The 130,564-nt window shown below is 52.9% G+C and overlaps 1 protein-coding gene across 6 annotated transcripts; it reads right to left on the bottom strand.

Moving 5' to 3' along the window:
- Positions 1 to 11,973: 11,973 nt before the first annotated feature.
- On the bottom strand, positions 11,974 to 102,632 carry ANO1 (anoctamin 1). 6 transcript variants are annotated; one of them, XM_063093351.1, is made up of 27 exons: positions 102,510 to 102,632; positions 94,565 to 94,897; positions 82,758 to 82,856; positions 81,768 to 81,919; positions 80,276 to 80,330; positions 76,995 to 77,046; positions 74,402 to 74,467; positions 73,842 to 73,897; positions 70,131 to 70,172; positions 64,115 to 64,179; positions 63,127 to 63,261; positions 58,492 to 58,652; positions 43,445 to 43,527; positions 41,582 to 41,593; positions 40,908 to 40,979; positions 38,727 to 38,804; positions 37,654 to 37,728; positions 34,250 to 34,451; positions 33,951 to 34,062; positions 32,704 to 32,761; positions 30,634 to 30,734; positions 29,910 to 30,055; positions 26,665 to 26,817; positions 20,799 to 20,851; positions 18,708 to 18,892; positions 14,334 to 14,439; positions 11,974 to 12,402 (listed from the first exon to the last, which is right to left on the bottom strand). In XM_063093351.1, exons 1-27 carry the CDS (start codon positions 102,615 to 102,617, stop codon positions 12,136 to 12,138), a joined length of 3,027 nt encoding a protein of 1,008 aa, XP_062949421.1. In that variant the 5' UTR covers positions 102,618 to 102,632; the 3' UTR covers positions 11,974 to 12,135. The 6 variants fall into 6 exon arrangements, with proteins under 6 accessions (XP_062949421.1, XP_062949418.1, XP_062949417.1 ...); XM_063093348.1 differs by lacking the exon at positions 38,727 to 38,804 and having other exon boundaries at positions 102,510 to 102,617; XM_063093347.1 differs by lacking the exon at positions 74,402 to 74,467 and having other exon boundaries at positions 102,510 to 102,617.
- Positions 102,633 to 130,564: the final 27,932 nt, after the last annotated feature.

Below are 130,564 nucleotides of genomic sequence, written 5' to 3'. Positions count from 1 at the left end.
AGGTAGGTGCTGGGCACAGGGCAGAGAGGTGACACTGACTGAGTTACCTTAAAATTTTTTTTAAAAATTGAGATATAATTCACATGCCATACAGTTTACCCTTTTAAAGTGTACAACTCAGTGGTTTTTTAGTATGGTCACAAGGCTGTGCAACCCTCACCACTATTTCTAGAACATCTTCTTTATCCTGAGAATAAACCTAGTACTCGTCAGCAGTCACTCCTCAGCCTCCTCCACCAGCTCCTGGCAATCACCGATTTATTTTCTGTCTCTAAGCATATGCCTATTCTGGACGCTTCATATAAATGGAACCATAAAATACGTGGCCTTTTGTGTCTGGTTTCATTTACTTAGCACAGTGTTTTCACAGTTCATCAGTGATGTAACCCATACTAGTACTCGTTCCTTTTTGTGGTTGAATAATATTTCATTGTATGGATATACCATTTGTCTATCCATTCCTCAGCTGAGGAACATTATGGTGGTTTCCAGCTATGGCTATTGTGAATAATGCTGTTATGAACACTGTTACATCTTTAAAGAATCACTCTAGTGGGTGGGTAGAAGCCAGCAGGCTGTAGGGTACTTGGGCCAGAGTGCAGGTAGCAGTGGAAGTGGAGAGAAGGGAGCAGCTCTCCTTACATTTGGGGGTCTGCATAGATGAGAGGAACTGAGGATACTCTGTAAGGTTTGCAAGATTGAGCCTCCATTGACTGAATCAGGGAAGGTGTGGGTGAGGTGGGGGAGGACCAGGAGTTGGTTTGGGACACGTAGGTGTGAAAGGCCTATAAGATGTCTTGGTGGAGATGTTGAGCATAGGGCGGTGGGAGAGGGGTTGGGACAGAGATCTGGGTGGGAGATGTGAATTTGGGAGTCGTGTGCAGATAGCTGGTATTTAAAGCTCCTGCAGAATGAGGTCACCTATGGAGGGAGACAGAAAAAACCAGTGGATGATGCTGGGGCTGTCCAACTTCCTGGGGTTGGGGAGATGTGGGAGGAGCCACCAAAGGAGGCTGAGAAAGAGCCTCCAAAGGTGGACCAAGGCGTGTTCAGCTGCATTCTCCACCTACCTTCCCCACTGTCGTTTTTCTTTTGTCTCTTGCACAGGACACCTGACATGCAGAAAGCCCAAGTCAATCACATAGTATGACAGTTCCCTCTTTACTCTGTGTTTTTTGTCTGTGTCCCTTGCTAGAAGGTAAGCACTTTGAGACCAGAACACTGCTGGCACTTAAATAGGTGCTCAAAAAATATTTTTGAATGAATGAATCTTCTATAATGAATAGTTAATTTGTATCTCTGTTAGAGCAGTTATACCTGTGTCTGATCCACCACCTCCCAGCCTGCAGCTTGTCTTTTTGTCCTTTTCACATGGTCTTTCACAGAGCAATAGTTTGAAATTTTGAGGAAGTTTAACTTACACATTCTTCCTTTTATGAATCGTGCTTTTGACATCCAGTCTAAGATCTCTTTGCTTAACCCTAGATCCCAAATATTTTTTCCTATTTTCTTCTAAAAGTTATATAGTGTTACGTTTAAGTCTGTGATCCATTTTCGGTTAATTTTTGTATAAGGTGTAAGGTGTAGTTGAGGTTTATTTTATTTTGCCTATTGGTGGTGTCCAATTGTTCCAGCACCATTTCTTAAACTATCCTTCTTCCAGTGAATTGGTTTGGTACCTTTGTCAAAAATCCATTGTGCATATTTTATCCGTTCTGTTCTATTGATCTATGTTTCTGTTCCTCCATCAATACCACCCTCTTTTGATTAGTGTATCTATATAATAAACCTTAATATCCCAGTTTATTTTACTTTTCCAAGATTGTTTTATCTATTCTAGGGCCTGTGTCTTGCCATATAAATTTTAAAATAAGCTTGTCTGTGTCTATAAAAAAAAAATTGCTGGGTTTTTGATAGGAATTGCATTAAACTTACACAGTGATTTGGGAAGAATTGGCATCTTTATTATGTTGAGTCTTCCAGTCTATGAACATGGTAGCCTCTCCACTGATTTAGGTCTTCTTTGCTTTTTCATCAGCATTTTATAATTTCAGCACACAAATCCTATGCATGGCTTGTTAACAGTATATATAAGTAGTTCATTTTTTTGGAGTGATTCTAAATGGTATTATATTTTAAATTTTGATTTTTGCATGTTCATTGTTAGTACATAGAAATGTGATTAATTTTCATGTTGATTTTTCATCCGTTGACCTTGCTGTACTTGTTTGATTGCGTTTTGGTAGTTTGTGTCGTTTTTGAGGAATTGGTCCATTTTTTCTCAGCTGTAGAACTTATGAGCATGAAATCGTTTCTGGTATTTCCTCTCTTTTTAGTGGATACAGGATCTGTAATGAATCCCTTATTTCATTCCTGAAATTGGTGATTTTTGTCTTCTGCCTTTGTCTTTGCCTGTCTTGCTAGAGATTTACCGAGCAAGCTTTTGTTTCAATAATGCCCCATTTTTGATTTTTTTTCCTCTTTATTATTTCCTTCCTTCTCCTGGCTTTGGATTTATTTTGCTCTTTTTTCCTAGTTTTTCCAACTTCAATTATTTATTTGAGACCTTTCCTCATTTTTAATGTAAGTATTCAGTTTTATGAATTTCCTCCTGTATGAGTCCATTTCTGTTGCTTATAACAAAATACATGGAACTGGGTGTTTTATAAAGAAAATGAAATTTATTGCTTACAGTTTCAGAGGCTGGGAAGCCCGAAGTCCAGGGAACACATCTGGTGAGGGTCTTCTTTGGTGCTGACTTTGCAGCAATGCAGGGGTCTCACATGGCAGAAAATGGAGGAGCAGAGAGAGAGAGAGAGAAACTTTCATGTGCTCTTCTTTTAAAGCCCTCGGAACCACGCCCCTGACCACCATTTTCAATCTATTCACTACTGCACGGTCCTAAATCCAATCCCCTCTTCAAGGCCCTTCCTTTCAATTACCATCATAGAATTTCCCACCCTCGGCAGTTACGGTGGGGATTAAGCTTCTATTTATGAACTTTGGGGGACACAATTCGATCAGTCCACAGCACCTCCCAACAGTGCTTTAGGTGTGTCCCACAAAGTTTGATATGTTGTATTTTCATTTTCATTGAGTTCTATGTATTTTTCATTGAGTTCTATGTATTTTTATTTCCTTTGAGACTTTCTCTTTGACTTATGGGTTATTTGGAAGTGAGTTGCTTTATTTACATTGAGTTTAGAGATTTTCCTGTTGCCTTTCTGTTATTGATTTCTGCTTTGATTCCATTATGCCTACAGAACATACTCTGCATGATTTCCATTCTCTTCAATGTATTGAAGTTGTTTTATGGCTCAAGATAGGGTCTGTGTGCTTGGAAAAAACATTTATTCTGCCCTCATTGGGTGCAGTGTTCTGTGTATGTCAAGTAGATCCTGTTGGTTGATTTTGTCATTTAGATTTTATACATCTGTGCTGATTTTCTGGTAGTTCTATCAGTTGTTGAGGGGTAGTGGTGTTGGAATCCACAATTATTATGGTGGATTTGTCTATTTCCCTTTCAGATGATTCATGTATTTTAAAACTCTGTTGTTTGGTGCATACACATTTAGGATTGCTATATGTTCCTCCCGGATTGATCCTTTTATCTTTATGTGATGTCCCTCTTGGTCTCTAGTAATTTTCTTTGCTCTGAAGTCTACTTATATCTGATTTTAATATGGCTATTAAAAAGTTATTGTTTGCAGGGTATATCTTTTTTTTACCCTTTTATTTTCAACCTACCTCTGTCATTGAATTTGGAGTGAGTTTCTTGTATGCAGCATATAGTTGGGTTTTGTGTGTGTTGCATGTGTGTGTGTGTGCGTGTGTGTGTGTGTGCATGTGTGTGTGGGTGCACGCGTGCGTGTGTGTGTTTTAATCCACTCTGCCAACTTCTGTCTTTTAATTTGGGTATTTAGATCATTTACATTGAAGGTAATTGTTGATATGTTAGCACTTAAGTCTGTCATTTTATTTTTTCTTTTCTCTGGTTCTTATTTCTCTATTTCTCTTTTCTTGCCTTCCTGTGAACCAGATGGTTTGGGATCCAGGCATGGGGACTTGGACTGAGGTTTGTATGGAAAGGCGAGTGGCTCTGCATTCACAGCCTCAGCTGCCTGCATTCTGTTCTGAAGCAGGGAGGCTGAAAGGTAATGAGAATAAGGGAACCACAGGAACCGGGGACATGCATGGCCTGACCCAGCAACAGCTTCTTTCTGTCCCCAGGGAAGGTTGTCATGGGGGAAGTGGGTCCAGCATTGTCAGCAATTTTGATTTTTCAAGAGAAGCCCTAAATCTGTGTCTATGTGGGGATGTGCCTAAGTTTTAAATATTAAACACTAGAAAATGTAGGGACGTTGTGCTGGCCAGAGTAGAAACCTCTGTGGCCTGGGTTAAGCTCAGGGCAGCTTGTTTGTGGCCTCTGATTTACTCATTAGCTCTGAACCCTACAAAAGTGTCCTCCCAAATCCCAAGCAGTTTCTTAGAGTTTCCCCCAGGTTTCCAGGGCCTGGTGTGAGGGTCCCACACCCTCATCCCTTCCCGAAGCCCAACATTCTTGGGTCCTGCTCATGGTGTCCCTGTGCTGGTTCCCTGAGTGACCCCTCCAGAGAAGCATAGGATTCTAATGGGGCTTGCAGGGGCAGAGGCCAAGGGTCTTCTGGGAGGGGTAGGTGTGGAGGTGGTGGTAGAAGAGGGGCTCCAGCCCTCATGTGGCACCTTGTCGGTGTTGAGAACTCTGCCTGGCTGGACTCCCTGGATTTTCCCTGTGTCTGGATTCCCCCAGCCCCCAAACTAACAGAGCACTCAGGAGGCAGATCTCCATCTTGTGTTGGATCACAGTGGAAGCCCTTTTCTCCCTGTTGCTAAACTGGAGAAAAAGTCCTCCCAGCTTCCTCTCTACCATCATGACCTCAAGGCCCTGTCCCCTGGGACATCAGAGCTTGTCTGAGGCTGGTCAGGCACTGAATGGTGAGCTCCCGCCTCACTATGGGACCCCGGGGGGATCAGCGCCTCCTTGGTTGGGCCTTATAGGCCAAACACCCACCAGAGCTATTGGACTCTCCCCAATCATGGGGAGAAGCCTCTTCTTCTAGAACCTTCTCCCTGAGAGAAGATGGTTTTCCAGGCTCAGAGGTCACAGCCTCAAGTGGTGGCCTAGTTTCTTGGCCCTGCTGAGTCTGTCTCTGTGGACTGAGGTGGTGATGGAGATTGGATGTGTTGTCCCCTCCAAAACTCATGTGGAAATTTGATCTCCAATGTGGCAGTGTTGGAAACTGATTGAGTCGTGGGGGCGGATCCCTCATGAATGGATTAATGCTCTCTCTGGGGGAGAGGGGATTAATGAGTGAGTTCTCCCTCTATTAGTTCCCGTGAGAGCTGGTTGCTTAAAAAGACCCTGGCACCTCCTCTCTCTCTCTCTTGCTTCCTCTCGCCATGTGATCTGCTTGTATCCACCGGCTGCCTGCCACTTTCTGCCATGAGTAGAAGCAGCCTGAGGTCCTTGCCAGATGCAGCTGTCTCAGAATCATAAGCCAAATAAACCTCTCTTCTTTATAAATTACCGAGTCTCAGGTATTCTGTTATAGCAACACAAAATGGACTAAAACAGGTGGGTCTCTCCAGGACCTCCTTCCAGGTGTGCTGTGCATGGCTCTGACCACCCTAGAGGGGCTGGGCCACTAGCCATGTGTTGGTGGCACACCTGGTCCACCCTGTGGGCTCAGCTCCTGGGGGTAGGGGTGTGTGAGTGACAGTGAGAAACACCTGGCCTCCAGTGTCCCCAGCCTGCACTGGCCTTTGATTGTTCCTTTCTTTTCCTTTTATTGTGGTAAAATGTACGTACCATAACATTTATCATTTTAACCATTTTAAATGCACAGTTCAGTGGCATTAAGTACTTTCATGCTGTTGTGTGACCACCACTGTCCGCATCCAGACTCTTCATCTTGCAAAGTGGAAGCTTTTCTGGTTAAACGCTAGCTCCCTATTGCCCAGCCCCCATCCCCAGACCCCTGGTGGCCACCGTTCCACTTCCTGTCTCTGTGAATTCAGCTACTCTAGGGAGCCCATGTAGGTGGAATGACACAGTATTCAGACGTCTGTGACTGGCTTATCTCACTTTGCATAATGTCCTCAAAGGCTCATGCAGGTTGTAGCGTGTGTCAAGATTTCCTTCCTTTTTAAGGCTGAGTCATGTTCCACTGGGTGGACAGACCACATTTTGTTTGTCCACTATCCACTGAGGGACACTTGATTGCTTCTACCTTTTGGCTATCAGAATAATGCTGTCGTAAACGTGGGTGTACGAATATCTGTTCGAGTCCCCGCTTTCGGTTCTTTTGGGTCTATATCCAGAAGAGAAATTGCTGGGTCATGTGGTAATCCTGTGATTATTTTTTTGAGAACCCCCCAGTCTTTTCAAAGTGCCGCACCATTTTATATGCCCGCAGCAAGGTTCACGGGTTCCAATTTCTCCCTGCCAACTCCTACTATTTTCCGTTCTGTTTTTTTGTGATAGTGACCACCCTGATACGTATGAGATGGTGTGTCACTGTGGTTCTGCTTTGCATTTCCCCGATGCTTAGTGACGTTGAGTGTCTTTTCATGTACTTAGTGTCCATTTGTGTATCTTCTTTAAAGAAATGCCCATTCAAGTCCTTTGCCCATTTTTAAACTTTTTTGTTTTGCTTTGTGGTTGAGCTGTAGGAGTTTTTATATATTCTGGATATTAATTCCTCATCCGATATGCAGTTTGCAAATATTTTGTGCCATCTGGTGAGGTGCCTTTTCACTGTGTTGATAGTACCCTGTGATGCACAAAAACTCTTAATTTTGGTGAAGTCCAGTTTATATAATTTATCTGTCACTTACCTTTGTGCCTTGAAAAAAGAAAGAAAAACCATCTTGTACGGGTTTTATGGAAGCAAACCCATCTTTTATTTGTGAGGGTGATGATCCGAGTTCTTTTGTTTTCTTTTTTCTTTGCATGTGTTGTCTGAGTGTCTCCCAAGGTTTCTTCTCTTCTCTGTCTTTTACTGTTTGTTTTGGTCTCTCTCGTTAACATTGAAGGCTTTTGTCAAATATCGGGGGATCCATGGCTTTCCTCGGGGGTAGTTTTTTCCAAAGAAAGAGACTCTTTCCTGAGGAGAAGACGGAATAACAGCCCCAAGGTGTCCACATCCTCATCCGGAGACCTGTGACAATCCCCAGACCTGATCCCAACCCCCACACCTGTGACTACATTGGTTTACATGGCAAAAGAGTCACTACAGATGCGATGGAGATGAAAGACTTTGAGATGGGGATTATCCCCGCGGTTCCCATCTACTCAGGAGGCTTCATAAGCGCACAACTGGAGAGACGGCAGCGGGGAAGGACTTCTCTGCCACTGCGGGCTTGAGGATGAGGCGGGGGCCACAGCCGAGGAAGGGTGGGGGTCTCCGGAAGCTGGAACAGGGAAGGGACGATTCTCCCTGGAGCCTGCAGAAGAACCGCTCTGGGAACACCTTGAAGTTAGCCCCGTGAGACCCGCGTCAGACATCTGCCCTGCAGGGCTGCGGGATAAGTGGCCCGCAGGGGACAGCAGCCGCCGGCCAGGCCAGTTTGTGCCAGAGCCCCCGAGGTGCCCTCGCGGCTGGGGAGGAGGGGCGCTTCTGGGGGCCGCGTCAGTCTGTTCCCCGTCTTGGCTACTGAGGTGCGTACTTTTGGTGGAAGTTGGTTGACTGCACACTTAGGATATGTGCAGTTTTCTGTGTCATACTTTAATAAAAAGGTGTGTTTGCATGTGTGGGAGAGAGACATGGACAGGGAGAAAGAGAAAAGAGAGAGAGAGAGATGGAGGGAGCGAGACAGAGAGAAAAGAGGGACAGACAGAGAGACAGAGACGGAGGGAGAAAGAAAGAGAAGAGAGAGAGAGAAAGAGGGAGGGACAGAGACAGAGAGAGAGACACACGGGGGGGTGAGAAAGAGAAGGGGAGGGGAGTGGAGCAGTAAATACGTGACAGAGCTGGGGAGATCAGAAAGGTTGCTGAGCCCTTTGTCGGTGGCTGCAGCCCCGGCAGGCTCCTGGCGGGGGCAGCAGACGCCGTCCCATCTGGGGAAACCAGGCCGCGATGCCTGTGCAGGCTGCAGCTGTGCCGCACGCGCTTCTGCCAAAGGCTGTGCGAGTGAGCGCGGGTGGACGGCTTGCTGTGGCGTATCTGTGGGCCAGAAGGCATCAGGGCATCCCTTCCCTGTACCCCCTTATCGCTTCCACTGACACCCTTCCTAGCTTGACTCTGAGGTCCACTCAGCTCAAAGGCAGAAAGGCCCAGTTGTCAGTCTGTTTTCTATTTACCCACTCACTCATTCATCAGTCCAAACATCCATGCACCCTCTCGTCCGTCCATGCAAACATTCACCCATCCAAACATCTACCCACCCCTCCATCTGTCCACCCACGCACGCACCCACCTCTGTCTGTGCTCTGAGGTGAGCCCCACCCTGCTGCCACGCACACTGCTCCAGGGACCAGTAGTAAGAATCTTCTGGCACTAGTACCTAGGGGTCCGGGTCAGAGGGATGTGCAGCCACCTGCTGCGTGACTGCAGTGGAGTCTCGGCCCTCCCCCAGCCTCCTGGGCCTGTATGTAAAATAACCTCACTGGCTGTCTGGGGGTCCTCTTATCACCAGGTCCCAGGTGTTTGTGACAATATTGGCTTTTCTCCACCCAACTCGAACACCCTTGTCCGAGCCCCACCATTGCTTGTCTAATCTCTGCAACACCCTCCTCCCTGGCTTCCCATCCTGCTGCTATTTCCAATCAACAGCTGCCAAGACCTTAAAAATGTAAGTCACGTCTCATCACTGTCCTGGTTAACATCATTCAGCCCCATGTCCATGGCGCTTACCACCAGGTTCCAAGCTTTCATGTAGCCTGGGAGCTACTGCCTGAGTCGGCTCTGGCTGTCTCTCCTCCCCCGTCTCCTGCGCCTCTCAGAGCTCGTCCAGCAGCTGCTGCCTCAGGACCTTTGCACGTGCTGCTCCCTGTGCCTGATCTGTCCTGCCTCCCTGCAGGGTTTTATATTTCTGGCTCCTCATTGCTCAGGTCCCAAGGGGCTTCCCTGACCAGCGTTGTCACTCTCAGTCACTCATGCCCCCTGCTATATTTGTATCAGCACATTCTCTTCTTCTGAGATTATCTGGTTCTGGGTTCACTTTCTGGCTCAGCGTCTGATTCCCTCTGTGAGAATGTCATCCCCAGGGGAAGGGGCTCTGTCTGCTTCGTTCACTGCTCATTCCTTGTGCCTCACGCATCCTAGGAGCTCAAGAACTGCTTGTCGAATGTTGCATGAACGAATGTTCGTGAGGTCTGGGTTCCAGATTTGGTTCAGGTGTTAAGAAGTCCCGTGACCTTGGTCAAGAGCCTGTCTCCTCATCTGTCAAATGGGGCTAAAGATCCCCATCCTGTGCCCTCACAGTTTTCTGGGAGGACCCATGGAGATGGGAGGGTAGAGGGGGAGGTTCCTGCGATGTCAATCCTGGGGCGCTGTCCTCCCCAGGCCCTGACAGGACTGAGGGCATGGCTCCAATGCTTCAGAAAGATGTTCTCGCCCGCTAGGCATCAGCCTAGCCAGGGCGTCGTGAGCACTTTGGAGCCTGAGCTTGTGCTGGGCTGCTGAGCTTTTCTAGTGAGTGCGGGAGCGTCGGCACTGGGGGGCGCCCGAAGCCTGTGCTGGCCTGGGCAGAGCTCTCCCTCCCTGGTCTAGGAGGCATGAGGAAGTCGAGGCTGCACTGAGTGTCTCTTATGCACGTCCCAGCTTGAAGGGCTGCACTGCCTTGTGGACGTTTTGTGTTGAGATGGCTTTTCTTTTCTAAAGTGATGGTGATGATATGGGGTGGTTTTAAAAAGTCCCCACTTGCCCAAATGAAAACACTGGCAACACAAGGCTGGTCTCCAAATGGTTTGGGGGAAATTTTAGGTCTATGGAATCCTTAATACCAGTCTATTGGGTTGTGGGACCAGGGATTTGGATTTGGGGGTGTGGAAGAGGCTGCTGAGAAGGTGTGACCCCTGTTCTCCATCCCAACACATACACACACAGGAACACATACATAGAGCACACGTGTGCATGCACAAAAAGCACTTACAAACACACACAAGCACATATGCACACACATGCACACACAAGCAAAGGCAAACACACATGTATGCATGCTCGTGGGATGCACCCATGCACAAACATACACATACACCTCATACACACACGTGCATGCACACATAGGCACATGTGCACTCACACACTCACGCACACATGCATGTGCACACACATACACACAAGCATGTGCACACAAGCAAATGCCAACATGCACACAAAGCACATGCAAATATACATACACACAGGCGCACACACACATACATGCACATGTGTGCAAACACATGCATACACACACATATGCTCGCACACACCCACAAGAAGATGATGTTCCAGGAACATTTCGAGCAACTCATGTCTCTGGCATCAAAGGAAACAGATGCCTCTCAGTCATTCCTGAATGTGCAGCAAAACCCATGGGACTTTGGGGACAGCCTTTTGAGTTTCCTCTGGCAAAGGGCACGCGGACATCATTCAAGTAAGGGAAGCGTGTATTCAAGTTTATTTAGATGAATGTTCAGCCACAGTCCTCTGTGGATTTGTGTACATTCACTTTTTAAAAAATTGTTTCCATAAAAGGATTTTTGGTAATCACCTAATTTTTAATACAATACTTATATACAAAACCCCATTTCAAACTACTTACTGTACAAGAGAAAATAGAAGCATCAGATCGCATCATTTCAGCAAATAATGAAAATTTATGACACCTATGGTGTCACAGTCGGCGGATTGCAGGAATGTCAACATCGCACCAGTGACATGGTCATGACCAACACATTTATGTTTTCTCTCCCTGCCTTGGGTGAAATGTTTCTTTCTATGCTTCTCTTGGTGCTTGGGAAATTTCACATAATTGGTTATGATAACTGCTGCAAATTTAGATCACTCATATCACTTAGGAAACTTTTTACAAGCTTTTAAAATAATTGTCCAACAGTGACATTCCTGTGAGTAAAAATATAGAGAAGTGTTACCAAAATAGAAGCCTTTATTAATAAAAATCTTTGGTAGTAACAGTATTTTAAATTCCTCTCAATGATATCGGTTAACTAATAAAATAAACTCCTTCCACCTTTGAGCTACAGAAAAAAAAATCCTCAAAGCCACCACATCTTTGATTTAAAAAGAAACACAAACAATAAATATTCAAAAGCTTTCAATGAACCCCCGGAAGCCTTAAGACTTCTTGAAACCCTTAAGCCATCTCTAGAAAAGCTTTCAAGGTCATCTTCCGGCCCGTTCTCCCGACAACTCGGTTTTGTCTCACAAGGAAGATGAACAAACCTGAGATCAGCTCCGTGTGACGGGGCAGGTGTGTGGCTGAAGGTGTGGACTGCTGGGGACACCAGCGGCGGTGGCTGCTTACTCAGGGACACCTGCACCCTCTCGTTGTCCAAGAACAGACTGGAAATTCCCATGCCCTCCGTGTGGGCAGGGCTGGCACCTCTCTTTCTGACCACAGTGTCTCAGCTTCTGAACTTCCAGAAGGAAAAGATGGTTAGAGTCGTCCTGCTTTTCCGACAGAGATGCAGGTGACGCCTTTTGGAACCGGAGTCACATTGTGTGTTCCCTCTCGGTTCCTCTGCTCTCCCTGACCCATCGCACCAGCTTTGGCTCGATGCTGTGGAATACCATTTTGCATCTACATTAAGGCATCAGGAGATTAAAAAGGAAGATTTCTAGGGGTCCCTGCTCACTTTCCACTGCGAAGGAGACTCAAGATTTCCAAGAGTCATTTCTGCAAACACCTGCCTTTGCCACACATTATTGCCTGTCACCAGCCATCATTTTGATTCACCTTGAGCACTAAGGATTAAAAGAATTCCCTGCATAATGCTTTTGTGCAAAAACAAGGCAGAACAAAACAAAACAAAACAAAAAGAAGAAAGAAAAATGTCCCATCAGAAAATGGTCCTCCATGTTTGCAGAAAACACAGCAGCCACTGGGCGCCGGTGGGGACAAGAAGCCGCCTGCTCAGCCCCGCCGTGGCAGCTACAGGACGCCCCCGTGGTACCCGGGGCTGGGAGCCGGGCCGCCGCCGGGGCTGTCTGGGATGGCTCTGGGCTTGTGGTTGCTGCACGGCTCCTCCTTCTTGTGCCCCTTCTCCATCCACGTGTCCAGCAGCTGCTGCTTGCCCTGCTCCTCCCGCATGAACAGCTCCACCATGAGCACCTTCTCCTTGTGGATCTGCTGGCTGATGTCCTTGGGGATGTCTGGTATGACCCAGTCCACGAAGTCACTCATAAACATGACCAGGTTCTGGAAGGAACAGAAATAGGCCCGTGGGGGCGGAAAAGACCATGCCAAACCTCTCTCCTTGTTACCCATTTCCTCCCCCTCCCCCATGGAGCCACTCCTTGACCCTGTGGCCTCAGCCATGCCCTTTGACCTCCTTGGGACTCAGTTTCCCAGAAGGTATAAAGGAGGCATGGAACCACCCAGCAGGCCCTTGGGAAATGTTTGCTGACTTTATTGAACAAATCTGAACTCAATAATTAGGAAAATTCTCTGAATAATTTTGAATTTCTTGACCAGGAGGCTTGAGAAATGATCTTAAACCTCCTGGTGACGGGATGTGTCACCAAATATACATAACAACAAGCACTGAGGCTTTAAGGAAAATAATTAAAATAGAAATAGCACCAAAATGGATTGAACTCCAAGGGTCTCTGCCAACCCAGGAGGCCCTTCTGCAGTGTGCAAAGCCCCCAGAACCATCCAGAACAACTGTCACCTCAATGGAGAAATTTCCAGTGTACAGAATTTGAGATAAGTCAGTCTTTACAGAAAAACCAAAATTAGGGGCTTGCCCATGGCTCACTTGGGAGAATGTGGTGCTGATAACACCAAGGCCATGGGTTCGGATCCCTGTATAGGGATGGCCAGTTAGCTCACTGGGTGAGTGTGGTGCTGACAACACCAAGTCAAGGGTGAAGATCCCCTTACTGGTCATCTTTATAAAAAAAAAAAAGAAAACCCAAAATCGTGTTGTTAAACTACTGTCCAGTGAGCGTTTGTTAGCACCTGCGGCTGGCTTAGTTGCTTGCTGTCATCGATGATGCTGGTGCCCCCCAGGTCGGCCCCCTCTCCAGGCTGGTGCTTAAGTCCCCAGCTGTGGCTGGGGTGGGCTGTGAACACTCAGGGCAGTGGAAATTACACCCCCTCCCGCCTCCCTCTTCCTAGTCTGGACAGCCTGCAGCCAGTGACCCACCCATCTGGGCAGACAAAAGGGGCCATCTTGCCTTCAGGTGGGCCCAGGTCTGCTGCATGGTTCATGCTCCAGAACTCTCCTCGGGACCAGGTTGAAGCTGTCTCCAGCCGAGTCCCCTCCTCACCGAGTCCCTGCCCCTACTCCAGCTTCCTTCCCTCAGTAACTCACTTGCATGGAACCCTCGTCTCAGGCTCTGCTTGTGGGGAACTTGGCCCCAGACACCTCTTGTACTGATGGCTGTGAACAGCTGAGGCAGGAGGCAGCTGAGTTCAGAGAAGCGGAAGGGTGTGCTGAGACCACACGGATGGGAAGGACAGGGATGGGACTCAAACCCAATTCTGGGTATTCCAGGCTCAGAACTCTTGGCCCTTGGCCATCCTGGCACAGACTCACTCGATGCTAGAGGGCACACGTGACCAGAGCCTTGGCAGTGCCACATGGCTCAGGGCCTCCTCTCAGGGTCCTCAGCTGCCATGCACACCAGCCAGCTCCCAGGTCTGGGGTCCTGCTCCACTGGGAGTCCCTTTGACCTCACAGAGTGAGCCCAGTCCTCCCCCCAGAGACTGAGCCAGGGGGTGCTGGGTCCCCCAGCTGCTGGCCAGGGGCTGGAGCCATCTGAGAGCCACTGCCCTGCTGTCTGTAGTGGCCCTGTCTGATATAGAGACAGTGAGAGACCGAGAGTGGGACAGAGGTGGGGTGTCCCCATGCTTCACGTGTCCTTCAGTAATGATCACTCATATTGAATTAAACCTGCCCTTCCCCACGAGTCCAAATCCTTCCCCCCACGCTCATGCAGCCCCTCCCTCAGCCTTCCCTTTTTTCATGAGGTTCTCTTGGGCCCTTTTGCCGCATGGGCCTTGTGGAAGGGACCTGGGGATCAGGACCCCCTCCTCCTGTGTCACAGAGCAAGTAGCGCCTGCCTTTCTGACCGCGGGCACAGAGCGTTTCCTAAGTGCCCTGATTCTCAAACCCACCGCACCTGGAAGACGATGACAAAGGCCAGCCGGGCTGCCAGGACAGCCCAGAAGTCCTTGGAGATGTCGTACTTGTGTTCCGACCACGGGGGCTCCCGGTAATCTTTGTACCTGCAACAGATGGCCGGGAATCAAGGGCAGGTCTTCAAGTGGAACTTGGGGTTCTGGCCAGTGCCAGGGAGCTTGAGAGGAAGCACTGGGGAGCCTGAGCCTGGTTCTGTGGCCCCCCCCAGGCAGGCAGCCCTCCGCTGGGCAGGACACCCACAGCCCCACCCTCCCACACTGCCCAGGGGTCTCTCTCCACGACGCACCAGGCAGGGCCCAAAAAGATTCATGTAAGACACAGACTCCGAAGTGGCCCTGTAGACCTAGCCGTGGGCTCGCAGAATTGTGTGCTGGGACCATCTGATTCAGGAGGTTCCAAATTTTAAAAAGCAGCCGAGCCCCTTTTCAAAATAGAAATCTCACCTGAAACCCCAATAGGTCCCAAAGAGAGCCGGCCTCCCTAAGCCTGAAACCTCAACCTTGACCTCAGCCCAACCCCCACCCCCCACAAAACTCCAGGCTGGGTTCCACGAATCACAGTTTGAAAACCACCTGTCCAGTCTATCTCCTCTTTGGGGGAAACCACTGAGAAAAAAACCTAACCATTTTATCAAAGTAGCCCACGTATGAGGTTCAATGTACAGCTGATATGGGGGGCGCCCTCCCCACCCTGCTCTGGGCCTCCTTTCCTCTCTCCAGCTGCCGTTTATCTCTAAATAATATGCATCTACCCCTAGCTCCTGAGTTATTGGTGTTGGACACTGCCTACTAATTTCCTGCTTGGAGAGACAAACTCACGCATGCCCCCCTCTCCCCTGAGGCCCTGCCACGGTCCTTGGCTCTTCCCTGGAATATGAGTGGTCCTCTATGAAGAAGATGCCCCCTTACTTCTGGTCCCTCCACTACGGCTCTCTCTGAGCTCCTACCAGGCCAGCAGGAGTGACAGGCACCTGCCTGTGTTCGGTCCTCCCCCAGCCCTCTCCAGCCCCTTCCTCCTTTACACAGAGACCCAGAGATGCCCAGAGTCTGGGGGTACAGAGGGAGGTTCTGTTTCCACCTAAGGCCCCCTGCACCCACTGCTCCCGGAATCCAGGGGATGCCACACATGGCTGAGGCTTGGCTGTAGTGCAGTTGGCACCCCACCCTGTATTGGAAAAGCTTCTCAAAGCTGGTCAGAAAAAGCCCATGCCAGGGGCAGGGTTTCCAGGTGCTCAGCTGCAGGTGTGCCCCCTGCTGGTCACTGAAAGCTGAGGTTCCAGAGGTGGTAGCCAGAATAGGCACCTGGCTCTGCAGGCACAGCCCCAGCCTGGACCCTCACTCTGGTGCCTGGCCTACATGGACTACCCCCTTGCTGTGTGTCCCTGGGCAATCACTTGGCCTCTTTGGGCCTCCACTGGGCATTCCCTCATTTACTCATGTCGTAAGCATCTATTGAGCAGCTACTACGTGCCAGACCCCATTCCGGAGGTGGTGATTCAATGGAAAATGCAACAGATAGGGCCCCTCACCCATGGAGCTTTATTTCTAGAGGGAGCTGGCTGGGAGTCTCTGAGGGCCCGCTCAGTGCTAAGCTGCCAACCCTCGAGATAGGATCGGGCTGGGAACACACTCCGGTGCCAGCTGCTGTGCCATGCAACGGTTGCACAACCTGCCTTCTGATGGGAACAAGCAGCCCTGGTTCTTCCCGTGTGAGAAGCAGCACATGCCTGTTCCTCTGTCGTCTTCTTCTGTGCTCAAGGCCAGAGGCACTGGGAAGCTGGGAAATGTGTTTGAGTCACCTGGCAAACTCCTATGCATCCCTCAAAGCCCACTTCCAACTGTGTCCAGACGTCACCTCCCACCACCTGTACTGACCACTATCAGAGACGATTTTTTTGTTTTTTTCCTTGCATAGCTCTGGTACTCAGCCTGCCAGCACCCCCAGGGAGGATACAATGCCCTCTCTGGGGGTGGATGTGAAGATTAAATGAGACAGTGCCTGTGTTACTGCAAGAATAAATGGCAGCCAGCTGCGATCGCTGCTCTCAGCTCTGCCAGTGCTGCCTCCGCCACGCCCGCGGCCTGGGCCAGACCAGTTGCTGTTCCCCTGGCAGCTGCTTTGATGTAGGTGCGGCTGGTGGAGGTGGGGAGCTCACAGCACCTGCAGCACAAGATTGTGGCCAAGGGATGGTGGTGCGAGGCTGGTTAAACCCTGGAGCCCGGGGAGTGGAGTGGCAGGACCCACAGTCCTCTGTCTCCATGGGGGGGGAGAGTGACAAGACTCTTAAAAACGGGGTCTGTGCCCCATGCTCTCGGCCTCTTCCCTGTGAGGCTGGGACACCTTGATGCACGGGAGGCCAGAGCTGCTTCCTTAAGCAGTGGCCGGGACCCTACGCCCCGCGTCCTTCCTGACAACCCTATAAACACCAACGCTGAACATCTTGAGGGAATTTCTAGTCAATTGAACCATATATTTCTCTGTCTTCCTTTTTTGTTAATCTTCCTTCTTCGAAAATTCACTTTTCTATTAAGTAGGTAAAGCTTGAATGTGTTCTTGCTGTGGAAAGTTTAAATGATACAAGCGGGTGCTGTGCCGTCCAACTGGGACAGAGCCCTGGACGGGACTCTCAGGGAGGGGGCTTCTGCCACACCTGGGGCCTCCTGGCGGCGGGGGAGGCGTCTCCTGTCCCCTTGCCTTGACTCCCAGCTCCCCAGTGCAGCCCCTCCTCGAGATGACCAAGTGACGCCAGAGAGGATCACTCGGGGCCTTTCCTGTGAATCACACACCCACATGTGTGCCCGTCGCCGCGTGCGCTGGTGGGATTTTTGAGGCCGGCCATGTGCTGGGCTGTGTGTCTGTCTTGCCACTCGCCCTCCCTGTAGGGACCTGCTCTCTTTTGTTCCTCTTTCTCATTGCTGCACAGGGTCCCGGGGCAGGTGCCGTCCCCGCCCTGACATGGAACACACAAGACACTCTGTTTTCCTTCTTTCCCGTTGCAGGCTCACACCCCTTCTCGTCGCTGTCCCACCCTGGACCCCAGCAGTCTTCCCGCCCCCTCCTACCTGGGCAAGGCCATGGGAGCGTGTAAGTAAGTGCCGCAGAACTACGTGCAGAGCTAGTGTGAGCGGGCCTGGGGCAGATCGCCTCCCCGCGGAAGAGGGGGCCGCGCTTCTGCATGAGCTTTGTGCTGTGCTGTGTATTCTGGTCACTGAGGTCTTTTGTGTTCTGAGTCTCAGCTGGGTTCTAGAAAGCTCGGGCTGTCCACAGATGCTACGCATCATGCGATCCTATTGTGCGTCAGCTTGGCCTTCCTGCTCTCAGCCCCGTTTCAAAGCCCCAGGGGTCAGTCACAGAGAGGACAATGCTCCTTTTCCTGGCCCCGGGATGCCGGGCCCCTGCCGGCTCCTTCGGTCTCATCATGCGCCGCCGTGCCTTATGCTTTGTGTTCCAGGAGAACAGACAGGGCTGCCCGCGCCGCCCCTCCCCCACAAGTGCCCCGCCCCCCCCCCCCCCCCACCCGAGTTGAACCCCTTCAGGCTGATCTGTTTATGCTTTCATTGCCCCCCTGTGCTGAGGTCCCTGGGCCACCCACTCCCAAGTCCCCGGCCCCTAACCCACGCTGGCACAGGGGAAAGGCTCAGGCTCTGCTTCTCATTCCCCATCCTGGCCTCTGTCTTTCCTGGGGAGCTCCCTGGGCACCCCCAGCATCTCGCCAGCCAGAGCGCTGCAATGGAAAGGCTGAGGGGGCCCCACAGGTCCGGCGCTCCAGGACACCTGCTTTTGTCTGCCTGGTGCCTGTCACCCCTTCTTTGAATCTTAGCACCCTTTTTCCTTAGGATGCCCCCCAAGTCTCTGACCATGACCTCACAGCCTGGCACATGAACCAGGCCGAGCCACTGAGAGTCCTTCACCCCCTGGCATGTGACCCAAGACAGGCCAGTGAGATTCAGTCTCAGGACTTTTTGCTGACTATTGAGAAGGAGAAGGTGTTCCCACCGGGGCTGCAGAGCAGAGAGGACATAAGGCAGGGACTGCCGGGGGACACTTCTGCCTGCTGGAAAGCGCTGCTGATACAGAGGAAAGCAAACGTGGGAGGCAGTGTCCGAGTGCAGCCTGATGGCAAACCGTAGCTCCTGGACCCAGCCATGCCTGCAGCTATCCTGGAATTCTTAGTTATAGGAACTAGTAAATCTCCCCCTACTCTCTTCCCTCCAGGCACTTTTTTTTTTTTATTAAAAAAATTTTTTTAATACTTGTTCTGTGACTTGCCCCTGAAAGAATCCTGGCTGAAACCCAGGCTTTCCCAGAAACCCACCAAACGTGGCTCTTCCAGGAGGGGAGCCGAGAGCAGTACCTGCAGATCTGCACCTCGTAGCCCAGGTCCAGGGGGTCGTTGGGGGCTGTGCCATTCTGGAAGTCGCTGACGTTGAAGGAGGAGAGGGTGTGGTTGACGAAGCCGTGCATGGTCCCGTTCTGGCTGTACATGTAGAGGTACACCAGGCGTGGGATGAAGTCGGACGTGAAGGAGATCACGAAGGCCTGGGACAGGGAACAGCAGGGTGAGTGCAGACCCCCAGGCTGGGCAAGGGAGGGGCCGGCCCACAACAGGGAGTGACCCATCCACAGACCCTCCTGAGCCAAGGTGGCCTCACTGGGTCCTGCCTTGTGACACTGCCCCCTGGAGGTGAATATGGCCACGTGGCCTCGGCATGTTAGGTGAATAAATGAAGGGTGGGGGTAGGGTGGGGGCCCCTCCAGTCAGCCCCTCTGGCAATCAAGGAGATGGCCTGGGGGCCAGGAACAGCTTGCTTCTGGGGCAAATGCTGGCTGTCCCTCACAGGCTGTGTGGCCTTGGGCAAGTCACTTAACCTCTCTGTACCTCTGTTTTGTTCTTGTCAAATGGGGCTAACAGTACCCACCCTATGTACAGACCTTGCCTTCCCAGCTTGTTGGAGGCAGGGCAGGGAGGGGAAGTGCTTTGTAAACTGTGAAGTTCTCTCCCAGCTCATTTGATTACAGAGCTGTCACTGAGGGCCGCATGGTTGGTGACTCTCACATGACTGTGTGGTGTTGGACAAGTGGCCTGCCCTCTCTGTACCTTAGTGGTCTCACCTGTAAGCTGAGGTCATAACAGACCCTGCCTACAAGGGCTGGGGAAGACTACTGGGTTGGGGCATGAAAAGAGCTTAGAAGGGTCTGGAACATTCTAGATGCCCAACGGATGTTAGCTGCCGTTGTCCTTGCGAGATGTCCAGTGTGCTCCCCAGCTGCTCACAGCACCTCCTTGCTCCAGATGGGCTGTACATTGGGGTTCCCAGGCCTCCCCCCCACCAGGCATGCCCCAGCCTCAGGGCCCTGGGCTCGCTGGTTCAGGTCGGGACAAGGTGTTCTCACTGTCCCGGTGGGCACGCTCTGACCTCAGTCTCCCTTTAACAGGGGTTTCAGAGCCTTAACCTGGTGGGAGGGGTGGCCAGCAGCAGGGGTGGTGGTGTCTGAGGGCTCTGAGGTTTCCTCTCCCAGGCTAAGCATCACTCCCTGCACCCTATGGGGACCGAGGCCCAGGGCCTCGCTGTGACCCTGACAGGCCTTCCTGGCCTTGCAGGCTCTGTGACTATCTGCTCCGGGAGCTGCCCCCTGCTCCCCACGTGCAAGGTGTCAGCTTCTGGGGGGCTCAGCCTTGGCCAGCGGGTGAAGGACAAGGAGGGTCACAGGGCTGTGGTACTGCAGATACTCTGTGACTGCCTGGGTCATGTGCCTGGGACTCAGCACGTGCCAGGGACAGCTGGACAGAGCTAGGCCCAGGGGCATCCCAGGGCAGAGTCAGGAAAACCTCGACGGGAGGCTGCAGGGATGACTGAGGGCTGGTCTGCTGTGACGGAAGGGCTGTGGTGACACTCCTAACCTGGAGAGAGGAGAGGCCAGGAGGGGCTGCCCATGTGCTGGGGAGGAGGCTGAGGGGGCTGGGAGTGTGTGTGGGGGGTGGGGCTGGGCAGACTGGTTTTCTCCCTTCTCACCATGTTTCCACATTTCCCGAACCTTCTTTAAGAAGCAGGCATGCGTCTTATATTATGGGAAAAATGAACTTAAAAAAAGGGCAGAAAGATTGCCTATGAGGAGTCTCTCTTTCTCTCCCTGTCTCTCTCCCTGTCTCTCTGGCTGTCGTTCATTCTCAGGACTCGAGGGAGAAAGTGAGTTCAGGTGCCGAGGCGGGCCCCGTGGAGACTTGTTGAAAGCTTGCAGAAAAGCTTGTTATTCCCACCCAGAGCTCACCCTCCCCACCCACATGATCAAGGGACATCTGTAAAGAGGACACAATCCCAGCAGCCTGGGGCTGGGCCAAGGCTGGAGGCAGGACACCTAGGCCCAGCTCCTGCTCAAAGGGGTCCCCGGTCCCTAGCAGCTGAGCTAGGACTTCCATTTGGCTGCGGTCCCTGACGTCACTTACATTGATAATGACAGCAAGCTTCCCAACGCCTCTGAGAATATTGTACCAGATTCCTGCAGGGAGAAGAAGTCACAGTTTTAAAGAGAGCCCTCTTAGACTAGGTCTCAGTAGTTCCAGCTAACAGGCAGCAGATGGAGCTGGAGACAAGCTTGCGTGTGTCATCTGGGGAGGTCCTGGGGGAGCCAGGTTAACAAGAGGACCCACGGCCATACCACTCATCAGCTGTTTGTGAGCAAATTGGAGCTAGTAAAAGTTGTACTTAACAACCGCTGGTCCCTCGATGGTTCTGAACCATCTCCCCGTGAACTTATTTGTAGTAACTGGCTTAGATGAGCCTTTTTTCCAGAGAGACAGAGATTCGGTTGGGGTACAGCTCTCGTGGCTCTTGCACTAGCGTAACTGTATTTAGGTCTGGGCCAGAGGTGGTGTTGGGGATAAGAGCAGGCAGGACCCCTGGCTGGTGAGGTCAGCATCGTGCCCTGGGTGTAACGATTCAACGGCATTGTGGCATACATGCATCCCTGTGCTTCCGTTGCCCCAAGGGGCAGCGTTGTGTCAAACCACAGAGGAATGACAGGGTCAGAACACAGTACCGGGGACACGGTTGTCCCTCCCTTTGCCTTCCGTTGGAGATGGGAGCTAGCAGAGCCCAGGAAGGAGGCACCCCACTTGTTAGGGTCTCAGTGCTGCAAGTCCTGGAGGGGGCTCCAGTGTCCCCCACCCACCTCCACCCTAACCTATCAGGCCGGTCCATGTCATGAGCAGGTGCTGGTCTGGGAGCCCTGTCCCGATGCTCTGAACCCGCTCTGAGATGGGTGATAACCAGCGCTTGTCAGAAAGGGCAGAGAGTGGCCAAGGCCTGGTACAATTGTCCTTAGAGAAGAATGTGGGAGGTGGGCTTTTCTCCCAGGGCGTAGCCTGCCCTAGCAATGAGCAGCCATGGGGAGCCTCCCAGTCCCTGGTTTTGGGGTGCATGCTGGTGGTCTGCAAAGGTTCAGCCCCCCTTCCCATGCAGCCCAGAAGCTAGAAACTGCAGGCTCAGACATAATGGCCAAGGCAGAGGCAACGCGTGAGGTGCGAGGACCCTCACTCCCCGCCCCAGCCAGTGATGACTCAATGAAAACTCACAATCGATCATAACAACCACAGCCAATCATAAGCACCCGCTGCAGGCCCATGACCTATGGGCCGTGCAGGAAGTGACTGTCGCACCTCCCTGCCACTTGCCTCCGGTCTTTAGTTCCATGGGGGCTATAGCTTAATCTGAGGGGAGAAGTGTATCATGGTGCTGTTTGGTCTCTCCCATGAGAGCCGCAGTTCTCAATTCATTTTCCTGCTGGAATGGGTGGCAGGGGCATTCGGGTCACCTCGTCCTGAAGAAAGCGTGTGGGACTGTGAATGGGCAAGAGATGGCACCATGACGGATACATGTCCTTACAGAGTCAGCGTGGGCATGCGTGGAAACACACCTCATGCCTGGCTTCTCCTGGAGCGTGTTGGGGGCTGAGAGCCCTCCCGTGGACTCCAGGCCCGGGGCCAGGCTGTGAATTGCACATCCTTGTGTCTCCTGGGTCTAGCTCGGTGTCTAGCACACAGGTCTCGATGCTGCTGGGTCAGTGTTTGCTGAGTGACTGCGTGAGTGTACAGTCCTTTAAACAGACTCTGCACACCAGAGCAGGGGCTGCCAAGTAGTTGCCGGTGGGCTCCATCTATGCTGCATGGGCATTTTGCTAGGCTTCACCGCGACTTAAAAAATGTCGACCGATGTTTAAAAGCCGGATGATGGGTTTTAAAAACTCTATAGATTTGCCGCTTGGGAAAGATCCTCCAGCTGGCAGGTGCCAACAGTTGTGGCCGAGGGTGGCGCCCCTTGCAGGCCGGGCTGTGCACTGAAGCTCTGTCCCCTGGGAACGCCTTGTGGCCTCCCTTTTCGGCCACCAGCCACTTAAGAAGAGTACAGAAATATTTATCCAAACCCAGATCCCTACTAAAGTGGAGGAACAAAAGATTCGGAGAGGGCTGAATGTTTCGAGAAACATGGGAAGGAGCCCATGCCTCTGTGGCCATGAAGAACGTTCCTGGGGCTCTTTGTTCATGCATTCATGCAGCCTGCCTGGCACTTTGGGCTCTGAGTTTGAGGCCTCCCAGTTGGGGTGCTGGGGTGCAGGTGAGCCCGGGTGGGGGCTGAAGTCTCTGGGCGTGGGGCTCCTGAGGGAGGCCACACCTGAGCACGGCACACGGAAAGGGCAGGACTTGGGTAGGCGAGGAGGTTGGCCCCGGGTAACCGCTCAAGGGGCCCAGGGAGACAAAAACAGAAAACAGGAGGGAAGAACAGGCCCGTGAGCCGGGTCTTCATGCTGCCTTCCAGAGCCCAGAATCGAGGCTGTCCTGACGGTATCCCCACGTCTAGGCCGACGGCTCTTTGTGTGGTCTCTGTGTGGTTGCCGCACCAGAATCATGGATTGCGTTCACAAAAATGCAAAACCAGGACCCCGACAGCGGCCCACAGAATCAGCTTCTCTTGGGGTGGAGCTAGAAACTTGCATTTTGGTCCCCCGCCCCCAAGTTATTCTGACGATTTCTAAGTAAAAGGGATGATGTTCTTTTGGAAGACTCTTTGGGGTTCCTCTATGAAAATCCTGTTGGGGGAGCTGCCTCAGTTTTACCTGCCTTCTTCTTCAAGGCAGTGTTTACCATTCTAGGGGACTCTGAGCCCCATTTCCAAGAACACGGCAGGGAGGTATCTGGGAAAAGCCTGGTGCTTGGCGAGGCTGGGCCGCCTGCCCACACCCTGTGTGCAGGAGCCAAGCGCAGGCCGAGGGTTCTCACCGGCAGACTCTGAAGAGCAGGGAGAGAACAGAAAGTCCAAGTGCAGGCCTGGGGGCTGGAGCTGCTTCCCACGCACGGGGCTGGTCCCTGCACGGACCCGCTGTCTGTCTCTCTCCGTGGCCACGGCTGGGTGATCAGGCACCTGAGCTGGTGGCATAGCTTCCTTTAGTCAAGGCCCATGGTGTGCAGGTCACAGGGGCCACTAGGGCCCTCTGTCCCCTCAGGGCGCTCTCCAGAGGCCCTGCACGGATCATAGGAGCAATACAAAAGCCTCTTCGATGAAGGCTATGGTTAAGGAGCCCATAAACAAGCGTGTGAGAGAAGGGCAGGTTATGCTTTCAGCCAGCCGGGCAGGAACAGGAAGTGGGCAGCTGATCTGTAAGAGTTGGGAGAAAACCAGGAGCCAGGTGCAAAGAATCCAGGACGTTCGTGGACGACTGCCGGCGGTGGGGACGCTGAGCCCCACCTGAGACATGGGGAGTGGGGCCACCGTGCCGCCGTGCTCTTTTCACCCTGGTGGGTTTGCAAGTGTTTGGATGCCAGCGTCTGGGGACACCAAGGCTTCCGGAGGCGAGGGATGCCAAAGCAAACATGCCCGCTGTGGACTCAGCTGGGGCCTCCGGGTGCCCGAGAATCAGGCCTTTGTGAGGAGCTGGTGGCAGGGGCCGCTCTCTTTTCTTTACTGCCACTGGGCAGGGAGCCCTGGAACTCCCAAGGACTGTCCAGGGAGTGCCAGCCCAGCCTTTTCGGTGCTCCCTGCTCAGGGCCTTGCATGTGTGGTGTCGGGGTGTCAAGGACAGGCTGAGGCTTGAGTTCTCTGCCTCCAGCTCGGCTCTCAGCCACCTGGGCCTCGGTCTTCCCATCTGGAAAGTGGGACCGAGGATTTGCCTGTGCTTCCTCCCAAGGTTCATAGGAGGACCCAGTAGACTGAAAGTTCCAGGAAAAGTTCATGTGAAAGGCAGCTCTCTGGGCTCAACGGAACGCAGGGTGGGCTATGCCTACGAGACCCCTGGGGTGCAATCTCACCACGCTCTTGGGAGGGGATTTGCAAATATGGCTGGTGGCCCATATTTAGTCCACGGCCTGATTTCTGTCTGGCCCACCTGCTAAGAATGGCTTTTCACATTTTTAAGTGCAAAATGAAAAATGTATGAAAGACAGCCTTTCGGTGAGAACCATTGCCTGAGACTTGGGACGTCACCTCTTGGTCCACAAAGCTTAAGACATTTGCTCTCAGGCCCTTTGTAGAAAACGAGGGCTGACCTCTGATCCAGCACATCAGCAAACCAAGCGCATCAGGCTGGTGCTTGTCCTGGCGGCCACTGGCCCTCCCGGCCACTTCGGGTGTGGTATGAAGGGCAAGGGGTTCACCACGGCCGTGGATGACGCAGGGTCGGGGCGCCAGGGGCTAGGAGGACTTGGGAAGGTCTGTTAGCTCAGGGGCTTTTAAAACCTTTTATATTTGTAGCCCAGTCCGGTAGGAAAGGCATCCGTCTGCTGAGTCTTCGTTGTGAGTGTCACCCAGATAAGAGGTGACATGCATAAGCAGAAGTGTCCAAACACAGGGTGCCAACGCTTGCATAGGAGCCCTGGCTCAGACATCCCTCCCTATGAGCACTAACAAGTCCAGGCCCCTTTCAAAGCTGGGGCCCTTGCCGCAGACCCCACAGCACCAACGTGAGTCTGCAGGGCGAACCGGATGAAATCACTGCTATTTGGTGGCGTCTGACCTGCGAAAATGGCAATTTCACCCAGGTCAGCCTAAAAGACAGCACCATGTAAGAGAAGCCAGAGTTCACGTTATCTCGGGGGTGGACAGTGGGAACTGGCAGGTCTGGTCACCTGTGGCGGAGGGTGGCCGAGGCAGAGCCGCTGACTGCTGAAGCAGAGAACGAACCCAGACTGCCGGGATGGGAGGATCCGAGGGGTGTTTGCAGCGAGAACCACCCAAATATCTAGGACCAGGAAAGCCCTTGGAGGGACTGACGGAGCTTCCCACATATGTGCAAGATTATGCTTGGACTACAAAAGTCCAACCCAAGGAGATCTTCTCTCGCTGGTGCATAATCTTTACTCCCGCAAAATGACAAAAACACCCCTAACATGTAACTCAATCGTTTGTTTAGCCCAAGAATCAGCACACAGGTGCTGTTCTAAACTAAAATCCTGTTAAATATGAGATAAGATAAATGTATTTTTGTAATTTTGTTTTCACCTGAAAATTGGGTCCCACTTTAAGAAGACGGCCATTGTCCTTGCTGGTGAGGACTGGCTCTGGCCGGGGCGTCCGTGAGGCTCTGCAACCCTGTCCACTTGGTCTCCCACTTCCCTTTCTTTTCTTGGACAGATGGTCACCCCGTGTCTGCTTAAATGCCTCTGGTGATGGGGAGCTCACCACCCCACAAAGAAGTCTGCTCCATTTTTGACACCTCTATTAGAAAGTCATCCCTTATACTGACCTTAACTGTGCCACCGCCCCCCCCGTCCCTCCTCCTCGTGGGTGAGGCGCACCTTAGTGACTCAGGGTAAAAAGCCTGCGTGGAGTTGCATCTGGACGTTGACCCCTGCAGGCAGGTCACGCAGTGATCAGGACTGCTCGGCCTTTGTCTACGGAAGAGGGCTCCTTCCTTCTTTTTCCCTCCTTTTGTGTGAGCATTTAGTGACAAAAAGACCCACGACGCTCAGAAGCTAATGTTATTGGCCCCCTTTGGTCTAGCTCTGCACTCTGGGGGCCGCACAAACGTTGTGGGGGGGTTGAGAACCTTCGGGGAGGAAACGTGTCTCCTGGACCTCCTAAAGCAGCAGATCGTTGAGACAGTCAGGTGGCCCAGACACTCACGCTTCCCCAGTGTCCTCTGGGCCAATCATCTTAGCAGGCGGGAGGTGGGGGAGGGAAGCCTCGAGGTCATGCACTCGCACCCCCCAGGCTCCCTCCTCGGGGGAACACTGCACCTGACCCCCGCTGGCCGGCTCTGGCTCTAGTTTCTGCAGAGCAGCAACCCCCTCCCCAAATCCTGGTCCTGCTGGTGTCACTCACCGATGTCTTTGGCTCTGACGGCCACCGGCCTCCGGAGTTCAGTGACGAACTTTTTGGCGTCCAGGCGGATCTCAATGATGTTGTTCAGCAGTGCAAACAGCGGGGCCAGGGGGAAGGACGCGACGAACAGGGTGACGAAGCCAAACTGGATGACTGCAGACAGAGAATGGGCCTGGTCAGCACTGCCGCCGCGCCTTCAGCACGGAACGGCGGGACCCCTGCCGCCCCTGCCCTGAGCTCAACTCAACAAACTCCAGGTCTGGCTGCTGCCTCACCTCCGACGAGCTGCCTGCATGAGCTGGGTATGCATAAGAGGGGCTTTCAGGGCACAAGCATAACAAGAGAGGCTCTCAGAGCTGCCCACCATGACCCCGGGTGACCTCCAGGTCAGGAGGGGGCTGACAGGAGAAGTGTTTGACTCTTGAATAATGGAAATGTTCACTTATGACTAATCTTAAAAGTTCATCACTAACATGAAAAAAGGCCCGTGAGCTCGGAGGCCCAGCCTGCAGTCCCCTCTATGCCCGGGGTCGGAAGGGCTCTTCTATCGGGCCCTGTGAGCCAGAGGCGGGTCCCCACTGCCCAGGATCATCCCGTCCCTCTGCCTCAGGGCCCTTCCTCCTGTTGAGTCCTATCTATCAGCCAGCTGGGGGCTTCTTTGGCCTCGGTTGCCACAGCTGGCACAAGGCTGGGCTCCTGGGAGAAGGTCAGGAAAAGTTTGCTGAGTGGAACTGAGTAGGGGACGCTGGTTCAGGAACTGTACAGCAGGACCTGGTCCAACGGTGCTTGGTGCCAAGTGGTAAACAAGGAAATTGGCAGAATGTCACCCTGTGCCCAGCAGGGCTGAGTGTGAGCATTGTTAGCGCTCAGGGTGGGGTGGGGTTGGGTGGGACGGGGGGGCACTGTGCTAGCCCTCATCCTAGAGCTCTGTCTTGTTTGGCCTCCTGCTTGCCCTGGCAGGTGGGCTCGGTGGGATGCCCCTGTGGACGCTGGTCCTGTTTGAAGACTCTGGAGGTGATGAAGGCATCAGACAAGCTGCACAATGTGGGCTGCACACGTGGGCCGGGGGCTGCTGAGGCCCGAGGCTGGGGGTTGCTTGCTGGGGTGGGTTTCCCCTCATCCAAGTGATGCTGCTTCCTCTGGCACCAACAGGACAAGGCGGTGGGGAGGGGAAGCCAGAGATGCTGATGGGGCTGGGGCTGGAGGCAGGACCTTTCTGGCTGGGCCTTTTCTTCCACTCTATGCACATCTGTGTGCTCCAGGTCTCCCATGGAAGGCCTGGGCCTGACCTTGCTCATGCCCGGCGACCTCGCAGGCAGGGGATGCCCACCGCCCAGACCCTACCGGCTGTGCAGCCCCAGGCTGAGTCTAAATGGATGGGGAAGGGGCATCCCCGACCCTGGGGAGCTGCCTGCCCGCCTCTGGTTCAGCTTGGATTTTATTCCAGGAGAAAATAGAGAACAGTCATCAGAACACACCACTCAGAATCTCCTTCCTCTGAGTCAATGGCAAGGTGCTTCCTGCACAATCATCTGCAGGCCGGGAGGGACTTATTTGGAATGACTCGGCCAACAGGAGGAGCGGCAGGGAGGCACTTGCAGGGCGGTTACGCAGAAACGCTTGCTGCGCTCTGCAACCTGCGGTCTCTCTGCTCCTCACCCTGCTCCGAGCCGAGGCCACACAGAACTGTCCCTGGCTGCACTCACTCCCAGGCCTGACTGGGGTGTGCCTGGGAACAAGCATTTCCGAGAAGCTGCCCATGGTGGCCAGGGTACTGCACTCTGGGACCCCCTCTGTGTGAGTCTTCCTGACCTCCTTCGCTCATCCATTCACTCAGCAAACGTGTTGAGCACCCACTGTATACCTGCACCTGTTTGGGGAGGGGTACTATAACAAAGGGCAAGAAAGAAAGGACCTGGCTTCACAGGCTTCGACCCTACCAGGGAGGGACAGGCAGAAAAGGTCGATGAGGACTGACAATGTCAGCTGGTGACTAGAAACGTAATGCAGGGGGAGGGGCATAGGGCCATGGCTGTGAGGGGGAGGGGCTGGTGGGGGACATTCTGAGCAGAGCCCTGGAAGAAGAGCGAGGGTGAGTTGCACAGGTGTTTGGGGAGAGCAATTCAGCAGGACACAGCTAGTGCAAAGGCCCTGTGGCAGGCCTGAGCTCTGTGAGTTTGGGGAACAGCAAGGAGGTCAATGTGGCTGGAGCTGAGGGAGGCAGGAGGGAGAGGTAGAAGACGGGTCAGGTAGGCACCCGGTGGCCATGCAGGCTGTACCTGGCCTTTTCCCAACCCCTGAGAGTTATGTGCCATCTCTTGAATCCTCCCATCCAGTACACGATTGGGGGTGACAACTCTCAACGCCCGGGTCTCCATTGGGTGTCTGCTCTGTGCTGGGGGCCACAGACAGCCCCCAGGCAAGCAAGTCCCGGCACCGCCCCTCAGGAGCTCACTGCCACGGAGAGATGTGTTGTGGACCCAGGGTAGGGTTCTCAAAGGACCCTGGGGTTTGGAGGAGGCACCCCGGGTTGCTGGGGGCCCCAGAGTGGAGCCGGGCCTGCAGCTTAGTGGGGCCAGGCCTCGGGAGGGTGGGTAGAGTGAGGGAGGAGGAGTTGCTTAGCCTGTGTGCGTGACGGGGCGTACCCGGGGACCGCAGCTGCTTGCCCTGGGCCTTGGGAAGCCGGAGCCCAGCCTAGAGGAGCAGCGCCCCGGGCCCATGGACGTGCAGCGCCCAGAGCCCAGGGACCGCACACCTCCTGGCTGCCGCCTCTGCACCGATGCTCTGCAGAAACGCGGGACACGGCGAGGTGGGGCAGCACATGCCTCTCCCTTCCGGCCTGTCCCCATCCCGCCACCCACTGCCCGCCAGGGCCACCCGGGCCCGCCCCCATCCTGATGCCCGCTGCCTGCCTGGGTTGCCCTGGCCCGTCCCCATCCCGACTCGCTGGCCCGTCCCCGTCCCGACGCCCTGGCCCGTCCCCGTCCCGACACCCTGGCCCGTCCCCGTCCCGACTCGCTGGCCCGTCCCCGTCCCGACTCCCTGGCCCGTCCCCGTCCCGACGCCCTGGCCCGTCCCCGTCCCGACGCCCTGGCCCGTCCCCGTCCCGACTCGCTGGCCCGTCCCCGTCCCGACTCCCTGGCCCGTCCCCGTCCCGACGCCCTGGCCCGTCCCCGTCCCGACGCCCTGGCCCGTCCCCGTCCCGCCACGTCCCCTCCCGCCACCCCGGCCCGTGCCGCACTCACTCATCTCCATGTACTCCGGGGCGAGGCCCGCGAAGGGCTCCAGGGTGTAGTCGACCTCGTACCGCTGCTTCTTCTTCACGGGCTCCTCACGGTCCGAGGGGCTCTGCCTCTTCAGCTTCAGGTACCGGATGAACTTCTTCATTTTCCTGAAAGAAACGCCACGTCACTCGCGTCTCCAGCCAGGTGGGTGTGGGGCCGGGGCCTCCAGAAGGAAACTGCGGTGTAGGGGGGTCTGGCAGGTGTCAGGGACATGGAGCAGTGGGGTCTGGCCGTGTCTAAGCGGACCCTTGGGGGAGGGGTGTGGATCACAGAAGATAGCCCGAGTCCCTGACTCCACAGAGCTGGCTGCCTTTGGGGACAAGGGCACGGGACACGGATTTCTGAAGGGCTCAAGGCAAGGAAGGCAAGCCCCTGGTCTTCCACCTGCCAACCCTGGGTGCCAGCATATGAGTTCGGGGATGCTTGCTGGCACCCTGAATCCTCAGCCAGCTTGGGGTGCGGAGAGCCATCCACGTCCTCCCTTCCCTTCATCCACAGAGGGGACACTTTTGCCCCAACTTCCCCCTCCGGCCTCACACCTCCCCGCTCCTGAAGCCCCCACCTTGTTGGGGCCCTGTCACCCAGACCACCGCAAGAGTCTTGGCGCACGCCAAGCCGTCTCCCCACTCTGCTCCGCTCTGACCCGGGGCGGCCGTGGGCTTCTGGCAGGCGGGGCGCTACTCACGGGATGCCGATCTCGAACAGGTTGTTCTGGATCAGCTGCTTGCCCAGCATGATGATGCTCAGCTGGATGCAGAGCTCCATGAGGCAGCCCCCTGGTGCACACTGCAGGGCGGGGAAAAGCAGGCATCAGCCTCCTGCAACCCCATCAGGTGTCAACCCTGTGCTGTGGGTCGACACGTGTCCTCCGAAAATAAATGCTCAAGTTCCGACCCCTGGGATATGTGGACACGACCTTATCTGGAAAAAGGGTCTTTGCAGATGTAACCAAGTTAAGGTGAGGGTCATACTGGGGTTGGGTGAGCCCTGATCCATTGACTGGTGTCCTTCAAAGAAGAGAAAACACGCAGACACAGAACGGGGACGGCCATGTGAAGATGGAGGCAGAGACTGGAGTACTGTGTAAAGGAATGCCAGGGGTTTCCCGCAGCCCCCAGGAGCTGGAAGAAGCAAGGAAGGACCCTCCCCAAGAGCCTTCAGGGGAGCACAACTCTGCTGACACCTCGATTTTGGACTTCTGGCCTCCAGACCGTGAGAGCATGTATTTCTGTTGTTTTAAGCCACCCAATCTGTGGTGTCTTGTTGCGGCAACCTCAGGACACTAACACACCTCACCTGCAGGCTGTCGGGGCTGGAACCCAGGCTGAGAGGGCAGTGCATTGCCAGGGAGTAGGCAGTGGTGGGGCTGGGTCTCAGGGCTCCTCTGCCTTCCCCAGGGCCAGTATCCTGTCGCATGGACGGGCCACCTGACCACAGGCCGTGCACTGCCCTGGCAGGCTGGGCCCCCGCAGTTGAGAAGCCGCATGTTGAGGCAGCTGGCCACTGCTCAGAGGCCCAATGCCCTGCTGCCATGGGCTTAGGGCAGGGACTGAGCCAGCAGTGATGGTTGGACACCTCTGTAGGCAAGAAGCTGACCTTGTCCATGCAAAGGGAACACAAGGGATGCTTGGTGACTCCTGAGGCACAGTGACCCCTCTCTGAGTCCCAAGCAAAGCTTTATATACGTTACCAAAAAAATCTGTCTTCGTGGGCCATTATTCCACAAAAAGCAATTACATCCTTTGCTTTACTCTATTCTAAGAGACATCTCCCAACTCCTCTAACCATTAAAGAATTAGGCAGGGTACCACCTATGTGAAGAAAATGTCATGCAAAAAGCAAAGAGTACTGTACGGGCTTTCTGCAGACACCTGTTACTGTGGGGGAGGCCCACGTTCAGGGGGTTGAACTTCTAGGCCGCACTCCAGACGGGCAAATCGCCCAGTGCCCGATGCCCACCCCAACCTTCTGCACCTTATTTCACCCCCTTATTTTCTGATGAGCTGAATTATTCTGTGAGTTGGAAATGCTGACTGGTTACCCTGCAACCTGGACCACCGAAGCCCCGCTTGGTCCGACAGAGCTGCTGGAGGTGGGACAAATATAGGGGAGCCTGTCCCTGGGCTGTGACTCAGCGTGGAAGGCGGCTGGTGCACTAACCAGGCCCTCTGTGGCCAGAATCGCTGAGCAGAAGCCAAACATCACCAGCACTGCGTTTGAGGGTACACAGGTGGGCATTCAACGTCGAAGTTAAGACATGTGGCCAGGTTCTGTTTTTTTTCCCTCACTAGTTCATCTTAATCAGAGGGAAAAATATTCAAAGTCTTCCAAAAAAAGAGAAAAAAGAAAGGAGAGGGCCGAGCCCGTGGCGCACTCGGTAGAGTGCTGGGCTGGGAGCGCAGTGACGCTCCCGCCGCAGGTTCGGATCCTATATAGGAATGACCGGTGCACTCACTGGCTGAGTGCCGGTCACGAAAAAATGACAAAAAAAAAAAAAAAAAAAAAGAAAGGAGAGAACTGGGTGTCATTTTTTTTCTTTCGCCAACTCTGAAGAGACCTTATCCCTTTAGGGCAATTCCGTAGGGACGCGGCAGATAAGATCAAAGCCCCCCAGAGCAGGTGAAGAGCAGAGATCCCAACAGGAAGCAGCACTCGCTTAACGGGCGCGCGTCCTCTCCTCCCAAGTGCACGGTGGGGACGGGTATTGGGACAGGCCAACAGAAGGGCCGCTGCGGACGCGCAACATCTCAGTTACCTCTTCCATTCGGAAGGATCGGAAAATGTACACGTAGTCGCCTGGGCGCCCCACGAACCTGGAATGATTGGGGGGGGGTCGTTAGAGTCTGGGAGATGAGTCCCCAGCTCCCAGCTCGGGGGACTGTGCCGGATGTGGCTTCCTGAGTGTGGACTTAGTGTCTGTTCCCCCTGCCTGCTCTCATCTGCTGAAGATGACCACAGTGGTTTGCTGATGGTCGAATGTTCGTTTGATTCCCAAGCACAGAGAAAGGTGGGAAAATGCAACTCCTTCAACAGGAAACCTTGAGGCTGAGGGGCAGACAGAGGGAAGGAAACCTGCGGGGATTAGGGTCAAGACCACCTCGTGCCTAAGAGCAGGAGCTTCACTAGCTACCAGGCATGCAGGCGTGTCACAGGCTGCAGCAGACAGACAGACAGCTGAGGACAGACAGCCTCTCTGCTTCTGGTGGACGTGGTGGGGTGTGGGGACCCCTGAGAGCCGCTCCTTGGTGGATGCCCTCAGGGTGGACTGGACCCCTTGGCAGGGCTCTGGGACCCCGGGATGGGAGGGCAGCTTGGCACCTGGAAATCACATGATGCTTTGCAAGGAGTTGTGAGATCAGAACTGCCAGCCCTTGGTGGGAGGGACAGCGGAGGGCTGTCCAGGTTTGTCCTGGACCAGGCAGACTACCGGGTGGGGCTTCTCCCTCAAGTCTGGGGTGCCCCTGAGCAGAAGCAGTGACATTCTCAGATGAGTGCTGGAGACCTGCCGGCCCCTGGTCACAGGGTGGGCATCCTGGTAGGGGGACTGCAGCCCCCTCCACAGCCTGGGATGGCTGCAGAGGGTTCAGGCCTGGGACTCACCCCACCAGGAGCCTACCACGTGGCTCAGCTGACCGGCAGCTGTGCTTCCACACCCTCCTCTCCTGTGACCCTCACTCTCGTGACTCAGCCCTACCTGCTGTGGGAGCACTTGGAGCTTGCTGGCCGGGCTCGCTGCTGCCCAGGTCCCACTGCCTGAGGTTCCTGCTGCATGGACTCCCTGCTGCCAGGGGTCTCTGCTGCCTGGGGTCCCTACCGCCTGGAGTCCCCATCACCTGGACTCCCTGCTGCCCAAGGATCCCACTGCTCTGGGCCCAAAGCAGGAGCCAGGCCTTTCCCTAGTGACTGCTCTGCCTGGCCTCAGCCCCCGCCCCCTCCCAGTAGTGGGGAGCCCAGTGCTGGACTTGGGGGAGCAGGTTGGGGAGACGCTGCAGCCATCCTCACCGGCCTTTGAAGAAAGCCACATAGAAGATGGGGGTGTAGGAATTCACAAACTTCAGCAGGAAAGCCTTGAAGATCAGCCTCTCCTCGAAGCTCTTCTCGGTCTTTGGGACCTCTAGAGGGCAAAGGAGGGCCATGCTGAGGACTGGCACTTCGCTCAGCCCTGGCGGGGACCCCATTCACGCATGGGGAGCTAGGGCCCCGAGAAGTCAAGTCATCAGCCTGAGGTCACTCAACACACGGGAGGTGACTGGTCGGGCAGGCACGCTGCCCAGGGACGGCTGCTGGCTCAGGCCACTCACCGATCTTGGTGAGCCACCTCGCTATGCAGCCGTAGACCTCATCCAGGAGGATGATGACCACCAGGTTGATGATGACCGCCGTGGCCGTGACCGTGACCCGGATGTTGGACCGCACGGAGGGGGAGGAGTTCATGGCCAAGGCAGCAGCTGTGGAGATTCTGTAGATGATGACGCCCAGGACGATGGCGAACGTCACCGCGATCTGCGAGGGGGAACAGCACTCTTGGGTGGGGGCCCACCCGGGCTGTCCCCCACCAGCTCTTCTGCCTCGAAACAAAGATGGACATCTCTTGAGCATCCGCCAAAGAGACGGAGTCTTTACCCACCACGGGCAGATGAACGAGGGGCTAGTTTCTGTTTTATGGAAGAGGACATTGAAGTTTGGAGAAGTTACATGGACAGGCCGGGTCACCCGGCTCAGGAGTTGGGCTTTACCAGGAAGCTCACAAGCTCTTTCTGCTGCCCTCTGCGGCGGGGCCCAAGCATGTGTCCTTTTCACTGCCCACCATCCCCAAGCAGAGCTCAGGACTCAGTGTGGCTGCCACCCCAGTGGCTGTCCTGGTTTGTCCCAGAGCAGGCTGACTACTGGGTGGGGACTTCTACCCCCAGTCTGGGGTGACCTTGAGCAGCAGTGACATTCTGAGGTGTGACACTCTCCCAGCCACCTCACGGGGACTATGCCCTGTTAAAGGTGGGGGGTCGGGTGACCTGATCCCGGCTGGGCAGGGCTGCGGGTCTGGCCGAAAGATGGACCGGGTCCCTTCTTCCAACATACCCAGGAGCTATCAACACCCTTCTGGCTCATGAGTGGGCCCCTCCTCTTGCCAAACCCACTATGGGACCAGAACATTCTGTAAGTCTCGGGCTAGTGGTTGCCTGAGACACCAGGGTGGGAGTTGGCTACGATGACAAGCTTGTTTTGCATGCAGCTGTCTTTCTGTCTTCCTTTTCTTTTTCCTTATGGGAGATTGCATGTTTGCTCCTGTGCAAGAGTGCAGAGAGCAGCCTTGTCCCTGTACACAGGGTCATGAGTGACTCCTAGGACAGGCCCAGGGAGGTCTGGGGCTGTGCTGTGTCCCCGGTTACAGCTTGGGATGGGTGTGGTTTGTCTACCCCAGAGAGAGACCTTGGCTTGAGAAGTCTCCTAGGTAAGCTCTTACAGTTTAACTTTGGGCCAGTACCTCCAGCCATATGCCATTAACTGGCTTCTACAGATATCTGCCGGTGACTAAACGGTGACCACACCCCTCCCAGGAAAACGTCTGCAGCCCACACCACACCCTGACGAAGGAGCAGCCCTGCTCTGAGGCATGGGTACCACTCCCTGGCCGCTCTGGGTAGTGAGGGTTTTCCTTGGAAAAGCCCTGGGTTCTGCCAAAAGGCCCCTCCCTGGGAAAGGCACTGCCCTGGCCTCAAACACATCCCTTATGCCAGGGTGTGGAGGTGCAGATGGGGCACTGGGCCTGCAGCTGACTCAGCATGGGAGACACTCCACCCCAGAAGGCTGCCCCTCCCCGCCAGGGCCCGCGTGCCCCAGGCAGGCAAGCCCTACAGCAGCCTCCCTTCCTGGAGGTGACCTCCCCTCTGGGTGAAAGCTCCCGAGGGCCAGGGTTTGTCTGGTTTGTTTACACCAGCATCTCCAGGACCAGGGCCACATGGACACATCGTAGGTGCTTAGCTGACACTTGTGCACTGGGTGAAGCTGCTGAGTTGGGGCAAAGCTGTGTCCTCACCAGCCCCACGCACGTGATTTAATTGTGGCAGGGGTTTACCAGGACACCGAGGGCTGGAAAAGGGGGACTGGCTAGTTCCCTACCCGATATCCCTCTGCCCTCACACCATCATTTCTTGGCCTCTCTGCAGATTGGGGTGGCCACGTGAAATGGTTCTGACCGATGAGATGCAAAGCACCTTCAGTGAGGGGCAGCCTCTGCTGACCCATCTCCTCCTCTAGCCCTTCCCTTTCTTTCTGCCTGGACAGTGGAGGTGATGTTGGAGATGGAGCAGCCATGTGGTGACCAAAAGAGGACGCATATATACGACAGGTGAACAGAAGATCACAGCAGCCAGTGACACTGAGTGCATCATGGAGCCTCCAGGGCAGCCCGAGACCACGCACCACCTTCCCACACACTCACTGGTCCTGCCGCTGATGCTGCCGCTTCTCCACCAGAAGCAGCTGGAACTTGGGGCAGACGTGGCTGCCTGAGTCTGCTGTTTCCGGAGCCCTGTCCCTGGCTGGGTGAGGCAGGGGCCACGTCATTCTCTGCTACCCCCCAGCACCAGTCCCCATGCCTGGCTGAGCCCACTCGCACCCAGGGTTGCCTGGAGAGTGCAGCAGCCCTCCCAGCCTCCACCCACTGGCTTTCCCTCTCTAGGGGGAAGGGAGGTGGTCTTGGGGGTCCCCACCGATGAGGCCACCCTTTTCTTGATTTCTTTACATCACTTGAGGTCTCCCTTACTGTGTGTGAGAGCATGAGGGGAAACTGAGTCCTCACGCTGCTTTTCCTCACTCAGTTAGGGTCCCTTGTCCGTCCACTCAACACAGAAAACCGAGACAGCCCCCTGCCTCTGTCTCTCCAAGTTCGTACACAATGGCAGGGCTCTTGGAGCAGACTGCCCGACTGGCATCGGCTCCCCACCTCCTGGCTGGCAGCCTCAGTTTCCTCATCAGCAGGAGAGGGATGGTGTTGGGACTGGCCAGTTGTGAGGCTGAGTGTGATGCCCCCACGAGGCCCTCAGCACACAGCGGCCAACCCGGGCCCAAGTGCCAGGCCATGGAGCTGGGCGGCCAGACGAGACTCTCACTTAAACCTCTCAGGCTGGATGAGGGCACGGTTGTTTCCAATGTGACCGCAGGTGGCCCTGACCACTCGGGGTTTGACAAAAGCACAGGTAGCATGGGGCAAGCTTTCCAGGGCCTCTGTGAATCCATCTGGGGTCAAAGTCTCTGGGACTGAAATTCCCTAAGAGCCACAAGGTGTTCATTGACAAGCTGTGTCACAGACCTGTGGTCACCTGAGTAGCACCATCGTGAGATTTTTCCTGGGTTTTATTTATTTAACGTTTTTCTTAGAAAACTCCTCAGTTTTGTCTTAAATGATATCTGTGAACCCTAGGTTAGAATTACTAGTTACTGAAACGTCACTCTCAAAAAGGAAAGCTGCGTATCAGGGACCACTTGAAATCATCTCGGGTGCCCCCAGGTGTGTGGAGCCCCCTCGAGGGTCACTGTGGAACCCTGGCCCCTTCCCATTTTCGGCATCTCTCCCACCCACCGCCCCAAGGAAACCAGGCTGCCACCCCAGGGGACGTGTTCACCGCTGACCCCAGTCTCAGCAGGCGCCAAGCACCTCCTTATAGGTTTCCCTGATTTCCCCCCACCTTAGTCTTCCAGAACTTACCATGAAGACAATGGAGACCAAGTTGGTGAAGTAGGCTGGAAACCGGTCTCTCCAGGTCAGCTTGACCTTGTCGGTCTACAACATGAAACAGTACAGGGTCACCCTCTGGGGCCACCACAGTGGAGAGACATCTGTGTGCGGTGCACGTGCATGGATAACTCGGACAACAGAATACACAGAAAAACCTTTAAAAATGCCCGCGGGGGGCGAGCAGACGCAAACATCCAGCGATCCAAGAAGCGTGAGGGGCCTCCCTCCTGAACTAACGTTTCGTCGTAACCGAAGCAGAGGAGCTGTTGAGAAGCAGGCCTCCTCTGTGCATGGGCATCGCGGTGCCAAGCGCTTTCCTAAAACGGAGACCCGCGACTGGGAGAAGCGGGAAGTCTCGCTTCTAGGACCAGAAGGCATGGGACATTTTGCTATTTGGCACCTAGACCATAATAGTTATTTTTCCTTTGCAGAGCAAGTCAAAACAAGCAACTGGCATTACGAGGTAAAATGTTGTCTGCCGCATAGCAACGTCGCACCACGGTGACACATGGCCTGCGGGCTCTCCGGCCCGGGGTTGGCTTGGTCTGGAGACACCTTAGGTAGAAGCTCGTCACTAACTTGGGATGTTTCAAATGGGGGTGGATTTTTAAACAGGAAAATGCATGGACGAGGGGTCTTTAGAGAGTTCACAGAAAGATTTGTATTATCTTTTAATACTGTTTTTCCATGGCCTTTTCGAAGCACCCTGGTATTAGTCACAGAATGCTGGCGTGGGTGGCTTCTCATTCCGGGGGTGGGTCACATGCGTGTTAATGAGAAGACCAAGAACTGCTCGCAGGCAATGGTGACAGGCACGTTTCATGAGCTCCAGGTAAAGTGCACCCCCCATGGGTCCACCAGAGCCATGCCATGCAGTGACACCCCCACGCACGTGGGCACTCGCGGGTGTGGAAGGCAGACAAAGAAACGTGGATGTGATGTTAAAAAATAATGCCACAGTCAGAGCTTGTTGAGGAAAAACATGATGGTGGACTTTGTCTGCAAACAGTCAAGACGTGCGTTGCCCCAAAATAGAGAAGTACCAATTTCACCCCCGCCACGGCTGTCTTAACCCTCTGTTTCCATTTGTTCGTGGGCTCCTCCGCAGTGTGCCGGCGCTTCTGCGGGCGGGTGGGGGAGAGAGAGCAGCGCGGTGAAGCATCAGGCCGCGCACACTTCGCCCCCTCGGCAGCCAGCGCCCCTCTGTGCACTCACTGGCTGCCCGGGCTGGCTCGGGGTCTGGGCGTTTCAAACAAATAAGAGGGGCAGAGACTCATTCTAAAAGGAAAGCTACAATGGAGGTCACGGACACGGGAGATGGAGGCTTTGGGAACAGACTCTGGCATGAGCTGTCCGTGGGGCTCTGTCATGCCCGTCCCCCGAGAAGGTCACTGTGGTTTCCATGGCACAGAATGCACAAAGACGCAGGTCACCACGAGCATTTTAGGATGGCAAGAAGGAAGCCATGCCCAGGAGTCCAAGTTAATATGCCAATGAAGTGTTAGATCTTTTTTTATAAACTAGTCTAATGCCATAGCTGGGGAAAAATGAAAACCATAAAGCAGCCACCAGGAGCCAAATGAACCAGAGACAAAGATGAAGGGTGTGGCCCATCAGAAGCAGACAGCGCCTGGGTCACCATCCGAGCCCTGCAGAAGTAAACCCCGTCACCTCTGCTGCTCCCATGTCATCACAGAGCTCGGGCCAAAACCAAGGCGCAGGCCGCAGAGGCAGAGACCGTGTGTCTGAGAGGTGGCTTCTGGCACCCACTGCCCTCGTCTGCTATTTGGGCTTGGTTAAGTCCCTCGCCTGACGTGGGTGTGGCCTGAGCCTCAGGAAGGAATGGAATCGCTCACCCTGAGAGCTGCAACCACAAAGCCACAGGGTGGAACATCTCAGGGGCCATACGCTGACTCCTGAGACATCCTGAGCCAGGCTTGTAACTGGAGATGCTGCCCTGAGAACAGGACGAGGCTTGCAGGGCCTCAGAGACAGCGGAGTCAGGCCTCTTGCTTTACCAGAGGGAAATGAGGTCCAGAGGGGCTAAGAGACCAGTTCAGAGCCACAGCGCAGCTGCTCAGAAGGCCGTGTGTACAAGGACGTGCATGCTCTGATTTGTTAAGCTGGACAGATTGTCTCTTTATCTTAGGGTGACAACTCCAGCTTTTGTGGTTATTTTCTTTGCACCCTTGAGGCCTGCTCAGACTTTAGGGTGTGTTCAGGAAGGTGCAAGCTCCATCCTGGCTGCAGGAGGACTGAGCTGTATCCTAGATTTCTGTTGTGTTACAGGAGCTGGGCCTTGCAAGGGGCTTCCTACAGCACCTACTTTACCTCGCCGGATGCAATTTGGGCAATTGTGACCCGGCCACTCTGAACCAGTGATCTCTGTCCATGTGACCCAATGACAAGGAAAGAGAAGCCCAGGGATTTGCCTTGATCAGTCCCAGAGGCTGAAAGTGACAGCACAGCCTGGGGGCCGAAAGGGCTCCTTCCGCTGTCCCTCATCCCTTCGAGAGCCAATGCAGACCTCTCCAGAGGTGGACAAAGCCCAGGGGCTCCATCCTTGTGCCAGGTCCTGGGGAAACCACTGTCAACCAAACAGCCACGCACCTCTAGAGGTCTGCGAGAATTCAGGCTGCAAACGTAAAGCTGCCAGTTTGAATGAGAAGTTTGGGGGGAAAAGGCATTTATTATAAAAAGATGACGGCCTCAAGAATGTCACAAAAACAATACTTCTCTCCCTCATTCTCATAGTCTGTGAGTGAAACAAGGAATTGGCCATGTGCTCAGGGACCCCAGCTTAGCAAATGCTTCCATTTCATTGTTCAACATGGAACACAAGGGTGGACAGGATCGAGATTTTGTGTGCAGACAAAAAGCTTCAAAGCTACGGTTCCTGCTGTTGGAGAGCTTGCTGAAGTTTGAGATCACCCTCAGCATACATCAAGTAGATAGATATGTAGCAGGTTTGACAAACTATAGCCCTTCAGCCAAATCTGGCCCCCTGCCTGTTCTTGTAAATAAAGTTTTATTGGCACTCAGCCAGGCCCATTTAGTTACCTACTGTTTATGGCTACTTTCACGCTATGATGGCAGAGTGGAGGAGTTGCAACATAGATGTCCAGAGCCTAAAATATTTGCTGTCTGGGCTGACCCCTGGTCTACACCGTTGCTGAGCACAGTATTTTACTGCCAGGAGAGCAAACTGGCAGTGGCTACCGTACCTCTTTGTTTTTGGATTCTTTCCTCAGGGACTTCTCCAAGACTCTGGCTTCATATTCGGCTCTGGGATGATCCTGTGAAAGAAACCGAGTTAACATGGAGGCCTTGTTAATTGTGAGTCTGGTATCCTCACCATGAGCACCCTTGGCAAAGCAGTATGTGCATTTGCCTTGCACCCTTCGGGGCCAGTCCATAGTCGGTTGCTTATAACATTCCCAATTTAGAACTCCCTGTATTTGGTCAGGATATCGGCCCAGGATTCTCCCCCTTGCTGGGAACCCCAGCCCATTGGGAAGGCCACAGAAGCTGGCCTCTGTGTCCTAGGGGTGGATAGGTCTGTGCCAGGCTGCGGTGAACATCCTGCCATGAACTGGCCCCGAGAACATTCTATGGAGGAGCCGTGGGGGCCGGAAGAGACGCAGTAAGTATCAGCAAGCATGGGCAGACCAGAGGTGCCAGGCTCAGAGGAGCCCCGAGCGGGTCAGCGAAGGGCGCTGGAATGGAAGAACGGGTTAAGAGAGACCCAGAGGTGGGGGACAAAGCAGAGACCCCGCCCGCGGTGCAGGAGCTGCGGGGAACTGCACAGCTAGAAAGAGACGGATTAGGTGCGTGAGAGGGTCCCTCTCCCAGGGAGGCAGGCTACGGGAAGACAGAGGAGTGACAAAAAGTTCCAAACCTTGACAGCCTCCTTCAGGGAACCAGAAAAGTAAAAACAAAAACACAAAGATCTCATTACTTATATTGTTTCTGAAGAAGACACATCCTCCAAAGACAATTTTCTTAAGGACCGGGACAAAGGTAAATGGACACGGGTGGAGGATGAGGAGGGGGTGGGGTGGGTATGGGAGATGCCAGGATCTGTCAGAGGCCACTGCTACTTTAGCACGACCGTGAGGGCTGTTGCTTTTGCAGCTCCCATGTTTTTGGAAACTCCCGAGCACGTGCTGGACTGAAACTTCTCGGGCTCAGCTCAGGAGCACACAGACCGAATGACTGAGTACAAGCTGCCCTCGGCTTCGAGTGCCAAAGCCTGGGCTTCAGATGGGTGGAGAGGCAGCCCCTTCACCTGAGGCTATTAACTCCGTGGTTGGCCATGGGAGCACGGGGTGGATCACTTTGGGGAGCTCATATGGGGACAGAGCACCAGGCTCCGTCCCTCTCTGCCCCTGGAGAGCTGCCTGCTAGGGGACAGGCTGCATCAGTCTGGTTGTTTGTGAAACTGGATAATGAGACCCCCTGTGGAAGAGGGTCGAGACTGTTATATGGGCAGGTGACAGGTATGACCCAGTGGTGGCCAGCTGGGTGACCATTTATGGGGCGCTTAGTGTGTGCTGGACCCTGCTCCAAGAGTTTTATGTCTATTGACCCATTAAGACCCTGACACCTTATCAAGTGAGGACTACCCTGCAGGACTACCCCTCAATGCCTATTTGAGAGGCAAGGACGCAGAGGCACAGAGATGTGAAGCAACTTGCCCCATGTCACACAGTGAGGGTGGTGCCAACTCAGGATGGAATCCAGGCAGCCCGGCCCCAGAGAGGCTCATCTCATGCCCACTCAGCTGCCGTGCCTCTCCCCGTAAACTCCAGGCCCCCTGTCTACTAACAACCTTGTCAGCACAGAGCTGGCACGCCGGCTTCTCTGCCTGAACTACACATTTGGCCGAAGAGTGACCAATCAACTCATTCTCAGGAGAGAGTGCTTGTGCGAGGGAATACGACAGGAATGATTAGAAAAAAGGATGAAAGAGACTTTCACATCACAGTGAAAATGCACGAGAGGGTCCTCTTTAAAAAAGTGAGCATGAAGTTTTATAAAATTAAGTGGTGGGCAGTGTGGCACACCTACAGCACGTGCATGGGACCACCTCTGCTCTGGCCAAGGCTGTTGTGGGGACCTTTATTCCTTTTCATTCCCACCCTCGTACAGGGAATTCCTGCTGGAACTGGCAATTAGGGCGATCCTGAGGACAGCGGTTCACCCGGCATCCCAGTGTCCACTTGATACTGAATGTCCCTCTCTTTGGAACACAAAGATACCCAGCACTGGATGCCCCTCTTTGTTAGTAAAGAGGTCCCACTCTTTGTTTGGTCCCACTTCTCAGCCACGCCCAACTGCAGGCAGAGAGCTGGCTCTGAGGAGCGTGGGTTTGGCACCTGAGGGGGCAAATGCTCATGGCTGCCTTTGGGGACCTGTGGGCAGCGGTGTTGCCTCCCCACACACACCGGGCTGCACCCTCGGACGTGAAGAGGTCAGCATGGCGAGCCTTGGCGTGCTCCTGAGACCACGCTGGTGGGTGGCGTGTCCATGTGAGTGCTGAGATCAAAAACACTTTAGCAGATATAAAACAGTCGCCCTGGCAACTGAGGGCATTTGGAACACCAGGGAGGTGAACGGAGAAGCAGGCGGAGGGGTGGCCTTGCCTCGCCTGCACTAGGAGCACTTTACGACCTCAGGCTTCCACGGGAGTCCCGAGGAGTAACAGGGTGGGGCACATGGTGGGGAAGGCATGGGGCTGCAGAACGCCAAATCCACTGACCTCCTCCTCCTCGAAGCCTGTGAGGTCCCAGCGGTAATTGAGCCGCATCTGTTTCCGCTTCCAGTGCTCCATGAAGGTGGCGGCTGCAGGCAGGAAGGAAAACCGGGGGGTCAGGAGCCAAGAAGTCCCGACGACATAAAAGCATTCTTTTGTTACGCACCATTCAGTAAGCAAGGGAAACACGCTAGGCCAACAATCTCACACGAATTAACCATGCAGCCCTCCCACTGTCCCTCTGAGGCAGGGATGATCTTCTCCCATTTTACAGATGGGGAAACTGAGCCACGGGGCAATCAAGTCCCGGCCAAAGTTACTCAGCCAGTCAGCGAGGGGCAGGGCAGGCTGGCCCTACAGCCTGTGCCTTAACCATCTTGCTCCACTGCTCTTGGGGACCCCAGTGGTCAGGTGGGGGTCCTGAGGTCAGAAAGGATAAGGAATGAGCCAAGACCACTCACTCAAGCTCCACACCTACAAAGGTGGTCTGACTGCTGAGTGTGCTCATAGCTGCTACATCCTGCGTCGATTCCCAACAGACAAAACAGTTCAAATGCCGCCTCCTCCAGGAAGTCGCTGATCAGCCCCTCAGTGTCAGAAGAAAAACAATTCCTCTTGCTTTTTTTTTTTCCTTTTGGGGAATCCCCAACCCCCAGTACCATGGAGGAGGAAACTGAGGCTCAGAGGGACCAAACGGCTTACCTAGTAGGGGGTGGAATCAAGACGGAAATAGAACGAGACATGCAACTGTGAATCTTCAGTGTAAATTCACAAATGTGCTCCTTAACCGAAGGCAACGTGTTGTAGGAAGGAAGGCAGCTTCGGAATCGGCCAGTAGTGGGTCTGAACCTTCTGGTTCAGGGTGCTTTAGACCACCCAGAACATGCACCCCCCTTCCCATTAGGGAGAAGTAAGAACAGGGCCCCTGAGTTTGAGTGTGTCTGTCCATGAAGCATGCACTGTAAGTATTAGCTACTGCATCAGCCAGGCCCAGCCAGGAAACAGGAACCTCTCCAGGTCTTTCAAACTGGGGTAATTTAGTTCTGGGAATTGGACACACAGGCATTGGAGGAGCTGAGAAGCCAAGCAGGGGAGGGAGAGACCACCCAGAGATTATCAACAGCAATTGGCGGATGGCAGGACAATGGGAGGTATCCAGAGCTGGAAACTGGAGCTGCCCAGAATAAGGCAGGATCACAGAGGGAGGGCTCCCCAGCGTGAGTCAGAGCCACAGAGAAGTCCCGGTCATTGTCAGGGCTGCCCCAGGACTCAAAGGGAGATGGGGAGGAATTCCCAGGCCTCCCTCTCCATCCTGCTGCTGATCTCCCACCAGGGCTTCCCATTGGCTGAACCTCTACCAGGAAGTGGGAGAGCAAAGCAGCCTGGGAAACGTAGTTCCCATGCTATAGAGTGAATGGGTATGACCCAACAACTGCCTGCAACCTGCTGCTCGGTAGGTGCATACTGAGCACTGTCGCCATGGCAGATGACGAGGGACTGCAGGGGACTCCAGGGGAGCCAGGCACCTGCCTCCAGGAAGCGAGCGGGTGGGGGCAGGCCTGTCTGCGGTGCATGCTTTCACCTCCAAGGAGGGAAATGTGAGGGTGTTCCTGCCTCTCTTAAGATGCCCTTTGGGCTCTGGAGCAGTGGAAGAGGTCAGGGCCGTTCTCACACCTCCACCTGTCCTGGAGGGACCCTCGCTCCTTCACCGTGTTTTCACAGCTGCCTCTGTGTCGTCTGCCAGCCCACGGCAACGCAGGCCTTTCAGGCCTCACACAGAGGGGAGAAACGGTGTCTCTTTTATGGACTAAGCATTGCCTGGGAGGGCTGGCGCCCTCACACCTGTGGTGTTGGCCTGTTTCCCTTCCCTATCCCGGCCTCCCCAGCTCCTCTTTCTCAGACTCACCTGGATCCCACGAGGAAGAATCCCTCCACATCCACACCCGCACCACTGCGGCCTCCCCTACCCCACTCACCAGCTTGAACGTGATCACAATGGTTACCACTTAATGAGGACCCCGTGTGACACACTGTGCTAGCATTTCACAGACATCGGTTAACCTCATCCTCACAACAGTCGTAAGCAGGAGGAATTATTTCTATTCATCAGTTTACAAACCAGGACACTGAGGCTCAGAGTGTTAAATGCTGCCCAAGGTCAGCTTCAGGTGAATGGCAGAAGTGGGATTTGAATCTAATTCTGTTTGACTCCAGAGTCTACACTTAACCAACACTCTGTACAGATACTCGATTCAACTTAAGGAAATAATAATTGTAGTCAAGGCTTCTGGTCAAGATGGTGGAATAGACAGTCCCCAGCATTGCTCTCTCCCACAAACCCACCAATTTACAACTATAAAAAAGCAACAACAGCCAAGCTGGGGCTGCTAGAGCTCAGGTGAACAGGAGGAGAGACGTACGGAGTGCATGAAGGTGGGAGAAGCCACGATGAGAGAAAGAAAAAACTGCTCCGACTATTTCGTGCTCTGGCCACTTTAAGGCTAAAGCTGGTGAGCGCACGGAGCAGGAGCCGGCAGAAGGAGCCAGCAGAAGCCGCAGCTGTGCCCTTCGGATGGAGTTGCTTGGACGTGGCAGGGGAGAAGAGGGCCTTGGTGGCCCCCAGGCCAGCAGGACCACTAACAGGGTTCCTGTGGACCCACACAGGAGCGAGGGGCCACAACAACTGAAGAAATGGAGCCACTTAGAGGCCAGAGAGTCATTGCAAGGGTCTGGAGCAGGGCCTATCCCATGGGAAGTGTTTGCAGCCCGGGCAGTGGGGGAAATGGGCCCACCGGGGGAACAGTGCGGCACAGCAAGGACAGCTGACCAGCACCCCAATCAGTGAAGAACAACTCAGAGGAGACTGGTCAGGAACATAGAATTGTGTGGGGTGCAGTTTGATGAAAAGGCTCAGGCCCAGATCAGAGTTTCTACACAACCCAGGTGCACTGGGTCTCTGGAGAGCCAGAAGTACCTATAAGGTCAACTATTAAACCCTGAGCTGCACAAAAAGCCTTCCCTAGGGAATCAGCAGCAAAGCAGCAATTTTTCTTCTCCCTATATAAAGATGACCAGTAAGGGGATCTTAACCCTTGACTTGGTGGTGTCAGCACCACGCTCAGCCAGTGAGCGAACTGGCCATCCCTATACAGGGATCTGAACCCGTGGCCTTGATGTTATTTATCAGCACCACACTCTCCCAAGTGAGCCATGGGCCGGCCCCAAAGCAGCAATTTAGCTACACCACACGGCTCAAGTCCTGGTCCCCACAGGAAGTTCCCCAATTTTAGAAGTAAGCAGAGGACAAAAAATTTGTTCTGGCCCAGGCATACCACCAGCACCTCAGGACCTACCCGGGGATCTGAGGTTTGGATCGGGGACCAGAACCCCTCCCACAACCAGGCACACAACCAGTGCCTCAGGGCCTGCCTGGGGACCCAAGGTATGGATCTGGGGACTGGACACCCCCCCAACCAGGTGCACTGCCAGTGCTAACGAGAATGCCAAAAACATCACCTCCATGTGGGTGGCCCACCACAGCCACCGCAATAACCATGGCTGCCAAAAAAGTGGCTAGATGCCATAGCCACCATGCAGATGGCCCACCAGCCACTGGAGTGCATTGACAGGAGAGTCACCAGCAGAGACCAAAGAAAAGAAGAGGACATTTCTCTCCACAAAGCCCATTCCAGAGTGACAGAAGAAGCATCTGCTCTACAGTAATATTGGGGGACCTGAACACACCTCTCAGCATTGGACAGATCATCTAGGCAACAAATCAACAGAGGAACCGTTACCCTTTCAGAAGGAGAGAAGAAATCTAGGGTAATTAGAGTGGAGAGAGGGGAGCGGGAGGGAGATAGGGAGAGATTGGACAAGGGGCATGAAGAATAAGTATGATTTGTAACAATATATATGCTAGTAATATTGATTTGATCAACATATGTCAACGTTGAACCCCCAAAATATGTATAATCAATGACAACTCAATAAAAATTAAAAAAAAGAGAGAGAAATAATAATCGTAGTCATAATCAATCTGATTACTAGAGCAGCAGAGCATGTCATTTTATAGATGAGGAAACAGAAGCTCAGAGAGGTTAAGTGACTTGCCCAAGGTCACAGAGCCAGGCAGCTGTACTGAACCCAGGCATTCTTGCTCTGGAATTTGTACTGTTAGTGTCTTAAGATAGATACAAGAACTCGCTCCCGGAGGTGTCTGGAGCCGAGAACGCAGCCTAGTGGCTGGAAGGGGTGGGTAGATGATACATAGACACAGCTTGCTTGGCTAAGCCATGTTTAAAAAATAAAGACATTTGGTATGAAATTGTGAATTTCCCAATTCTCCTTTAAAAATCAGAAGCATTGGTACCAAGAGGCTGGAGCTGAGCAATGACTATCTCTTTGTCAAAATTTGGGCATAGTTTCTCCCACTTGGCCACAGACCCCACCATGCCCTATGGCCTGGACTGTGTGGCACTGAGTTTGCCACACCTACTTTGGAGCAAAGGGGTGGATCTGTGGAGTTCAGGCGTGGCTGGCAGGAAGGGAGATGTGAAGGCTCGTGCTGAGCCCAGGGGGCCGTCCTCAGAGTTGGCATCATGAGCGGTGTGAGAAACCTCCTCCTCCTGGGCTAAGCAAAGGCAGGAAGAAAACCGAGTGCCATCTTTCACTAGTGCTCACGCAGCTCTGCCTCTTTACACAACTGCATGGATGGCAGCAAGTCCTGTGGACTTCTCACCCTTGCCCTTTGAGGTCCCCAATCACGGTTCTCCTTGCCAATGTGCCAATAACATCACACCGTTACATAACACCTAAGTGGTATCAGTGCCAGACGTGGCGCCTTCCCACGCCTGACCCCCTTTGATCCCAGCCCCACCCCCTCAGTGCCAGGATAACACACTCCATTTTACAGACAAATAAACCAAGGTTCTGAGGAAGTCAGGTGACCCATTAATAAAGTGTAGACACCTGGACCGAAGTCTTCCAATGCCAAGATCGGCCAGGGTCAGCCTACCCACATGAGGATGAGGTATAGAAAGAAGAAATAAACTGGACCTCAGCAGATTTACAAGATGGCTAAAGAGACAGCCCAGAACCAAAACATAGACAGTGAGACAGTCCAGGCCAGGGCGGAAACAGGTGGTTGAGCTATAATCTTTCTTTAAACATTTGTTATAATGACGTAATGTTATACAAACACATTCTTGTAGAGGAGCCCGGAGGCAGCAGGTGAGTGAAAGCCTCTGGATTTACTCTGGATCAAATGCAGGTGTGAGCTTGGGCACGGGACCTCATCTCTGCCAGCCTCAGTCTCCCTATCTGTAAAATGGGCTTGTCAATAGTGCCTGCCTGAGTGGGCCTACTGGGGGGTCCTCATGAGTCAACCCCCCAGTGGTGCTCCAGGCAGGGCCTGCATGTTGGTAAGGGCTGAACAGAGGACTGTTCTGACCACCTGGCTCATGTGTAAACGTCTCCACCCTGTCTTGCTAAGAAGCTAATTACCGAACAAAAGGCCATATTTTGTATAGTTCCATTTATATGAGATATTCAGAAAATTTATAGGTAAATCCATAGAGACAGAAAACAGATTGGTGATTTCCAAGGGCTGGGGTTGTGCGGTGGGGCTGACTGCTTAATAGGGACGGGGTTTCCTTTTGGGGTCATGAAAATGTTCTGGAGCTAGACAGGGGTGGTGGTGGTTGTACATTGTGGTGAGTGTACTAAATGCCACTGAACTGTACACGTAAAATGGCTAATTGTATGTTAGTGAATTTCACCGCAATTTAAAAAAAAACTAATCATAGAACAATGGATATAGATTCCCCTTATGTGAAAATGTTCACCTATGAAGTCCTGGAGGACATCCTCTGCAGAGCAAATGGGCTGGAAGGACACAGATGCGGGTTATCTGCTGTATTGAAATCCCCCCAGGGAGCTTGGAAAAATGCAGATTCTTGGGCATCGTGCCTGACCTGCCCAGGGAGACTCTCCATTCTGAACGAGCTCTGCAGGGTGCCCTTGTGCCCACAGGTGTCTGGAAGTCCTGACCTGCCTGCCATCTGTCCTCTGTTCCCTCCATCCACCCCTGTCCATCAGAGTAGCTGATGCCCACTGTAGGCCTTTTTTGGCTCTGCTCCCAGGCTGCATTCCCCTGCCTCCCTTGGGCCTTGTCTCGACCTATTTGAATTGTCTTTACTGCCCAGGCCTAATTCCAGCTTTCCTTAATTCCGAGGTACCTGGCTTCTGACTGCACTTTTTGAGCCCTCTCTCCCCTGACACGCTGTTGCCAAAGCCCTAGCGCAACCTCAGATGCTTCATGAGATGTTCCTGTGTTCAGTCTTCCACCTGTCTTTTGAGCAAGTTGCAATGTGAGTCTGCAGCTGCCCAGTGAGGCCCATGGTCCTTGTGGGTGGGGGTACATTTTCCAAACCTTAGCCACCCAGTCCTGAGCCCAATGGACCTAGGATGCAGGTAGGGCTCAGTCCCTATGTGATCGTCACAGCAGGGCTGGCATCCTGCTTTGGATTATGTGTGTGTGGGGTCCTATTCATTCCCCTCCTTAAAATATGAACCTCTGCCATGGACTGAAACATGTCCTCTCCAAATTCAGTGTTGAACCCTTTAACCCCCAGTGTGATGGTAACTGGAGGTCAGGGTGGGGCCACCATGACGGGATTAGTGCCCTTGTAAGAAGAGACTCCCGAGAGCTGGCTCTCTGTCTCCCTCTTTCCCCTGCATGTGAGGACATAGCAAGATGGCTATCAGAAAGCCAGGAAGTTAAATTAATCACTGGCACCTTAATCTTGGACCTCTCATCTTCCCGAACTATGAGAAATAAATGTCTGTTGTTTAAGCCACCCAGTCTGTGGCATTTTTTTTTTACAGCAGCCCGAGCTAAGACAGCACATAATGCTATATATTGTATATAACTGTCTTGTGTATTAGTTTCTTGTTCTGACTTGCTATAGATTGAATGTTTGTGTCCCCCCACCAAGTGCCCATGTTGAGATCCTAAACCCCAAGGTGATGGTGTTAGGAGGTGGGAGGGGATCAGGTCATGAGGGTAGCACGTCAAGAATGTGATTAGTGCCCCTGTAAAGAGACCTCAGAGAGCTCCCGCATCTCTGCCACCATGTGAGGACCTAGTGAGAAGACACCGTCTATGAACCAGGAAGCAGGGCCTCACCAGACACTGACTCTGCTAGGGCCATGACTCCAGGCTTCCCAGCCCCCAGACTGTGAGAAATAAGTATCTGCTGTTGCGGCCAGTCTGTGCTGTGTGGTTACCACAGCCGGCGCCCCTGAGAATGGAGATCACCCTGGTGATCACAGTGGTGTCCCCTGGGCGCCGCGGGGGCAGAGAAGAGCTCTCCCCAGCTTAGCTCATGGCACAGTTGGGCAGGGCCTAAAGGTCACCCACCCCTCACTGTCATGCTGAGTCACCAGGCACCCCACCTGCCTGTGCCCTGGACAAGCCAGCTCAGGAGCAGCCACGGCCTTTCCATTCCAGCACACCATCGTAATTGAACCCTCCCTGCATCCCCACCTCTCGGAGTGACTCAGGCCTGTCGGCACCCTTCAAAGTCTCAGGCACAGCCCCTGGGGCGGGGTTTCAGTAGCAATTCTGACATTTCATTGAAGTTCAGGCCATCTTTCTCCAGCTTCTTGCAGCCAGGGTCAAATAAACTCCTTTGTTCCGTGTGGAACTGACAAGCAGTTAAAACCCCATTATTATGCTATAATTTCAGAAAATTGATCCTACCAAATGGCTAAATGGGGCTCAAAGTCACTTAATGTGACATCTTATTTGAGGCTTTGAAATGTCAGAAATCCCAGGCAGCAGCAAGCTGAAGTCTCTGGGCCCAGCATGTCAGCTCCAGGAAAGCCGGAGCCCACAGGGGATGGAAGCTAAGATTAAAACAGCGGGTTGCAGGTGATTCATCAGCGGTGAATACTGAGCCCCGCTCCCTGGCGGGCGGGCGGGCGGGGACAGCCAGGCTCCCGGCTGCCAGGCAGGAACAGGTTTGAGGCTACTCTCTGCAATTGTGCAAGTAGAAATGTGAACAGCTGGAGGACAGAAAAAGAAAGGACACAATGGGAGAACAAACACCAGTGGGAAAATAATCCCTTAGAGGATAATGAACAAATAATTGAATAAGAGATTTAAAAAAAAAAACCACAACAAGAGATCTCTGCTAATTGCACTTGACAGCTTGTGTGAAAAGGGCCCCGGGGACAGGGGCTTTGTCTTTTCTGCTCTGCCTGCTTCCCGCAGGTCTGCGGGCAGAGGGGCAGGAGGGCTCCAGTACCTCGGGCAGGTTCTCTCCCGTTGCTTGGTCTTGATTTATAATAAGCTGCTTTTCTCTAAAGTTAGTGCTTCATGGGAACGGGTTGGCTTTGTCATGATTTCCCCCTCTCCAAAATAGGAGTGCGTAGAGTGAACTTGAACTTGGTTCTCTAGTGACAGACGGGACACATTTGTCTCCCATAGTGGATGTGGAGCTGGGAAAAACAGCAGGAGCGGCAGGCTGAGTCACCAGGCTCAGATTTGCACCTCCCTCTGCCCCCTAGTCTCAGGGGAGAATGGGGCTATCTGCTTTTCTCCGCGAGGCGGGGCTGCTAGCAAGGGCTGGCTGACATCTCTGAGGGCACAAATCAATAGGTGCTGGATAAGAGCTGCTGGCTGAGCAAGCCGGCCTCAGCAAGACGGTGCACAGGGTTTAATGAATTTAATCACGTCCCTGTGTGTCCTGTGTAGCTGAGCAGTGTTGCTGCCCACGTGCCCCTCACTACTGGCTCAGGGTAAATTTCTGCTCCCCCAAGAGGGCACAGAATAGAGGCTTGGAGGACTTTTGGGTGGAGGGTGTGACCGGGGCACTCACTTCGACCTCAGAGGCAGATGGGCCAGAATGCAAACTGGTGATGTCTGATAAGAATCTGTTAGCTGTGTGATCTTGAGGAAGTCACTTAGCTCCTCTGTCCTTCAGTGTCCTCATCAGAGAAGATAACAGAACCTCCCTCTAGGGCTGTTGTGGGGATGCCTGAGACAGCCTGTGCAGAAATCTTAGCTCAGGATACACAGTCCTCAGTGCAGGTTCTGAAGGGGAAGGAGGCATATTTTCATGGGGATAGACAGGGAAACTACTCCAGGTGAGAGAATACATTAGAGGCAATCCAGTCAGGAACAAGCGAGCCATGTGTTAAGCACATGTGTTAGCCAGAGCTCGTAAGTAATGCACGCAGAGAAACGAGAGCCTGGTGGTCAAGGATTTGGGGCTCAGGAACCAGAATCTTGGGGTTCAAGTGTTGCCTTTGCCTCTTATTAGCTGGTGTAACCTTGGGAAAGTTGCCTTAACTTATCCAACTGCCAAATGGGGCAACAGAGCTGCTCACCTATACAGTCTTTGGGGGAGCTAATGAGTCACTATGCGTAAGATGGTTCCAGCAGTTCCGGGTACACAGCAGGGCTCAACTAACTTAAGCGTTATTCTTTTCTGAAGTTGAGGAAGTCACACAACTGACAGAGGCTCCCTAGTAAAAGGTGAGAGGTTGGATTTGAGCCCCCATCTCCTAGGGCCAGGCTGTGCTTTCACGTTTGCAGAAGGCACGTGCTCACCTGTAACAGCCAGTAGACGTAACGACTAGCCCCAGGCACACGCTGGGCGCAGCCCTAAGAACTTCACATGTCGCGACTCATCCGATGTTCCCAACAACCCTGCGAGGTGGGTACTATCATAGTCTCCATTTTATAAGTGGGGAGCCTGGGACCCAGAAAGCAGAAGCAACTTCACTGAGGTCACAGGCTGGCAGGTGACAGAGCTGGAATCTGAACATGGGCAGAGCCCAGGAGCCACGCTGTTAACTGTGCAACCTTACCTAACCATCCTGCTATGCAGTCGCCAATCCAGCTGCTACCCAGTTGGAGCAAACCAGCAAACCGGCAGCCATGCAAGTCATGCCCCACTGTGGGTGAATCTTCCCAGCTTGGGGCAGGGGAATCAGAAACTGGCTGCCCACCTAGGAGGGTTCCATCCTCAAAGCTTCCTGGGCCAAGATCAGAGAGGCAGAGGCAGGGAGGGACCTGGCTGGTTTGGAGGTCTCCAGGAAGTCCAGGGAGGCTGGCACTGAGGAGTACAGGACAGTGGTGGGGGAGGGTGTCCGGGAGATGGTTCCCGATGGACGCAGTGTCCAGAGAGGCAGGAAGGGACAGGCTGTCGGGGAGCACAGGCTCCAGGAAATGTGCATGTAGTTCCTGACCCTGCCAGCAGAACCTCACTTTCCTCATCTGTGAAATGGGTCAACTTATCGGCTGTGGGGACACAGTGGGGTAAAGGACGAGGGACATCCCATCCTGTGTCCAACACATATACTTCAGCTTAGTGACTGACAACTATTGATTCTACATTTATAATAAGACTGATCCCAAAATCAACAACCCAAGCTAGGGAATGAGGCTGGAATCCTCCCATAAGCCATATGACCAGGGACCATGCACAGACATCACCTCTCAGGCTCCTGCGACCTCAGCTAGAGTGCTTCCCGCACGGGGCGCTCACGGCCTCCCTCGGCGGCCCAGCCTGGCCATGCACAGCGCTCCCCGTGGGAAATCGCTGACCTGTGCTGAGCTGGGGACCTATGACCCTCGCTCTCGGCCTTGTCTGGAACACCGATGCCTTTGCCTACACAGATAGGTGACTGCATTCACTGAGAGCCTGTGCTTATTTGTGCACGTGTCTGTCCCTGGCTCTGACCGGAATCCCTGGAACGCAACACCTGCCTCCCTCACCCTGCTCTGCCCAGACCCTGTGGGTCAGATTCTGGCACGCAGTCGTCCTGGCTGGCCGTCCCTCACATGTCTGGAGGCAGCGTCCATGCGGGTGTGGATGCCGGATCATAGGCACCGCGATGTCTGCCCAGAAGCCCCTTCTCAGCAGAGGAACTCCTATCTTCTCCCCCAAATCCCACATAGAAGCCCCAAATGGAAAATTGGCAAAAGGACTGATATCAGTTTGTCAGGGTGGGGACTAGGGCTTGGCAAGCACGACACCACACTGAAGATTTTGTGACACTCGCTCTCCAGGTCAGGCGAGTGTGGGGTGGGGGCCGCCTTCAATGCTGTACCCAGCGCCTCCCTCCCCTCGCCCTTGTCCTGGCTTAAATATCTAGTCTTGTGGGGAACCCAGCAGAGGCCTGTGGGACCCACTTTGAGAACTACAGGGTGACTATTGGTTTTTAAACCTTCAGGCCTAGACACTTTGCTCAGGAAGTGGGACGGACAGACCCAGAGCTGCTGCCACTCAGAATCAGGGCCAGGCCAGAGCCCCCAGCAGGAGCTCCACGGGAGCTGGCATGGGACAGCCAGTGCTGGGTACTCTCTTTTATCAGAGGGTCCACAGGCCTGGGGGTGGGGGGCTCAGGGCTGCTGCCGAGCCCAATGGGCGGGGCACTAGACTCTGCTAGGTCACTCGCCCAACCATCCGGGCATTGGCTCATCTGCTCTTCTCAGATGCAGGACAGCCTGTGTCCTCCCAGGGGGGCCTGCACAGGCAGGAACTCTGAGCAAAAGGGCCAGGGTGGGAGGCGTGTTCTGTAGGTGCAGGGCTTCCATGGGTGACCGGGAAGGCACAGGGGGTGACGTGCTAGGACGTAAAGGAAGGAACTTGCAATGGCAGTGATGGCAGCCTGGGTCTCTGTATTCCCCACTGAGCTCCCTGCCTTCCTGACCTCCCCCAGAGCGAGCAAGGTGGCGGCCTTGCTGTCGGATTCGGAGGAAGGGACCACCAAGTGCTTGTGGCAGGAGGGTGGCCCAGCCCCACGCCCGGAGATCACTGTGGCACGCATGGAGAGTCCCACGAAGTGGATGGGTTTGGGGGTTGCTTTGGAGGAGGCATCAGCTGGGGGGCCTGGGACGGCCACCGCCTCCCACATACTGAGGCAATGCCACGCGGGCGGAGCTCGGGGTGGTGGGGGATCTGAAGTCTGGCTTCTCCAGGGCCCTTAAAGAACTTTGCTGGTGGTTGGGACGTGGGGGCTGTCATCTGTACCTCTCGTACTTCAGACGAAATCAGCTCTGTGTACCTTGCGGGAATGACACTGAGCTAAAACAACATGCCGGAGTCCTTTGAGACCAAACGTCTCTTCTCCACCGGAGGCCCTTTACTGGGAGAAGTGGTTACCAGGAGTCGGGGCTGGATTCCTCCCAGAGCCTTACGCAGGGAAAGAGGGAAGTGATGGGGTGAAATTGGGGACCCCCCAGGGCCAGGGTGACATGATGAGGCTCCCAAGTGCTTCTCTTGTGCTTTCTGATAAGCCCCCTTCCGCTGCCCCCTCGGGACAAGCCGGGTTCTTGCCACTGTCTATGAGGCATGTGGTGGGCCAGGGCATCCATCACAGAGCTCATGTGGGTCTCCAGTGAAAGCCCCAGTTGTGGCCCCTAATTGGAGCTGGGTCACCACCCCTCCCTTAATCACCGCCCCAGGTTCCTCTGACATTTGTCATCTCTGGCTCCAGGAGAAGACAGGAAAACGTCTTTGACACAGCAGCTGGCTGCACTGGGCATTAGGGAAGGTCCTTACTGGCCTCCCTGGGATCCTTTGTCCCCTTCCCACCTGTTTCCTGCACCCAGTTGGTGGCTTCAGCAGGCCCTGTACTCCAGCCCAGGGCCTTTGCATGTGCTGTTCCCTCTTGGATCCTAGGTTGTAAACTTTTAAAGGCAGCAGATACATCAGTTTTTGCTTCCCACGGTTTCCCTGTGCCCAGCGTTATGCCAGACACACGGCAGCACTCAGTAAATACTGGCCGAGTGCCTCCGCCATGCCAGTCACTGCATGGGCACCTTCACATACATTTTATTTAGTTCTCATGACACTCCCACATGGTAAAACAGCAGCAACCACTTACTAAGTCAGCGATGTGCTGAGCACTGGCTGAGACTTTGTGCCCCTCATCTCTAATACTCACGACAAGCCCATTTTACAGATGAGGACACTGAGGTTTAGAGCCATAGGTGGAAGGGGCAGAGGTGAGTGAAGCCCTAGGGGGTGTATAAATGTGCACTGGGCAACACGGCTGACCACGAAAGGTGGCACTGAACGACCCGCTGGTGGCTCAGGCACCACAGGGTCTCATTCATTCACGAGCTGCCCTATGGACCACTGCTGGGTGCACTTGTGAGAACTAGGCCCTTCCAACCAACTGTGGGGGTTTAGGGGCTCCCATGTGGTGCCCAGGGCATGAGGTCTCTGCAGAGGGGGCTCCAGCAAGGACCAGAAGCTGCTCTCTGAGATTCGAGGGCGAGGGTGGGATGGGGCGGGGGAGTAGCCTTCCACACCACGTCTAAGGGGAGAAGCTGGCCGCCTCCATCTCCACTTCCAGCAAGGGCAGAGATGAGATCGAGCGGCCATCAGATGCAGCAGGAACTGGAGCGGGAGGCGAGGGGATGGCCCAGGCTTTCTCTCCCTTCGCCTCACCTGATACATCTCTCCGCTCCTCTGCACACACCCACCTCCAGATCACACAGGGTCAGCCAAACCGGGAGCCCCCGGTCCAGGGCCTGGGCCAAGCTGCTACAATAACCCAGCGTCCTCAGCAAACACCGTCGGAGGGAAAGCCAGCTGTGTATGGAGCCCGTGAAGCGTGGAGGGGCTGCTGGGCTGTGCAGGGGCGATCCACCCCGACCTACTCGGTGACCTGCCTCTGCCTCGTTGTGCAGACCTCCCCTGAGCTTCCGGCCTCCTCTGAGCAGCCGCCCCTCGGTCAAGAGGAGAAATCAAAGGGCTCCGACTTCAAGGTGCCCTCTGCCCAGGATCTGGCACGTCTTTGGCAATGCAGTCCACTTAGCAACGGGGCGCTCGCACTGAATTCTGCGTCTGACCTTTGCGGATCTAAACCACACTGGCAGGTGAGGGCCGCAGAGCCACATGTCACCGGGCCAGGGGCAGCCTCCGTCCTCATCAGTGGAACGACCGGCTTTTCAGTCCACCATTGCCATTGCCCCTTGCAAGGCACAGAGCCTGGGGGGCTGTTTCCAGGCTGCTCTGTTTCTACACCTGGTCCCTCTGCCACAAATGCGTCTCCCCTCCCCCATCTCCAGAACTCAGCTTGAAGGTCCCGCACCCCTTCTGGGAAGCCCCTCCTGACTTCCCTCCCTCGAGGGGTCCTGACCCTTCCCTCCTATGTCTGGCCCCACCCTACTAGATGGGAGGCCACACTAGGCAAGGCCTGGTGCGGTGGCGGTCCAGGGGACACCTCAGCACAGGGCTGTCCACTGCATAGATCCTGAATCCCCACCTGGCAAACGCTGTAACACAGGGCTGCGGAGGAGGGGCTGCCTCCACACGTCTGCAGAAACGCATTCAGCCACCACCGACCAACCTCCCACGCTCCCTAGCTGAAGGTGGGTGCGAGGTAGGACTGGGATTAAGGAATCTTCCTGGAGGAGCTGTTTGCCTTGTACTTTGGGTGGCAGCGGAGTCCAGTGGTTAATGGCACAGGCTTTGGAATTATAGGTTTCAGTCCCACCTTGGCCACTCAGTAGCTGAGTGACCCCAGGCAACTCACATTGACTCTCTCTGGGCCTTAGCTTCCTTAACTGTACAATGGGCACAGGAAGCCTGAGGGAGCTGTAAAGGATCTGATGAGAGATGGTGCCCCAGGGCCTGGCCCAGACCAGCTGGCCCTATGGAGAGTGGCCTTTACCAGCAACATCAGGGAAGGACACAGAGCTCTCGGCTGTCCCTGTCTTAAATCAGCTGCTCCTCCTGGGCAGATGAACCCTGGCCCCAGGATTTCTAAGAGCAAAGCAACCCTCTTGGATTTTCCTAAGGGGCTCTGTCTGGGTTAGAATAAGGCCTCTGCATCTCTTGAGGCAGCACAGGCCCTGGCAACCTGCAGACAAACTGGGAGGTTATTTCCCCTGATGTCCCCTGCCCCCAGGTTTGTTGCTGGCAAATCCTGCCCGTGGACAATGTCAAGAAAGACAGAAGGACGTGTAGGAGACCACCCAGAGTCACCGCTGTTCCAAGCACCCAGCGCGCCAGAGCTCCGCTTACCCCAGAGGGCCATGAAGATGGAGAAGAAGACGGTGGCAGGGTTGTCGAAGAGGTGGCTGGCCCGGGCAGTGGCGCAGGCCGAGCTCATCTTCCAGTAGCTGCAGGTCTTGTCGCAGAGGGGACACATGGTGATGTTGTGTCTCTGGTCGCACATTTCCATGCTGGAAGACAGGGAGCAGCCCTTGAGTCCCTGGACACGTGGACAGAAGTCCTCCTGGGGGCCACATCGGGGTGGGAGAAAGTGCTGGTCCCCCAGGTCCCCACCGGGGTGGACATTGACAAGGCGTGTTGGCCAGCTTCAGTCAGCCACGCCCTGTCCCTCCTCGACATCCAGGACTGGCCCACGGGCATGTGACATGTGCTGCCACAGTGGCGCAGGGCTCAGGAGGGACCTGTGCTTGCTTTAATCCTCTGCTGTCACTGTCTTAAAATTCGTAATAATTTTTGAACATGGGCCCTGCAACTTCTGTAGCCAGCTCTGGATGTGGGCCCGTCCAGCCTTACTTTGCGGCAGGAGAGGGGCATGAGGGTGATCCCCTCTGGCGGGTATGCTGGGCAGCAGCAACGCAGCCTGTGCTCAAGCCACTTCTAGGAGAAGCCGAGGGTCCTGGCCAGCCTCCCCCTAACCCCCCAGGTGCTGGCTAGGCTCGTGCTGACAGTGCCTGCCGTCCAGGTCCTTACATTATAAGGCCCTGCGGAATGGAAAGAGGACTAGGCAAAAGCCACAAGAACGCCACGCCCTTCCTGAGTCCTTGCTAGGGGCCAGGGGCTGTGCTGAGGGCAGATGGTGCAGCGTCTCCATCCAACCACATGGGGCAGCTGCCCTGGGCACGGCCTGGATGTCAAGCCATGAGCAACACTGGTGCTTGGGACACATGGGAAGGGCAGTCCCCAGACTCTTGTCTGGGAGGCCGAGGCTGGGTGGGAAGGGACAAATGCTCAGGCTGCCTAGGGCTGGGGAGGGCCACCCTGAGGGGCTCGCTCAGCAAGTGGTGCCTGCCCTGGACGGCGGGTTCTGTCCAGTGCAGGCTTCTGTTCTGGTGAGCAGACAGGCAAGTCTGGGGCCAGAGGACACCTACTGGGGACAGGAGAGGGGAGCATCGTGATGCTCGAGGTCTATCTCCTTGCCCCCCCACCCCCAAGCACTCAGTTTCTCTCCTAATACTAAAAAATACCAACACTTAAAGACCATCAGCGGCAGGAGCAGGGGCCTCATTACTGGCCCGCATGGAGCGTCTGGCTGGCCTGGACCAGCGTTGGGGTCTATTATAATCCCTCTTTCACAGATGAGGAAATGAGCCCAGAGAGGGGAAGTGACCTTCTCAGGGCCACAGCAGAGTGCGAATTGAACCCTGGTCTCTGTCTCCAAAACCCGTGCACTGAGCGGCTCTCATCCACTGACCAGAGACCACAAAGGGTTCCCTGCTGAGGCTGGAGGCCTGGGCTGGCTCCTTGTGGGGTTATTCCTACCCTCTGTGACCCCGGTCAAGTCCTTTAGCCTCAGGCTCAGTTTTTCTTTCAGGAAAATGAGGAGAGGGCCCAGAGTAAGGTCCTTCCAGCCTTGACCTGCCCTGAACTTTCTCCTTCCTGCTGATTTGGACAAGGCTCTGGGCTATATATAGACACCAGGCTGCAGTGCTCACTTCCAGAGGCTGGATGGTTATCCAGGAGAAAGCCAGAGTGGGTGTTTTGTTTTTAAAATTTTTGGATACGCATGTACTTATATACAGGATGACGCCTGGCCCACAGCAGTTGGTGTCTAATAAACACCTGCCACAGGCTCTACGGGAGCCTCCTCTGTGCCCAGCACCGTGGGCATTCTGTCTCCATCCTCTTCTTCCAGTTACAGACACTAAACATTTATTTAAAAATTGTGTATGTTCGCATGTGCCAGGTACTGTGTCAGGCACAAGAGATGGAAAGATGGAGGAAAGATTAATCGCAGCAAGGCCACTGCCCCGGAGCATCTGGGGGTGTGCGTGTGTGTGTGTGTGTGTGTGTGTGTGTGTGAGAGAGAGAGAGAGAGAGAGAGAGAGAGAGAGAGAGAGAGAGAGAGAGAGAGTGTGTGTGTGTGTACCAGCACGTGTGCATGGGAGGGGAAGGGGTGAGGGGCAGGCATGCACTGGCGGTAGGAGAGCGTGCACTCAGAAGCCAGCCAGCTCTGGACTTGAATCTCAGCTCTAGCATTTGTGATCTGTGTGGCCTCAAGCGCCTTGTGCCTCAGTTTCCCCATCTGTAGAATGGGGATGTTGATAATAAAGAGGACCCTTGCTATGGGGTTGTCAGGAGGATTAAAGAATCCAATGCATGTGCAGCCCTTGGAACAGTGTCTGGCACACATTGACCCGATGTGCGATCACCAATATTTTTATCATTACGGGATTAACCAAGCGCCTCGCAATTGCAGTGATTTTAAATGGAAGCCCAGGAGCTGGCCTTGTGGGGTCTGTCCCTTGCCCCTCACTAAGCTTCTTCTCTTCTGAGGGCCCTCTGGGAAGGCAGAGGGGACAGTGTGGGGGTGGGACATCTGCAGCTGTGCATGACCCAGGGAACTGGTGGGTGGAAGGCCAAATGCTATCCTTGGCATGTGGCCTGGGGCCACAGTGACCACCTGCCCTTAGGGTGAGGGGCCTGGAGCCCCGAGAGGTGGACTTGGGCCAGGGAGGGCCAGGGCATACCCATGCCTTCCTGCCCATGAGTCCCCCGGCTCATCCGAGCCCCTCTCCCTGCCAGCCTAGGCTTCCAGTGCAAACACCACCAGCCAGACAAAAACCCATTTTCTCCCCTTTTAAAAACATCCCCCTCCCCCTGCCATCTTCAGCTAAAATAAAGATGCAGAGCGGGAAGTTCTGTTCTTCAGAGAAGACAGGAGGCGTGGGGCGGGGCGGCACCCTGCTGGGCGCTGGCTGCTCTGCAACCTTGGTGGGGTACTGGATGGAGTGTGAGGGGAGCACAGGCCTCCTGCGCTGGTCCAGGGCACCAAGTGGGGCATGGACCGGGGTTGAGACGGGCCTGGGCACTGGCCACATCCACACCCTGCAGCAGCTGAATCCTCACTGCTATCTGCATTTCTGACCATGGACGGAAGGCAGCCCAAGCTGGCATGGCCCAAGGGATCTGGGCACCCTTTCTTGGGGGTCCCCATGTCAGGCCAGCAGAGGGGAGGAGGAGGGAAGATGGAGGACCCTCAGGCTTCCTCCAGGGGCTTACGGGGAAGCTCCCCACCTTTCACTTGCCATTTCCCTGTGGCTTTGAGCTCTTTCAGCCAAAAGCTGGCTTTTGCAGCGCCACCAAGTCTGGGCTGCTTTGATCCTGACCGCAATCAAACCCAAGTGTGGCGACCTCATATCATATCAGCAAACACAGGGACAAGCTTTCTCCTGTCCAGGACCAAAATAACCCTGGAGGGGAGCTAAGCCAGATTCCTTTAAAAGCTCTGATTCTGGTGGATGGAATACTTGAGGTGTTATTCATGTATTAAAACATCATTTAAACACAAATTTACCGGATATGGTCTTTCTGTGTTGCTCAGAGCCAGTTTCTTCGCTAACTAAGGATCTCATTGGCTCTTTCCTGACCGGAACTGTTGATGAATTTTCCAAGTCATAGCTCAGACTTAAAGACACTTGGCAGAGTCATTAGAAAAAGAGCCGAATGGATGTATTAGGACTTTTCTGAGGCTGCAGCTCCTGCAAGGCAGGGCCAGTCCAAATTCACCTCTAGGGTCTCCGTTCCCTTGCAGAGCGACCTGCACACAGAAGGCACTGGAAAAACACCTGCTGCCCATCGGTATAGGGCCCCTGCAGAGGTCAGAGGCCTGTGCTCCTGAATGCACACCGCAATTACCTTTGGGTTGGTATTAGCAAATCAAGGAAACAACTCTGCGAGGACTGGAGATGGCTCTGCACACGGAGGACGCATTCCTTAAAACTCGTACCACTGGACTCGTGTTCCAGCTGCCTTTCTGGGAGAGCTGCACCCCTGGGTGAGGCTCGGCTGTCTCTGGGGTCTGGGCCTTCTTCTCAGACATAACCCCTGGTGAGCCGCAGCAGGCAAACCAGATCTACACTCAAAGCCCTGGTGTGTTGAGTGACACTAGCCTTCCTTAAGTTGCCATTTCTGCCCAATTTGCCAAAGCCCCGGGACGAGGCAGGCAGGTGCTAGGGGGAGCAGGTGGCATCTACCACACGGCTCATGCGCCAGCTGCGCCGAGGAGCTGCACCTTCACCCGTCCTGTGTCCTCACCACACGACGAAACAGTGAATTTTCCTGTCACACAATGACCCAAAATGAAAAGGAACAAGAAAACTAAAAAAAAAAAAAAAAAAAAAGACTTCCAGAGCATGAAAACGGGCCGGGTATTTATTTTGTGTCTTTATCTGACCATAAAACATATCCTAGATGATCATGCCCAAAAAGGACACCCACACTCCTACCCGGCTGTTAAACCCTTGGGACTGTGTGCCTTTCGTCCTGACAGCTTGTGGCCTGGCTTGAGATTACCTGGGGGCGCTGAGCGTGTGTATAGGAACTGGGATGAGGCCACCGTCCTCACAAATTCCACAGCCGTGACAGCGGGGAAGTGGCTCCTGCAAGGGAAGGGGTGTCATCGGCGGGGCAGGGGCTGTCGCCTACCTGGGGATGTTTTCATCCATGGTGGCGCATCCGTACAGGAAGACGATGATTCCGACGATGGAGGCAGGGATGAGCATCTGGGTGTACACGCCCAGCCAGGCGAAGTACAGGCCGATCTTCTCCCCAAAATACTTCCTACACGGCGGGGGCAAAGCCAGACGGAGAAATGCTCACTGTCATTTGGTGCCACGGGGAAAAATGTGTCTCATCCCCTCCCCAGTAAGGAACGACTCAAATTGCAGAGAGGGGGGCTGGGGGCACGCCGCAGGTTCGGGGGTGTCTCTGCTTTTCCTACACCCGCCCCCTTCTCTTTTGTGCCCTGGGAAGGTGGCAGCGTTTCCGCTGGTGACGGCCCACGCTGGTGGGCAAAGATGTGTTTTATTTCCCCTGGAGGCTGCTGGCTCCGTTCCACGTCCTGTTGAGTGTAAGGACGGGAATGAACCTTGGCACGGAGGACTCGAGAGAAGCCATCTCTCCTCACGTTAAGCGTGCTTGGCATCTTGGTGGCTTGCATGAATTTCCATGGGCTGATCCCCAGTCCGCAAATCCCCACAGGACACACTGCCCAATCTAGTTCGTCCCTCCTTCCTGCCTTGTGGGGACAGAGGTCCTCTTGGGAGAGGACGAGTCTTACAAATTTTGAGGCAGGTCTTTTCTTCCCCTCAAGGCCACATGCAGGAAATCCCAGCAGCCGCCCAGCCGGGCCGGGCCAGGCCGTGAGTTCAGGGTGAGGTGGCGAATGTGATAGAAAAGTCCATCCTCTTCCAGCGGATTTGAATAAATTGCTTCAACCAAGGCTGGCCCAGACTGCTGGTCCTGCAGGGACCTAGGTCCTCCCACACCAGTTCTTCAAGTTCAAACAGGTTCCCAGGCAGGGAATATGTGGAGCGGCTGAAACACCCAGGGACATTTATCCGACTGACACCGAGCTAGGGACTCACTTCCCACAGCCTTGGCCTGAGGAGTCTACCTGCCCGGGCCCCCTTACCTGACCAGGTCGATGGGCTGGTACTTGTAGAAGACGCCGTATCTCGCCCACTCTTCGTGCAGGAGCTGGGAGAGAGGGAGGGGCGAGAAGCTGAGGAAGACGCAGCACTCCGAGGCCGAGTCCCCAGAACACAGGTGCCGGGGCCTCGGCCCACGCGCACCTCGCTCATTCATTCCACAAACGCTTATCGAGAGTTGGCCGCATGGTGGCAAGGGCGAGCCTCCATTTTTAGGCGAAGGTGGGGATGGGAAAGAAGCTTCTGGAAGATTATGGAATCCTAAATCTTCATGATTTGATCTGGAGTCGATCTGAAAAGGCCTGACACTATAAGGCTTTTCCATTCAGGTGTTTTGATCCTCCCAGTCAGACACCACCCCGTTCTTTACAAAGGGTGCAAAGCCGCAGGGTTTTAAGCATAGAAGTACCAATGGGAAAAATTTTTAAAAAGTCTCACGGAATGCACAGACAGCTGGAGCTTTATCTCCTGAGATGGGCTGTCTGATTAACAACGCGTAGTGGAGTCAACGAAAGGGACACACACCCTATCACCCCCCAGGCCTTGGGCAGGGATAGGGGTGAGTTCGGCGGATTGGAAGCCTTGTAGGAAGCTGTGGAGCGGGTCTCGAGGAAGCGGCTGACTCGAGGGTTAGAGTGAGGGTTGCTGGCTTGAAAAAGAGTCCCACACGGGTGGGTCACTGATGCTGCTCCAACCTTAAGACAAAGCCCAGGGGGGGCAGCTATCCCAGGACACCAGCCAGAGGGGTGGCTGCTGCCGACCTCCTCAGCTCAGACCCGTTCCCTGGGCCAAGCCACCTCCCAAATTCAGACCAAGGTCAAGGCTGGGGGATGAAGGAACCCTTCGAAGCCTCCATCACTCCTCCCAACCCCGCAAGGGCAGGAAATGGGTGGGAGATATCTCAGTAGTGACATAACCCGGTGTGTCTGAGCATCTCTTTTGGGGTGACATCTGGGCTGCTGTTCTGTAGGGACCCCAACTGAGAAACAGGAAGGAGAAGCGACCCCAGGCACACCCATCACACCGCTACCCAAACTCGCAAGCGATAGGTATGCTCCTGCTGCCACATGGCGCTATGGAGCTGCCAGCCTCCCTTACAGCCGGATGGCCACAGTCAGAGGGGTGTGTGACTTGCCTCAGGCCACCTGGCTGGGTGGAAGGGAATTGGGTCATTGCAAGAACTCTGTGCCCCATGACCACCCCAAGGAGAGTCAGAGGGGCTGGCAGGGGCTGGATTTGCTCCAGAAATGGACGATGGACAATTGTCAATGTGGAAAAGCTGAGGAGGAAGGGAGGCCCCGGGGCCTCCACCTGCAGAGACAAGTGGGTCTTCGTTGCAGAGCGAGACAAAATGCCAGTGTCCTGCACCAGCCCCTCGGCCAGGCTGCTCTGCCTTGTGAGGGGTCTCACATGGGAGCAGTCAGAGTCCTCCTGTCTTGGTGCAGCAGGAAGAGATCACTGCCTCCCACAGCCACCCCCCTTCTCTGATGTGTCAGAGGAGAAATGCGCTGGAAGCAGGTGTGGGGACACCGTGTGAACTCACCTTGGGTCCCCTGGTCTTTCTGTGCACTACTGCTTAGCACCTGTCCTCTTTCCTTAACATGTCAATTAAAAAATTTGGGGATCTCCTATACTCAGATTCATGGAAATATGAAAACACCACACCAAACACTCTCTGCTATGAACTAAATATTTGTGTTCCCCACCCTCCCAATTCACATGTTGAAATTCTAGACCCCAGTGAGACTAATTCGAGATGGGGCCTTTAGGGAGGTAATTAAGGTGAAATGAAGTCCTAAAGGTGGGGACCTGATCCAATAGGATCGGTGTCCTTATAAGAAGAGGAGGAGACACAGAACTTGCCCATCCGCACATGCGAGGACACGGCAAAAAGGCAGCCGTCTGCAAACCCGGAAGAAAGGCGTCACCAGGACCTGAAGTGGGGGTGCCTCGATCTTTACGGCAGCCCAAGCAGGCTAAGACACTCTCTCCCACAGACTTGGAAAATCCAGAGTGGGGGGGGGGATGGCCTTCCATGCACAAAGATTTCTTCAACGAAGTATTTGAAAACTAAAGATGTGTGAGAGGCTTGCTGGGAGGGTCCAGCTTCTGTAGAACAGGGAGTTGGGGGCCCACAGGAATTACCCTCTAGAGAACTTCTCCATTTCTTTGGGGCTCCTTCTGCAGCTCTGAGAAATAACACCCAGGAGAATATAAGTGCTGTATTTCATCAGAATTTGCCTCTAAAAAGCGGGGAAGAAAAGAATGTAAAAGAAAGCAAAATGTATTCTTAATAAGTTAGAAGCAAACCTTGCTGTCAACCCCCTGGATTTTGCCTGCTCTGATCTTTCAAAGAGTGGTTTTCTTCAGATTTTAAGTCCCTCTAAAAGTGGCACAAATATGATGTACTTGCAGGATTCCAGGTGCTGAAAGAGCACTAGCAAGGTTGGCCGCTTCCGGGGTGAGGCGCCTGGATGCTCAGCCTTCCCTGGCTGTCTCAGAGGGGAGAGGGTCTGGGAATCAGAGCCCACTCCTGTGTGGGGGTGCCAGCTCTGCTGAGGAGCCCGACTGAGTGGTCGTGGGCAGACCCTTCCTCTTCTGGGCCTCCAGTGGACAGTCCTGGGAAGAGCCCTATCCCCAACCCCAAGTAGACAGTCTTGAGAAGAGCCCTCCTCCTTCTGAGCGATTTGCAGAAGGTAGAATGCTCGTTCTGTATCAGCGCGTGTAGTCAGGCAGATAGTGATGAGAAGGCTGCAGTCTTATTGTGCAGACAGGGAGGTCTAGGCCTGCAACCCTGGATGATGCTGAATGGTACCTCTGGAACAGCAAAGCAGCCATCACTAGCCTGGCCAGCCCTCCCTCACCTGGAATCGCGTCACTGACTCACACCATAGACAAGCGGGGAGGTGCATCAGAGGGAAAGCGTGGCAGGGGAGGGGGAGACGAGAGACAGAGAGAGACAGGGACAGAGAGACAGAGACACCGAGACAGGGTCAAAGACCTGCACCAGGGGAGGGGAGGCACTGAAATGACCCTCATGAGGGTCCTCTCCTGGGACTGCCTGCCTCGGGCTGGCCCCCAGCAGGCTCAGACCCATCCGCTGATAGATATGGTGGGTGGAAGCCCACCTCAGGCTTTTTACATAAACTGCTTGACCTCAGGGGACGTCTCCTCCTGCAAGAAGAGCCCACCAATCGTTCTGCTCTGTCGAGGTACAGAAATCAAGCTTAAGAGTTCACTGTTATGGTTGGAAGAAACCCCAGGGTGCACCTTTGCTCAGTGAGTGTGGGAGCTGTGTGCGGGGGGTTGGGTGGGCAGGCTCCAGCCACAGCGACGCAGGAGCCCTCCAGCACCTGGGTCTCGGGGGGATCTGGCTCAGCCCATGGGCGTCTCCCCTGCCTGGACCTCCTGGCTGGGACCCCCGTAGTTGGGGCAGGCCTGACGCATCCTCAATCAGTATATGCACTTGTTCCTTGCCAACCCCCCAGAGTGGAGATGCCAGGATGACCAGGTTTTTCTGGTCCTTCCCGTCCTCAGCACCTTGCACAAGGCCTGAGGCAGATCACAGATTTTCAGGAAGTAACTGTTGCATGAGTAAATGAAGGACAGTTTGGACCCTATGGCTCCCGGTGCAGCACAGGGATGCAGCAGACCTCAACCCACACCTGGCAGATATCCCCTCCCCCAGCATGCCCATCTCTATGGGTTCTGTCTGTCCCCTGCTCCGCCAGGCCCAAGCTAGCTACAGGAGCAGCCAGGAACTGTGTCCCAGAGCACCTTCCGGCATATCCAAACAGAGTCTGGTGAGCCCCTTATTCAACCAGGGTCCAGTTCTGTGTAGATGTGAAATCACCCAGCCCTGGAGGAAGGGGCGCTCATCCAGGGACCCCCAGATGCTTGTGATCCCATGGTCAGGTGACAGTGACACTGGGCTCAGCCTCAGCCCAACCTGCCTCTTGTTCAGACATTCCTATGTGCACCTTCCATCCCTGGTTCAGCATAGGAAAATGTCCTCAACATGTCCTTGGCTGTGCTTTCCTTTCTGTCCTGTGAGGTACCCAGGGTCAGGCACTTGGGCTCCTGCCACTGACAGGAGCAATAATGAAGAAGCCACAAATTTTGTCAGAATCCTCAGAACCAGGACACTTATTATGGAGGCATCACGTGAGAATGAAAAGTTCTCCAGGGTTCTGAGTTAAGAGCCAACACCTATCTGGTCCTTTCTCCCTTCCTTCCGCCATCCACCCACCCATCCATCCACCCACCCACCCATCCATCCACCCACCCATCCATCTATCCATCATCCATCTGCCCATCTACCCACCTACCCACACATCTGTCCATCCATCCGTCCATCTGTTCATCCATCCCAAAATTCATTCACCCACCCACCCACACGTCCATCTGATTACCCCCTTGGGCCAGGCCTTGTACCCGTTGCTGGGACATAAAATTAAATGGGGGTTGGAGGGAGGGTGGCAGCATTCCAGCTAGGCACACAGCTGGGCCTGGACAAACCTGGAGTTGTGTTAGCTGGGCGTGGCACACAGTAGTGCCCAGTAACTATTTCTTGAATAAGTAACTGAGTGAGGCAGTCCTGGCACTGATGTGACCCTCGGCCAAGCAGTCTTGAGATCAGAAAAGTGGCTGGAGCCTGGAGGGACTGCGGGGGACTAGGGAGGAGGGCTATGACCCAGAGGACCAAATTCAGCCAGACAGGGGGTGCTGGTGTCCTTGGAGGACGCGTTTTTAGGTGGAGGAAAGGCATTGGCCAATGCAGAGGGGAGCAGAGGGACGGGGGGCTGGGCTCTGAGGCCAGAGTTGGTCAGGGCAGGCTGTGGAGGGATAGTTCTTCTCTGATGGGATCGGATGGGGGAGTTCTGCAAGTCACGGGGTCTCAGACGAATGCCAGATGTTACACTAAAAATAACCAAATATGTAATTTTTGTGCTAAATCAGATAGCATCTTCAGCCGGATTCCCGGGCAGGCAAGTTGCATCAAGTACCAAAGATTTAAAACCACGGGTCGGGGGCTGAAGGGAGCCTCAACCAAAGAACATTCCATACACAGAGGTTCCTGGCCCCAGGATCTGGGACGAGGCCACCATTGTGAGGTTCTCAGGGAAGCGTCTTGCCCCACCACCTGTGGCACGATCAGCCACCGGGACAGGAGGCAGGATGGCAGGCGTCAGGGAGGGCTGCTCCCCATGAGGGAGGTCTGGGTTCGTTCGGGGGATGGAGAGAGGTGAAAGTGGAAGTCGGGGAGCAAGGCTGGAATCGGGCGTGTGTGCCGGGTGGCAGGAAGGGACCTTGAGTGTGGAGGGGAGGAAGGGAGCTCGTCTGGTGGGGGAGATGTTCAGTGCGGGGCACGGTAGGGAGCAGAGCTTTCTGCAGAGTCTGGGTGGAAGCAGCAGAGATTCCTCGCCTGGAGCGAGGGGTTGGAGAGGGGGGGGAAATTAGGAACAGTCACAGAAGAATAAAAGGACCCCTTTGTGTTTCCCAAAGTGTGTTCCACGGAACACTAGCTCAATAACGTCTCCATTTAAAAGGGTTCCAGGTCAGGTAAACTTGAGAAACACAGGGACCGAACACCATCAGACAGGTTTCCCCAGTGTGTGCTGGGAGCAGGGGCTCTCTGAACAGTTGGCCACAGCGGTTCCCACGTTTATTTGCCCAGGAGCAGTGTGGGATTAAGTCCAATGCGGGCAAAGACATTTGCTGGAGGCACAGGCATGGCTCAGATTCCTGGTGACACAGGGGCCTAATCCCACCCAGGCTCGGTAGAGAAGGGACAACGTGCAGGGGGCCGTTGACAGTCACCAGCCGAAGACACTTCTGAGACTCAGAAAAGGGAAAACCAACCACAGAGTCTCCCGAAAAGGTGGGAGGGAAGCGATGTGACCACACATGCCCACGCCCAGCCCTGCTGTGGCCCAGGCCCCCCCCAGCCTCACGCGGCCCCGCCAGAGCTGCCTTCTGCTCCGCTTTGCCTCGACTTACTTTTCTGTCATTGAACTCGACATTTTCACCGTCGTAGTCTCCCTGTTATGAAAGAGAAAAGGAAAACTCTTACTATCCAATGGAGCTTTTGAGCAGCTCAAATTTGTTCACACTTTAGAACATACACGCCGGCAACCCTCGTTGACACAAATGAAGATAATCCAGGGACAAAACTGCACACAGAGCATGAAGGTCGCCCTGGTGTCCTCTTCTAATAAAAGTGCTAAGTCCCTGTGGCCGCCCGACCAGCCCTCCCTCACCAGGACAGCCCGCTGCCTCCCCCTTCAAACAGAGAGGTGCTCCAGGAGGGGGTCCGCGGCCAGTTCCCGGTGACTGACAACACAAAAGAAAGCGGGCCTTTTGGGGCAGGAAGAATTGCACCAATAAGCACATGTCCCACTCTGCTGGGACAGTCCCAGTGCCCCATCCGGGTGGTGTCCCCCTTTTCATTCTTAAGCATTCCATGAGGGACGATAAATTATATGGTCACTACATCTAGATCTGTGAGCTCAACACTCCCATTTTACAGGGAACACTGAGGCTCAGAGAAGCAAAGTGATTTTCCTGAGGGCATACTTAGGACTTGGATCCAGGCTTCCAAATCCAAAGGATGAAAAGGGTCTAAAAGTCAAAAGTGAGCCCAGAACACCAATGGCTGATATAAATAACTAAGGCAGAGCAGCAGGACAGGCTCTGCTGGAGCTTGGGCGTGGCCGGCCGGCCTGGCCAACTGGTCTTGAGAATAGCTGGGTGGATAAAGCTCTGGGCCTCTTGAAGGACTGCCTGGTGCCCCCTCCACTCACCAGCAACTTTCATGACCCTGACACCCCTTGCCAGGCGGGGAGGACTTGACCACGTACGTACCCAAGCAAGCAACCCAGTGTCAGGGACCTTTGAATGAAGACACCCTGAGAGCACTTTAAACCATCTCCTCCAAAGCCTTCAGGGGACCCTCACCCACCCAAGCCCAACTCCTCCTGGTGTTCTGTTTCATGGATGAGAGAGCCACACGATCCTAGTAGCACCTTGTTTATACAGAGGGCTGTTCACTGGTGCCTCAAGGAGGGAAGATGAAGATGCCAACCAGGGAGGAAGCCGAGAAGCCAACATAAATGTCAAAGTCCTTTGTGCACATCTGATACACTCTAATTACAGGAGACTCCCTCGGGATCTTGCTCACCGCACACGACTCACTTCATACACGATCCTATGGGGTTATCTGGTTGGCAACGGCACCCAGCACCCTGCCTGAGAGATATTCTTGTTGAACGAACGAATGAAGGAATGAATGCAGTAGCGTGGGATTGGAAGGGGTGTGAGAATGCTTCAGGCCATGCACTGTGGGACAACTCGGTGGTGAGGCAGGTGGACACAGAACACTGCAGAGCGAGAGCTGTCCCCTGCAGCAAACAGCCTGCTACTGCCGACCCAGAGGCCAGTCTGAACATCCTGCACTCGGGGTTCTCTGTTTAGAAGCATGGGGTGCACATGGTACTTAATGGGGTGGGTACCTTTCAGTCATATGGCTAATTTATGGGTGTAAAATTCCATATTCCCTAAGGAGGCCAGAAGCCCACAGTCCAGAGGTTCTGGGCTCTACCCCTCCTTGGCAGTGTGCCCCTGGGCAAGTTGCCTGAACTCCTCAAGCCTCGGTTTCCCCATCTTTAAAGTGGGAGCAGATCCCACGTCATAGCTTCCCTATTGCTGCATAAGGTACAGGCATAATTGCGAATGAGGAGTTTCTGTATGTGGATCTTGGAGACAATAGGCCCAGTGGATTAGGGAGTCTCGTACCAGTCAGTTTAAACTGTTGACAGAATCAATTCTTAAGACAAACGCAGTAGTGAAGATCAAGAAGAGGAGTGACATTTGGCTTCCAGAGAAGGAAGAGGCGGTGACGCAGCCAGGGGATGGAGCAGCAGTGTGTCAACCAGGTATGGCTTTTGGCAGCAGCTCCCTGCAGGCGCTGTGTGACCTGGAGTAAGTTACTAAACCTCTCTGAGTTTCTGTTCAGCACTGGACTAAATTAGATGAAGTTCCTACTGAACACAGTGTTCTACACACAGCAGGTGCTTACAAACGTTGATTTCTCCCCTTTTCTGTTTACGACTTAAATGGCTGACTCAAAACAGTCAGGGAGGCCCTGAAACATTTTAGCTTCTGTGCCCCAACCTCTTGGTGGGGGTTACCAGATAAAAGGCCAAGCAGGAGCACGCATGTGGCTCTCAGCTGCCTGCTCTGACGGTCCTGGGACTGTGCTGGGCAGGGCCATATTCCTGGCACCCAGGTGGAATCTGCACAGAGTAGGGCTGAATGACCGAACAAGAGCTTTGGGGGAGGAGGCAGGAACAGGGGTCTGAGTCCTGCGCTGGAAACCTAAACAGAGCAGCAGGTCACTGGCCAGGGCAGCCTGGCTCAATCCCATCCAAAGCTACAACACATTTGTTGAACACCTAGTAAATGCCAAGTGCTGGGCTCCTGTGACATGACACACACAGCAGAAGGGGCCGGACAGTGGTGTCTTTGTAGGACAGGGAGCATCAGGAGCCCGGAGGAAGAAATCAGCTATGCAGGAAGGAAAGAAAAAGGAAGGCGTGGTGTGGATGCACCTGTCTGCCTGGGGGACGGGGTGGCAGGAAGGGGACTGCAGGCAGAAGGAACAGCATGTGCGAAGGCACAAAGTGGAGAAGCTGAGTCGGTGAACCCCAAATCGCCAGCCCTACAGTGAGGAGGAGGCCCTGATGAGGGAGGGGATGAGGTGAGGGGCAGCAGGTCAGCTGAGCATCTTTCCTCCGGCGTCAGTGGTCTGGACGAGGCTCCCAGACCCTCCTTCATGTGGACTGCCCTGCACCATTCCAGCCCCCTGCGTTGGTTTAATCCAGAGTGTCTGGCTCAAAGCCCTTTCCTAGCTGTATTCCCTGAGACACCCTCTGCTCCCTTGGCAATTAGGGCACGTTATTATCCCCGACCTACACACGGGGACACTGAGGCTCAGCAAGAGCAAGGCCAGTGAGAAAGTGAGGCCAAGACTGGAACCTGGGTCTCCTGACTCCCAGGCCTGTCCCCTCTCTCCTGCTTCTTGGCTCCTCGTCTTTGCAGTAACGCACATTTGGAAAGTTCCAGAGATCCTCTGTCTGGGGTTCCCACACTGCTCGGCCCCACGGCCCCTTGCCGGTGCCCTGCTGAACTTGAGTCCCTGTTTCCATAGAGACAATGAGAAGACAATCATCTCTCTCCGGCTCCACCCCAAGCCAAGCCAGCACACAGCCATGGCCATGGGCTATATTTGTCAGAGGGATACCAGTGGGATTTGGAGAGTCAGCTCAGGAAGCCGGCCACTTGCTCTACAGAAACAGATACATACAGAGCCCTGGTCATTCTGCCAGGGCCTGGGGTGGGCTGGGGGTGGGGGAGCCCGAGCCAGGGAAAACATTTCATGATCCAGCTGACTGAGATGCACACAAAGCCAGGGAGAGTGCCACAAATGTCCCTGTGTTGCTGGGATTGTTCACCAAGAAAAGATGGCCCTGTGCGTAACCTCTCTGTCCACACACAGGGAACAGGGAAGGCCTGTGTACAGTTGACATTTACAGAGAGAGCCAAGCAGGAAGCTGTGACCACAGGATAATTAGAGCTCCCTGGGGTGTGTGGCCAGTGGGGATTTGTGGAGTCAGATGACGCAGAGATACACTGTGTGTCAAGGTTACTTACATCGTGCAGTGGGTATGCAGCTGAGTAAACGCCATTGGCCAGCAGGCTTGTGATGCCTTAAAAACAGAGGAGAGGATAATGAGCCAGACAGGTCTCCTGGTCCACATTTTAAGTCACAGCGGTCACAGGGCTGCCTCAATCACCAAGAGTTTTCTCAAAGTGAAATGACCCCGGCTGCACCGAGCCCGGCCACCGTTCTGGGTTTCCTCCCCGAGTATGATGCAGCTGGGTTATGTATCTACCGACTAGGAGATGGTAAAACATGCTCGATTGGCAGAAGTAGGAAGACACAGGAACCCCGAGAGAAAGCTCTGTCTCGGAGGAAGGAGGTGGGAGCAGCCATGATTCACTCCGTCACCCCCAAACCTCCGATGCACCAGCTACCCCCACCTGCTCGAGGGCAAGCCTGCAGAACAGAAAGGTGGATTTCGAGTGGTTAGAAAAGCCGAATCATGAGAAAATGTACGGATGGAAAAATTGATGGTGCCAGGAAACACGCATACAATTTGGAATTAGATTGTAGGTTGATTGGAAAAGCCAAAGAGGAGGCCCGCACTTACCGTATTTCCCACATTTCCGCCTTTTACTTAGAAGGGCGGAGTCCTTCTTTCTTCCCTCTCCTTGCCCTGTTCATACATCGGCTATTAGTGACATGGAAGGATCAAAGCTGCGTTTGGGGGAGAAAGCGCTGGTGGCGGGGGCTCACGGCTGTCCGTGCTCCTGGGGACGCTGCACTGGGCGCATGATACACACACCACGCCTGTCCCTCCTAACAGGTGTGGATGGGGGGCCCAGCCCCGGAAGGTGCTGCTGGAAGGGGGGAAGGGAGTGCCAGGGCTGTGCATGGGGAAGAGGGTTCCTGGGAAGCTGATCTTGCTCCAAACACATCTTGGGGACCAGCTCGGCTGAGGAGCTTCCGTGAAGCCCTTTGCTGCTCATGGAACCCCATGCCTGGCCAAAGGGGTTTTCCAGGTGGTGAGTGTATCAGATTTTTCACAGTGGCCTGGGATGCCCACCCTCTGAGATTCCACTTGATGTCGGTGGGAAAAAAACATCCTGAAATACCCTTAAAAATGGACCATCTCAACGGTCAGTGATTTGGAATGGTCAGATGACCTGAGGGACACTTAGATTCAAAACCAGAGGAGGCAGGAACACACGTAGGTGTGAGACGTCCATCCTCAATGGAAATGGACGCAGAGTCTGATCCATGCTCAGTGGCCTCCTTACTGTTCCTAAAATGCTCCCAACAAGGCCTTTGCACAAGCTGCTCCTGCCATCTGGGAAGTTCACCTCTCACTCTCTTCAGGTCTCTGCTCAAATGTCACCTCGTCAGAAGGGCCTTCTCTGGTCACGGTTCCTAAATCGTCCTAGCTTGCCCCATCACCCCCATCCTGAAAGACTATGTTCTGGTTTATTTGTTTATTTATTATTTGTTTCCTTCCCTTAGAAAATAAACCCTGAGGGCAGGGGGGCCCGGAACCTGGGACAGGAATCCATCGATACTTGCTGCAAGTTGAATGGATGAATTTGCAGGTCAGTAGAGCTCTGGGACAAGGCGCCAATGTGAAGCAGGGGTGCAGAACAGGACCCCCATCTATCTGCTCCATCACCAGGCGCAGGGAGCCAGCCCTCCCAGAAAACTGGTGGGAACACAGAGACCCTCCACCCCCCAGGACGATGTGGAGGGGGCAGTCAGCTCTGGGCACGCAGCCCCCAGACCCTGGGCTCTTTGCAAACCTTCACAGCAACCACACAAGTTTCCACAGGAAGGGATGCTACAGGGACCCGGTGGGGAAACCGAGGTACAAGACCTGGCCCTGGGACTAGAACACGCTTCCTCTCTGCCTCTAGTGACCTTTCTAAGGCTTTGCTCTGCAAGCAGCAATGACCTAAAGAAGCAATTTCAAAGACCCAAACTCCCAACTTCACCTTCTTTCCCACCCGACTGCATTATGGTCACTCAGAACAGGCCTCAGCCAGTCTAGAGGTTTTTGCTCCATCTGGGTTGGGCTGGGCTGATGGGGACATGTTTCTTGGGCTCCTCTTGATCCCTGGGTGTGACCCTGTGCTCCCATTGATTTGGGACATGGGCCTAGAGATTTCAGGCCTAAAAGGGTGTCCCTGTGACTGACCAACAGCCATATTGATGGGGGACAAAAGCCCAGCCGAGCTTTGGAGGGGTCATCTTCCCCCTGCATCCTGGGCCAGTCTCCAGGAATTCAACCGCTGAGCCCTCAACTTCCCACAGCATTCCTGCCTCCCCAGGAAGCCAGCTGCAGCCACATTCCCTCTCCTAGACACACAGTTCCGGCTCTTCCCCGATCTGCTCTATGCCCTGTAAGCCACAGCCTAGTAATTTCAGAGGCTTCTACAGCGTGAGGGATGGGCACCCGCGAGCACAGCTCTCAGCCCAGCGTAAAACAGCTCGAGGAGAAGGGGAAAGGAAGGCTGGGAAATGGTATTGCTTTGCTCTGCCATGTTCTGGCTTCAGCACACTCAGCCTGCAGCTGTGGGGGTGGTTCCCACGCACACTTTAATCAGGAGGATATTTTATCTCTGGCTTAAGGTGTTCTGTAAACTGGTTGTTCCGTGGCAGCTTCCAGAATCAGGCTGTCTGCACACAGTGGTGCCTAGTGAGGGGGCACTGCTTTCAGTAAGCCCTGGCAGGGGCTGCAGGGACCCCCAGGGTGGGAACCTTCCCCTCTGAGCCATGTGCTTCTCAGCGGCTGCTGCTTCTAATGGTCCAGAGAGCTGCGTGTGCTGCGGCCCCCGGCCAGAGCCCTGGCACCTTCCTGCTGGACTGTGAGAGTGAGGAGAGTGTCGAGAATCCTCGGTCCCCCTAATGCTGGCTGTCTCCAGCCAGAACTGACCACCCTGCAGGGAGAGCCTGTCCACATGTCCACAAACACCTCAAGCCTAAGTGAAGGATGCCTCTGTGTTTAAAAGTGTCAGGCCATAAAACTGCCTTGTGGCCCTGGAACGGCTCTCCTTGCAGCTTCCCAGTCCTCCTGTCAGAAACTGTCACACAGGCTTAAATCAAACCCCCTTTTAAAACCCCAAACCGGCTGCCCACCTCCCACGGAGATGATTCGGAGGCAAGATTACCACTCGGAAACCAACGCTGATCTCAGGCCCCAAAAATGTCCTTACCCATGCTGTACTTGGCTTTGGTACACGTCGTTCTTTTCAGAATCTCATAGACCTATCGTGGAGACACAAGGAGGAGGGGGGGGCACTTACTTCAGGCGTGTCCAGCAGCAGGAACTGCTGAGCAGTCGCTGAAAAGGAACTGGTTACGTGTTGCCAGAGACGACCTCCAAACTGTCTTCCAAGGAAAGACGTGGACTTTTCTAAGGAAAGGTCAATTGAGCTGAGGATTCTCAACAATGTCAAAGGTTTGAGGTTCTCAGGGATGAATACATGTAACTTGAAGAGTTCCCACCTTTTACTTCCAAAAGTGGCCGGGATAATAGCTGGCCTCGGAAAGCACTGACTACGTGCTGGGTGCCCTCCTGGGAACTGTGCTGGTGTTCAGTACGACAGTTGTGCCGTGTACCCTGCCCAGGGGGTTCCTGGTCCCTATTTGCTGAGAGAGGAGTTGGAATAGGACCTTTCCTGGATGTAGCCCTGAATGTTCTAGAAACCTGGGGTAGGGGTAGGTGGTGGCAAGGCAGGTTTGGCAACTCTGTTCTGCGTTGTGGCAGGAGGTGGCCGAACGTCCTGCTCTGGTTTCACAGTGCCAGGGCAGGGACCTCCTGAAGGAATCCCAGCCCTGCTCCATGCTTCCTTGACTAATGAAACATTTCCTTTGGTGACTTCAGGAACTCTGGCTCAGGAGTCTGTCTGGGTCTGACTGCCGGCTCCACTATTTGTAGCTGTGTGATTTTGGGCAAATTACATCACCACTCGGTGCCTCAGTTTCCCCATCTGCAAATAGGGTGAGAATAGCTGGCCCCACCACACGGATGTGCATTCAGAGCATGCCAACTCTCCCCTCGAAACCCTCCACTGCTCCCACTTACTCGGGTGAGGCCAGAGTTCTTCCAATGGCCCACCAGACCTGTGCCATCTGGCCCCACCACTGTCAGACCATGTCTTCTCTGTCTCCATCTGACCCATCTGTCCTTATTCTTCTCACTCTCCAGACCCACTCCTGAAGCCTCAGGTCCTAGCTCTTTCTTCTTCTGGAAGAGCTTGTCCCCTCCAGATCTAAATGGCTCCAGAGTCACCTTAACAAACAGGCCCATAAAGCAGCTGTTGTCTGTCTCCTAACCCTGCTCCTGCTTTCACCACCTGCCATATTAAAAATGTGCTCGATGCCTCTCCCCTCGCACCAGTCTCGGGCACACAGCAGGTGCTCAATAAAGTACCTGCTGAATGAAGGACTGAGTCACCCACTCAGTTGCTCTCCATGGCTCCCTCTCTGTCACTGCCCAAATCTAATCAGTCACTTTGTCCTGCCCTTGCTGATTCTCCTGCAACCACCTCCTCCCTTCCACACGTGCAGTCAAGGATGCATTCATGATGACAGCTGTGACCCCACATCCCCACTTCACCTGCCCTCCCACAGCCGGCTCTTGGTAGCGATTGTTTCAGAACAAATATGACCACATCCTAAACCTTGCTCCACAACCTTCTATGGCTCCCCAGTGCCTAAGACCCAAGACCATTATATTGGGTCCTTCCCTACTGGGTCCTGCTGGTTTCTGACTCCTATCCACTTGTACACTGGGCCATCCCAATGCCAGGAGCGGGTGTCTGGTATGGAGGAGAGGAGAGAGAAGGGGGTGTCATACCTCCACACCTTTGCCTAGAATGACCTCACCCCTTCCTGGATGCTGCCAGATTTCAAAGACCATTAGGCTTGACTAGCCAAGGGCGAAGCTTTGAATTGTCAAAGAGTTTCTCTGGAGCACGCAGGCTGTTCACACACTGGCCTCCAGGACCTCTGGGAGAGAACCCTTCCCCCCTCCCCTAGAGGTAAATGGAGTCATGGGTCATTTAATTAATATTTACTGGCCCTGTGACTTGGTGGTAACAGCAGCCGTCACCCCAGGGATCACAGACCACACTTGCTTCTACAGCAGATCCCAACAAGACAGGGACCTGAGCTTTCGATTCGCCTGTTCCCCCCTCCACCTCGGCCACCTCCCTTGTAGCAAGAGTGAACTTACAAATTTGTACCCTGCCCTGGGCTTCCCGGGAGTGTTTTGGCAGCCCCAGAGAATGTAAAAAGTTGGGGTGTGCATACATATGGAAACATGGCCGAGTGACTCAGTTTACTCAGCTGTCTATTCCGATTTTCTCCTATGTCATCATGATGTGGAAAAGGTGAAACCATTCCTGGGTGGTTCTCCCTGGCAGCCAACCTCTTTATAGGCACGTGCCAGCCCCTGAGCTCTACCGGGGCTGCTGAGCTCCATCACCAAGCTCCTCCTTGTCTACGGTCATGAGATCTGACTGCTAAAATTTACCCGTAACACTAACAATAAAAAAATCACAACTGTGACTTGATACCCAGTGTCCTACCGATGTGACTATCTCAATGGAGGCCCCCGGCTGTCCTTTGAGGATCAAGCCAGAATGGTCCTCGCTGTTTAACGCAGTCTTGGTGACTCGCCTGAGATCACGTGCTGGGAAAGGACAGAGGGCGGATGGGACCTGGATCTGCCTATCTGGCAGCGGCGCCAGCCCCTTGTTCCCATGTGACTTGCACTACGGGCCCACTGCAGGCTGCCTGCTGGTCCAGGATGGAGGCAGTGAGGGCCAGTGGTCTGCTCAAGGTCAGCCAGGCCGCCTCCACCCGGCCAGCTGCGCTCTGGGCTACAAAGAGTGAGTGGCAGCAAGGGCTCAGCTGTCAGGCTAATTTCTTGTTTAGATAGAAATTGGGTCCCGGGCCATGCACAGCCTGAGCCTGGCTAGTGGACAAATTGGCGGCCGACGAATAAACAGTAAGCCAGCACCTTGCATGGGGCAGGATGGTCTGGTCAGATTTCAAACCTCAGTTTGCTCGTCTGGCAAAGGTCTGGAAGTGCATCGAAACCCATGCGCCTTTGCCTGACTGCCCTATCCTCCTGCTCAGAAACGCCGGGCCTGGGACGTGACAGCTGGGCTGTGCACACTCCACTGACAGCCAGTGGCAAGGAGGCTCTACAACGTGTGCCTGGAACCGTGACGATGCGGGAACGCTGCTTAAATAACTCGGGGCATTTGGAATCCCTCTCCTCCTCTCTTCCTGCTGCTCGGTTTTTATTCTCCCCTCCAAGCCAGGGCTGTCCCCGGGGGCCCCCCGTTGCCCTCCGGGTTTCATTATTCTAATTATCTCTGTCACAGACAATTAGAGCTGGCTTCTACCTGGAGGAGTGTCCCCGAGATGAAATTATCATCTGCTTCTCCAGGGCCACCCTGCTGGCAAGCGATTTGATACTTACTATTGTGCTCCGGGTTTTGCTGTCGAAAAAGGAATCCTTATCAGACAGGTCAAATCTGTTGAAACATTGGGAAGGAAAGGGACACAGTTCACTAGAGTCTGCGGTTCTCCGGGCTTCAGGGCCCTGGGAAATCACACTGTCCCCATGAGTGGTGACCATGAGATGGATGTAACTTTGCCCCAACACCAGGTAGGACCCATTGTCCCTGGACATTTGGAACAATCTGCCTCATCGTCCCTGCTCCTGCTCTGAGACCTTCACAGGTGGGGAGTGACCTCAGAGGCAAGAATGGCCAGACCTCCCTCCCTGAAAATTCTGCCTCCTTTTAATGACATCCTCGGCAGGAAGTCTTTAAAGTCCCAGCTTCAACACTGCAGAGGACAGGGACAGTCTCATTCTACCATCAGACAGTTCCACTTCTGAAAGCAATTTCCCTGCAACTCCAGATGGTCTGGTTCCTGATGTCCCGGGCTGCACAGAGACTGCCTAAGGCTCAAATACCTGACCCGCTCCCCAAGGCACTTAGGTAGAGCCAGGGAGGGTCCTCTGGGGGTCTCCACCTCCACGGAGCATGGAAGTGAGCTGTGCCCTGGCCAGGAAGAAGGGGCTGCCCACTGGGGTCAGGGACAAGAGGGGCTGGGGCCTGGGGGCTTTTCCCTCTAATGCCCAGAAAGTGTCTGCTCTAGAGCTGGTGGAGGGAGTGGGGCTGGGGGCTGCGTCCTGCTCCTCTGCGGCTGTCCAGCAGGGGAAGCTCCTGGCCTTGCCCAGTTCTGAGCCAGGCAGTTGCTCCTTCTCCCTGCCCCTTCTTCCACCCCCACAAGACTGGTTGTGTCCAGGAGCCTTCCTGCCCCCAGAGCCTGCCTTCCAAAGTCCCTCTGGGTTCCCAGAGCCCAAGCTTTCTTTTCCCACCTCTGCCCACACCCCAGCTCTGCCCAGCAGGTCCCATGGAGGCCTGCAGCCACCGCTGACCCAGGTGGCTACGCCCCACTGCCCCTCGGGAGCAGGGGAGGAGGGAAGGTTCCAGAAAAGGTGTGGCACTTCCAGGCAACCCCCACTGGCTGCGAGTCCCTGGGGCTTCAGGACTCCTGCCTGGGGATGCTGTTCAGTTCCTGCCTCCTGAGCTCACTTGGGCTCAAGGCTGCTGAGGCTGCAGGAGGTGGGACAGTCCCGAGAGGGACAGAGCTGGGAGAAGGAGAGATGCCCAGGTCACTGCTTTGGGGACCCTTACTTGGGCAGGCCCATGTGGTTTTTCTTAAGTGTTACCAAGCAGAAGACTCTGTGCCCCCCTAATTGTTCAGTTAACAGTGACCTTAGACATCACCTCCAAGGGCTCTTCTGGGCTCAATACCTACAAAGCTCTTACAAGCATATGTCCAGGAGCTGAAGTTCCCTGTTCTCTGGGGGAGGGCGAACCAACATGCATTTCTCATGCTGGAGAGCAAAACCCAATAGAGCAGGGCCCTGCGGGGTGCGGGGTACAGTCCCCACTTACAGGTGCTGCTTCTCCCGGGAGAAGGGGTAGGAGAGTCTCTTCGTGGTCTGGGGTCTGTGCTCGGCCACCCTGGGCTGGATGGGGTCTGTGATTTTCTGGAGCACGGAGTTGATTTTTTTTAGGAGGCCACGGGTCTCGTTAATGTGATACATCTGCAGACAAGACCAGGGGCAGGAAGGATTCACATCAGTCTCCTGAGCCATGACCCTGGGAATTGATTCTTGGACGGTCAGAGAACTATCCCGCCCACCGAGATGGCACGTCCAGGATGGACCAGAGTGTCCCCCCTCCCAGCTCCTGCTTGGACTCTGGATCAACCCTGAAAGCGCAGAGTTTCAGGAGAGCACAGCCAAGAGTGCATCTATAATGTGGTCCAGAAAACTTTCCCCAGTCTTTACTTCTGTTTCAGAAGAGGTAATCCAAATGATTTCAGGGGATTCGAGAAGCCAAAGGCTGACTTGCTCCCGAGCACGACTTCATCTCTCCACAAGCAAAAGTGAATACCGATGCTGAGCGAAGCTTCGGGGGGCACGCTGTTAAACTGCTTTTTGACCATAAAGTTTTCAGAGTTTGAAAAGAAAAGTCCTAGCAAGCTACAAAACGTAATTAAAAGAAATCTCATAAATTAGCTGAGACACCATAAGCAAAAAGGAGCCAGAGCCCCAAGTTTCATTGTGTTTGAATTTACAGTCAATTCCTGGGGCTGGGGGCTGGGAGGTGGGCTCTTCTGCCTGCACCGTTTCCTGGCGGGATTTTCTCTGGGGTCTCTAAAGATCACCAGGGCTGGGTCATATTCTCCACCATCAGGACACGGGATCCCAGGAGGCTCTGTCACATCTGAGCCAGGTTGCACTCCCAGGGGTGGCACCGAAGTCTGCTCAGCTTTTCATAACGATTCAGAGCCTTGAGGAAATAACACTGTACCCCGGGTGTCTGTGTGACATTCAGACATGGTGATATATATTTTGGAGTAAAAATATCACCACCAACCTTCTTCGTCGGCATCTTCAGTTTCAAAAACTCAGCCTCTCTGCACAGCACATTCCAGGGGGCATGGATTTTTACAAACCCAACGCCATGAATTTTAGTCTAGAAAGAGAAGAAAAGTTCTCCATCAGGGTGGGCAGAGACCAGCTGAAAACCCTTTTTACCTTCAGATGCAACCACAATTGATAGTGCAGCTGGTGCCCTCACTCAGTCTTGATGACACTTTGGGGCGCTGCTAGCAGCTTCCTGCAGATGGTGAATGAAAAGCAGGGGTAAAGAGGGCTCCCCCAGGTCACACGGGAAGCTTTAAGAGCCAGGAATGCTAAAGGGGGGTCCTGAGAAGCAGAGACTCCAAAACACCTGGGAAACTTTCAGGGGGGTTCAGCTGAGGGTCCCCAAAGCAGCCTGGGCCAGAGAAGAGGACCTGGGTGCCCTCTGGTCTGTGAGCAGATACAGGACGTAATGGCTGAAGATGTGCCCCTTTGGGCGTCTTCACTCCGTGGGGTCAGGTCCACTCCTCTGCCTTCCCAGCCTGATCTGCCGGGTCCCTGCGTCTGCACACCCCTTTTCCTATTGTGACCGGGCAGCTCGAGGGCAGCGCTGGGGGTCAAGACCGACTCCCCCACTAAACCACTTGGAGCATGGACGAGTCGCTTCTCCCTGGTCCTGAATCACAGTAATGAACAGTGGAGGGTCAAGAGTTCATGGGGGCAGCACAGGCTAGGGGCTTCATGAGAACCGACTCCACCAACCCGCACAGCCAGCTGGATGGAGCAGGCAGAGCTACTGCCCCCTTTACAGACCGGAACGCAGAGGCCGGCAGGGTGCAGCCGCGCTCGGGCACAGGCCGTGCTGCTGAGCCCCGGCTCTCCACCACAGATGACACCCGCCATGCCCCCACGACTCTAGTTTTCTCTACCCCTCCTGGATTTTGCGTTTAAGAGAGTCCCTTAGCAGGTGAACAGCATGTGTGCAGTGACTGTGCATTTCCCCATCAGACACCTGTAACACCAACATGTGACCTTCCCATCCCCCGAGATAACTCAGCTGCCCTGCAGTGTCCGTGTAATTGCAACAAAAAGCTGAGCAACGCGATGCTTTTCTAAGTCAGAGCTCCCCTATGGGCAGTGGAGTCCTCTGTCCCCCAGGGCTTAGAGGCCAGGCTGGGGCCCCTAGACTGAGGTCCCGTCCACCTCTCCTTCCCACAATTCTGAGCCTTAAAGGAACTGACTGGCACTCTTGCCAAAAAGGAGCCAGGATATGGGAGGGAGAAAGCCAGCTGGAACCTGGCCTACCCACTTGGGGTGTAGAGTGACCAGGCTCAGAGTCAGGGCCTGACCTGTCATTCCATGGCAATGACAAGCTGAGTGTGTGGCACAAGCATGTGGGTTCATTGGAGGCTGTTGGCAAAGGCAACGAAGCCAAAGTCACTTGGGGGTGACGTTTAAGAAAACAAAATCTGAAGTGGGTCAGATGAATGTGCCGGCAAGGGCCTTGGCTGAAACCTATGGGTGCTGCACACGTGTGTATCGAATGAATGAGCAGAGGTCGGGGTAACGATAACGCTGATGGGGCTCGTGCCTGCTGAGTGCCGCGGGCCGGTCCCTGCTCCGTGCACTTGGTGTGTGCTCATTCACTTAGACCTCACAATGGGCCTGTCAGGCAGGTCCCACCGCTGTGTTCATTTCACAGCTGAGGAAACTGAGGCACAGAGGTGCACACTGAGCTAACTCGCTGTATTACTTTCCCCTGACTGCTGTAACAAATGACCACAAACTGGGTAGTGGAGACCAGAAGTCCGAAGTCAGGGTGTGGCAGGGCTGTGCTCCTCCAGAGGCTCTAGGGGAGGGTCCTTCCTGCTCTCCCCCAGCTTCTGGGGCTCCTGGCACTCCTAGGCTTGTGGCTGCATCCCCCCAGCCTCTGCCTCCATCGAAACCCGGCCTTCTCCCCTCTGCGTGTCTCTGCGTCCAATCCCCCTCTGCTTTCACTTCTGTCGGACTTAGAACCGACCCTAAATCCAGGATGGTCTCATCCAGAAACGCTTAACCTAATCCCATCCGCAAAGACCCTTCTTCCAAACAAGATTGTGTTCGCATGCTGCAGGTGGACATGGACTTGGGGGCCACTCTTCAGCCCTCCGCAGTCATTGCGAAGCCACAGGTCCGAGTCCCTTTCGGCTTGGTGCAGGAACCCACTTAAGCGGTTAGGGATGCTTCACAGAAATGTGGACCCAGGGCCTTGGGCCTGGAGCTGCTTCAAGGAGACAGCAGGGCTAAGGCACTCCGGGTACGAAGACCTGATGGCCAGGGCCCAGAGGTGTGCCAGCGTGGGGCACCCCCACGGGGAGCCTGGAGGCCTGGGCTGGACATTGGGCATGGGCTTGGGCTCCCTGTGTGAACCGATGCACCTCAGCACAGGCTAGAGGAGGCAGCCCCCAGCGCTCAGGTGAGAAGAGCCTGGATCCTTCTGCTGCCTGTGAGGGGCAGGGCGCGTGGGCACTGGGGGAGGCCATGTGGCCTAGAGTCATGGGACTGGGTGGCCTGGGTTGGAATCCTGCTCTTCCCCTGTGCGGTCTCCAGCAAGTGTCTAACCTCTCTGAGCTCCCATTTCCTCATCTGCAAGACTGGACAAAACAAGGCCTTCTTCACGGAGTGGGAAGCCTCTGGTGCTGTTAGTCCCTGTGCAGACCATGGCTGGCAGAAAAGGTCAGAATGACGAGGGGCTGCTGCTTCCGCTCAGGGTCTCCTCTCCCTGACCACAAGCAGTCGGTGCCACGCCCGCTTAAGGCATGGGCTCCTTTGCCTGAGAAGCTTAAAGCTGTGGCCCCAGCCCTGGGGAGCTGTGGAGGACACCCAGACCCAGAGGCAGTGGTGACTCACAGGCGCAGGGCTGACATCATGGGGCCCCCCTGTGTCAGGAGAGAAGGCCATTGATGGCCCACGTGCGGACGAGCCCGTCTTTCCTGTTACAGACCCAGATCTATTTCTGTGCACGGCTCACCCGCACGCAAAGACCAAAATATATTCTTCCGAGTCCATGGAGATTTCTCTCCACGGTGGTCAGGAGCTGCTGCCTGCTGCTGGCCTCCCTGGGAAAGCTCGCTACCCTGTTTACGTGAGCGATGGGGTCTCTCCCAGGGAAACATCTGGCGACAGTTGGGAACAGGGTCATGGGACCAGTGCGGCAAAAACACACACGAGATGTTTTAAAATGTGGTGCCCGTCCTGACAACAGTCCGCCCACTGCGGGAAAAACCGTGAGATGCTGGGTCCCCTCCACCCCCAGCCAAGTGCCCCAGAGGAGCGAGCTCTGTCCTGACTCCAGCCCCTCGCGCTGGCCAGGCCACAGGGCTCTATGAGGGGACAGGGTCAGGTCCTCAAATAGATCCTCACCTCCGTGAGGAGTGCAAACTAAGTGTGTTTAAACCTCCATCTGAGCCCAGCTCGGAAGAACTCTGACCTCACTGGAATCACTCCCGGCATTTTCCTTACAGAGGGAAGAAGATAATCACAAAGAAAACAAAAACATCCCCAAGGGGCATTCATAGTGGTCAAGGACACCCAGGGGTCCCCTCGATACCCCTGGCTGCTACAGGCCTGGCCATCAGTCACAGCGGTGGACCCTGTGTGTATCCACCATCCATTCACGGCCACCAGATGTGACTCACTGAGGTTGAAGTGTGGGCTTGGAAATCGCTCGAAAGTTTGCACCAACGAGGACCCAAGGTGGGCGATTTTCCGGTTGTCCCTAGCCCCCTCCCCACCCCTACCCCCATCCTCACAAGTGCTCCACACCACAAGGACCCCGTTCGCTGCTGATGTACGGTTCTCAAATCAGAGGGCTCAGGATCCTGGAGGGCTCATGCCCCAGGGCCGCGGTGCTACTAAGAGGGGCCTCCCCAGACAGCACCTCCTGCGTGAATAGCTCTGACCTGGCTCAGTGCTGGCGGAAATCATGGGGGTGTGCCGTGCACACAGAAGGGACATGAAGACCCTTCCCAAGCACAGTCTAGGCCACCTGGTGCAGGAAAAGTCCAGGAGCTTGGGGTGGGCGGGGCTCGACTGCCACTAGGGACCTGGGCACATTCCTGTCTCTTTCTGTTCTTGGCTTCCCCAACTCCCAACTAGGACGACACCCACCCCTGCTGTGAGGACCAACCAGGAGGACGCAGGCCTCTTTCCGACCCTGCCAGTCCACAAGGACATGTGGCTGCCAGGGTCTAACTCCATTGTCTGCAGCAATCCAGGCCACTGGGAAACAGGCTGGGGGGTGAATACCAGCAGCCGTGGTGGCTGCCCCAGAAGGGGTTCATGTGCTCCACCCCAAACAGGCTCACCAGGGGATATGTGATGCCTGGTGCAGCATCTTGGTCAGCCCCTTGTGACCAGGTGAGATTCTGGTGGCACAGGCACCGGCCTGCCCCTCTCTGCTGGCACCGGCTTCCAGCACGGATGGGGCTGGATGTGTCTGTTTATTTGACCGATGTGTCCCTGGGTTGGAGAAAGTGCCTGGCATGGAGTAGATGCTCAGTGACATTTACTGAGTTAGTGATAAAGGTAGGAGGAGGGAGCCCATCTTTATCGAGTGCCTACTGTGCACCAGCTGGGGGCAGCCCTGACATTCAGACCCTCATCCAGTCTCTCCTGTGACCTTCTGGTGGGTACTGGTGTGTCCACTTCAGTAAATATGGACCAGGGGGCTGGGAAGGGCTGCAGAAACTTGTCTCGGGCCCACGAGCAGTGGACGTGGAGCAGAAACTCAACCTGGGTGGACCCTACAGTGCCCACTCCCACCCCTCCACCCACACAGCTCCCAAGGGCAGGGGTTCGACAGAGGACGAGGTGCTGTCAGTCACCGGGCACAGGTCTGTAGGACATCCTCACCCACCAACTGGCACTTTCCACATTACGGTTACTGCTGACCATGTCTACACTGCACCAGAGGACCCTGTGCTGAGTCTGCACTGCACAGGAGGATCACATGGTCCTGGAGACATACTAGGCAGGTACATTAGCGGTACTCTTCTTGGGGAGCAACCACCCACTCTATGTCATCGTGACACTGTTCCCAGACTCGCGCCTCCTGTGGGCTGGGCCAACTGATGCCATCTCAGTGGGTGGCCAGGCTTGGCTCCTCTTTTCCAAGAATGTGGCAGGAGCTGGTCCGTGGACATCTTTATCCCCATTTCCTGCTTGGGGTCTGGCCCCAAGGCCTGCTTGATGGTGGCTTGTTATGGGAATCAATGACAAACAAGTCATCAAAAAATATCTATTCATATTCCTGCTTCTGAGGAAGGTGTGTAGATTACTTGGATCAACACTCCCTTGGAAAACAGTAAAAAACGCTGGACGAAATAAATAAAGAAATAAAATGTGTAATGGCCTTAGAAATGCTAAAGAACTAGAGAGAGAGAGCAGGAAGCTGCCAGGTTACGTTTTGGAGGAAAACCTAGACCCCAAGGAGTTACCAGGATCACATCTTCCCCAGGGGCATCTGCCCACATGGCCACATGGGCTGCCTTGGAGCAGGATGTAGCCAGAAGTTTCTGTGCAGGCCAGCTGAAGGTAGGGAGTCAGATAGGAGGCCCTCCCCACAGGGAGATAGGCCCCCACGACACAACACTTTCAGGTGATCCAGAAAGGATCCTCGAACCCCAGGGGACTGCAGGGAAGGGGGTCCTAGTGACTAGCAGAGCAGGAGAAGATAAAGGAAAGGCAAAGGAGGACTTAAAGCCTCCCCGAGAGGCTCTGGCCCTGCAGGCTCGGCCACCTGTACAGCCATGGGGACCTCAGCCTGTGACTTTGGTTCAAGGTGGTTCCCACCTAGAATGCACCATGGACCCTCTGGACAAGGGCACCTTCATCCCAGGCCTTGGAAAACCCCCACGAGTCACATAACACCAATGACTAGCGGACAAGAGAGCCGAGCCCTCCAGGACACGAGATAGCCCCGGGGGGAGGACCAGAAGTGACCAAGATAGACATCGGCCCTCTCAGTTGGGTTTAAGAAAGGATTAGATGGACAATAAATCAGCTATGCTTACCTCGTTAAAAGAAATAAACCTCAAGACAGAAAAGATCTGCAAAGGACAGGAAACTATTAAAAAATGAGATAGCCGACTTGGAAAAGAACCAAACAGAACTTCTAGAAATAAAAAGGATCATAAAAAGAATTAAAAACTCAACAGACACATTTGAAAATATTCAACCCCTCCAAAGAAAGAAAGACACCTGGGGCTGGAGCAGGGGGACACTGGTGAGTGGCTCAGGGGTGGCGATTGCCAGTGCCCGTGATGTAAATACTTCCACCATGGCCTATTTCAAACTACCAATGGGTTAATGACCGGCTCACAAGATTTCTGGTGAGCCAGAGGTTGCTGACTCCAGCACATACAGGCCTGGAGACAGATGGGGCCCTCAGAACTGCTGCCAGAGGGCAGAGATGTCACCCCAACCCCGGGGGCCAGGGCAGAGCTGTGCAACGGTCTTGGGGGACATTAAAGACACAGCTTTAAACAAAAAAGTGCAGAATTAGAAGTATGTTTGCATGAAACCAAGACAGGCCTACAGAAATCAACAGTAATAAGAGTCACGTGTGGGCCCTGGGCCTCATCAGAGACGCAGGAGACATAGAAACTTTAGGGTCAGACATAAATCTGCAGTGGTGGGATGAAGAGTGGTGGTCCCTAACATCCCATCCTGCACAAGGCCAAGCCTGCAGGGGCTGGGGGCTACATGTTTTAGGGCAAAGAGCACGAGGTCAGGAGTCAAGAGTCAGGTTGAGAGGCTGGTCCCATTGAGGGGTCCTGCCCTGCTGGCTCCATCTGCAGAGGCTCTGTTCGGGATCTAATCCCTGCCCCACCTACTCACGACTCAGTCAGCAAGCCCGCGTGGGGTGGGGTTTGCTTTCAAACTGACAAGTCCCAGGAGAACGCTGATTGCTCTCGCTAGTCCTGTAGAGCCAGGATTAGACCTGAGACTCCTCAAAGGCGAGGACCCCCCACCTCCAATGCCCATGGCTGTGAGGAGGGGTCCTCCTCCCACCCCCACCAGTGCTGAAGGCCATGCCATCTGGAGGCTGGTGCCCTGCCCACAATTAGCCACACCCCAGAACCGCCTCCACGCTTGCCCACATCCACAAAGCCTCAGCTGGTCACCTGGTGGAGGGTGGGGGGACCCCCACGTGCAGGAGACCCTTCTCTTCACAGATGTGACTGCCATCGGGCAGGGAGCAGGGCTGGGCTGTTGCTGTTGTCCAGGTCCTGGCAGCTGTCTGTGGCAGACTATGCCCCAGGGCTGTGGGCAAGGGGGTGCTTACAGCCAATGCGGGCCGGCTCTTTCCACAGGCCAGGCCCACCACTGCACAAGGAAGATTGGCCATCATCTTCATTTTACAGACAGGGAAACTGAGGCCCAGAGAGGTGAAGCCACGTGCCCAAGGCTGCTCAGTCTGAACCCGCACGCGGATCTCAGAGGCTGAGCCTTCACTGCCCACTCATGCCTCCCTAGGCTTAGTCTGAGAGCAGTGCCCATTCTCCCGTGGGGTCCTCACTTCCTTTTCAAAACCAAAGATGGGGAACAGATGTCGCTGCATGACCACCCGCACTGGCTGCAGGGGAGGCATGCCAGGAACCAGCAGCGAGTGGCGGTGCACAGGTGAGCCCCAAACAGCAGCATGGAAGCAAACAGGCTCTTACAGGGTTCCAGTATCTGCACCTTAACTGAATCTGCCAAAGCCAGAGTCAAGTTCAACATCAGGGCAGTGGGGGCCTCGGCCACCCCCTAGCATGCTCAGCCAGGATTTCAGTGTGTGGCATTCTGAGCAATGACCCCACGGGCATAAATAACGTCCAGCAGGCTTTGAGGCTGGACTTCAAAATGCTAATGGGTTTCATTTGTAAGAAAACATGTTGTCCATGAACTTCTCGTGTCCCTTTAATGGGAACCCTGGAAGCTGACCCCACAGCTGTTGAAGGTGGGGGGGGGGAGGGAGAGAGAGAGAGGAGAGGAGAGAGAGAGAAGGAGAGAGAGATACTCCCCAGACCTACTGAATTGGGGCCTGTGTTTTGACGAGCTGCCCAGGGGTTCCTGTGCATGTGTGGGCCCTGCAGTGAGGCAGGCCAGGCTGAGGCTGGACCCTGTCACCCCCAGTGCTGATGCTGGTGCCTCTGTGGTCCAGCCTGCCGTGTCCAAGCCACCCCACTCGGACTACCCCTCCAGGGCAGTGTCTCAGCTACTGTAGTGGGTTGAATTGTGTCCCCTTAAATGATAGGTTCATGTCCTAACCCACAGTACCTGAGAATGTGATCTTTTCTGGAAACAAGGTCTTTGCAGATGTAATCAAGTTAGGATAAAGTCATACTGGATTAGGGTGGGCCCTAAATAGAATGACTGCTGTCCTTATAAAAGGGGGCAAGGACACACAGAGACACACAATGAAGGAGGAGGCCACATGAAGATGGAGGCAGAGGCTGGAGTGATGTGGCCACAAGCCAAGGACTGTCAGCAGCCACCAGAAGCTGGAAGGGGCAGGAAGGACTCTCCCCTAGAGCTTTTAGGGGGAGCATGACCCTGCCACACCTTGATTTTGGATTTCTGACCTTCAGAACCATGAGAGAAGAAACTTGTGTTGGTTTCAGCCACCTAGGCTGTGGTCCTTTGTTATGGCAGCTGCAGGGGACGAGCACAGCTGTTAACTGGTCCCTGAAAACTGGCTGTTGTGTGCTCAGCCAGGCGCGTCTTCTGGCGGCGTGACGTGCTGCACATGACCCAGGGATGTCTCGAGACAAAGGCAAGCACAGAGGGGCTCTCATCTATGTGAAGCTCACAGACTGGGAGTGACCCAGCATAACACACCCACCTATGGCCCAGGTCACATCTGCACGGCCGGTGACCTCACGAGGCTGCCCTGTTGTGGTCTGGAGGGGCTGGCATCCCCCCTGGGGACCTTCTTGTTGGTGTAACCCCTCCCCTCCCTCTGGCTCCCTCTCGTTCCTTTGCCTCCCTGTCCAGCCTTCAGAGCAGGGTTTCTCAACTGGGGGCGATTTTGGCCCCCAGGGACATTTGGTGATGTCTGAGGACATTACTGGTTTTCATGACTTAGGGAAGTGCTACTGGCCAGGTAGAGGCCAGGGATGCTGTTAAACATCAAGCGCTGATAGTGCCGAGGTAGAGAAGCCCTGCTTGTTAACAAGCAACCGCATTTGAGTATCCAATAGATTCTGTGGATTTTTCTCCCCAGGAAAGTGCACATAAACCCCAAACATTGCTCCCAATTGGGTATGATTGTGCAATCGGGCTGTCTTGCAGGCTATTTTCCAAAATTACAAACCCTTTCTCTCTTTGTAATCCGAGCACACCCCTGGGAAAGATACTCCCTGAGCTAGATACGACAGCAGCCGGCATCTGCTAATCACAAGGGCAGGGGCCCACGCACACCTCAGACGCTGCTCATGCCCAGATGGCCTTTTAGTAGACTCAGGGACAGCAGGTGAAAGCCACAGGCTGCAGCCAGGGACGGCTCTTCCCTGCAACTTCGGGGTCTAGTTCATCTCAGATGAAAGCTCAGGGGTTTCTAGGAGGCCCTTGGAAAACACAGCTTAGGTGGTGAGCGTCTCCAGTAGGGAGGTGGGAGCAACTCAGTTCAGCCACTTTGAGAATATGAACTATCATGTCTACACCACAATCATGTTTTCACTTAAAAATGGCCAAAGCAACTGCTGCAAAGTCTCCTGTAGCTCTAGAGACACATTACCAATGAAATTTTGGGGCCATTTGTTAGAAAATCTGGGTCTTTTTTGTGGCAGTAACCCATGTCCTTAAGTTTGCTTTTTATTTCAAAGTCATGATCGAGAATATAAAGTTTCAAAAAGGATATGTATGATGTAGTATTTAACTGGACTCGGAAAGGTTCTTTTCTGCCTCTTTCTTGGGCACTGCTGTGTCTATTTCAGTACAAACAATAATATATGATGTAATATTAGCATCAGCCAGTAAGAATTTGCCACATGCTGAACTCTGAGTCAAGCACTTTGCAATGGTTACTCATGATAACTTGGTGATGTAAATACTATTCCTATCTCCACTTTACAGACTGGGAAACTGAGGCCTAACAGTTCAATAAGGATGGATAGAAAGTCACGGATCTGGCTTGGGTCAGTTTGAATGATCAGACTTGGAGGTTCCGCCAAGCACGAGATTTTAAAGTTGCAGTCAGGAAAGAAAGACATGGATAGAGAGTAAATCCATTGGGGGGTAGACAAGGCACACTGGGCAAAGGGCAAAGTCGTGGCTCTCCACGCTTCAGCTGCCAGGGAGAGGCCTCTGCCACCGAGCCTGCCCGGCCTCTCCTGCCTGTGATGGAGCCAATCTGTTCCTCTGGTTATGAAATGGCATGCTGAAATAAACCCTGCATAGTAGCAGTATTGTTCAAAAAGCCATAAAGCTGGCTGGGCAGAACAATGCGAAAAGCCAGCAAGAATTGATCGCTTGTCTCTTCCAAGTGGCACCTGCTGAGGTCCAAGACAAGGTGAGACCAACAGCTGAAGGACCAGCGGATGCGTGTTTCCTGGCTGCTGCCTCAAAGTCAGGGAGAAACACCTTGAATCTTTGTTAGGATCAAGTCTCTGCTTCCAAGTCCCTTCACACACCCTCGAAACTCCAGTCGGCCACGGCACTCACAAACGCCTGCCAGGCGGCCGAACCTCCAGAAGGTCAATGGAGACCCTGAGAGATGCTACAATTGAACAAAATCCCTCAGCCCATCAGGTCAAGGCAGAAAAAGGCCTCCTTGAGCATTCTGATGGTTTTCAGGGGAAGTAACTTGTCAACAGAGTTTACCACCCGGGTTCCCCAACTATCTTTTTGGTATGAATACTCCAAGGCATTCTTATCACTGGACCCAAAGCATTCATTATTTAGGGACACGGCGGTTCCTGTTGAAATATCAAACCAATGCCAACTCTGTTTTAAACGTTCACGGTTTTCTCAACAGCTCCCTGAATTAACTGCCGACTACTTTTTCTGTTCAAGGTGTTGCAGAGACTTTTGCTGATTCTTGATTAATGCGCACAGTGACGGCTCTGCAGGCTAGGGGCCTTCCCCCCGTATTCATGTAAGGAAGGGCACCCATGCACAGAGAGGTTGAGATGGCAGCTGGGGAGCACACACAGCAATCAGCTGAGAAGTCGAGGAAGACACCACTGCGCCGGGGCTGCTGAGGTCATTCTCTGCACGCTACTGCCCCTCGGCCACCAGGGCAGCCAGGTGTGCAAGGTGAGTCGACCTTCTATTCTCCCCAGAAAACCCTCTCTTAGTAAGTTAGGCTTTGATAGGCAGAGGGGCTCCGGAAAACAGTGTCACAGACTCATGGGTTTCTGAGTACCAGGAGACCCGTGGGGATCAGCCGGACCTATCTCTGCATTTTACAGAGTGAGAAACTGAGGCTCAAAGAAGGGCCAAGGTCATTAGGAAGAATCCCAGGAGAGCTTTGTCCTCTGTCCCTCTGAATGGGCAAATCTTCCCAGGAAAGAAACCGACCAGAAGCAGGAAATGCTTTGACCCTGCAGGTCATTACTGCGAAGGTCAGCCCCTCCCAGAGCAGATGTGGCCAGGAAGGGAGGTTTGGGGCTCCCCAAAGCCTCTCGGAAACAATTTCTGCCCCACCTTAACATGAAGAGCCGCGTTCTCATCTGCACCTTCTCTAAGAACAGGTTAAGGCTAAAACGAGATCCCCCCCCCCACCTTCTGAAAGTGAGAACATCCGGCCCCCCCACAGCCCAGCCGCACAAGCCAGCAAGAGGCGCTACTCACGTCCTCGTCGTGCTCCAGCTCCAGGCCAGCCTCCAGCAGGTTGCCCTCGTATTCCTCCCTGCGGAACCGCTTGTCGTCCTCGTGGTAGTCCATGGGCGGCTCGGGCGAGCTCACTTCCACCGGCCCCACCTTCCCGGGCAGGGGGTGGTCCTGCTTGAGGCTGCGTGCCCCTGGGGCTGTGTCGTGGTGCTGGACCCTCCTGGCCAGAGTCCTGCTGCCCGAGGGCCGCTTGTGGTGGTACACCAGGATGTAGTCCACCTTGCGCTTGCCGTCCCTGAAGTACAGGCCGTACTTGCATTCGGCGTCGGGGTCCACAGACAAGGAGTTCAGCAGCTGGGGGGTGCAAAGAGAAATCTGCTCTCTATGGAGTTGGCAGCGAGGGGCTTTCGGCTACTCGCTCATTCCACAAACACCGAATGCCCGCTGGGAGCTGGGCCCTGTGCTGGGACTGGGACACAGCCGTGAACACGGCAGCCAGGCCCTGCCTTCATGGAACCAACACTCTAGAAGGAGAAATTCGCTGCTAATCCCCATGGGGATGCCAGGCCTCACACTGGTCACCCAGAAGGCCTCCTGGTCTAGAAGCCAGAACAGGCTGGATGGCAGGGACCTACCTGGCTGCTTGCAAAAGGCTACTACTGTAAAAGCTGTCGAATGAACTCCTCCCCCTGGAGGGCTCTTCCCACACGTTGCCAGGGTCTCAGGCAGAGCAGAGCAGAGCTCAGGTTCTGTGTCTGCAAATCTCAACCTTTGATGGCTGGCGTCTGAGGTGGCCACAGGGTCACTAACTAGCTCTGTGGCCAGAGGCGAGGCTCTCACTGTCTTAGCCTGGGTTCTCCCAAAGATGGGGAGCGGGGAGGCTAATTGAGGGTGAGTTACTGAGTGATCACTGCTGTGTGCAGCTGGGCTCCGTCCAGCTGGGGACTCTCGGAGGGGCCTTGAGGAGCACACCCCAGAGCTGGTATCTGAGAGTGAGGAAGCTGGGTGCTCCATCCCTCTGGGGGTTGTTCCTGGGGCACCAGAGCCTGCAGGGGAGGATGCCTTTGGGCAGAAAGGGTCTAGGAACCACTGGCATGGACAGCACCATCTGCGGGTGCCCTGGGGTGGCCAAGCTGGGATGGACAGGGCTCCAATAGGGTCTGACCTATCTTGGTCCCTAATTTTCCTGAAGGACTACAGGGGCCACTGGATAGAAGTGTGGAATGGCTGGTTTTAAAAGCCAGATGCTCACACAGTTGCAGTGAGGTATGGCTGCCACCATAGCCAAATCTGAATTGAGGGCAGATAGGTCAATCAGCACACTGGGCTTCAGAAATAAGAAAAAATAGATAAAACCATACTGGATGCAGCTTAATGAGCAACTCCAAACCATCAGTGGTCTTCAAAGCTGGACCTCAGCCCCTGACATGACCACCTGGTTTCAATCTCAAGTTCCTGTGGCTACACACAGACACTTCCCATGCCCAGTCAGTCCCTGAGATAACTGTTATCAGTCCTTGGGTCAGCAGAGAGCAAGGTCCTCCCCTGTGCAGCATGAGGTGCAAGGCAGGGCCCCAAACACCCGTGGCCATCAGAGAGCTTCTCTCGGGCCTTGCTGGCCTGGAAAGTCTCCTCATGTGGTCGCCTGAGCCCTAAGATGGCTCCTGGCTGCACTGTGACTCTAAAGGGCTGAGCATTTGGTCGGAGAAGCAGCTCAGCTTCCCTGTCCCCAGGATGTGGCCTCCAGGAGACAGCACTGTTCACAGCCTGGCAGGGCACAGTCAGCAGCTGGAGCTGGCAGGAGGCTGGACCTGAGCAACCAATTGCTATCTACAGTGACACAGGGTCCAGCCTGCCTTGGGACCATCAGGAAGCCCTGGATGTGGCGTGATGCTCCACCTGGCCTGCTCCCACAGATCTCCCTCCTGCTTGCTGTGACAGAGCCTTCTGGGTTCTGACAGCCAGGTGGGTGGCCTTGGGTGGGGGCCAGGGAGCAGGGTTGGGGCAGAGCTGGCTGTTGAGGGCAGTGGGAGTCAGACATCCAGCCCAGTAAAGTACAGAGTTCACAGAAGACCCCAGAATCTCACATCTGCTACCGACATGGTGCTTTTTTGTTCATGTCAGGGGAAACTGAAGCCCGTCGAGGTGAGGAGGCCCTGAGTTCAAGGGCAGGTGAGAGGCTGAGCCTGCCTCAGATCCCGTCTACACTTAATTAGCTCTATTCGACCTGGAGGAGACAGAGGCTCACGTGGGTCAGGCAGTCAGCACCAGCTGCCCACTTACTGGCCCTGGGCACCCAATTCCCACTGCCTGACCCCAGCGCCAGGCTCTGCCTCTGGTGCTGAAAGACACAAGCAGAGTGCAGCCATTGCAGGCCTCCATTCTGCCCCCACCTGCTCCCAGAGCCAGCATGGGGTAGACGCTAAGTAGGGCAGGGTGGACAGCAGGTGATCCAGGCCAGTGGGGACGTCTGGGACAATGCAGGCCGCAGGTGCATCTGGGACGATGGTATGAGGGCAGCGGGTGAGTGCCAAGCAGCACAGGGCAGTGGCTTCACTGCAGGCCCTGCAGTCTGCCAGCCCTGGGCTTGGTCCCTCTCCTGCTTGGAGGCCTGGGGGAGGTCCCCATCCCTTTGAGCCTCAGGGTCTGCCTGTGTAAAATGGAGACGATAACACAGGCTGCCTCCCGGCGACCAGGAGCATTAACTGAGCTAACGATCGCCTCTGCTGAGCCCAGCACACGCCGGTCCAGAATGTGCTGGGGACGGACGCTCCATCCATTCCGGAGACAGGCGCCTGGGCCGTCCTGTCACCCTGCCCTCCATCCCTGCCAACAGCAGATGCTCATTCTCATCTCAGGAAGGTCAGACAAGTGCAGGGCGGACAGCTGGCAGCTGAGGTGCTTTTCTCGCCTCAGCACAGATTGGGCAGAAGAGCCAGACCCGGAGGCTGCCCTTGGAGGATCCAGGCCATGCAATGGGGAATGAAGCTACTGCCCAGCAGGGTGAGAGAGCAGCGGCTACTCAGACCTAGGGAGACCCAAGGTCTCCGGGGACGGAGGGCACACCAGCCTGCTGCCAGCGTCTGGGGCTCTTTGGATGCTCAACGTCTCTACAAGGGGCTCATGTCTACTCTCCAAATGGGGAACTGTGCTCCCATGAGGCCTGGCTGGCCCGTGTAGTAGCTCCCCAGGGCTTGGACTGCTCGTCCTCGTCTCCTCCCTGGGCTGCCCTCTCCAGCTTCCCCTCCCCAACTCCCCCCCTTGCCTTTGCACAGGCTGAGGCCCCGTCCTGCATGCCTTCCCCGTCCTTCTCAGCTGTTTGTAATCCCACCTGGTTTTTAGGGCACGGACAAATCCCCTATCCTTCCTCTGGGATCTGAAGGTGGCTGACTCTGGCCCATGCAGGTCTCCATGTGCTGGGACTGCCTCTGAACCATCTACCTACAAGTTCTTAACTTGCAGTGGCCCCAAAACTGGATGGCAGGACCCCTGAGGCCTGGCCAGGGACTGCCCCACATGCACCTCCGTGGGGCTCAGCATCTGGTGGGGACCTGGCACCTGGTTGGCAGGGAAAATGGCTAATATAGAACAAGGTGGGGCAAAAAAGGGGAATGGGAGAGAAATTCAGAGTGATCCCTTCAAGCTGGAGAGCAGGGAAATTAACCTAGGGAGCGGCTAAAAATTCTCTATCCAGGTGAGACAGGAAAGGATACCAGGTTCAATAGGAAACACGACCACCTGTCCACTGGCCGATCAATACGGTGATTGGCCGTGAACACGCCTACCCTCAGGGGCCTGACAGCCCTCATGAGAAACATCACCTAACACTGAGAGTGGACATCCTCCTGCTGTGTTCAAAGACCAGTTCTGCCACTCACTAGATGTGCTAACCCAGGCACAGAGCTTAACCTCTGTGTCCTCCTGCATCCCTAAGACCTTCCTCATGCAACATGACTTCCCTCATAGGGTTGTCAGAAGGATTAAATGTGTTAATATATGTAAAAAGTTTACAAAATGGCCTGGCATATAGTGAATCCTCAAAAGAAGTCTGCTCTAATTGGGAGTTGAGATACGTGCACAAATAAAGAACTAGGGAAAGACGGAAAAAATGATTGCACGGTCAGAGTGGACCACAAGTGAAAGAAGTTGGCAGTGCAAAAATCAGATTTTAAAAAGTTACAAACGGAGCTGGATGTGATGCTGAGACCACAGCAGAGGGCGGCACCAAGCAGTGGTGCAAGAGTCCCAGGGCCTGGCCCCATCACTCATTAGCTGTGTGATCCTGGGTAAACTGCTCTGTCTGCTGAGGTCTTGGTTTTACAAAATGGGAATAAGACTACCTGAATAAGCGTAAGTGGTTCACAACCTTTAAACAGAAAGTGTGGGCTCTCTCCTCATTATACTCTACATGGACTGGGAGGACCCCAGGGTCTGAAGAGCAATTCTGTGTTGGGCTTAGGCCCTGTGATGCTGAGGCCTTTCCTGGGGCAGTGGAGTGGGTGTCTTTCTTACGTAAAACAGGACATAAGGGAAAAGATTTCAATTGCAGTGGAAGGGACGTGGGTTAGCCTTAATGCATAACTTCCCAATTCAAAGGCTTCGGAAAACTTGAGCATATTCTCTTTCCATACCCTTAAGAAAGGGGCAGGCAACTCCTCCGTGCACCTCTGTGGGGGGCAGGGGATATCTTATTCATCCTGTTAGTGGTTGGCACTGCGTACCTGGCGGTGGAATGAACGATGCATAAATGAATGACAGAGGCTGGGGTCTCACGTGCTGTTACTGGTAGTGCCTATCAGATCCACAGTACAGAAGCCGAGAGCCAGCCAGGCCAGCAACGTAAACCCAGCACCCCCAACTCCGAGCCTCCGTTTTCTCATCTGTGAGATGTGGACAAAAACATCTCCTTGACTTAGGTCACAGGATTCTTGTGGGGATAAAATGTGACTGAAGATCTGCAGGAATTTTGAAGATGACCCCCTGAGTGTCTGAGCGGAAGGAAGATGGGGAAATGATGGGAGAGAAATGCCTCCCTGAAGTCCCATGGGAAAGTGTCAGGGGACGAAGGTCCCCTTCACAGCAGGAGCACCCTGGTGGCGCTGTTCCAGGCAGCCTATAGCTGGTCCACACCTGCCTCTCCAAACCCTCGCCCCAAACTTCAGGAAAAGGACAGAAGAGCATGATGGGACCCTGTGACCACCCCTGGAACATTGTCCTGGGACCCAGTGCATTCATTTACTGAACTCTTACCTGCAGTTGGAGCTGCAGGAACTGAATTCACACATCCGTGTGAAATATCACGACCATTCTAACTAAGGGAATCTACTATATTCACTTTCTCTGAAAATTTCTTTTGGTTTTGGGGCTCTAAATTTCAGAGCTGAGGGAAACATCAGTTTTAAACTTCACTTTTATTAAAAAAATTTTAAAAAAAATTAGATCATGAGCACTAGATATCAGTTTATGATTACTGCGCACACTCAGTTATCTATACACAGATCAGCTCTACTGGCAGATAAGCAGAGAAGTGCCTTTATCTCAGCAGGTGGGCACATGCCAACCAATCAGGTATCTCTGGGGTGTCTGGGCTTGTTCAGAGCACAGTGATCCCAGGCCACTGACAGCTGTCAGTGTGAAGGAAGTAGAAACACTCAAAGATTAACCCAAAGAAGACTGAATGAAATAAATTGTATTCTACCAGGACTCTGGCTTTTGAGTCATTTCTTCTCATACCTCTTTGTACAGAAAACAACTGAAGTGATTTTCGCCCTTGAACTTGGGACGACAGAGAGAACAGAGGTTGAGGGACACAGGCTGGAGCCACATCCTGGATGGGATGAACTTATGCTGTGGCAGATTTATGCATGTCTGGGATGCGCATGTGGGAATGGGGTAGGAACTTTCTGAAATGCAGCCCACGCCCTCTGGCCTTTGCGTGTATAGAGCCACCCTTGCTGGGTGACTCAGGGTAATGACTGAGCAACAATTGCTGGCTCGAGCTGCACTGGGGATGCCCGGGGAGGCCCTCCCTGTCAAGCTGCCTACCCTGCACCAACAGGCCCCCGGCTCCAAGCCACTACTCCCAGCCTGTCTGTGGTCATTTCACCAGCAACATGCTGCGTGGCCAGATCTCCCTCTGCAGTCACAGCTCTCCAAGCCCACCAAACACAGCAAGCGCAAAGGAAGAGCTGTGCACAAAAGGGCTGATGGCCTTATCTGGGCTCCTGCACGTGTTTCTGGACTCCAAAGACCTGAATAGAGGGCTGAGCTGCCTCTGCAGACCTTGGTTTTGGGGAGACAGACTGTTTCTGGGTATGAATAAGCAACGGATCCCTGAACTAAAACTGCACAGCCCAGTGGTCGTTTGCTAAGGGCTCCCTTTCTTATCCACATCCAACCCACCATCTAGTCTAATCCAGTCTATCTCCAGATGGTCCATTTCTCCAACACCACGATTATCTCATGCCTCCTGACTGGTGTCCCCACATTCCCACCTCCAGGTCTTCCAGTATGTGATTTCTTTGTCTAAAAGGCCACATGCCACCTGTTATAGAAGAACTAGCTCCTTCCATTCTTTCAGACGTTTTCTGTGGCCACCTGCTTCTGTGTCTTGGGCCCTTCCTGGCTGTCTTCTCAGCTGATGGGTGACTTGGAGAGGCCCCTCTGCCCCTCTGGGCCTCAGTTTCCTTGTTTGTAATAACCGACCTCACGCAGTTACTGTGAGAGTTAAATGAGCTAAGACACAGCAGCTGGCCCAGCACTATGGAACTGTCCCTTGTCACTGTTGTGTGTAACGGGCGACATTCCATCACCACTCCTGAAGCTCCAGATGGGCATGACCTTTCCTGTCTCATCCTCCATGGGTACCCAGGGGCCAGAGTGGCCTGGCTCACAGCTTTGTTCTGGTGACAACCCTGAACTCCTAGGGCCAATCTTACTGATCACAGGCAGACCCCTCCCCATCGACACTTGTTCCCAAGGCTCCTGCAGCTCTGTGCAAACCCAGTTCCTGAGGAGCACCCCCACCGCTATGACCCAAGGGGTGGGTGTGAGGCTGACTAAGGCCCAAACCTCAGCCTTCTCTGGAACATCGTGACCCAGGCTTTGCCCCTGCACCTCTCTGGGTGCCCCCACTCCCTTCAGCCCTCTGACCCTGAGGCTAGGGAGACAGTCCAGGGCAATCCCCATCTTGGTTGGAGCAGCTGGGGAGGAGGGGCGCTGTAAAGGGAGGAAGGAGAAAGGGGATTCTTTTCTGAGGTCCCAGAGCCAGCTGTGAGAGCGTCACCCCACCCGCCAGCTGAGCTCGCCACTGGTCACAGCCCTTTCCACTTCAGGCAAACTTTGTCTTTTAAGCCAAACTCCTCATGGGAGAATTCTGTCCCCCAGGGACCTCTAAAGCCGCTGCCTCTGGCCCCAGGGAGGGTGGTGGGGATAGCCAGGGCCTCGGGAAAGGGGTCCTCGACCACATGACCGGTTCCTCCACAGTGCCCCCAGCCTAGCCACGACCCAGACCAGTGGAGGCAGGAACCAGGCGGAAAGTAATCTCAACCGACTGGCACTCGCCAGCTGCCCGGGGGCGTTGAGCGTGCCCGTGAGGAGTCCAGCGCCCTGGGCACAGCATGCGCCCCTGGCGGGTGGGACCCGGGGGCTCCGGCAGCAGAGTGACGGCACTGCACGGGGGGCTTGGCGGCTGCCAACTTGGCCTCCGCCCAGGACCCCCGCCCCCACCCTAACTGTCCCACCCAGGGCCCCAGCCCTGCGCTCTCGTTCGCTCGGGCTCCGGACCCGAGGCCGGGCGGCTGCGTTCGGCGGAGGTGGGTGCCGCGCCCTGGACGCGCCGGGCTCCTGCACGTGGCCCGGCCCCGCGCGCCCTTCCGGGGGGCGCACGTGCTCGGGTGGGCGCCCCTCCCCCTCCGCCCGGCTCCCCGCTCCCCCGCGCGCGCAGGTGCGCGGCCGCCGCACTCACCGTGCCCTCAGACGGCAGGTAGCCGATGTCCTCGATGGCGCAGATGTTGATGATGTGGACGCTGCGGTCCTCGGCCGGGAGCGTCGAGTACTTCTCGTCCACCCTCATCGTGGCCGCCTGTGCGTGGGCCCCGCCGGGCGGCGCGCCCTGCCCATCCACGGCCCCGGCGGCCTCTGCAAGCCGAGAGCAGAGCGTTCGCGGCGCGCTCGCGGGGGGCCGGGCCCCGCCGGGGACGTGGCCGCCGCCCGCTCCGCCCGCCCGGCCCGCCCGGCCCGCGCCCCGGCCGCTGCGCCCGAGCTCCCCGGCCGGCCGACCGCGCGCCCCGGCTGCGCCCGGTGGGGACCCGGCCGCCCTCCCGCCTGGCTCTGCTCAGGGGCGGCGGCCGCGCGGGTCAGATTTTCCGTAGAAATTTAAACACAGGAAGAAAGTATTCCATTCCTGCGGCCCCTCCAAGGTTTATTTTTATCCGGGGGAACGCGCCCCCCTGTGCGTGCGTGTTCCAGGGTGGGAAGGGTGTTCACAGCAGGCAGAAACTTCCAGTCGTCCCCACCTTAAACAAAAAGCTGAGCTCTTCTCAGCGGGTCACCTTGGCAGGGGACAGAAGCTTCTGAGACCGGAGTCGGGAAGGTTCCCTCTGTCCCCTTCCCTGTCTCCAGCGGCTGGCACAGTCCTGCCGTCGCTCAGCTCTCACCTCCCCCGGGGAGCCTCCTATGGTTTCTGCAGACCCGCCCTCTCCAGCTGCCTTTGCCCCTGGTGGGAGTGTCTTCCCCACAGGAACCTTCTCTCTGGAGCCTCCCGAGGTTATCTGTGGCACCCATTTATGGAACTCTTAGTGTTCTCTGACCAGATGGGTGCTGAGTCCCTTACACACAGTGTAAGTGTGTATCATCTCATTTAACCCCACAGCCTGCAAGGCCAGAATGCTGGTCCGCGTTTTGCAGAGGTCCTCCCAGGCTTAGGGAGGCTGAGGAACAGTCCCCTGAGGCAGAGCAGCAGTTCCCGCTGAGGAGCCTCCATTCGAACGAGGCTCTACTGCCTCCCTGAGGGAGGGACATGGCTTTGATCTGACTCATCCAGGACCGGCACAGAGTAGGTGCTCCTTGGGGGTGCCTTGGAGCCTCCGTTCCTGCAGGAGGAGGAGGAGGAGGCAGGTTCCCAGGTGCAGCCCACGCAGATTTGGCTCCCAGGGACCATGCTGGCAACCCCACCTAGTGGGAATAAAGTCTCCTTTTCCTCTCCCTCCCTACATCCAGTTAATTCTTCCTGGTGAGCATCAGATACCACCTCCTGCAGGAAGTCGTTCTAGATTTGCACCCCCACCCCCAGCACTCAGGCCTTCCCCTCTGCCCAAAGAGCCTACCTGCACCTCAACTACAGCACTTCCTTCACTCCGTCTCATTTGACAACCAGGTTGTCTACCAGGTTCATACAACTGATATGATTGCTTGAATGGCGACCTAGGAAAATTCCTAGCTTATAGAAGTGATTATGAAGTTGCCTTCCAAGGTCATGATGTCATCAGCATGCCATGGTTCCAAGAGTAGATTCTAGGATGGGGTGGGGAGATGGGGTGGGGTCTAGCTCTAGTTCTGGAACTTTCCATCCCTGGTGACCTTGTGCCAGTCTTCTCAGCCTCACAGAGCCTGACTTCTCACGTGAGCATCGAGTGTGCCTGCAGCACTGTGCAGGGCTCGGCAGTGGTGGCTGCTGTTTCTACTACTGTGATCTTGTCATGACTTCCCCTTCCCTGTCAATGAGACTCCCCCAAGTAGGCACAAGTTTGCAAATTCCTTGAACCTAAGAGTTACTTGGTCCTCAGGCTGGTCATGCCAACAGGCCACTGAGTGGTCCTAAAGGACCCTTTGTCTGCATCTTGGGCAGCAAGAGTAGGTTTGGAGACATGCCCTGGGCTGGCCAAATCCATACCGGAGACAGTCCTTCATAGCCTCGGCCCCTAAAAGTTCAGTTTTCAGGCTGGGAGGAATTTCTCTCTCTCTGTCTGTCTCTCTCTGTCTCTCTGTCTCTGTCACACACACACACACACACACACACACACACACACACACACACACACACACACACACACACACACACACAGGATTATGTAACTTCATCCTCTTATCCTGATTGGTAAACAACCAACGTTGTGTAACCCTAATGTACCATCTTTCTAAATTCACATTCAAGCGGCAAAGGATCTTCCAGAAGTCTACAAGGTACAATTGGTGAAAAAAGAGGAAAAATGTAATTGGTCGATTCTGGGTACAAACGTTTAAGATAAGACACTTGATGGTTAACCCTGGGAGAGCCCTGGGGCTGGAGTGGCCCTTACGGCTTAATGCTCAGACCCTGGCTGCCAGGTGGGGGGACGCTCTCCTAGGAGGTGGCAGCTCCCTACCTCCTCCCTGGACAGCCCACCTTATGGCTTTACTGCAAAAGCTGTGTCACCTCTTGCTGCTGTGTTTCATGCCTTAGCCATGAAAATATATCTGTTCACCTATAAACCATCCCTTAAGTGGCCACATATTCAGTACATGTCCCTTTTTTGCTCCTCTCCCTGCTTTCTGTTTCCTCTACCCCTTTACCCAAGTTTGTCTAGGTGGACAACGCTGAAATGCTTCTACAGGTGCAGAGGAAACGAGCCCAGCAAGGGCCTCAGATGGATGGATGGGCCAGAAACGATCAATTCTGTCCCCAAACACTTGTGGCCTGGGCCAGGGGTTCTTGGATCTTGGAATTTCAGGGACCAACAGAGAGTAAAAATAATAGCTCCCCAAAATCGGGGAGGGAGAAGAGAATTCCTCCAAGTCAGGACCAGCTCACAGGCCCCTTTTGTCCTGTAGGTGACTCACTGCACTAGTTCCCTGCCCCTGTTTGTCTTCTATGGGCCATTTCATTGGAAATCCTCTCTCTCCACTCTTTGTCGCTAATTGCTTATAAATGGGCCTTCTCCATAAACTGTTGCATTAACTTTGCATTTTCTGCTTTTTGACTCAGTGATTTTCATCATTAAAAACCCACAGGGACAGATTTTATCAGCAGCATTAATTCTCTGTTCATGAATTAGTAAAACAAACAAACAAACCAGTGTAATTAGTCTAAATGGTGCATTTTATTACTGGAGTTTCTGGGCTTCACAGCTCACCCTATTTTGCCATGGTGTGGTCCTGTAGCGTGGTTTGATGGCATGCACCATCAGACACCTGTATATTTGCTGATATTTTAATAGTCACCAGGGGCACAGGCATGAAGTGTCAAGGAGCACAGACCAGCAAAGCTGTCAGGACAGTGACTGCCCAACAGGCTCAAAAGGGGAGACTTTCCAACAGGATTTTGTTTTCGTCATTGGCATTGTTCGCTTGGAAGGTACAGTTCCCCCTCTGCCCTGCCTCGTGGCTCTTGTCTGAGCAATCCCCTGGCTGGCTGGCTGCAACTTAGTGCAAAGTTGAACAGAACGAGCAGAAAACAAGACAGAAAGAGGTGCACTGAATTATAGGGATGTAGGGCCTGGGGACCAAGACCATGAACCTGAACAAGAACTGAGCTCCCCTGTTAAATGATGTGTGAAGAACCCCACTTCTGGGTGGAGCGTGAGGACCTGATGGGATGGCGCTGGGCTGGGAGAGCCTCGGGCCGGGGAAGCCCCAGGCTGGGGACTGATCTGGCAATGGCCTCTTCTACCATGGAGCTCCGGGGCAGGGCTCTCCACCTCGGGCACCACGGACATTTGGGGCTGGATTATTCTTTGTCATGAGGGGCTGTCCTGTGTATCGTAGGATGTTTAGTAGCCTCCTTGGTGACTTTGCCCACTAGTTGCTAGGAGTACCTCTCCCCTCAATCCCAGTGTGACAGCCAAAAACATCTCCAGATGCTGTCAAAGGTCCTCTGGGGGACAAAATTGCCCCCATTGAGAATGACTGCTCTCAGGCTTACCTGGCTGCACTCTCAGGAGACCGGGGAGGCCAATTTTACCACCCCATGTTTCACAGCTGAGCACACCGAGGCCTGGAGAGATGACACACTTAGCTTAAGGTCAGGTGAAAGGGCAAGCCTGCATTTAAATGTAGGTCCCCTGACCCCCCGCTCCAAACCAGAGCTTACTCCATGAATGCAGTACACACACACAAACACCTCACGTGTGCACACACACAGGATTAGAGAGGTAGAAGGGAGGAGACTTAGTTTCTTTTCACACACATAAAAAAACGCAGGTGCCCCTGGCTGCCCTTAGTTGTCAGAGGTGGTGGCACCAGCCCAGCACAGACCCACTGAGCCTACTCCGTCCCTCGGTGTGACCGGCCCTGCACACAGCAGCTTTCCCTCCAGCTCAGACCTCTGCATTCTGAGGGGCTCGATAAGTGCTGCTCACGCACAGCAGGGCAGCCCCGGGCTAGGGAAAGGAGCACGGAGGAAGTGAGCAGCCTGTGACTCAGGCCATTGTGAGCGCCAACGGCTGCCCGCGCCCTGCTCCCGCGCTGGCCCTGCTTTGGTGAGCAGCCGTGTAGGACAGAAACGGGCGCCACACAGGTAGATGACATCACGTGCTAAAAGTGACGAGGATTGTAATTATCCCCGGGGAGGACATGCCTGGGAGTTTATGACAGAGATAGGTGGGCAGGAGGCCAGACCACTGTCATTTCCTTCCCGTGCATGATGTCAGCGCCTGGGCAGAAGCTGCCCAGTGGCAGTTGACGATCGGAGACTCCGCGGGCATGGAAACCGCCAGCCTGAAGTTCTGGAACGCAGCCAGAGCATGAAGTTCTGTCTGGGGGACTGTTTTCCCTCCAATGGAATCCACAGGAGCTCAGTTTCCACAGGAGGGTTTTCAGATACTTAATGTGTTTTGTGAACCCAAGTCCTGCCTTCTGAGAATTCCTAAGAACTGAAACGTTCGCCCAGGGTAGGTCAGAGCCCGCTGGCCCAGCTGGCCCGCCACCTGCTCCCGGAAGCCTTTCTTGTCTGGCCCAGGCGGTGTTACTCATCCTGGCTCCGTGCGGGCGCGGAGGCTCCCCTCTGCCCCCCACCGTCCCCGTTTTTCAGCTTTTTTCCTGCTCTTTTCGCTCTCCTTCCCATCGTTGGCACAGTAGGTTTTCCCTGTTTATGTGTATTTATTTAACAAGCAGCCACACGAGCCAGCACACTGTGCTAAGCTCTTCACAAATATTAAGTTGTGTTCTTGCAGTGATCACAGCTGTCTGCGCCCTCCTGGGTCCTTTCTTTGGAGGTGTAGAAAGAGGTTCAGACAGAGTCTCCAACTGCTCCCTCCTCCCCAGTGACCCTGCGGGAGACACAGCATTAATGCCCGGAATGATGGCTGCTTTGGCATCAGAAAACCCGCCTGCCCAGGCAACGAGAGGTGGCCTCCCTGCAGCGGGAGGGACCACCCTGCTCAGGGACAATGTGGAAACACAGAGTCACAGCCAGGCTGATGGCCCTCTTCTCAGACAGACAGCTTTGCAGTGCTGACTGGATAAACTCTTCTCGGGGCTTGAAAGAAAAGCTCCAGACTGCCCTGCAAGTCCCTCTCGCCAGCGCTCTCCTAGAGAACAAAGGGCTGCCACCTCGCGCACGCCGCCGACTGCCTTCATCTGCCTAAGCCACTTCGGAGAGGCGCTGGGACGTGCAACACCTGCAGGATTCCTCTGACCCTGCCCTGCCCTGGCTGCGTGTTATGTCCCCAGATCCTACACAGCTTCTGACAGATAAGGACACGGTCCTGGTCCTCTGAGGAGGTGAAGGGGACTCGAGATCCCAAGGCTGTGGAGCTGGGATGGAATTTGGGGCTCCTGTGCTACCGAGAGTGTGTGAACACAGCGAGAGCTGCTCTTACCCACAGCACACGGGGTATGGTGGGGAGTGCCCCAGGCCCGCACTGGAACGCCTCAGTTTCCCTAAAGCCCTGTCTCCAGTGCCTGGGTATGGATCCGAATGTCACAGCTGCTGGCTGCAGCACGAGTCTCACTCCGGAGTGAATCCTCTTGGATATATGTGGCTCATTGCAGCCTCCCCTCCAAAGAGCAAGCAAAGCCAGAGCTCCTGGATGGATGGTGAGGCTTACTTATCTTAAAGGGAGACCCTGCTGCTCATGTCCCTGTGACACCCAGTGACTGCAGTAAAAGATCTCCCAGGGATTTGTTGGGTCACATGTGGCCTTTTCCTTAAAACCCTCCTGTTCATTTCATTGTGCATTCTTGCATGTACTGCCTGATGCAGAGCTTCTGTCTGTGTCAGGGCCTCCTCTGCCAGGTCTGGGGTCCCTATCCTGCAGCAAGCTCCCCTCAGGGGACACTGTGTCTGATGACTGCTGTATAACCAGAGCCCCTTGTTTGTGGAAGAAATAAATGAGTGAATGAACCAGGAGCCCCATCAATAAGTCAACAGATCTTCACTACCCAACGCTGGGAGACCACAACCTTGAATCCCCTCTGGGGTTGGTGCCAAAGACCACATTCCCCTGCTGGAACACTTCTGTACACTACAGGAGCAAGTGACTAGACCCTATAGAACAGCACTGCCCATTAGGAACATGCCGTCAGGTCCATTTGGCATATGAGATATTCTGGTAGCCACTTACCAAGAGTAAAAATAATCCGATGAAATCAATAATATATTTTATGTAACCCATAATATAAAAAGTTATCATTTCAAGGTGTCCTCAATATAAAAAATTACTGAGATATTCCACATTCTTTTTTTTCCTACAAAGAATTTGAAATCTGGTGTGTATTTTACCCTTAGAGTACATCTCAGTTCAGACAAGCCATATTTCCAAGGTCAAAGCTGCCTGTGGTCGGGACAAACTATACTGGACCCCTCAGCTATAGAGCCTTTCATTATTATTTAAGGAAAACTACAGCGGATGGCTTTAATTGTCTGCTTTACAGTTTTCTGTGTTTTCTAAGATTTCTGCAATGAACACAAATTAGGTTGGTCATCAGGGAATGGGTGACAATTATTTAAGACACTGACATATTGTGTAGCCTGTGGGCTTACAGTAAACCCTTTTACTAATGAAGGGAAAATGGCCAATAAATCAGGCTTTCAGTACAGCACAAATTTAGAGAAAACCATTTTTGCCTAAAGGCCAATTGAAGGCACATTCCTAAACCATTTTGACAGAGTAGTGTGTAATCACAAAGCATACCTGATTACACAGCTGGTCACACAGGCGTTTACCTTGAGGAGGTAAGAGAGCTCTCTGTTTCATACCCAAAAGAAATACACGTGGACGCCTGAGTCCGTCCTGCCAGGTCAGTGAAGTGTTCACAGAACATCTGCAGAACTGACATGGTTGGGGGTGAGAGATCTGAGACCCAGTGCCAGCTGCATGGGGGGGGGGCGCCCGCTAACCAAGCCCCATCCCTGACACGTCCTGGACACAGCGGGTCAGGGCAGCAGCCCCGGCAGGGGGGCCAGGGACAAGGACATGCTTCAGGCTCATTCCCCATGGCTTCCTGTCACCCATCCGATAGGATGCGGGTGCGTAGGTGGGTGACTCGTCCACTCATTCTCTCGCCCATCTCTGCTCACTCGTTTCCTTACTTATCCACTCACCACTGTGGACCGAGTGTCCCCCAAACTCACCAGAGCTTGACCCCCGTTGTGACACTCGCTCACTCACTCGCTCACTCGCTCAATCACTCACTCACTCACTCGCTCACTCGCTCAATCACTCACTCACTCGCTTGCTCACTCACTAGTTCAATCACTCACTCGCTCACTCACTCGCTCACTCACTCGCTCACTCGCTCAATCACTCACTCACTCACTCGCTCACTCGCTCAATCACTCACTCACTCGCTCACTCGCTCACTAGTTCAATCACTCGCTCACTCACTCACTCGCTCACTCGCTCAATCACTCACTCACTCGCTTGCTCACTCACTAGTTCAATCACTCGCTCACTCACTCGCTCACTCACTCACTCGCTCACTCACTCAATCACTCATTCACTCACTAGTTCAATCACTCACTCACTCACTCGCTCACTCGCTCAATCACTCATTCACTCACTTGCTCACTCACTAGTTCAATCACTCACTCGCTCACTCACTCGCTCACTCACTCACTCACTCGCTCACTCACTCAATCACTCATTCACTCACTTGCTCACTCACTCACTCACTCGCTCACTCACTCAATCACTCATTCACTCACTAGTTCAATCACTCACTCACTCACTCGCTCACTCGCTCAATCACTCACTCGCTCACTCACTCAATCACTCGCTCACTCACTAGTTCAATCACTCACTCGCTCACACACTCACTCACTCACTCGCTCACTTGCTCGCTCGCTCACTCACTCGCTCACTCACTCACTCACTCGCTCACTCGCTCAATCACTCACTCACTCGCTTGCTCACTCACTAGTTCAATCACTCACTCGCTCACTCACTCGCTCACTCACTCACTCGCTCACTCACTCAATCACTCGCTCACTCACTAGTTCAATCACTCACTCGCTCACTCACTCACTCACTCATTCACTCACTCGTTCAATCACTCACTCGCTCACACACTCACTCACTCACTCGCTCACTCGCTCGCTCGCTCACTCACTCGCTCAATCACTCACTCACTCGCTCACTCGCTCAATCACTCACTCGCTCGCTCACTCACTAGTTCAATCACTCACTCGCTCACTCACTCACTCATTCACTCACTCGTTCACTCACTCGCTCACTCGTTCAATCACTCACTCGCTCACTCACTCACTCGCTTGCTCACTCACTAGTTCAATCACTCACTCACTCGCTCACTCACTCAATCACTCGCTCACTCAGTAGTTCAATCACTCACTCGCTCACTCACTCACTCACTCACTCGTTCAATCACTCACTCGCTCACTCGTTCAATCACTCGCTCGCTCACTCACTCGCTCACTCGCTCGCTCACTCACTCGCTCACTCGCTCACTCACTCACTCGCTCACTCGCTCACTCACTCGCTCACTCATTCAATCACTCACTCGCTCGTCCAATCACTCGCTCGCTCACTTGCTCACTTGTTCAATCACTCGCTCGCTCACTCACTCACTCGTTCAATCACTCACTCGCTCACTCACTCACTTGCTCACTCACTCAATCACTCACTCGTTCAATCACTCACTCGCTCACTCACTCAATCACTCGCTCACTCACTCACTCGTTCACTCGCTCACTCACTCATTCACTCGCTCACTCACTCTCTCACTCGCTCGCTCACTCACTCGCTCGCTCACTCACTCACTCGCTCGCTCACTCGTTCACTCGTTCAATCACTCACTCGCTCACTCGCTCACTCGTTCAATCACTCGCTTGCTCACTCGTTCAATCACTCACTCGCTTGCTCACTCACTCACTCGTTCAATCACTCGCTTGCTCACTCACTCAATCACTCACTCGCTCCCTCGCTCACTCACTCACTCACTCGTTCAATCACTCACTCACTCAATCACTCGCTCACTCACTCACTCACTCACTCGCTCACTTGCTCAATCACTCACTCACTCGCTCGCTCACTCACTAGTTCAATCACTCACTCGCTCACTCATTCACTCACTCGTTCAATCACTCACTCGCTCACTCGTTCAATCACTCACTCGCTCAATCACTCACTCACTCGCTTGCTCACTCACTAGTTCAATCACTCACTCGCTCACTCACTCGCTCACTCACTCACTCGCTCACTAGTTCAATCACTCACTCGCTCCCTCACTCACTCATTCACTCACTCTTCAATCACTCACTCGCTCACTCGCTCAATCACTCGCTCGCTCAATCACTCACTCACTCGCTTGCTCACTCACTAGTTCAATCACTCACTCGCTCACTCACTCGCTCACTCACTCACTCGCTCACTCACTCAATCACTCGCTCACTCACTCGTTCAATCACTCACTCGCTCACTCACTCACTCACTCGTTCACTCGCTCACTCATTCACTCGCTCACTCGTTCAATCACTCACTCGCTCGTCCAATCACTCGCTCGCTCACTCGCTCACTCGTTCAATCACTCGCTCGCTCACTCACTCTCGTTCAATCACTCACTCGCTCACTCAATCACTCACTCGTTCAATCACTCACTCGCTCACTCACTCAATCACTCGCTCACTCACTCACTCGTTCACTCGCTCACTCACTCATTCACTCACTCACTCACTCGCTCACTCGCTCGCTCACTCACTCACTCGCTTGCTCACTCACTCACTTGCTCACTCACTCGTTCACTCGTTCAATCACTCGCTCACTCGTTCAATCACTCACTCGCTTGCTCACTCGCTCACTCGTTCAATCACTCGCTTGCTCACTCACTCAATCACTCACTTGCTCCCTCGCTCACTCGCTCACTCACTCACTCGTTCAATCACTCACTCACTCACTCAATCACTCGCTCACTCACTCACTCACTCACTCACTCACTCGTTCAATCACTCGCTCGCTCACTCACTCACTCGTTCAATCACTCGCTCGCTCACTCACTCACTCGTTCAATCACTCGCTTGCTCACTCACTCATTCACTCACTCGCTCCCTCGCTCACTCGCTCACTCACTCACTCGTTCAATCACTCACTCACTCACTCAATCACTCGCTCACTCACTCACTCACTCACTCGTTCAATCACTCACTCGCTCACTCACTCAATCACTCGCTCACTCACTCACTCACTCACTCACTCACTCGTTCAATCACTCACTCGCTCACTCACTCAATCACTCGCTCACTCACTCACTCGCTCACTCATTTGATCACTCACTCGCTCGCTCACTCGTTTGATCACTCACTGGCTCACTCAATCACTCGCTCGCTCACTCAATCACTCACTCGCTTGCTCACTCACTCGCTCGCTCACTCACTCAATCACTCACTCGCTCGCTCACTCGCTCACTCACTCAATCACTCACTCGCTCACTCGTTTGATCACTCACTCACTCACTCGTTCAATCACTCACTCGGTCACTTGCTCGCTCACTCACTCACTCACTCGTTCACTCGTTCGCTTGTTCTTTTATTCCTCCACCCCTCCTCATCCGATTCCTGATTTGGTTTTTCTCTGTAGACTCTACCACCTTCTACGTACTGCAAATTCACTTCTTCGTCTTGCCTTCTGTCTACTTCTCCTCACCCTCTCTTGGATAGAATGTCAACTCTAGGCTATTTTGTCATGATTTGAGGTGTCCAGATTTTCATGCCTGAAAATGATGGCAGAAGTGTGCTGCAGGGACCTAGGAAAAATGCACAGAATTGAGCTAGTTACTTGACAGGTTTGGGCCCCGAGGCACTTGCTTTTAGCAAGTAAAGAGTTTGAAGGAGGGGAGATCATGGGAGGGCTAGCCTCTGTGACTGTGGCGGCCACCTGCCTTTGCAGAGCACATAATGACTGACAATGAATTGCTCAGCTTTTTCATATCCTTTGCTTCTGCAGACAAAACCCAGATGTCCACGTGCTGCAGAGGTAGTGAGTACAAGCAAACACACACACAAGCACACGCACACCAACTCATCCCTAAGGGGTAAAAAATGGACCCAAAGCATGTGACTGCCTCCCTCAAGGTTTGTATAATTAGAGGTTTTGAAAACCTTGACTACAAGTGTAGAAGATTTGTAAACTCATCATTGCCCAGTTCCTCCAGGATTCGTGGTCACACATTGCTCAGCAGGCTATGCTGTCCCCTGTGGCGAGGCACGCTCGCTCTGACTCTAGCCCAGATCTCCCTTTCCAAAAGCTGAGACTCAGCATCCCTGGTCCTTGAATATGAACTATTACGTTCAACATTAGATTTTCTGGAAAACCAAATGCCCCCTGTTTCCTGCCCACTCCACCCACACCAAGTAGCAAGTCCTTCCCTCAGCTCCCACACGATCCCCTGGTCTGGTGGAGCTGATGTGCTCGGTGGGGCAGGCAGCCTATCAGCAAAGATGTGAGTGGAATATATGGATGCACGGACGATTAGGACGGATTAAACCTCAGCAGGGTGGAGGGAGCTGGAAGTGCCTGGAAGGTGAGGCTGGCACTTTCCCATGGTGGCCAGGGCAGGCCTTGCTGCAAAGGGGACATTCACAGCCTCTCAGGACAGAGGAGCCCAGGGAAGACTTTGACAACTGGGACTCCATTTCTATGCAAATAAAAGGATTTTTAATATTGTGAGTTGGTGCTTTCTGCTTAAAGGCAAGGGGAGCCTCTGTAAAGCAACATATGTGCAGATGAGCAATGGCAAACCTCGGCTGTGCCTGTCATTCCCCGGATGACAGTGGCACGCTGGCCTCCTGCTGAGTCTGATGGCTTTTCCTTGTTTGTTTTGGGCTCTCCACAGGTGGTTTATAAGGGTGGGAAGGCATTTCCTTGGCTGAACTAACAGCATCTGTGGGTCCAGTTGGCAGAGTCCAGGCCTGGGACAGAGCAGCCCTCTCAGGGCCAGTGGGTGTCTGACACCTTCTCCTGTCTTACTGGGTGAGGCTGTGCTGTGGGTGGCCTCTGGGGTCCTCTGGTCCACTTTGCAGTGGCATGTCACGTGAGTGTTTTAGTCTCCTTGGGGAGCAGAAGTCTTTTCTGTGCCGGTGCTCTGGGGAGGCCAAGGTCCAAGCCGCCTCGGCCACCCCCTCCCCACTGAGTCACCAAGGAGAGGGAGACACAGCGAGCCCTTGGCCTGGGCGCATAGTAGGTGCTCAGCAAATGTTTGTGGGAGGGATGGTCCCAGAGGACTGTTATTAAGCATGGTCGACTCATCCATTGGAAAGGGATGTTCCAGAGACTCTGATGATCTGCACGAGGCCCAGGCCTCTTCCAAGTCCCTGCATCCACACAGGGTGACTTTGGACAAGGCATGTAGGCTCTGGGACTTCCATTTCCAACTAAGTCTCAATAATAGGACGGGCTTTCGGGATGTTGGGAATGAACCCAAAACACGGAGCACAGATGCAAGCTCAGCACTGGAGACAGTAAATCAACATGTGGCAACCCGAGGGCCGCCCAGTGTCTGGCCATCCCTTGTAATAGCTGATTATTGTCACAGTTATCACAGATCCAGCCACCTGGGCCAGTGACCGCCAAACCTGGCCTTGCTGTCACTCATTCATTCATATAATGGACATTCACTCATTCACCAAGTACTTCTGCGTGCCAGTCACGGAGCAGGGGCCAGGGTCATGGAGTCTACACTGCAGACAAGTCCCCGCTCCCACAGGGCTTCCATGCGGGGTGGGAGGCAGACGAAAAAAAGACCAGAGGTAAAGAGACATGTACGTAGGAATATCAGATAGTGATGACAACACGGAAGAAGGAATACGGCGTGGCGGGCCAGTGAATATGGGGGCACGGGTGGGGGACACAATGTGGGTGGCCCTAGAAAGCCCTTCTGGGGAGGTGACATCTGAGCAGAGGACCAAAGGATGAGAGGAGGCAGCCCTGAGAGTACTGGGGAGGACATTCCAGGTGGAGGCTGCATCCAGGTGAGGTCCTGAGGCTGGAGCACAGGGGTCCCGGGGGTGAGGGGGATGATTGGGGATGAGGTCAGAGAAGGAGGAGGGGGATACCAGGCCTGCAGGCCTCTGGGCCAGGGAAGGAGCATGTCTGGCTGGGAAGAGGAGCTCTGAAGGGTCTCCAGCAGGGACTGAAGCAATCTGAGCTTGTGTGAACACGATCCCCACAGTTGCTCCTGGCTCCAGCAGGCTGGGGGTGGGGCCAGGAGCTGCATTTTAGCTGAGGGCCCCTGGGTATCTGATCTGGCACAATCCCGGCAAAGTGCAAAGCCTCCTCTAACGATGGCTGGACCCAGGAGAGTCTAATCAGTGTAACAGAGACCTCACCATCTCTGGAGGCTGTTGATTCCTCCTGGGGCAGCTCTGCCTGGCTCAAAGGAAACCTACCCCACAAAACCTGCCCTGTTTCTAGGCTTGGAGGCACAAAGAATTATTCCTTCCAAAGAGAAAAGCGAAGACTCAGAGTCAGCCATCCTATAAATCTCCCTGAATCTCCTCTTCTCCCAGCCAAGCAACCCCAGTTCTCTCTACTCTCTGCCCTTGGCCAGGCTCCAAATCACTCACAACCATGTATTTTTAAGATCCTTTGTCCCAGCACATGAACAGTATGCAAACTAATCGAGGACTCAGGGTTAGCAGCTCACGGGCATGACTGCCGGAGCTGCAGAGAGTCGCCCTGAGATCAGCCTGCTTCTACCGCTCCTCACCCCTGTTCTCCTGCAGTGGCTCCAAATGTCCATAGTGCAGCCTGAGGCTTTTCATTCTCCAGCAAGACTTAGAGAGCAAACATACTGAGAAAGGCAAACTATTGATCTAATTCATACTAAGGCACACACGACTCTCTTCTCCCAGATAATTCTGATCGGTAAACAGGGCAACCAGCATCTAGGGATGGGGGAAGTGGAGAAAGGGAAGAACTTCTCACAGCAGAGGGAAAGGGGAAAAGGAAGAGGTTTGGGGGAAGAGGAACAAGGAAAACCTTTATTTCCTGCTGGTCTGGCCTGAACGGACCCTGCGCTTCCCTGCCGGTGGCCCTGACTTTGGAGGCCAGCACCACCAGGGAGGGGGCCAGCATCTGTCTGGTCGTGGAGGGGGGAGGGGGCAATTTTAAAGTTCATATAAATCCAGGGCATCCATCTAAAAAATCTCTCCAGGGCTAAAATAAGACCAAGAACAAAGGAGAAAAAGGTTGAGACCAGCAAGGGCCACATGGGGACTGAGAAACCCGTTCCTCAATAAGCATCTGGCTCTGGAGAAGACTCTTTTCATCTGTGTGGCTAGGGCCACAGAACCAGCACTGGGAGGGCAGCGGGGAGGTGAAGCACAGCCTCAGGGCTCTTCTTGAGACACGCACAAGAGTGTGGGGCTGGCCAAGAGGTCACCATGCTCCAGACCCAGGGGCAGAGGCTTCCAGACCCCCCACCTGCTGGGCCAGATCTAATGCTGGGTGCTGGAGCTCCAACCCATCAACATGATATAAGGAGCCCTAATGAGTGCAGGAAGAACTTGCCCTGATGTTCAAGCCATAAATCCACCAGTGCAGCGAGAGAATCCTCTCAGCTGCACCGATCTTGAAAACAACCTCTGAGATGGGGAAAAAATGATGTTGGTGAATCACACCCCCACCTGCACTCCCTAGTTCACTCCTACAGTATGAAAACGTGCTTTTCCAGATAAAGAAAAAAGAAGAATCAAAGAAAAGGAAGGAAAGTGAGAGCAAGGGAAACAGAGCAAGATTCAGAAACAGTAAAGACCAGAATCCCTAAGAAAAGAGGAAAAAGAATATGCCCTACGGGGCCGATGCAGGCCCCTCGATTGTCTTATCTTGGTGCTGGCAGTGACCTCATTTTGACTCATCAAAAGATGACTAAGAGAGGGGCGAAAATGACTTGCTCTGACTAGGTCATATTTCTCCAGAACAAATGGGGGATCTGAGGAAGTAGGCGGGTAGGATTTGGAATTCCCATTCTTCAGAGTATCACAAAGGTGCTCTTAGAACATCAGCATTCATCATCATGTGTAATGAGACACCAAGAAAACAGTGGGTGAGACACTTGGGGACTGCTTGGCTTCCCAGCAAAGGGCAAAACCCGTGTGATAAGACTTCGATGAATATAAATTTAACCTTATCTTTAAGAAAGGCAAAAATTGCTGAGCTAAAATGCATGCTCTTGCTGCAATGTCACTGGTCACCAGACCATGGCGGGGCTGAGAGTGTCCTGATAGGATTACGGATCTGGGTCTGTGGAGCTGGGATCCTGGTTTTCCTACAGAATGCTCCCTTACCCCTCCCTGCTTCATTCAACGAACATACAGTGTCAGGCACACTGTGGTGTGCCTGACACTATGTTTCCTACCCCAGGTGAGTTCAGTCGTTAGTCTAATATTTACAAAATGTTTGTCAGGATAGCCTCTGCTTTACCTGGGGAGCTTTAAAAAAATACAGATTCTGGGGCATCAGATTCAGAGATACTCAACAGTCCCCACGGGGCTCAGAGGGCAGGCAGTTTTGGGAAGCTGCCTAGTTCTACGGAGGACAGATGTGCACACAGGGGACTATGATGCCACGAGAAAGTAACTCCTTATCAAGACAGGTGTGGAGCCCATGGAAGTCCAGAGTGGGGGATGCTGGGCAAGGCTCCAGAGAGAAGACAGCTTCTGTACACTCCACCTTAACTCACCCAGCATGATCTTTTCAGAGCATGCAGCACTAGTACACATGAGTTCTCAGTCATTCTATTTTACTTGTAAATATCTATTGCTGGTGTGGGACCTTCACACAGTGAATAGCTCTTGTCCTAAATTTGTCCCTATCTTTCATCACTATTGCATTTTCATGATAAAAAAAAAATCACTTTATTTTCAAAGCACCCTTGGCTTCACATCCTATCACTTATCCTCATACAAAGTCTATGAGATTCATGGTAAAGGTCTTATTAGACCCATTTTACAGATGAGGAAACTGAGGCCCTGAGAGTTTCTGTGTTTTACTCAGGGTCACACAGTTGGAAGCAACAGAGGCAGGGACACTCCCCTAATTGCTTGATCCCAAGAGCAGACTTTTCCTCCGCTGTTGGTCTGAAGTTCTAACTAGCACAGCCACTCCTCTGTGTGTACAGACATCTAAAGCATAAATGATTCTCCAGTAGGCAGCTGTTAAGATGTACACATGCCAGAAAGCAGTGTCAAATAATTAGGAGTCAAGAAAACAAACAAACAAACAAAAAAATCAACGGACAGCAGAAGAAGATCCAGATATCGGAATCATCAGGCACATCAATTAATATGTTGAAGGAAATAAATGAAAAGATGGATAATTTCACTAGAGAAATAAAATCTACAAATAGAATCAAATGGAAATTCTAAAGCCAAAAGTAAGAATTCAAAAGACAGATATAATAGAAGATTAGACAGAGTGAAAGAGATCAGTAAACTGAAAAGTTAGTAGAAGATATTAAAATTAAGGTATAGAGAGAAAGAAAGACATAAATCACAGAAAAAACCATGAGAAGCGTACAAGTCTTGCTGAACATGCCTAACTTTTGTGCAGTTGGAGCTCCAGAAAAAGAGAAAAGAGAGAATGGGGCAGAAGCAATGTTTGAAGAGTCTGCTGACCAAGAATTTTCCAAAACTGACTGAAGACATCAGGCCGTGTTTAGTTATGAATATGAGAAGCTCTATGAACCCCTAGCAGCATATATACAAGGAAAGCCGCATGGAGACACATCATAGCAAAACTGGTGAAAACAAAAGACAAGGGAAAAAAATAAAGCAGCCAGAGAAAAATACAACTACTTTCAAAAGATCAGCCATAAGGGGGAATGGCTGACTTCCCAACAGAAACAATAGATGCTAAAGACAATAGAATTATACATTTAAATCGCTAAAAGAAAATGACTGCCAACTCAGGATTCTATATCTAGAGAACATATATTTCAGAAATAAAGGTAAAATATATTTGTTTTGGATGAACAAAAGCTAAGACAATTCATTGCCAGCAGACCTGCATTAAAGGAAATACTAAAGGGAGGTTTTAGACAGAAGAAAAATAATCCCAAATAGAAGTATAATAAGGTAGAAAGGAATGAAGAACACTGGAACAGGTAAATATGTGGGCAAATCTAAATGAATATTGATGATTTAAAATAGCAATAATAATGTCTTGTGGGAGTTAAAATACAAGAAAAATTAATACGAAAATAACACAAAAGGTGAGGGGGTAGGATAAATAAAGTTAAAGGTTCTTACATTGTCCAAAAGTGATGAAAGCACTGTTGTAAGAAAGACTAACAAGTCAGGGATGCATGTGATAATTTCTAGGGCAATCACCAGAAGAAGAATAAAAGAATGTATAACTAACTGGCTAATAGAAGAGAAACTGTAATTTAAGAAAGAATTAATCAAAAATAAGGAGATAAAGTCCAAAAACCAATGGACAGACATGAAACAAATAGTAATATAGTGGATATAAACCCAGATATATATCAATAATTATAATAAATATAAATGGGCTAAATACTCCAATTAAAAACAGTTATCAGATCGGATTTTTGAAAACCTTGTCTATACCATTTACAGAAGACACGATTTAATGTAAAGACCTAGAATGATTAAAAGCCAAGGGATGGAAAAAATATATACTATGCAGACACAAACAAAAGAAAGCTGGTGTACCTATACTAATATCAAATAAATGAGATTCCAAAATACATTTTACTAGAGATAAAAAGGGACCTTTCCATTGCCACATCAATGTGATGAAAGAATAATTCTAAATTATATATATCTCCAATAAACAAAAACTGACAGAACTAAAATACAAAATAAATCCTCAATCATAACTGTATTTTTTAACCATTGATATTTAATACAACTCTTCCAGTAAATGGTAAAATTGAAGACAAAAAAGTAAACTAAAACTATAGAATAATCATTCTTTTGAAGTACTTGCAGACCATTTGCTACAATGGCCCATGTTGGGCCATAAAGCCAACCTCAATACATTTTGAAGGATTAAAATCTGGTCTCTGCGAGCCGGCACCATGGCTCACTAGGGAGAGTGCGGCACTGGTAGCGCTGCTGAGGCCGCAGGTTCGGATCCTATATAGGGAGGGCCGGTGCTCTCACTGGCTGAGCGTGGTGCAGACCACAACATGCTGAGGGTTGCGATCCCCTTACTGGTCAAAAAAAAAAAAAAAAAAAAAAAAAAAGAAATCTGGTCTCTGACAACGGTGGAAAGAAATAAAGACCAATAACCAAAAGACAACTATAACCGCCCCCCCAAATTTTTGGACATAAGTGATCCTCTTCTAAACTACAGACCAAAGAAGAAATCACAGTGAAAATTTGAAGATATTTTGAACTGGGTGGAATGAAAATGTGATATCCCATATCATATTTTCATATCATCCTATGTAGCAAAATCTGTGCTTGGAGATAATTATATAACTCTAAATGCATTTATGCTCAAAAGAAGGCTGGAAATCAATGATCTAAGTCTGCATCTCACAAGGATAGCAAATCAAACCCAAAGTAGAAGTAGACAGATCATAAAGAGAAGACTAGAAGCCAGTTATCTAGAAAACAGATGTATAATGGAGAAAGAAACAAAACTAAAAGTCGGTTCTTTGAAAAGCTTAATAAAATTCATAAAGCATGATGAAGACTCAGGCCTGCCCCTAGTAAGAGCTGAGGCCGTATGCCATATGTCTAAATATTTATGTTATAAATCAAGCTAACAAGCTATTAAAATATTTTCTATCTTCCTACTCTGAAAAATGTATCTTGATACCACAGAGAAGGTCAGGTTTAAATTAAGAAGTCTCCAACTCTTGGAGATCTGCTCATGAAGGAGAGCTGGGGAGATGGTGTCTGCCCCCCACTCTTAGCACCCCTGGTTACCATCCTGGACCGTGAGGAGCTGCACATCCAAGCTCTGACCACAGCCCCACAAACAGCTGCCCCTTAGCTACCCACTGGGCTCCACCATGTGCCCATGGTCTGCCTTTGAGAGCACAAACCCAGGGAGGAGGCTTTGCAGGCTCTGAAAGTGGGCTGGGGGCCATTTGGGTGGGAATAGTTGGGGCCTGAGTATCTAGGCATGGTCTCAAAAGGGCTCTGGGCTGGGACCAATTCCTCATTAAGTTTAACCTGAAAAGAATACTACAAGAAGGGACAATATCTCCTAAAAACATACATATAAAAACCCTAAACAAAAATATCAACAAACCAATTCCATTAATAAGGGTGATATGTTATGACTAAACTGAATTTGTTTCAGGAATGTAAGGTTGGCTTAATACTTAAAAATTAACAAAATAAAGGAAAAAACAATTGATCATCTCAATAGGTGCTGCAAAAGTATTTGGTAAAATTTAACACCTGTTTATGATAAAAACTCTCAGCAAACTAAGGAGAAATGACTAAACCCACAATAAAACGTTTTCACCTGAAGTGGGAATTGAAACAGGATGTCTGCCGTGTCTTTCTGTTCAGTACTGTACTAGAGATGCTAGGACTGTGACGAGGCAAGAAAAATAAATAAAAAGCTGTGGGGTGGGAAAGGAAGAAATAAAACTGACATTATCCAAAAATCACATAATTTTGAATGGAGAAAACCCAGAAAAACTATCAGAATTAATAAATAAATTCGGCAAGGTCACAGAAAAAAGATTAATGTTCAAAAGTCCATTGGTTTTCCATATGCTACGACCAAAGAAAACCCTAAAAACGTATGCCTTTTTAAATAACATTAAAAAACATTAAATTACTAAGAACGAAAAAAGAGATGCGTGGCCTCAACAAAGAAAACTATTAAACATTTCTAAGAGAAATAAACGAAAACCAGAATGCGTGAAGGAACATTCGATGTTTGTGAATTGGAAGACTTAGTGTAGCATAGCTGTCAGTCCTCCCCAAATTGATCTTGGTCTGTAGATTCAATGAGATGCCAATCAAAACACAGAGGCGTGTGTGTTTGTGCGTGTGTGCATGTGTGTGCACGTGTGTGCGTGTGTGTGTGCATGCGTGCGCACGCGTGTGTGTGTGCGCGTGTGTGTGCGCGCGCACGTGCACTCAGAAGAGAGAAGACTGACAAGCTGATCCTAAAATTTATACGGAAAAATGCCAAAGACCAACGATAGGAAAGACAATCTTGAGGGAACAGTTAGAGACTTGTTCTGTCTGGCATCAAGCTCCGATAGCAGAAGCAGTGAAGTATTAGCACAAGGACAGGTAAATGCACAAATGGGAAGATCAAAGCAAGGAGCTCCCCAGCAGCCTGCCCACATTCTGGTCTTTGCTCCATCACAAAGGCGCCACTGCAGCGCAGCGGGCAAGGGCCATCTTCTCAGTCGATGGGGCAGACGGCCACCCGGAGAAAGATGAACCTTGACCTCCCACCTCCCACCATACAGAAAGCCAATTTCAGATGCAAGAAGTCCAACAATCAAGCATCTAGAAGATACCGTGGGAGGCTATCTTCATGACCTCAGGATGGACACACATTTCTCGAACAGGACACAGAAGACAGTAAGCACAAGGGAAAAGACTGATAAATTGGACTCCATTAAAATTAGGAACTTCTGTTGATCAAAAGACATTGCCAGGTAAGCGAAAAGGTGAGTCATAGAGCGGGAGAAGGCATTTTACATACATATAAACCTCAAAGGACTTGTACCTGAAATATATAAATCACTCTTACAAAGGAAAAGAAGACAACCCAATTAAAAAAAAAAAAACACATCTCATAAAAGCTCTTCTTCAAAAGTGGCCCTCAATGGGCCCACGTGAAATAGTGACCGCCACCGTCAGACCTCAGAGAGACATGACTTAAAACCGCAGTGAGAGACACCACTACACATGCACCAGAATGGCCCAAAGCAAAACCAAACCAACCCCAAAGAGCAACCTGACAATGTCAAGTGTCAGGGAGGTGCAGGGTTACTGGACATCTCACATGCCGCTGGTAGCAGTTTTGATTGGCAGCCACCTTGGAGAAATGTTCGGCAGTAACTACTGAGGCTACGCATGAGCAGGGCCACGACCCGCAGCTCCAGCCCCAGGTGGGAACCAACAGGAGGGCACGTGTTTGCTCACCAGGAGCCCAGTTCAGGAGGGTCTCAGCAGGATTATTCATCACAGCCACAAGCTAGAAACAACCCAGAATCCCATCAACAGGAGAACTGTGGTATATTTACACCACGGAACACTCAGGAGCAGCGAGAATGAATGACCGTTGTCTGCCACAGCGCAGATGCATGTCACAGACACGATGTTGAGCAAAAGCCAGATGCCACGGAGTTAAAAACACAGGCCAGTTGAACCCACAGTGACAGTGGGGAGGAAATAACTGGGGAGGGGGTGCATCATGAAGGGGCTTCAGGGGAGCTGACAATGTTCTCTGGCTTGATCTGGGTGGTAATCACCAGACACGTTCACTCCGTAACGACTCATCAAGTCATCAAGTTTTTGCTGTTCAAACTTTTGGAATTATGCTCTGTGCACTTTTTATAAATGTCTGCTTTACTTAAAAAAAAAAAAAAAAAATGTTTCCCCCAACCTAAAAAAGTGCATAAGACAATGATAGGTTCTGGAAGCACGAAAGAGTTTAGGTAAATGCAGGCATCGGTTATCAGCCATGCATTACATTACTTCTCCAACCCCACAAGAATTTCCAAAGATGTCCCCTCTCTGTTTTTCCCATAATCCTGCTAGTATCCCCATTTACAGATGAGGAAATTGAGGTCAGAAATGAGAATGAACTTGCCCAAGGTCACCCAGCTAGTGAACAGCAGAGCAGATTCAGGCCCAGGTCTTCTGCCTTCGAACACCATGTCCTTCCTGCCTTTCAAAGCTACCTACTCCTGAGGTGAGGTTGAACCACGAACCTGCAGCAGGAATTAATTTAAGCATTAAACATCTGCAAGGCACCTACAGGGTGCACTGTTCTCAGTGTTCCAGGAGACAGGAGGAGATGCTTAGAGGGCTGGCCAGGAGAGAAGATCCACAAACAGTGGGCCAGCAATTCCCCTGTGGGTGGCAGCTGTGGGGCCAAGGCATTAGACAAAGGGAAAAGCACCAGGGGCAGAGGTCAGAGAAGGCTCCAGGAGGCAGGAGCCAGGGGCCGGGCTTGGGACAGAGAAAGGGGCTCTGTGTGAGGGGACAAGCAGGAGCAGTGGTCCCTTGAGGCCAAGTAAGTGGGGAGGTGGACTCAGCTGCATTTGGAGCTGCCACCATTGTGGGGGAGGATCTGGGCCCTGCAGTCCCTGCAGCCGGGGCTTCTCAGGGCTTCTATGTCAACAGTCATCACAATTCACCTCACCTGTAACAGGTACAGAAACAGCTGTGTTATCACAGCTGCTGTGGATTCGAGGACTAGGCTAGTCTTGTCATTAGGTAACTTGCACCCTGATACGGGGTTTCCAGGCTAAGGGACCATGTTGGGGGCAGATATCCAGGCAAGAGTCAGGCGATTTTCCCAGAACGCAGTATGTCCTCCCCAGGCATGGAGAAATTTCTAAAACAGCCCAGGGTACCATATCTGTTGCTTAAAACACAGAGAGCAGACAGATACATAGAAGACAAGGTGGACGTATTGCTCGTCCATTCAGTCATTGACTAGTTATCCCTATCATTGCCTTTTTGGGGGGGGTGGGGGGAGTGGCTGACCAGTACAGGGATCTGAACCCTTGACCTTGATGTTTTAACATCAGGTTCTAACCAATTGAACTAACCGACCAGCTCTCTATCATTAGCTTTTAGCATTTGTCTAGTGAGTTAAATCCAAGACTATTCTTAAAATTCATCCCCCATGCCCATCACAGTTCCTAGAACATAGTAAGTGCTCAAATCCTACCTGCTGAAGGAACCAACCAACCACCATTTATTCCATGCCAACCATGTGACAGGCCAGCACTTTGTATGGCTGTTCTGGTTGTCTTCAAGACAACCTTTGAGGAAAGGACTATCATCCTTGACAGATGCATGGAGAGTCAGTCACCTGTCTAAGGTCACTCAGCTGTAAACAGGGAGTCAGGATTTGAAACCTGGTTTATCTACCGCAAAGCCAGAACACTTGACCATGAGACCACGAGGACTCCTGCTGCCTCCGTGGGGTGAGTCGGGGAGCAGTAGAAAGGGCTGGCAGTGGAAGCTGAGATCCCTGATCCTATTTCATGCCAGGCCTGAAATGCTTACCCTGCTGAGCTGGGCTCCTTTATGAACCCTGGAATTCTTCCTCTGAAGTGTCACAGCCAAATCCCAGCATAAGCCACCAGGAATCAATCAGAGGCCGTCATTGGTGGCAATTGCTGTGGGAAACAGTTGCGGTTCAGGAAGAAAATACATCCTGCTTGTCCGGAAAACATATGCGCAGGTGTTCACAAGACACACATATAAACTCAAAGGAGCCAGGTATAGCCCTTGACCTTCAAGAAGAACCAGTTTCTGCTGGCAACGACAGTGCCCAGGATCCCGTCTGTCAACTTTCTGGTGTGGCAGTGAGAGCCTCAGGTATATAATTTCCCGATGAGCTGAAACCACCTGCCAATTAGGCCAGGTCTACGGCACGCACAAAACAGCACCTAGCGGCTGGAAAGGCAACTGCACGCCAGTACCCGCCTCTGGGGGAGGGACGGACGGAGAGAGAAAGAACCCAGGACAAAGTGGATTTCAAGGCTTGGATTTCCTGACGTTCAACTGTACATCTAATCAATAAGCCACACCCCACTCATTGCCTAACCTCAAAAAAGCTGATTAAATTTCAGTGCAGGCAGAGATGACTTCTATAACCACTTTTGAAGGAAGATGGGGAAAAAAAGAAAATAAACTGATCTTTAGAAAAAAAATGCTGCATGAACCTTAAACTTTATTCAACCTTAAAAGAAGCTAAACCATCTAATAAATTGATACCGTTTATAAAAACTAGATAGATTATTAAATAGGAAAATGTTTACTATGTTTCAAAAATTCAAACCCACCAGTTCATCCATTGGGTAAATGTTTATCTAAAAGTTCAGGGGTAAAGTTAAACAGTTGAAATAAAATGGAATTAAGCCTTAATATTTTGTTTTACTTTGAGTACGGATGGAAGACAAAAATAATATCTCATAAAACGGAAAGTTTCTATTTTCACCAAAATATTTGGGAAAGTTATTTTATTTTTAATTTGGATACCTACATTCAGTGTAATTTTTGCAAGGGAGGTTTCAAGCAGACTCCTGTGAGCTGGAGCACATTTTGGGAACGGGCTTTGGTTATTATTTAAAACATTTGTTCTGCAAAGATACAGTTTGTTTCAAGTAGCGTCACACCAGCCAGAAACTGCCTGTAAATGCAGTGCTTGTAAAATCCCGAAGACTCCAGGAGTAATTCCATTCTCTCTTTCCATCATTTGATCATGCATGTAGGGCAGAGAGCCTTGGAAAGCAAAGACCTTCCCTTAAAAATCCTTTTCTCACGTGATATTGAAAAAAAAAAATCAGTTGTGTAAATGATGTCTAACCTCACACCCAGGTGAACTAGAAGCTTCATCAATTGATTAACTGATTGAGCATTTGTCCTGGTGGCATGGCCTGGAATATTTTCTGGTTCTTTTGCTGTTGTCCTTAAGTGTCACCGACCGTGAAATTTTAGGGCCAAATGGAGGAGTACTGATGACCTTTTGCTCTCAAAAAGACTTATTCTTCATATTTGCTTTCTTTCTACATAGAGAGAGCTTTTTAACATCCAGGCAGTTGCAGACATTTTTGCCTCTAGAGCACATGTGTGTCAGACCTCCACCAGTGAAAATGGAAGGGTAAGTTTCTGAGTATTGGATTTCAAAAATTGTACATGTCTCGTCTTTTTGGTCACTTTTTATATTGATATAATTTCAGGCATATAGAAAAGTTGCAAGGATTGTACAGGAATGCTTATATGCCTTACCACACTCCACTAATTGTTTATGAGTTTCCCCTTTTCCTTTATCATTCCCTTTCTTTCTATCCTCACATACCCCCTTTCTATCTCTATCTTTCTATCTCTATATATCTACTTGTTATTTTTTTTCCCTGAATCATATAAGTTGGGGACGAAGATCTTCACCGTATATTTCTTTATTCTTAAAGACATTCTCTTACATAACCACAGTGAACTTACCAAAATTAGGAAATTTATATGCATACAATACTGTTATTTAATCTATAGTCTATATTCAAGTTTCATCAGCTCTTCCAATAATGTCCTTAATAGCTTTGTTTTTCTGGGTCCAGGATTCAGTCTAAGATCAAGCATTACATTGAGTTGTCATGCCTTAGTCTCCACTGATCTGGGGCACCTTCAGCCTTTCTTTGTCTTTTGTGACTTTAACAGTTTTTAAGAAAATAGACCAGCCTTTGTTTTTGACCTTTGTAATGAATGAGAAATTTATGGGGAGATACTTTATGACTATGTAAATATCCTGTTCCCCATCGAAAATTCACTATCAATACTCGCTTTAGAATCAGTTGATGATTTCCTTCTATCTTTATAAGTTTGCATTCTGTTGTAAAGAAGAGCTGCCCTTCTCCATTATTTATTTCTATTTGGACTCATGGGTTCCTATTTTACTCAATGGGTTACAATCCATTACTATCATTATTTATTTTTATGTTTAAATTGTTCTAGACTTGGCCCATTGTGGCACCTTCACGCTGACTTCTCTGTCCCTTTTGTAGATGGCATACAGTTGTCTTGCTTTTTCATTTAAGCAGATAATCTCTGCCTTGTAATTGGAGTGTGTGGACTATTTACATTTAATGTAATTGTTAACAAAGTTGAGTATAAATCTATTTTGATATATGTATACATACATGCATGTGTGTGCGTTCTTTGTATTAAATGAGTATTTCTTATTCCATTTTATCTTTACTGTTGGATTATTAGGTCTTTCTGTTTTGTTTTACTTTTCTTTAGTGGTTGCTTTTGAGTTCATAATATACATTTTTAACTCAGAACAATCTGCCTTCAAATGCTACCATACTGCTCTGCACGTAGTTTAAGAACCTTTCAGCAGTGTGCTTCCATCTTCCCACTCATCCTTTGTGCCACTGTTGTCATTTCTACATGTGTTAGAAACCCTACAATACATCCTTGTTATTTTTGCTATAAACAAACGATTATCTTTTAAGGTGATTAAAATGAGAAATTGTTTTTATATTAACCTACAGTTTATTATTTTTTTATTAATTCTGGTGCTTTTTGTCCTTTTGTGTAGGTCCACATTTGATCTGTTATCATTTCCTTTTGCCTGAAGAACTTCCTTTTTTATTTCTGTTGGTGCAGGTCTGCTAGTGATGAATTCTCTCTGCTTTTGTTTTTCTGAAAAAGTCTTTACCTTCATGTTTTGGATATATTTTTTGCTGAGTGTAGAATTCCACGTTGGAACTTTGTTTCTTTCAGTACTTTGAAGATGCTGCTTCCTTGTCTTCTGATCAATTATCTTTTAAGATGTACTTTGATGTGCTTTGATGATAAGTATGCTAAACTCAACTTTGCTTCTCTTTATGTGTTCATTTTCTCTGACTGATTTTCGGATTTCTTTCTTTGCCATTTGTTTTTGGGGCTGGCCAGTTAGCTCAGTTGGTTAGAGCACAGCCTTGTAACACCAAGGTCAAGGGTTTGGATCCCCGTGCTGGCCAGCTGCCAAACAAAATAAAAAATAAAAATTAAACAACAAAAAAAGCCCAACTTGTTTTCAGCAGTTTGATGACGATGTGCCTTACTGTGTTTTCTTCAGGTTTCTTCTGCTGGAAATTTGTTAAGGTTTTAGATCTGTGGGATTATAGGTCTCATTAACAATGGAAAACTCTCGGTCATTATTTCTTCAAATACTTTTCCCTGCACCTCACCCCCATTTCTTGGACTTGTAGTACGTGCGTATCAGACCACTTGGTTTTGTTCCACAAGTCACTGATGTTCTGTGTATGTTTCCCAATGTCTTTTGTGCCTTTATTTTGAATAGTTCATATTGCTGTATCTTCAACGTCATTCATCTTTTCTTCTGCAGTTTACTATCTATTGTTAATCCCGTTCAGAATATTTTTCAACTACAGGAGTTCCATTTGGATCCTTATTGTATCTTTCATTCTTTCCATCTGTTCAAATGTCCTCCACCTGCTTGAATATATGGGACACACTTTTAAGCATTCGTTCCTTCTAATTCCATCATTTGTCTCACTTCTGGGTCTGTCTTTATTGGCTCATGTTTTTCTCCTAGTTATGGGTCATATTTTCCCACTTTTTGCTTGCCTGCTAATTTTTGATTGATTGCCAGACATTGTGATTTGATGTTGCTGGGTGCCAGATTTTATTCTTTATTCTGTAATTAGTATTAGACTCTGTACTGATGTGCAGTTAAGTTGCTCAGAATGAGCTGCATCCTTTCAAGGTTTGCTCCTACACTTTGATAGTGCAGGTCCAGATGACATCCTTTCTGATGCCCTATGTATTATGGGATCTTTTCACTCCAGCTGGTGGGAACATGAGCTACTCCCAGCCCTCTGTGAGCCCTCAGGAGTGTTGGATCTACTGCTTTCTGGTAGTTCCTTCCTCATGCCTGTGCAGATCAGTACTTG

Source organism: Cynocephalus volans, chromosome 4 (assembly GCF_027409185.1).
Source record: "Cynocephalus volans isolate mCynVol1 chromosome 4, mCynVol1.pri, whole genome shotgun sequence".
In the NCBI taxonomy this organism is placed as follows: domain Eukaryota; kingdom Metazoa; phylum Chordata; class Mammalia; order Dermoptera; family Cynocephalidae; genus Cynocephalus; species Cynocephalus volans.
This window is presented reverse-complemented; position numbering and strand designations above follow the sequence as displayed.

Excerpts from the sequence above, each read along its gene's own strand:
- ANO1 (XM_063093351.1), bottom strand. The coding sequence starts at position 102,617 with ATGAGGGTGGACGAGAAGTACTCGACGCTCCCGGCCGAGGACCGCAGC. Across the intron at positions 80,331-81,767 it reads TCCCGGGAGAAGCAGCACCT|ATTTGACCTGTCTGATAAGG; the intron begins GTAAGTGGGGAC and ends ATGTTTCAACAG. Across the intron at positions 74,468-76,994 it reads CAAAGCCAAGTACAGCATGG|GGCAAGGAGAGGGAAGAAAG; the intron begins GTAAGGACATTT and ends ATGTATGAACAG.